Raw genomic sequence first — 115,207 nt, forward strand, 5'->3', positions numbered from 1 at the left:
CCCCCAGCTCCCCAGTGTTTTAGCCAGGGAGCGCAGCTGGCAGCACAACGGGCTGCGGGCAGCCTCTGGGGGGCTGGGACACATCCCTGGTCATGGGAGCCCCCCAGCATCAAAGGGGAAGGCAAACTGAGCTCTGTCCTGCCCCCAGCTGCCTCGCTCACCTCTACAGACCCCTCTGTGGGGCAGACAGGACCCAGCTGAACCTTGACAGCTGGCGTTCACTCTGAACCCTACTGATGGCAACATCCAGCGGTTGTGGCAGCTGCCTGACGGAGGCAGGTGAAGGGCTGGAGCTCCCTCCCAGCTGGCTCAGCCCTGGGAAGAACAGATCACAGAGCTGCCAGACCGGCCGTGGGGTGACTGTCTGCCCCCCAGCTGACCCTCAGTGCCCACCCCCCCCTTTCCTGGCAGCCCAAGGACGGGCAGAGGAGGTGCCTTGTGCCAGGAGCAGGCTCTGTGGTGCTCCCAAATGCCATCCCAAGCCAGCACAGAAACCCTTTTCATCCCCAGCCCCACTTTCCCCCCCCAAAATGAAGCTTCTTCCCCAGGACACCACACCCTGCGGTGCCACTGAGCCGCCCGCTGCTGCAGGTGGGTGTCAGTGCTGGGTCCCGGTGCCGGCACAGACACATGGCCCTTTCTTCGCCCCTCGGCCCCGTACGGCTCGCTCGGCGCTGGCAGACAGGTCTGCGACGCACAATGTGCCTCCTTGTTCGCCCCGACCCAGCGCCGGCTTGCGGGGAATGGCAGGGAATCGCCTCCGTTTCCTGCTGGAGTTTTATTACATTCACCGTATAAATAAACAAATCTGATCCAGAGGAGAAGGGGAGAACTACGGGGCAGCCTGGAGCCAAGCAGGACGTGTGGGGTGGGGATGAGCCCCACGGCACCAGGGCTGGGAGCACCCCGGGATGGGGCTGGGGGTCCCAGTGTGCCCATGGTGGCTGTGCCCCCGGGATGGCTGTGCCCCACAGGACGTCCATGCTCCCAGCTGCACGCTGAGTCCCTCACGCCTCTGCAAGGAGCAGCCGAAATCCCAGCAAACACAACCCAGGAGGGGGCTCTGCAGCCATGGACACAGGCACCGCGACCTGCACCCCTGGCCTCTCCTGCTCTGCAGCCTCTGAACGGTGTGAGCGGCCCGGCACAGCCGCACCGGGGGCTCTCCGGCTGGACCGCAGTGCGACGTGGCCAAAGCTGCCCCGGGGAGGCAGGAGCAGCCCCACAGCGCCCAGCTGTGCTGCCCCGGGAGCGGAGCCGGCTGAGGAGACTGGGACTGGGACTGGGACTGGGACTGGGACTGGGACTGGGACTGGGACCAGCTGGAGAGGGGTTTAATGTTCTACTGAATGGGGTGAGCTGCCTGTTTGGTTGCTCAGTCTGGAGCGAGTTGAGAGCTGGTGGGGGGCTGGAGCACAAGTGTGATGGAGCAGCTGAGGGACCTGGGGGGTTCAGCTGGAGAACAGGAGCTGAGGGGAGACCTTCTGATCTCTGAACTGCCTGAAAGGAGCTTGGAGCCAGGGGGGTCGGGCTCTGCTCCCCAGGAACAAGCGCCAGGAGCAGAGGAAACGGCCTCAAGTTGCGCCAGGGGAGGGTGAGGTTGGATGTGGGGAACAATTTCTTCCCCAAAGGGCTGTGGGGCACTGGAACAGGCTGCCCAGGGCAGTGCTGGAGTCACCATCCCTGGAGGGCTGGACAGACGGACATGAGGTTCTCAGGGACATGGGGCAGTGCCAGGGGTGGGTTATGGTTGGACTCAGTGATCTTGAGGGTCTTTTCCAATCAAAATGGTTCTGTGATTCTATGATTCACATCCAAACGGGTGTTTGCTGGTCAGTCACTCTGCTCCTGGTTGCTCTCACACCCCCATCACCTGCCTGGCACCCGCCCACAGCCCCACAGCCCCCAAACCCTCCACGGGGAAATCCAGACCTGATCCCAGGGGGACACCTGAGGCAGATGGGGTTCAGCACAGGGAATCCAAAACAGTGAAGAATTAAACTCAAGACGGCCCAAATGTGTCCTAGACAAGCGAGGTGACCTCCCCAGCATCCCCTGCAGCTCCGCTTGGACCAGCCAAGGGCCGTCCCGTCCCACGGCCCCTGGGCAGCCTGTTCCTCGGGGCAGCCCCGGGTGGGTGTCCCACTGGGAAGGACTTTGCTACGGGGGTGGCACCAGCACTTCTAGCTTAAAAACACCCTCATATGCAAAAATTTATGAAAATACTCAAGAACGTGACGTTTAACCAAAACCTCCTGCACCATGGTGGGTTAGCTGGCTGCCTCCTTTTCTTTTCCAAAAAATATTTTCATAAGATGGGGCAGAGCTGCTTCAGTTCCATCATCGTCATCACGGCATCGAGCGCTCAAGACGGCAACTTGGAATGGAAACCCTCAGGTATGTTAAACAAAAATACTATTTACCGTTCACTTACTAATCCTGCTCTCCTCTGGGGGAAAAAAACACAAAGCTCCCATATTTATTTAGCAGAACTCAGCACTTTTGGCTTTTGCCAATAGTACCTAAATATAGTTCGTGAGAAACAAATAATCTTTCAGGGATTTTTGCTCCCTTGTGTCTCCAGCCCTTTCTTTGAAGGTCAGGCGGCTGCAGGGGAGGCTCGTACCCCACTGGCAGCCCCTGCCATATGGACATGAGGCCTGCGCCAAGAAAAGGTGCTTTTTGGATGTGTCACCCACCCTGTGAGGTGGATCAGCCACCCCGCGTCCCACCCCGCAGTGACTCTGCTCTGCCCCGTCCCCAGAGCCAGCCGGGCCCTGTCCTGCCCCTGCGAACGGCACCAACCCCCGGGCACACACCAGGCCACGGGAGGAGATGGAGCAAGGGGAAGGGTTGTTGGCAAGGTCAACATCTGGAGATGACACCTGGGCCCAGGGCGGTGCTGGACCACGGGTCCCAGCCCCTGGGTGCTGGTGGAGCTCCCCAGGCGGCATGAAATGGTCACTTCTCAGGCTGGACATGAGGAAGGAATTGTTGCCCTGAGGGTGGTGAGAGCCTGGCCCAGGTTGGCCAGAGAGGTGGTGGCTGAACCATCCCTGGAGACATCCCAGGCCAGGCTGGACGGGGCTCTGAGCAACCTGAGCTGGTGAAGATGTCCCTGTCATGGCAGGGGTGGCACTGGGGAGCTGGGAAGGGCCCTTCAACACACACTGTTCTATGATGCAGCAAAGGCAGGAGAGCTGCTGCCCAGGGGGACCACAGCTCTGCAGGAGGGAAGAAATGGAGATGGCCCTGGGGACAGGAAAGGAGAGAAGATGACAGAATTAAAGGACTGAAGACGGGGCAATCCCTCCCACTGCTGAAAGACCTTGCCAAGAAGAGTTGATGGAGGCATTTGCAGAGGGTGACAACCGAGCTGAGCCTCTTCCCCTGACCTTCACCCTGCGTGTTGCTGTCTTCCACCTTGTCCTGGGGTACTGGGGAGTTATCTGGTTCCCCCTCTCCTCATCTAATCCTTTGTCCAATGGGGACATGAACCGAGGGCAGGGTGCTGGTGGTGGCCAGCAGGCTAATGATGTCCCCAGAGCCGATGATGGCAGGCAGAGCCAGCAGGTTCCATAGACACTCAATACTTCCAAAAACCATGACCGGAAAACAAAGGTGCCTGGCCCAAGCGACTGTCGCATACCCCGCAGTGCCGTTGGTGCCCGCAGGCCGTGCCGGCAGCGCCGGGGGCTGAGGATTTGGCCAGGACACAGCCAGCTCGCAGCTCCCAGCAGAGCTGGGTTCGCTGCAAACCCCCGGAGCAGCCGTGCCGCTCCCGAGCAGCGTTCGGGATGTCCGCACGGCAAGATGGGCGGCCTGGGCTGGCTAAAGGGCTGCTGCCCGGCTTCTCCCCGCTGAGATGCTTCTTCCCTCCCCAGGACCCTGCAGCTCCCTGAGCCCCCCCAGTGACAGACTGAGCCCAGCCCTGTGCCCCCTGGCCTGACAGGTCCCACAGGACCCCCCAAGCATCCCCGGCCCACGTGAGCCCCATGGGGCTGCCAGCCCATCCCGTGGGATTCGGGAAGGCAAGGCAGCAGCCTGCCCGTGGCAGGACCAAAACCCCGTTGTTGAGCCCTCCCGGGAGGGGACGTTCCCCAAAGCCACACGGGGGTTTGGCATGGAGCACGTCGGTCCCCCCACTGCCGTCCAGCGGGGCACAGGCTCCGTCAGGCCGGCGTGGAACGTCCCAAACACCCTGGCACAGCAAACCCTTCCCCGCCGGCCGCTGCTCCCCCCGCCCGCCCTCCCCTCCTGGCTGTTGCATTTTCCACCCTCACTGCAAACTCGCCAGCGCAGGAAAATTTGAGGCCATGGAAAACCGAGCTGCTCCCCAGCAGCTGTGCCACCTTCTTCCTCCTCAGACCTTTCATCTCACAGACCACAGGTCACCCCGCTCTGTCCCACCCCAGCCGTGCTGCCCGTCCCCCCTGTGCCACCGCTCACCGACCCCCGGCAGGACCCCGAGCCCCCGAGCTGCATGGAGCCAGATTTGGGGCTCACTGAGGCTTTCATGGAGCAGCCAGAGCTCTGATGGTGAGGGAGTACCATAGAATCACAGAATGTCCTGAGCTGGAGGGACCCACCAGGATCATGGAGTCCAACTGCTGTCCCTGCACAGGACACCCCACAGGTCACACCATATATCTGAGGACGTTGTCCAGTCTCTCCTTGAACACTGTCAGGTTGGGCTGTGACACCTCCCTGGGGAGCCTGTTCAGTGTCCAGCACCTCTGGGTGAAGAACCTTTTCCTCATGTCCAACTGACCCTCCCTGGCACATCTTCTGCCGTTCCCTGGGCTCTGCCATTGTAGGAGCACCCAGGCAGGACCGAAGTCTCGGTGCTGCTGGAGCCTCTGCAGTTTCCCGTCCACCCTCCCCGGGCTGCTCCGGGCCCGGCTCCTCTGCAGGTACATCAGCTCCACCCTGGTGACCCCCAGGGCTGGATTGTCCCCGCTAGCAGGCGGCATCCCCAGCACACACGAGCCAGGGAGGTGCCGGCATCTCACCCCACAGCCCTTCTGCGGAGCAGAGCTGGGAATCGCCCTTTCCCCAGCACACTGGGCAGCAGATCCAGCACTTCTCATTCCCTGGCCAGGGCAGGAGCCCTCCCTCAGCTTCCAGTCCCATTTTAGAGTCAATTCGGAGCCTCCGTTTACCCACATCCCTCTACAGCCTTCTCTACCACCTTCTCCAGAGCCCCTCCCAGTGTGCCCAGCACGGCTCCCATCTGACCGTCTGCAGAAGGATGTTCTTCCAGAGGGAGAGTCAGGGTGGGCATGAGGTGTGCGTGAAACAGGGGGTAAAACAGCTCTATTCTGATTTACCTTTTCCCAAGAGCTGGAAAACAAAAGCCCAGGAACATCAGAGCGCTCCCGCTTCCCTGACAGGGCCGGAGATGCCTTGGCAGCCCCTGCCCGCGGTAGAGAACAGGCGTTCAGGGGGCCGGCTGGGGGGCTGCCCCACAGACCATGGCACAGGTCGATAACCGGGGTATGGTATGAGCTCCCCGAAAGGGATGCTGCGCAACACGCTCTGTCCCACTGCTGTCCTCCCCAGCTGAGGGACTCGTCCTCAACATCTGGCTGACTCGAAGCAGCATCTGGTGTGGCACCTCTCCACATGGCAGAGCCGAAACGGGCACTCGGGAGGAGGAGGGTGCCGAGGGGCCGGCGCGGCATCAGCCGGGTGCAGTTGCAGCAGCGTTGCCGTGGCCTCTCTGGCTGGAGCAGGCCGTGAACGAGGGACCTGCTGGCATCCGCGGGGGGGACGGTCACCGCGCCAGAGAGGGACAAGTGGGGCCGGTTGAGGGCTGGGGATGCTCAGTCTTGCACAAGCCCAGCTCCCCGCCAAGAGCACCTTTAACTGAGAGCCGCATCACCCACAGGGAGGGCCCTTGGCCGCGGTCCCCTCTGCGGATGGGGACACTTGTGTCAGCCGTCAGGCAGCGCTCAGCCCCAGGAGCCACAGCAAACAGACATAGGTTCGCTGAAACAACTGCTAATTGTTCCTAATTAGGGCCAGGTCTTGAATGCTCATCAGCGCCCGGCACCAGCTCTAATGCCTTTCGCAGGAGCGGTGGCAGCGGAGCAGGGGACGGCGTCCCCCCCGCCGGCGCCCGCCCTGCCGAGGGGGTTCCTGTTCGTGCTGCTTTCAGGAAACAGCAGAACACGCTCCGGGCTCCTCCGGGCTTGCACGGCAGCTCCTGGAGGGATGGAGACGGGACTGAGGGATCCCAGCACCGCTTTCCTCACAAAACGGGGTCCTTGCCAGAAGGCCGGGCCTGGGACAAGCACTGGGACACGATGGCAGCAGAGACATCGACACTGCCGCTGCTTCTCCTTGGAGCAAATCCTTATTCTGAGCCCTCCAATACTTTAGGGTTCACCTTAAAGCATCAGTTCCAGTTCACTCATGACCATGGACCCTGCAGACAACGCCCAGGCCCTCGCTCAGCCGAGGACATTGTCACACTGTCACCTCCACGTGCGCAAAGGTTTGGGATGTGTGTCCCAGCCCCGCTGCGGGCACTGGAGGAGGCAGGACGGCGGGGACTCGGTGGCCAGACCCAGGTGCCACCTTGTCCCCCTGCCCCAGGGCTTTGAGGGGCTGGGGGAAAATGTCTGCCCAGGCTCCCCCCAGGAAAAGCCCCCAGAAGGATGGTGGCCAGGTCTGAAACAGTTGCCCCATGGCTGCTGGTGGCCACCACAGTCACTCTTCCCTCCCACCCCATCACCAAGTGCCAGCACAGGATCCCTTCTGCCCCCGCCCCACCAGTCTCCCTCGCTGTGACCCCCAAAGGCAGCAGCTCCGGCCAGGGGGCAGTGGGGAGGGCACAAGCTCAAGGGCAGCTCCAGCCTGACCAGCCACGGGATGTCCCGGCTGAGGACACCAGGGGCTGCACGGCCGCTCACTGCTGCCCCACGCCCTCACGTAACTCGGGAGCTGCAGCCACGCAAAACCACCTAAATGTGTCAAACTGCCAAAAAAAGAGCCCGCGGGGCTGTGGGTGCCCTTGGAGGAGCTCAGGCGAGCCGAAGCAGAGCCAATTCCAGGGTGGGTGCTCTGTGTGTGACACCAGCCCCAGGGTTCTTCCCAAAGCTGGAGACAAAACCTTCTGAATTTTGCAAAGCCGAGAAGCACAGCCAGGTGACAACATGAGGGCTCAGCTGCACCCGGTGGCCCCAACCCACCCGACAGAGAACAAGCTCCCAAACCCTCGCAGATGCTGGAAACGCCTTTGCCACCGAGCGCTGCACGCGCGGAGCAGCCGGCGCAGCGCCCGCGGGGTCCCTGTGCCGGACCCGACTCTGCCGGACGTGTTTGCACCAGGAACCCCAGCCCGGGGTGTCCCAGAGGAGCCCCCGCTCTGCTGGGGGGCGAGGGGGCCCCTTAGTGACCACACTGCGGGGGGGGGTGAGCGTACCCCAAATGGCACCCCGTGCGTCCCCCGCAGCCGGGGGCGCTGCCGCAGCCAGCGCCGGCACGCCGGGAAGAAAGGAATTTCTGTGTAAATCCCATTTACTGTCGGGTTTCTCACTTCCCCTCCGGCAGACAACCCCGGCGCTCAGCGCTGCGCTGCATGAAGGGGCTGTTTAATATATTTTTGGAAGAAGGGGAAGAAAAAAAAGAAACGCTCTCTGAAAAGAGCCTCTTTCAGCTAATAATGAAGTGAGTATTATATTAAGAGTGAAAACATATTCAGGGTAACTTACAGAGGGAGACAGAAAACCTTTTCATAACACCCTGGCCACAAACACAACTGCCAATTAAATTGGCTTCATTTGCTGGCCAGTGCCAACACAAACGAGGGGCCGGGGAGCGGAACACGCCGGAGCTGCGCGGCCGGTGCCCGGTTGGGCTTGGCCAGGGCTGGCAGCACCGAGAGGTTTCCACTCCGCTGACTTTCAGAGCCAGACGCTGAAATATAAAGGTGTGAGTCCCCTGTCCCCGTCCTGGGCTGTCCCAGCACAGGGTGTCTGGCGGAGGGGGCTCCAGCACCGCCAGGGTCCTTGGTCCATGCCCGCGGTGACCCGGGCTGCACCGGGCGCTGCCACCAGCAGCGGGGACAGGGCGGGTGGCTGTTCCTGGCCACAGCGGAGGGCGCTGGGCTGACATGAAGGTTTTGAGGGGCGGCAGCTGCATCCCCCATCCCAACACCCTGTGCCGGGGAGAGGAGACCTGTGAGCAGGGCTGAGCTCAGCCCAAAGCTGGAGCACTTCCCAGCAGCCCCGTCCCTGCTGACACGTTCCCCGGTGCCTGGGATGTCACTGCATGTGCAGGTCTGCTGTCCCACGCAGCCTGGTTCCCAGCCACCCCCTCAGCCCCGCCTCAGTCCACAAGCCTGAGCACCCCACATGGTGGGGGCGTCACCACCCGCCAACACGCTCCCAGGCTCTGCATCCACTGCCACCCGAGGGGACAGCGCTGAGCGGGTGGCGCTGCCCTCACCCACGGGTGACACACGGTGGGTGGTTCACACTGCACCGAGGGGACAGCGCTGAGCGGGTGGCGCTGTCCTCACCCACGGGTGACACACGGTGGGTGGTTCACACTGCACCGAGGGGACAGCGCTGAGCGGGTGGCGCTGTCCTCACCCACGGGTGACACACGGTGGGTGGTTCACACTGCACCGAGGGGACAGCGCTGAGCGGGTGGCGCTGTCCTCACCCACGGGTGACACACGGTGGGTGGTTCACGCTGCACCGAGGCTTCATCTTCGCATCACAGACCAAGGAGCTGAATCAATGGGCCAAGGGCTCCCGACATGGCAGGTCTGGGTTAAACACCCACGCTGGTGCAACAGCCTCTGCCATCAGATAATACTTCAGCTGAGTTTGCTCAGCAAAGCGCAGGAGCTGCAGGTCGACATGTGATAAAAACCAACGGGAAACACAAGAGCACTTGTGAGCTGGAACCAGCCTTTGGAGCAGTTTCTCCAGGGATTGTGCTGAGGATGTTTGTCAAACTATTAAATGGGCAGAGGGAAGAGTCATTTTGGCCAAAAATAAAAGTTCCAGTAGCAAACTTCTCAAAGGCCCAGGTTGCCTGATTAACAAGGAGAAAGTGCCACTCTATAGAGATTTTGTCTGTTTTGCTCAAGGACTTGTATTTCTGTTTTAATGCCAAGTCCAGATCCAAACACATCTTTGATTTCACCCAGAGGCTGCAAGTTTGTATTTCTTCCTTTAAAAAAAAAAAAAAAAGCATAAGTCATTTTTGGCTGTTATTTGGTAAAGAAAAGGTGGAAAAAAATACACTTCAGCAGCAAGCTCTAGTTAACCATGGGAAGTCTCTCATACAGCAGGAAAGTGGCCACCGACCTGGAGCCAGCGTCAAGGTCAGGCACGAGTCACAGGGCTGGCCGGTGGCAGCTCAGGGCCGGCAGTGGCCGTCCCCGCAGAGCTCGCTGCCCGCAGCTGATGCGCCAATCTGCAGAGGCTCCAGCAGCTCCTCGCCGTGCCCAGGGGCCAACCCACTCCGAAATATTTCTGCGTTTCAGGTTTAGCAGGCGCGGTGCCCTCCGCAGTGAGTTTCGCTCATGGAACATGGAGAGCTGCGGGTCCTGCCCGCGCAGGTCAGCGATGGGCCGGGATGCGCCAGGTTTCCATGTGCAGATCCAGCCGCCCGCGGCACCCAAGGGCTGGCAGAGGAACGGCAGCGCGGCCGCGGCAGAGCAGGAGCAGCTCTGTGGATGGCACGGCTGCCTCCTGCGGGAAAGCTCGGCCACCTTTATGTCATAAAATAGAATCTTAGAATAGTTTGGGTTGAAGGGCCCTTCCCAGCTCCCCCAGTGCCCCCCCTGCCATGACAGGGACATCTTCACCAGCTCCGGTTGCTCAGAGCCCCGTCCAGCCTGGCCTGGGATGTCTCCAGGGATGGTTCATCCACCACCTCTCTGGCCAACCTGGGCCAGGCTCTCACCACCCTCAGGGCAACAATTCCTTCCTTGTGTCCAGCCTGAATCTCCCTCCTTCAGTTTAAAACCATCACCCCTTTTGCTATCACAACAAGCCCTGCTCAAAAGTCTGTCCCCATCTTTCTTATGAGCCCCTTTTAAGTCCAGAAAGCCCACAATAAGGTCTCCCTGGAGCTTCTCTTTCTCTCTTCTCTTCAGACCTATCTTATCACAACAGCCAGGATGCACAAAGTTCTCTGCTCCTTGTAGGGAAGAAGCAACCGTGTCTCAAAGGAATTTAGCAAAATGATTTGCAGAGGAAAAGACCAATCTCCAGATTCAAAGCCCATCAGAAATGGTGCCCTCATGTGCTCACCTTTGGCCAAGCACGACGAGGGCAGCATTGCCATCTAGTGTCCAGCCAGGACAAAGGACTCGGTGGGACACTCACCCCTGTCACCAGCCAGCAGGGACCATGGGGGACAGTTTTAACACCCTCCTGGAAAACAGTAACGGTGAACAGCCGGGGAGGCCCTGGCCGCAGCGGCTGCGAAAGCCCCAGCAGCTGTTTGACCAGCAAGAGCCAAGGCTGACAGGTTTTAATCGAAGCCGGGGACTGGAGTTGCCTGCCCAGCTCAGTTAAAAGTCTCACCGGCCACCATCCACACAACACTTGCTGTTCAGGTGCGTACTACCCCCGCATGCTGTTCACCAGGACAAAGCACGGTGCACGACTAAAAGAATTAGTATCAAATAACTGTTCCTTTCTGATCAAGGAAGGCTCTTGGAGTCTTCTGGAAAGAAGCAGATCAGAGGAAAAAACCCAAAGCAACTCATGACTGGCTTGTTCTACAGGGACAGCTGACAAAACCCAGCCCTGCACTGACTCTGGGTGTCTCTTCCTCCCAGAGCCCCCGCCAGCCCCCCTGCAGCAGCACAGGACAGGATGAGCCCAGGAACGCTCGCACGGTGCTGCCAACCCAAAGCTTCCCCAACCGCCTTTTGTTTTCTCTCTCTCCTCTTCTTGACATCCCAGGGCGAGGGCATTTTATTTTGAACACCATCAGGACGTGGTGGGGAGGAATCCAAAAGCCATAAAGACACTGGCAGAACAGGAATGATTCAGACATTTCTCTCCTGGCACAGGATCGCACGGTGACCACAGGCAACAAGGCACCAAACCATGGTTAGAAGACATTATCCTTCCAAACTATCCAAACATGGGCAGGGTAAATACCATGAAGATATTTTATGTTAACAGGTTTCTCCTCCTTGCTGGTTCTGCATTTACCTGCCACCCTCACTAAGCAGGATTTGGTTTTGCTTTTATTAAATCCCAGCCACACCACAAAGGCCACGTTCAGAGAGATGTGGGGAGGACCCAGCGGGTTCTGCTCCAAAAGGAAAGAGACTTAATCAAAGGTAGAGGAGTTGGCAACATTTGTAAGAGATAAAGCTGCTGCTCTTAAGTAATTTGAAGTTTAGTATCAACATTCACATGAACATTCAGCCAAAACAAAGCGCGTAACAGGCTGCTGCCCAAGAAGGGAGCCAGGAACACAGCAACGGACCAGACCCTCTCTCCAAATTCCAGCTCCTTACACTGAAAGAAGAGACATTAATCACTCTTGCACAATAAACTGGCACAAGTCCTGCCAGCCTGAGTTCTCACTTTGGTTTATTTTCTCAGAACAAAAACAATATCAAACATAATCGTTTTAAAGAACAACCTGTATAAACAGCACAAAACTTCACAGCATCCTGCTGCCACTTGCAGGTTCCCTAAAGCAGCCCAGCGCCTGCGGGGTGTCCGGGAAGAGGAACGTGCGAGGGAGAAGAGACGGCACTGCCCCTTCTGCACACAGCACGGCTCGTTCTTCTGGAAACAGCCTCAGAATACAGCAAACCATACCAACCACGGGAAAAACAGGTTGTGTGTGAACGCAGAACCTCCAGGTCACGCTCCAAAACACGACGGTGCTCCCGGAGCACAGCTGCGATGCAGAGATCCCCGTGTGCCGGGTCTCCTCATCCGCCGGGAGGCCCTGGATAACAAAACACCGCAGTCAGTGTTCCTGCAGGGACCACCTGCACATTTTATTCCATTTTAGCATAAAAGGTCAGTTGTTACTGCAGCGCTCCTGAAAGAAACACCCAGAGTTTCTGTGGATTAGCACAAGTAGAATGGGTGCAGTGAAATCCCCACAAATTCCTTCAACTTCTTCACATCAGAACGTGAGGAAACTGAGTATTAAGTGACAAGAACTCCAGACTACCAAGTGCACCTCTGAGGAGCCCTGAGAGCACCCCGGGGCCACCTCCCCCTGCACAGCGTCACTGGGGAACCCGGAGCCCGACACTCACTCTTGGCCTTCAGGAGACAAGTCCTGTGTCTTCTAGAAGCTTCACCACACTCCTGGGATTTCTATTGCTTCTCACCATTTTTAGTTCCTCCCACCTTTCCCCCTCACCCGCAGTCCTTTCTGGTCATAGGGACACCCCACGGCGACACTGGCCATGGGTCACAAAATCCTCCCAGCACCTGGTTCTTGTTTGCTCCCCCATCCCCTTCGCTCCCACTCGCAGCCGGGTCCTCACCAGCCCTGAGGTCCTGGAACACACTGGGAAGGTGGGGGGGTCAGTGCCCAGTGAAGCCTCTTTCTCTTATCTGGAGCCCCGTCCCCGCAGCTCTTGAGGGTCACTCAAGGGATCCAGCATCTCAGCATGGGGTCAGTTGCCTCTAGATACAACCCAGACCTGTTTCTGAGCTGGGATTTTTCTTTTCCCCTCTGCATTTCAAAGGGGAACCTCTCGGGTCACTGATCAGGACTCGGGTCGCCTGCCTCACCTTCTACATGGCTACGGTTCCAGGTGTCCTCCTGCTGCTCCTCTCCCAGCCCTGCTCTGCCTCTGTGCCCATAGAACCTGCCCCCCAGCCCCACGACCCGCTCCAGTTGGCTTTCAAGTGCTGGTCAAACCCCGCAAGATCTGCGGCGCACACAATGGAACGTGGAGGTCCCTCTTGTCCCCAGAGCCATCAAGCACCCGTGATAAATGCCCACTGGACACACATCCACAGTGCTTTCTGATGTGCCCGTTATCCCAACTTTCTGCTGCTCACGATGCTGCTGCAACTGGCACCTCTGAGACGCGGCCACGAGGGGTATTTTCCCTGATTTGTTGGGTTCAGATGGTACCAAAACACTGTTGAGAAGTGAGAAATCAGCTGCCTCCTTTTGTCATCCACAGAACAACAGGAGGAATAAAATTATACAAAGAAACCCAGAAGAATCCTTGGAAATCTTTCCACAAGACAACCCATTATCTGCCTCCCACACAAGTCCTGAGAATCACAATTCAGAACAGACCCATCTTCCCTCAGCTTAAGAACAACAGGAGCCCAAATGGATCTCTGCTGCTCCTGCAGCAGCTGTAGCCACTGCAGCTCGCTCAGCAAATGTAAATCAAATTACCAGTAGCGAATGGGGAATCCTGCTCCTCAGAGGATATCGGCTTACAGGCTGCTAAGCAGGAGGGAAAAAAAAGCAGTAATTGTCAGGAAAACAGATGCTTTACAGACTAAAGGATGCAAAGATGAAGGATCACATGAGGCTCAAAATACACACCTCATTCATTAGATATCCTTGAAAGGCACCACAGGATAATTAGGGCTGTGAGAACACCAGGTCTCTAGTCCCAGCTCCCAGCACAGGGTGAGCTGTGAAGATCATTCATCTTCCTCCCGTGACCCGAAGAAGCCGGTTCCATTCAGTTGATACGCTCGGAGCCACACGGAACCCGTGACAAGTGCCTCCCTGCCAGAAAAGCCTGAATGGGGACAATGGGCCTCGCTCAAGGGCTGTCCCCAACTTAAAGTTTGGGCTAATAAAAGCACAAAATAGTCGAGCAGCTTAAAGCTTGCCAGAAACACCAGCAGAGCCCAGCACAAACTGGGATTCACAGTAACAAGTCAGCACAGTCACTGCCCTGGCTCACCCAGACAAAAGCCCACCTTACAGGCTCATTCCGGCCACCTTTTACTGCCAAACCTTCCAAAACTGGGGGCTCATGGGGTTCATTGTAACATGAGATATCCACACTCTGTGCTTTCTGGTATCTCCCCCAACCAGGAGGAGGAGAGGGAGCTTAGAAGTAGGAAAACTACTGGAGAACACTTCAGCTCATCTCTTCTCTTTGGAAATGAATGAGAGATAGAAACACTTCAATCATTTCTCCAGCTCACAGCGTAAAGTTCTAGCAACCAGGACAAGGAAAGAAAGGCTTCTGTGGTGGGAAAAATAAAAAAGAAAGTCATTATACTTGTGCTGCAGCTCCTGCACATTATCAGAGAAAAGCGTCTTTGCTCCTGTTAAAATGCAGCTGACTTTACTCTGCCACTTGTCAGTCTAATATCATCCTCGTGCAGCACTTTCTTTTATGTGTCCCTGATAGGCATACTTAAAAGATAATCCTTAAAAGATAATCACCTGATGTTTCCACTGGCTGTTAGTGGTGGTTTGGGGTGTCTATCTGGGTATAAAACCTACAGCTACTGAAACTTCTTGCGCACCATAAAAACAAAGGATCAAACTGCGAGTCTTCTGGTTTCACGGCTGCTATTTGAAGTAATAAAGTCTTTACACGGAGCTAATTAAAAAAAATATTCAAACTGAAACCCTAAAGCCATTTCAAGGAGTGTTTGATCAGTTCATCTCTTTCATTTCCACCTAATGGCTACACAATCAAAAGCGAAGCGGAGGGGAAGCCCACGGCCCTCCAGACGCAGAGCTGGATGATGTTCAAAGCGTTTCTGCTCCTGCAGGTAGAACGGCGCGCTCCAACCACGGCTCCGCTCCAATGTTTGCTTCCTTCCCTTAACAGCAGGTTGGCAGCGACTCAGCCACGCAAACCCGCCCGGCACACGCTCGCTTTGATGTTCCGACACAAGTCTGTTGGTACCAGCTATTTTAATTCGTGCTTCAGAAAGACAAGGCGGTCGAGCATCAATTTACAGTAAGCAACATGCCAGGTCACAGGTCGTTTATATTCACAGTCACCTTTACTCTGCATTAAAGCTATAATTAACAGTTAATGCTTAACTAAGGGTTTAAAATTTGTTAAAGCTGCTTTCTTGCAAAAAGAACTGCTCTTCCCCAGCTCCCCCGTCCCTGGCTCCATCTCGCAGGGCTGTGGGGAAGCATCACGCAGGCACCAAATGCCGCAGGGAAGATTTTCGCCAAAGCGGGAGGAAACTCGAAAGGAAGATGCGTGCACTGCAAACCCAGCTCTGCCCGCTCTGCTCGCACCTCACCCGCGCTCTGAGCAGCAGCGTGGCCCTGACATCACCCCGTGAGAGCCTGAGAGAAGCAACCAAGTCAGCAGCTTTGCAGAGAGGCCTGAAGGCCGGGCTGGTTCCTGCACCCAGGGAAACGCCTCTGGGAGACGTCCATGGAAACGCAGCCTCCACGTGTCTGTGTGGGAGACACCAGACTTGCTCTTCAGCACTTCTGTTCATGGGGCTTTCACTGTGGAAAGAAGGGAAGTTTTGAGTTGGTAGCCAGAAGGATCCAGCCCATCCTGTGTCACACGAGCACACTGGAAATGCAGATGTTAGGTGCAGACGTCTGGAGTGCGGATCAGCTCAAACCTTGAGTGGCAATTGCCCGAGAAATGCTCTTCACTCAAACCTCAACAAGCCCAAAAGGAACCACCACTCTGGAACAGCCTGGAGAAAAACCACAGCTACTGGGAGGGGAACCAGCTCCTCCTGAAACCACACAGACCCACCAGAGGTTCCTAACAGGCTCAGTGCTCCTGAGCAGCAAGAAGAAAACCCAGCGGCAGCCGGGGCAACATCAGCCCTGATGGCAAGATGTGCTGGGCAACCCGCCCGCTGCGAGGGGAAGGAACAGCTATTTGCACCGCCAGGCTGTCAGGGTTTTATCTGGACAATTACCAGAGGGAATACGCGGTGTCGCCAGCCTGGGGGCCCATCTCCGAGCGCAGATAATCACCGCATTAGGGTACCACTTATCTGCTCTCTGCAGAAGTGATTCTGCCATCAGCCACACCCTCGGTTCTCTCTCTAGCGTGTTGTTTGGGGATGTCCGGCTGTTAGAGCTTCAAGTGGATGCACTTTTATGGTCAAGACAACCGTGACACCATCTTCAGAGTGCGACAGCACCCAAACACGCAGAGACTCCCCACAGCCAACAGCTTGAACAGGCTCCAGCCGCACCATGCATCCAGGTTCACAGGAGAAGGTGCGAGGAGCAGATGCGCTGTTCCTCGTCTATATAACCAAGCTGTATGAACTTCCAGTGCCATCTCAAGATCTGCTCTTACAGGCTTTTTTCTCAGGACGTGTTGGGTTTTCTCTTGCAAGTCAATTTGTCACAATGCTCAGCTCCGCGAAGGATCCACAGCGAGTTTGAAGCGCTGTCTGTGCGCTCGACAGACAGCTCAGTGGCAGGAGGAATTCTCCAGAGATCTTTAACAAGTCTCGACTCAAAAGACCCTGAATACTGATGACATGCAGCACCATCCTGAACCTGAGGTGATGGAAGAGGGATCTGTCAGGTCTGCTCAGATCTGTGATAGGACAAGGATACCCAAAGCAAAAAGGAGAAACAGAACGCAGAGCTCTTTCCCAAGCATGTCTAAAAAAAAGAATTCCCTTAAAACAGCACCCAGACAGAGCGACAAAACAACTTGTTCAAAGAGCAAGAGGTCTCACAAGAGGGACAATTATGGGAAGGTGAAAGGAAGGATGAACTCTTCAACACGCACTTCTGACTCTGAAAGAACTTCAGCCAGCAAGTCTGGGCTGCAACTGATCCTCGCGGCAACTCCCGGCCCTTCAAGAGCTCAGATAACTCTCATGGCAATAATGCTCAGCATTCTGGCAAATCAACAGGTCCCCGATAAAGCAGGGTGGGCAGGGGGAGCGGCACATGAAGGTCATGCCCACCCTTACTGGAAATAACTCTGCGATTCTGCAAACCAGCTGACAGCAGTGCCAGGACAGCCCCTGCGTCTGGAGCACCACGCTCTTCCCAAAGCCCCGCTCCCCGAAGCCACCGCCGCCGTCCCCTGACCCTCAATGCTGCCAGCCACAAACACCATCTTTCGGCAAAGCGCTCTTGCCATGATGTCAAACACAGCAACGGGCACCGTGGTGCTGCCCAAGCAGCAACGCAGCCTCCGACCCCCGCCAGCCGCTCCATGTCACAGCCACCAACATGCCCAGTTAGAGCATTTTAAACATGGCACAGTGTGTCAGCGCTTCACCGCTCACCCCAGCCGGGCTCACCAGCCCCTGACCAGCGCCAGCACCCCTTGCAATCTGGAGAACATCTGCCCTGCAGCCCAGGGTACCAGGTCATTAACAGTTCGCAGTTTCATTTGAACAAAGCAGAGACTGTGGAATAAGTAAAAAAGCCCCAACAAAACAAACAAACAAAATCAAACCAAAACATGGAATGCCCGCCCGCCCCCCCCCAAAAAAAAAAAAAAAAAAAATCAGGTACCAGGGCACTGTTCAAACCACCATCATCCAAGGGTTTTTTTCTTCCAAACTGTGTGTTGAATCATAGAATCATTTTGATTGGAAAAGCCCCTCAAGATCATCGAGTCCAACCATAACCCACCCCTGGCACTGCCCCATGTCCTGAGAACCTCATGTCCGTCTGTCCAACCCTCCAGGGATGGTGACTCCAGCACTGCCCTGGGCAGCCTGTTCCAATGCCCCACAGCCCTTTGGGGAAGAAATTGTTCCCCACATCCAACCTCACCCTCCCCTGGCGCAACTTGAGGCCGTTTCCTCTGCTCCTGGCGCTTGTTCCTGGGGAGCAGAGCCCGACCCCCCTGGCTCCAAGCTCCTTTCAGGCAGTTCAGAGATCAGAAGGTCTCCGCTCAGCTCCTGTTCTCCAGCTGAACCCCCCAGCTCCCTCAGCCGCTCCCATCACACTTGTGCTCCAGCCCCTCACCAGCTCCATTCCCTTCTCTCAACTCGCTCCAGCACCTCAAGGCCTTTCTTGGTGTGAGGGGCCCAAAACTGCCCCCAGGATTCGAGGTTTGGCCTCCCCAGGTCCCAGCACAGGGACGGTCACTGTCCTGGGCCTGCTGGCCACACCAGTGCTGTACCAGCCAGGATGTTCGTGGCCTTTCTGGCCACCTGGGCACACACTGGCCCATGTTCAGCGGCTGTCACCAACACCCCCAGGTCCTTTTCCACCAGGCACATGAACACACCGCACTGCCCTCCGTTCCCTGTCCGCAGTTCCCTGCACACCATCGTTAGGTCAGATGTGTCCCCGTGGTGTAACCAACTGGGAGCCTGGTGTCCCGGGCACACGTGTCCCAGGCAGCCCTGGCCACGGACACCACAGCAGCTTCTCCTCTGCTGGCTGATGAAGAGACCAGAGCCCACTCGCCCTCCGGAGCCGTGTGACAGGTACCGGCACCGGCATGGGCTGCAGAGCTGCTCTGGAAACAGAAAGATGCTGGAAGAGGGGAGAGCTGGAGCAAAACCAAAACAAACCAAAAAAAGACAACTGAGCCACCTTATTAAAGCTTTTCTCCTTCCTGTGCTTAGCAAGGAGAATGCTTAATTAAGCCATCCTTCAAGCCCTCCCACTCGCTCCAGCGATGCTCCGCATAAAGCAGATACTTAACAATTTCCTGCACAGCACAGGACGTCTCGGTGGGACAATAATTTGCATACTCAAAAGGCAAAGTGAAATTGCCGGTTCTGTGTTGTTGAGCTTTTCGCGGTGGGGAGGGACAGCATCAGCAGGAGGCACATTTCAGATCTGCTCAGTAATAAGGGAGAGCAGGAGGGGAAGGAACAAGTTGCTGTTTACTCCAAGTCTGGAGACTTCCCAAGGCAGGAGCTCTGACTGCGTTACGTACATTCTGCTCCCTTTATTTGCAAGTCTCTTTCAGCTTATTAGGTCAGTTTAACTGGCAGCTGCTGCTGATTTTAAGCCCAATTATAGTCACTTCTACCTGGTGACACAGCCCCAGTTCTGCACCCAACTCTCAGCAATTAATGGCTTCAGAATTGCCAGACCCTGCTGTTTGTAGCCATCTCAGGCTTGACCTCAGAGTTTCTTGCTGTAATTTCAGCATTGTTTGTTTTCCCTGGAGCACTTCCCTGCATGCTCTCCACTACCGAGACTGCTTCTCCTGTGTACTGAGCTCATACCCAGCAGAGACAAGCTTTTGGCCCACCTGTAATTAAAAAAACAAAAACAAACAAACAAACAAAAAAAAACCAAACCAACAAAATACAACACACCAACAACTCAGAGACTCATCTGTCTGGAGTGAAATTATCACCAAAAACCCTTTACTAGAATCCAGACACTTCCAGGGAATTCTTCCCCACCCCTCAGGATCAAGTTCCCTTGATTGGGAAGGACCACAGCAACACAATGATGAGAAGTTCTGTCCCCACTTCCCCCGTCCATCCTGCAGGTCGGGGACACCCAGGGGGACTTTGATCTGCATGTGTCCCAGGTAACCCCGCTCGACATGTGCTGCACCACACAAGGTGTGCAGACACAGATGAATAATCCAAAGAGGGACAAGCCTGAGACCCAAACCACTGTGTTTGTTAAATCCCTTGTGCTGCAGCTCCTTGCAAAGTGTTTGTGCTTCTATTTCTCCGAGTATTTCTGAAATCCTCCAGGAAGCATCACAAGTGGCCCGGCATTTCACCAAAGAGAAGATCTGTTCTGACCTGAAACTCTTAAAAAAAGGAAGAAAGTGTGTTCTGAAAACGATCTTGTCTGTGGCAATTAGAGGAACTGGATTCTACAGCGAAAGGGACAGAGGAACACTGGGCAGAATGAAGATACCCAAGTGTGTCTGGGTTTGAGTGTCGTTACGCAAAACATACAACACAGCCCTGGATTATTTGGTACAGAGGAATGAAGCATTTGTCCCTGTAATGGAGTGACCTCTGCAGAACTCAGAGGGCCCAGCAAACCCCCCCGATGAGCTCTGATGGGCACAGCAGTGTGCTGGGGGAGAAAATGCCACAACTGCAGCTCCGAGGCTTTAACTGATAAACTGGGTAACGAGCCAGGTCCCAGCTCACCCAGCACCTGCAGCTGCTGCCAAGGGAGGTTCTCAACTGTTGTGATTCCACTGGATCCTGCAACATGAGCCACAGGTGCTGTTCACAGGCCATCGACCAGCCAAACGCCCAAACCTAAACTGAACTCACACAAAGCTGTCAGAAAACACCAAAGAATGTTCCACCTCAAGTCAGAGTAATGAGTGGTGCCTTCGATAGCAAGCAGGACCTCCAACTAGAGCCGCTTTGCTCCTCTACGAAGACATAATGAAGTTTTGAAGCAAGACGCAGCAGCAAACCCAGCGCCAGCTCGCACGAGGCCCTGCCCTGCGAGAGCCTCCGCCAAACAGAGGCCGTTCTTGCCCTGAATTAACAGGAGATTCTGTGTTGGTCTCAGTGAGTTACGTGTGTCTGGAAGACATAGGGTCTTTTTGTAAATATTGTAACTAAAATCGGCTTCAAAGAAGGTGAGAAATCAGGCTGACTGACAGCTGTCCGTCAGCTGTGCCAGGCAGGAGAGCTCCCAGAGGGCACTGCTACATTTGCATGGGAAGGAGCCCGAGGAGCAGCTCAGCCCCATCGTCACACTTGTCCCCAGCAGAGGTTTGTCTTTTTCCCTTCCCCTTCGCACTCCTCAGCCTCCACTAACATAAGTCACTGTTTTACTCACAACAACGGCTTTGTGCCATTACACCATCAGCATCTCTGCCAGCTGCTTTTTGGGAAAAAAGAGGCCACACAGCCTCACCAGTGGAGGACCCAGAACCACAGAATGTCCTGAGCTGGAAGGACCCACCAAGATCATGGAGTCCAGCTCCTGTCCCTGCACAGGGACAGGACAGGACAGTGACCCCACAGGTCACCCCGTGTGTCTGAGGACACTGTCCAGTCTCTTCTTGAACACTGTCAGGTTGGGGCTGTGACACCTCCCTGGTAGGACCTGGCTGGTGACCCAGCTCATCAGCACGTTCATTTGGAGTTCCCAACACAAAGCAGGACCAGCTGATGGACACGAGAAGCTGCCCCAGTCCGGCACTGCCGTGTACCACTGTCAGACACAAGATCAGGTCCTGCAGCTTCCAAACTGTGAGTCTCAAACTCAGCCAATGGAGAATCAGAGCCTCCTGACCAAGTCTGGGGCCACAGAATTCCTGCACAGGCTGATGAGAATGCACATCATGGAATCATTTCGGTTGGAAGAGACCCTCATGATCATTGAGTCCAACCATAACCCACCCCTGGCACTGCCCCATGTCCTGAGAACCTCATGTCCGTCTGTCCAACCCTCCAGGGATGGTGACTCCAGCACTGCCCTGGGCAGCCTGTTCCAATGCCCCACAGCCCTTTGGGGAAGAAATTGTTCCCCAGATCCAACCTCACCCTCCCCTGGCGCAACTTGAGGCCGTTTCCTCTGCTCCTGGCACTTGTTCCTGGGGAGCAGAGCCCGACCCCCTGGCTAAAACCTCATTTTAGTTTTAAATCTGCTTTCACAGGTACTTGCCTGGGGGTAGATACCCACTAAAATATGGGATCATTTGAACCAAAGCAGCAGAATCTGCACTCCGGGGCCGTTCAGCCCAGCTCAGAGCAGGGCACTGTGGTGCAGGCTCTGGCAGGGAGGCACGTCCAGCCAGAGGAGGGTTGTGCTACTTTAGGAAGCAGTCATTCGATCAAACCTGTTCCTCAAAACACCCCAATGGCCTCACAAGCACCGACAGAAGACCCAACCTTAAAACACCGACCTGCACCCGCGCTGCTGCTGCTGGCGAGGCCGTCACTGCTCTTCTGCGCACGAGGCGCTGCCTGTGTCGCCTGAGAGGGAACAGCAGCCAAGTGACAGCCCCGAGCTGCCGGTGCGTCCTGACAGACGGCTGCTGTCACTTTCCGCAGCTCCTTCCCCAGGGTTTACCCCGAGGCAAGAGACCAGCCAAGACTTCCACTCCCCCTCAACCCTCCCGAAGGTTTTGACAAAAAAAAAAAAAAAAAGCATGATCAAAGAGCCTTTGTGCATTTATAAACCCGTCAATTTTGCTAGAAGATTTAAGGCTTTAAAGAGTCCAAAACATCTATTTGAAAATTTTCTATACAAACAGGTTTTTTAATATTAAAAAAAAACCCCACAAATAAAATATTTAGGTTTTTCTGAAGTGAGGCATTCCAACAGCTCCAGACAGCAGCGCCAGAGGGGAAGAGGAAATCCAGTTCTTAAGTTTGACAGGAATCATTTTTTTGTTGTTTCTTTTAATTGCCAGAGAAACAAGACTCCACAGCTATTTCTCCCCCTGGCCCTGACAAGGAGTAGCTGGGATGAGCAGCGCAGGAAACAACAAACCCAAACTTATTCAAGTGGTACCAGTTTCAGTTCCTGTTCCACACCAGCGCCGATTCACCTGCCATCAATTTACCTCCTGTCCTACCCCACCCCCATTACCTGCTATTCTGCCTCGAAACCCCTCTCATGCAGCTGAGAAGCAGGTTCTCCACTTGAAAACACCATTTGACACAACAGAGGTTTGGAGAGACCTCGTTCTTTTTCACGACTCGATTACCTCTATTTCTGGTTAGCCAGAAGAAGACCTGAGGGAGGCAAACATTCGGCAGCACATTTCTTTCTCCTTTTCCATGTAGTCATTGTAGCAGCTGCAAAGCAGAGCACAGCAAAGTGTCAGGGGCTGGGGACTGTCCACCCAGCCAGTAGTGCCACAACCAGAAATGTGTATTATTTTTTCTAGATAGATACATCCACCTAACGTAAGCGTGTGCTCACAGCGAAGCGGCAGCTCCTCCATTCCTTCCTTCTGCCTTGTCAGAGCTGGAAATGTTGTGCCTTATCCCCAGACCTTGCGTCTCAGCTCCACTGGCGACTCTTAGCCAAGCGGAATATTTGACTTTCGGTAACCAGAAGCTTCCCACACCAGTGTTTTTTAAGCATGCGATGATGCAGATGAACATCTGCCCGTAGCCTGTGGCCTAGTTTGGTGTCTCCTGGTTTGTGCAGCTCCTTGTGTGAGTTCCGAGCAGGAGCCATTGGCCAAGCGCTCTCCCCAGGATATCCACCTTGGGCAGCGCACCTGGGTGGAGCACAGGGAGGGGACAAGTGTCCGGACTATGAGGGTGACAGGGCAGATGCTTCATCCTCCATCCTCACCTCCCTGCCAGCATCACATGAACAAGGCAAACGCTGCCCAGGCTGCTCCGGTTCAATCACAGCTTCCCCAGCACAGCGAACTCTGCACCCTGTGCTCCCACCAGCAACGAGCTCTCACCGGTGAGGAATCCCTGAGCCAGAGGTGACTCAGTTTCGGCACCGTCCCAGGGATCAGTGGCTGCCCACAGGGTCAGTCTTCCTGCATCTGCTACCAAATAAGGCCAAAAGCAAAGGATTTTGCTGCAACACATCAGAAGGAGCCCAAGTGAGGCACTGGCTGACGCTCTCTCAGGGCCCCAGCACCAGTGCTGCCTCCAGAACTTCCCAGCGCTTCGGCCAGTGCAACCCCAGCACAGCAAGTCTGTCCTGTGAAGTCTCAGACAGATGTTGCCACAACTGTCCTGCCCACCCAGGCCATGGATGGTACGCTCACGTGCCACCGCAGCAGGAAATCCAAGAGCCCCACACCGGTGGACACAGATTCGTACCAGATGTTGGAACAAGCCCGTTTGGTTCTGGATTTGATGCAACGCAAACCTTTGAATAAAAAATGCCAAATCCAGCAGCAGAATCTGCACCAACCAGACCAAAACAGCTGGGACCAGACAAGCATTCCACAAAATCTTCACCTCAGATTCTGCCTCTTTTTCCCCTGCAATGAAGCGAATTATGCCAAGAACCTGGTTCACTTGTGAAACAGATGCTTTTCCAAGTTTTGTTTCAGACAGCAAACCAATTGATTAACACACAACATTCCTTCCGACAGAGTACAAATGTACTCAGTGAGGAAGTGAAAAGCCTCTGAGAACACGATTTTGATTCATGTTCCATTTCTGAAGCATTTGCCAGATCATATTACGAGTTTTCTCAGGCAAAGCAGTTCGACACCATTAAAGGATCTAGACTGAGGCATGGCGTAATTAACAACACTCGATAACATTGTCTTCATCTATTTCATACTAATCCCTCTCCTTGTCTAGTGAAAGCAAAAAGGACACTAATTTTAACTGGCACGGAAGCAGAACTCCAAGACCACGGTGGTTTGATGCATACTCAGCTCATTGACACGCGTGTCAGCTGTACATGCAGCCAACACGCTGCCCACTGCTCCCCCAAAGTGACGCCAGTGCCGTCCTGCAGCACAGCCCCACAGCTATGAGCAAGGTTTCTGCTTCACCTGCCAGCATCTTCCAAACAAGTCTATGGAAACACATGAGGCTTCTAGAATCAGGACTTCTAGCACCTTTCACGAGTGACCCCGGCACCCCCCACACCTCCAGAGTTCATGAGCCAGATCAGCAGGAGGTTTCAAAAGATGGACCCAACATGTCACAATTACACAAACATTTACAAACCGCTTAATGAGTTACTAAGTTTTAGTAACCTTTTTATAAACACTATGTTCCCTTCACCTGCCGTACGGACTGCAAGAGCTTCATTCGTGGGCGGTTCGTGGTTCCAGAGATAAGTGATTTCAAATCAGGTCCAGCTTTTTGAAACGACTTGCACTCACTAACAGGCTGGTCGCTACAATCCCAGAGGCAGATCAGGGTGAACAGAAGGGGTTTATTTCCAATATCCAGATCAGCAGCTAATACTACTTTCAAGTTCTTTGTACTTCAGAAGTAATAGTTTGCAGACTTGGTGGTGTTAAAGACGTGGATATAGAGGACACGCCACGTCAGCCCTCTATCCAAATGCAGCCCGGTGAAGCACTCGGCCCACGAGAGCAGCTTTTCCAGCCACACCAGCTGCTCTGAGAAGTGATGTTACTGCTCCCTACAAACCCTTTTGCAAACACCCACCAGCGACGCACAGAAGAAGAGGGTTTGTATTCAGGGGCTGCTTGGTGAGGTCTGAAGCTGGGAACTGCGTCCCCTCCTGCACCCACGAACAGTGTAGAACAGCACATCCTTTAGGGAACCAGCTCGTGCTTCTGCCCGTTCCAAGGGGAGAGCAGAATGAGGGCAGAGACCAGCATTAGGCGTGTTTTGGTGGGGCTGGGGTACGACTAAAGCTGGCAGGACTGTATATCCTCAGCCTGCGGGCCAAGGGAACATTTGCTTTCAGGATTGCTCGCTTACTGCCCCTGAGACAGCAAGGAATTCACCAATATTAGTATCTACAGCACTATACACTAAAGCACTTGCAGTCCTGAAGAGCTGCTGTAATTAACCACCACATCTTAAAGGAAATGGAAATCATGCTGATTAACCCAGAACGTTACTGGCTTGAGCACCAGCCCCCTGCATTTCATTGGTTTTGAGGCATTTGAGCAGATCCTGTCTCCACCTGCTCACACGGAGCGTAACAGAGAAACTGCGGGTGCTCTCGCTTCTCACCCATCACCCATAACCACTGCATCTGCAGAACATTTGCATCAGCCGTCCCCACACTCAAACCTTCTGCATTTTCCTACGTTATTTACTGACCCAATAGTTCTGTGTTTTGTTTCTTTTTTACACATTTTTCAATACTTTTGAGTGGTTGTTTCCAGCCTAAGCACTCTCTCTTCCCCAGGGATGGAAAGGAGTTCTCTCACCTTTCCAACTTTTTCAGCTCATTGTTAATGTCGTGGTTAAACGGCTGTACACGTTGAGCTCTGGCCAGGAAATCCCGGGCTTTCTCGTATTCTGTCATGCAGAGACAAGCCTGCCAGGGATAGAAGACAGGTACGTCGCAAGATAAATACAGACTCCTCACCATTTTTAGGACTGAAATGTGTGCAAGCACAACCATTTGAGAGGCAGATCCAGGTAGCTCAGGAATCCCCCATAAAAAAATCTGTGTAACAGATTTACAGAGAGCCAGATTTTCCAAAAAGTCACATGTAGACAAATCACCTCGACTGCTGCAGCAGCTTAGGAGGCCTGACCCAGGATTTAGTGGCTCTCCTGGGTTCATTTGAGGCTCTCCACAGTCAGACCAGGGTAATTCCTTGATGTGGCTACCAGAGGAATTTAATTTTGCCCACCTGGCCACACCTGAACAGTGCTTTGGCATTCCTGTGGTCAATCTCCAAGGCCTTCTCCCCATATGCCAGAGCTCGCGCAGGACGTTCCAGTTTCAAATAAATAAGTGAGAGATTCAGCAGCACCAGCAACTTGGAGGCATCGATCTGACACCGCTCGGCCTCACTGCCTGGGCTGCGACCGAGGATGGACAACACCTGAGCAGAGATGGGAAAGAAAATGAGCGCACAACAACTTCTCCCCAGATCCAACCTCAGCCTCCCCTGGCGCAACTTGAGGCTGTTTCCTCTGCTCCTGGCGCTTGTTCCTGGGGAGCAGAGCCCGACCCCCCTGGCTCCAAGCTCCTTTCAGGCAGGTCAGAGATCAGAAGGTCTCCCCTCAGCTCCTGTTCTCCAGCTGAACCCCCCAGGTCCCTCAGCCGCTCCATCACACTTGTGCTCCAGCCCCTCACCAGCTCCGTTCCCTTCTCTCAACTCTCTCCAGCACCTCAAGGTCTCTCTTGGCCTGAGGGGCCCAAAACTGCCCCCAGGATTTGAGGTTCGGTCTCCCCAGTGCTGTGATGTTCTCTTCCCTCTCAGAAAAGGGTTCTGCCTATTTCTGCCAACCTTCCTCCTGCTCCCTTTACCACAGCTGCTCACACAAAAGCAGGTGCTTAAGATCTGTTCTTAAATATCAAACTATGCCTGGAAAATATAATGAAGTTACTTGATCTCAAAATTGTTATGGTGAGCTAGCACGTAATAATCACTGCTTTCACAGCTTTTCACAATGGAAACCACATTTTTTTCTGCTGTCGCACCCTTTTGTATCTGTCTTTGGCGTCCTCGAAGCATTGCTTATGGTAGAGGTAGTTGCCAAACTTTCTCTCTGTGTCTGCCACTTTCAACAGCTTTTGTAGTGGAAATGTATCCTGCTGCTCCTGTATAAAGAAATACATAAAGTTCAGCTCAAACAAAAGGAAACAAGCAGAGAGTTTGTAATAAGTAATGGTCAAAATTGTTATTGTTGAACAAATCGAGTGGAACTCAGTTATATTATGCATATTGTTGTAAGTAGTAACTGTGTTTGTACAAGTTTGATTATGTTTTGTAGGACCTTGTAGTGACAGTTAAACCAAGGCCTGAATGCCTGGATAAGGCAGCAAGGTCAAATAGGACAAGCACCCCCCCCAATGACTCAGCTTCTCAAAGCCAAAAACCAGCAGTGTCCGGTTTCTCAAAAGGCAACATTTTTCACAGCAAATTCTCCCACAGCAACACCGTCCACCAATCCGGAGAGCTGCTGGACACCCACGAACAGCATCAACCAATGCATGAACACGTGTAAAACTTATATAAGCACCCACGAAGAGTGGAGGGGGTGCCCGTTGGTGGAACCGAGTTCCCCCAGTCACCCAGCGCTATTTTGCCTAATTACCGCTTGCTTTAAATTCACTTGCTCAATAAAATTGATTGATTGGCTCAAAAACTTGTCTTCATTTATAACAGAGTTCAACAAGAGAGTCCTGGCCAGTCCCCTTCTATTCACAGAGCAGGAGCCGAGGCCCCAGCAGGGTCCAGCCAGGCCACCAACATGTGACACTTCCCTGAGCCAGGTTGCAAGATGCCACTGTCCTTGTGCGGGTAACTCCTGGTGAAGAGCACGACCAGCCCGGTCAGAGAACTCAAACTGACTCCAGGGCAGGAAAAAAGCAGACATTTGTTTTTAAATCCTGCCCAAGTCTCTCACCTGCTCAGCCCAGAGCAGCCAGTTACCTCCAGGGCTGTTGCTGGCACAAAAGGTGATGCTGACCGAAAGGCTCCACCGCTCTAACGGCTCAGCATCACCTGCGGGAGCTGCCCCGGGCAGCTCTGGGACCAGCCTGACACCCACAGAAGATGGGGACCCAGCAAAACAAATAAACCCCAGCGGGAATAAAAAAATTAAAAAAAAAAAAAAAAAAAAAAGACAGAAGGGATGGGTTTTCTGCTGGGTTCCCAAGTTTGAATCAGCTCCCAGAGAGCTCACTCAGCCAGAAAGGGCAGAGAACCGGCACAAGGGGGAGTGAGCACCTTGTAACAAGTGTGTTTGTTCGCAGGGGTCTGTGGGGAGGGAGGAGGGGGTGAGCAGGGCCTGCCCCAGCAGCAAGGCTGCCTGTGCCCCACAGCCGCGGCCCAAAGCCCTCTCCATGGAAAGGGAATTACCAGGAACCAGGGAGGAGGGCAAACAGCGAGGGAGCCCTTGGGAGAGCAGCCGAGAAGCAGAAACGGGGGGGGTGTGGGTGCGTGTGTGCACTTGAACACAGTGGACTGAACAGGGTTTTGTCCGGCCAGCTCATTCCCGCTCCTTCAGAGAAATTCCTTGAAGCTGGTGCCCTCTAGTGAAACCAAGAGGTTTCTTGAAAAGCCAAAAGTAACTGGAAGTTGTTCAACCAATTCCAGCACAGGGAGGGAACAAAGGGAGCAAACAAAGGCAGCACTCGCAGCTCCCCCTGCGCAGGGGACACACAGAGGGACGTTTGTGTCGGAGCGGAGCCAGCAGCCAGGCTCTGGGTAACTGCACCTGCAATTCAGCTGAACGCAGGTAACACACAAGCAACAGGAACTGGAAGGAAAGGCAAGAAAGGTTTAGCCTCCAGATTTAGGTCTCAAACCTTATTAAGGCAACTCACAGGAGTCAACTCAAAGAATGTGTCAGATTCAGCCGAGTCCAGGAAGTCCAGCAGCTCCACTTCAAAGACGACCGTGGCGTTCGGGGGGATGAGGGGGGGGCAGCCCTGCTGCCCGTAGGCATAACGCGGCGTGAAGACAAATCTCGCTGCCTCTCCCGTCTTCATCGTCAGCAGCCCAATCTCCAGCCCGGACAGTGTAATGTCTGTTGCAACAAGAAGCAGAAGGTTGTGAGAATCACAAATCTGGAAACCCCCTCACGCTCCAAACAACAATTTCTCCCAAAGCCTGGAAGGAAGAATCCTCAGGAGCTCATACTGCATTCTATCAAGGCAGCCTGCTGTGGAACCACAAGACAGTTTGGAGCCGGGGGCAAACAGCCGGTGCCGCGAGCAGCACGGGTGCTGCTGCTCCTGCCAATGCCAAGAGGGCAGAGGGCGACCGGTCCCGGACCAAACAGCACCAGTGGGCAGCAGGGCCCTTGAGGTCTCCATTAGCAAGCTTGAAAGGTTTCAAATAACATAAAGATACTAAACAGCATTTAAACTGACACAGCTTAATGGGCTGGCCTTCAGAACCCCAAGTCCCAGGACAAACTTTTCAGCTCAAACCCACCTTTTCCAAGTTTCATCAGCCGAGGACTCTTGCTGTGGCAGTTGGTGCAGAAGGGCTTGTCCCACCTTTCCAGGTACCCGGAGTACTTCACTGTGTGGCCCAAAGCAAGGAGTGGGGAGGAAAGCAAGGGTTTAATTTCATACCTAGTAACATTACCACTGGAAGCACATGGGGGACTGGTTTTATAGAATCAGAGAATCATTTTGGTTGGAAAAGACCTCCAAGATCATCGAGTCTGACTGTTAACACACCCCAGGCACCAAACCATGTCCCTGAGAACCTCATCTCCACCTGTCCAACCCTCCAGGGATGGTGACTCCAGCACTGCCCTGGGCAGCCTGTTCCAATGCCCCACAGCCCTTTGGGGAAGAAATTGTTCCCCACATCCAACCTCACCCTCCCCTGGGCAACTTGAGGCCGTTTCCTCTGCTCCTGGTGCTTGTTCCTGGGGAGCAGAGCCCGACCCCCCCTGGCTCCAAGCTCCTTTCAGGCAGGTCAGAGATCAGAAGGTCTCCCCTCAGCTCCTGTTCTCCAGCTGAACCCCCCAGGTCCCTCAGCCGCTCCATCACACTTGTGCTCCAGCCCCTCACCAGCTCCGTTCCGTTCTCTCAACTTGCTCCAGCATCTCAAGGTCTCTCTTGGCCTGAGGGGCCTAAAACTGCCCCCAGGATTCGAGGCACAGGCTCCTGCTTTTCTTCCTTCTGCTGCAGAACAGCAGCGGCAGCACAAACTACCTCATCTTTATACCAAAAACTTGTTCACATCCAAGTAACCAAGTGATGATGATTGTGCTTTAACACCAAATAAAACAGCTGCTTCAGTCCTGATCCCTTTGTAATCAAGAGATGAGCTTTTGTGTTGTTAAGAACAGGAATGTAGCTGTAGACATTAAAATGCCCCAGTTATTTGCAGAAATATGTAACAAAGCCTTTCCCAACCGAAGTTGGTGCCCTTGGAAGAAAAGCCAAGGGGGAAATGTCCCCCTCTGGGCTTGGCTATTCCCTGGGGAGCTGCATGGGTAACTCCAGCTCTCACTCAGTTCGCAACCCCACTGCGACGGGCTTCCCTTGACACGGCACCAGGCCCTTGCGCTTCAGGAACCCCTTTCAGCTTCAAACTTCTCCTCTGTGCTAGGAGCACAGGTGGGACCTGGAAATCTCCCTGTTCTCAAGGTCAGGATGCCCTTTTATTTAATCTGTCAGCCACAAGAACTTAAACAGAGTATCCCAGCTGCTAAAAGACTGATAAGGGGGACTAGTCTCAGAAAAACCTACTACTGGATAATAGAGGCACTTTTAAGTTCTTGTTCTGACTTCATACTGAAGTCCAATGCCTTCAGATTTGCTGCCCATGAGCACGTCAACATTAGAGGCTCAGGAATCCTTCAGAGCAGGTTCTGTCCCCTCCGTTTCCACAGTGCCCGTGCCAGGCCCAGCCACACAGACCAAAATGGGGAGCTGGCACCGAGACCTCAATGACACAGAGGAGCACGAGACCCCAACCGCAGCCTACGCTGCCAAGGATTGTAGGCTTTCTTAGTCCTGCTACCTACAGATCAAATGTAACAACTGCCATTGATAAAGCAGGTTGCTCAGGAGGCAGGTCCTGGCGGGGCCCACGGGCCTGTCCCCACCACACAGGGCAGAAGGTGCCTGTCCTGAGCTCCAGACCCCAGAGCTGAGCTCGGGGCACGATGCCGGGCTCGCTGGACCCCACCGGGCCTGGGGAGGTGGGAAAGCCAGGGCGGGACCAGCTGCTGCCCCACAGGAAGAGTGCAACCCCCAGGGCTGCCCTCCCAGCGGTACCTGACACGGAGGCGCCCGGGGGCACGGGCTGCCCGCGCCCGGGCCGCAGCTCCATCTTGCGCACCCCTCCATCGCCACTCAGGTCCTGCAAGCCCCGGGCCCGCACCAGCGAGGCCGGGGAGGACGCAGGCGGAGGGGACGCGGCCAGAGGGGACATAACCAGCCCCCGTCCCGCCAGCCCCCGTCCCGCCGGTCCCCATCGCCCCTCGGGCCCAGCCCAGGTGCTCCCGCCACCCGCCATCGCCTCAGCGCCCCGTCCCGTCCCGCCCCTCGCCCTCTTCACCAATCGCCGCCCGCCACACTCTGCGCCCTCAGCCAATCACGCTCCGAAGAGCGACCTCGTCCCTACACGCTGCCTCACAGCCACGCGCTGGCTCCTGTCGGGAGGGCACGCCTCCGCGCAGCAATTGGCCAATGGGTGATGGACACGTCACGGGACTCGCAGTGCACGCTGGGGGGTGTAGTCCGTGGCGCCGGGGCGGGCGCGGCGGGGTTGGCGCTGCGGCTGCTGCCGGTCCCGGGGAGAGCGGCCCCGCGGGCAGTGCTTCCCTCCGGCACACCCAGAGGGTCCACTAGGCGTGTCTGCTTCTAGGCCGGGGCCGCGTTCTCCCCCCCGGGCAGCAGCGGCCCCAGCGCCGAGCCCGCGGGCCGGGCCTGGGCTCGCTCCCCCGGCAGAGCCTGCGGCCCCGGGGCGGTGCGGCTGGGGACGGGGCCCTCGGAGGGTGGAGCGGGAACATCCCCGCAGCCATTCCCACCCGCAGGGAGTCGGTGCTGCAGCCTCGTGGGCCCAGAGACCCGACCCCTTGGGCTGATCCCTTGGGCTGATCCCTCGGCCTGTCCCTGTTCCCCCACCCGCAGCCCCCGGGGGTGCTCAAGGCCGGACCCTCCTGGCTGAGCAGCATCCACATCCCAGCTTTCCCGGGCGATGCTGAGAGGGAAGCCACGGGCTGGCTGCGAGTCAAAGAACTGGGAGCAACGGCGCGAGAAACCAACTGTTTGCACAGTCACACGAAACCGCGCGGCTGCCCCGGCCTGTGCTGCAGGGGCAGCGCTTGGAGTTTCCTTCCAAAAGAAAGAGTTTTTCTCCAAACAACAAGAAAACACTGTTTCAACCAAACAAGAGTTTTAGTTGATGAGAAAACGTGTTGGTGAGAACGTTTCCCCTGCCACAATGACTGACGCCCCGGGACGCAGGGAGGCTGGCTGCTCAGGGAGGCAAACCCGGCTCTTATCAGGCTCCTGCCCGCACAGTCATATGATGTGTGTGCCCGGACGTGGGCGGTGGGCGGTGGGCAGCGCTCCGGGGGTGTGTCACCGTCCTCAGAGCCAGAGAGGGGGACAAGCCGCTCCCTGGCCTCTCCCTGGTGAGCAGGGACATCCTGAGGCTGCAGGAGAGGAGCAGCTCAGCTCCCCATCCTGCCACGGGGACGCTGGTCCTGCCACCTGCCTTGTCCGCCCTCTGGCAGGGTGGAAATCTTCAGCTTGATCGGGAGAAGCGAAGTGACGTCCGTGGGGCTCGGTGCAGCAGGACGAGCAGAGCCCCGGCCCAGGCCAGGAGGAAGAGGCACAGGGTGCGTGAGTGGTGCGGCGAGCGGGGCGCTGTCATTCGGGTCTCTGGGAGGTGTCTCAGCGTGAGCAGAGGGAGCAGCTGAATCTGGTTCCCCCATACAGGGTCCTACAGTGTCTGGCTGCTCACCAGCTGACACTGGAACTTCCTTCCACTCACCGCTCCTATAGCAATGCACGGTGAAAGTCAAGCTCAGGTCACAATATCCCCTTTCCCCGAGGAAATTACCAAGTCTCTGACTTCAGGTTTATTTTCTTCAGCTTCAGGTCATGTTTGTGACTTGCCCAGGATCTTGGCAGTTTCATCCCACTGAGCTGGGAGCAGCCGGGGTGGCAAAGCTGCACAAACCTCATAATTCAATAACAGGTCAGCCACAGGTGGCCCCAGGGCCACAGGAGAGGCCGAGATGTGGGCTCGTGCCCCGTGGGGGTGCTGGCCCAGAGTGTGGAGCACTGTGGGGACCAGAGAGCGCAGTGTGTTCCGAGGGGCCGAGCTGCAGCCACAGCCCCGCACGCTGTGCCTCAGCTTCCCAGCCCCGGTGCCAGTCAAATCCAGCTTTGTGGGTGTTTGCTACATGGCGGTTATCCCTGTCTCCTAGATAAACGTGCATTTTATTATTTCCTTTTGCTTGGATGCACCACTTGAGCTAATGCCAATCTTTTGGAGGATGTCCACGGGCTGAGACAATGAGCTGAAAGAGATCTGTAGGAATTCATACAGACCAGGGTCAGTAATGGCATTTTTCAGCAGAAAATCCCTCTGGGCTCTGTCTCCAACCCTGACACGAGGTTGGCTGCACTCTGACACCCCTGCCAGGCAAAGGCAAACGGGAACAGCTTGGTGGTCAGTCCTGCTGCCCTGGGCAGATCCAGCAGGCATGGTCAGGAGCGGGCTCACGTCCTCAGTGCCCAAACCCATCACAGTTAAAACAAACATCTCAGACTTTGCCTGGAGCCTGAAGATGAGTTTGCGACTCTCTGCGCTGCTGCAGGGAGGGAGGGCGGTGGAGGCGTCTCTCTGTTTCACCTTTTCTCCATCTTTGCTCATCTCTGCTCCTCCTGCTCTTGGAGCAGGACTGAGCTCCCACCCGTGTTTCCCAGGCCAGGTGATGGCTCGGAGGATGAGCATCAACGAGCTGGAGGACCAGCTCCTCTGTCCCATCTGCCTGGAGGTCTTCAAGGAGCCCCTGATGCTGCAGTGTGGGCATTCGTACTGCAAGTCCTGCGTGGTGTCACTGTCCGGAGAGCTGGATGGGCGGTTCCTGTGCCCCGTGTGCCGCCAAACCGTGGACTGCAGCGCCTCGCCACCCAACGTCACGCTGGCCCGTGTCATCGAGGTGCTGCAGAGCCGGAGCGAGGCAGAGCCCACCCCAGAGTCCTGCCCCACGCACCACAACCCCCTCAGCCTCTTCTGCGAGGCTGACCAAGAGGTGATCTGTGGGCTCTGCGGCACCATCGGCAACCACCGCCAGCACAAGATCACCCCCATCTCCACCACGTACTGCCGCATGAAGGTTGGTGGGCAGAGCTGGCCGGGATCCTGGGGTGGGGGTCAGTGCTCACTGGTCAAATGTCCCCTCTCCTTCAGGACACAGGCTGGAAATGATGCCAGCGTGGGGAGCACGGCATAGCCAGATGTGGGGCAGGGTCCTTGGGCTGGGGGACAAAGCATGGTCCCACAGCACAGCCAGATGTGGGGCAGGGTCCCTGGGCTGCAGGACAGCTGTTTCAGGCTGAGCGTGTCACCGGCCGAGAGGGCTCAGGGTCTGGGTGGCTGCAGTGTGGCAGGGAGGGTCCGGGAGTGTCGGCGGGGCCTTTCAAGACCATTTCCAAACACCATCAAAAGGAGTCTGGAGATAAGGGCTGAGGCAGGTGCCACAGGAGAGCAGGGAAACAAGAGCCCCAGCCAGGCAGAGTAAACAGCCGGCGTCCCCTGCCCAGCATCACATGAAAGCCCCAGGAATGGAAACGTGCAGGGTCACCCGTCCCCTCTGCTCCTGGCACTGGGGAGATCAGAGCAGGAGGCAGCAGCGACACTCCTGCCCAGCCGGGGTCCGGGCCCCGGCGCTGGGACGGTGCTGCCGGCCGGGTGCTGTTTGCAGCTGCTGCCACCCGCTCACCTGGTGCGGAGCTGCCACAGGCTGGGAGATACGGAGGGCTGGGAATGGGAGCAGAGACATGTTGCTCCTGGCAGGAGTATTGGTCAGCAGCGGCGATCGCTCTCCTGCCTCTGGCAACCCCAAATCCTCTGGATCAGGAGAGCGAAGATCAGCAAGGCCACAGAGCTCAGAGAACGTGGCTTCTGAGGGCCGTGTGCTCCTTGGGGGACAATGAGCATGGCCTGCTGTCACGGATGCGGCCATAGGTCCCTCAAGAGATGCTGTGTTTTCAGGAGGAGCTGTCTGTGCTGCTGACCGATGTCCAGCAGTACAAGAGGAACCTGGATGAACACTTCAGCAAGCTCATCAACAACAAAAGCCGCATCGCAGTGAGTGCCACGTGCCATGGGAGCCTGTGTCCCCATGTCCTTTGTGTCCCACACAGCCCCTGGAGTAACAGCAGCTCCTGGCTCTCCCCGGCTCGCCTCCTGTACCCCTTCCCTTCTGTGTGGTAGCAAACAGGGTTTATCTTCCACCCCGGTCCCTGAGGTTTGTGTTCTCCACCAAACTCAGTGATTAAACACAGATCTGTTTTGGGGAGGGGTGACGTAGCCCTCTGAGGCGGCACAACCCTGTTTTCAGAAGGGGTGATCTCACCCTTGTCAAGCGTCCTGGCGGGAGCAGCAGTTGGAGCTGTTTTGACCGAATGTCCTTGGAGGTGGGGAGAGAACAGGTGGGAAGGACCCTGATCTGAACAGCTTCCCAGGCAGAGCAACGCTGGTGCTTCACATCGAGTTCACACCTGGTTTAGCTGTGTGTCCATTTCCCATGGAGCAGTTGTCTCCAAGGGACCTCCTGAAATCCCTTCTGCGGCCAAAGCTTCCCTGTGGGGCTCTTCAGGAGGGGTCAGCCCAAATGAACAGCTCTGCTGGGAGGACAGCCTGAGAGAGTTGGGGTGTTCAGCTGGAGAAGAGAAGCTCTGGGGAGACTTTATTGTGACCTTCCTGTACTTTAAAGGGGCCGATAAGAGAGACAGGGACAGACTTTTGAGCAGGGCCTGTTGTGATAGGACAAGGGGTGATGGTTTTAAACTAGAAGAGGGGAGATTCAGTCTGGACATAAAGAACAAATTGTTGCCCTGAGGGTGGTGAGAGCCTGGCCCAGGTTGGCCAGAGAGGTGGTGGCTGAACCATCCCTGGAGACATCCCAGACCAGGCTGGACGGGGCTCTGAGCAACCTGAGCTGGTGAAGATGTCCCTGCTCATGGCAGGGGGGGCACTGGGGGAGCTGGGAAGAGCCCTTCCAACCCAAACCTTTCTGTGATTATATGAAAGTGGAGCTGAGCTTTCTCCCCCTTAGCCCAGGACACGGGTTGTTCCCTGGGAGCAGAGGGACCCAAGAGCTCTTTTAAGGCTCTGCTGAAGCTGGTTGGGACATCAGGGAATGAAAACCTGGGGGAAGAGAGGTGAAAGGTGAGGTGTCTCTGTGGTGAGCTGCTGAGGACAGCGGGATGAAACAACACCCAGTGTAGAGCTGTGCTTCATTTGGAAAACAAGTGGAGGGCAGCTTGGTGGGACACGTTGACATTGCTGGTGGCATCTCTGAAGCTAAACAGTGGGTGAAGGGATGGAAGGGGCAGCCTGCACAGCCACTCACTGTCTCCTGCAGAACGAGGCAGATGTCTTCAAGTGGGTGATCCGGAAGGAGTTCCAGGAGCTGCACAGGTACATCGATGAGGAGAAGGCCACCTTCCTGGGGAGTGTTGAGGGGAAGGCGGCCCAGCTCATCACCTCCATTGAGAGCCAGGTCAAGCAGACATCCGACGCGCTGCAGCGGCTGAAGGAGATGCAGAGCAGTCTGGAGGCGCTCGGCAACGAAAGCCAGCTGGATTTCATCCGGGTGAGTGCACTTGCTGGTGAAGGCAGTGAGGGTGAACCAGACTCTCCAGCCTCGAGGCCTCCCCTGGGCAGTGGTGCCCTCACCCAGCACAGCTGGGACACCCCCAGCACTGAGAGCTGAGCATCCTCTGCCCAGCCAGGCCGAGGGGAGAACCCTGTCCTCCAGGAGGGCGATGCCCTCAGCTCTGCCCCAGCCTCCTCAGCCCCGGGCACAGATGTGTGGACCTGTGACCACACAGAGGAGCTGCTGTTCCATGAATCTCCAACCACCAACTCTCTCTTTTCTTGTGTTTTCCAGAAATACGGCTCCTCCCAGTTCAGGTGAGTGGTGGGACCCAGCAGCAAACAACATGGATGGGGACAGCGAGAGAGCCCCGGCCAGTGGCACCTCAGCACTGCTGGGGCAGCCTCGTGTGGACAGAACCCCAGGCTGGTTGGGTTGCAGGAGCTCTGCAGATCCCCAGCCCAGCCCTGCTCACGCAGGGTCACAGAGCAGATCACACAGGTGGGTCCAGGCGGTTTGAATGTCTCACAGAAGGAGACTCCACACCCGCTCTGGGCAGCCTGGGCCAGGCTCTGGCACCTCCCAGCAAACAAGTTTCTGCTCATGTTCACATGGAGCCTCCTGTGTTTCAGTCTGTGCCCGTTGCCCCTCACCCTGGCGTTGGGCACCACTGAACAGAGTCTGGTCCATCCTCTGACACCCACCCTGAGCTATTGATCCCATTGATCAGATCCCTCTCAGCTTCTCTTCTCCAGCTCAACAGCCCCAGCTCTCTCAGTGTTTCCTCATCACAAAGATGCTTCAGACCTCTTAGCATCTCTGTGTCCCTTTACTGGACTCTCCAGTAATTCCTTGTCCTTCCTAAAGGACACTTCAAACACTGCTGTACTGGTGGGCAGCCACTGCCACGCACCAGCCCCAGCAGAGGGCAAGAGCAGCTGGCGAGACAGCAGTGGCTCCATCACACACGGCAGCCAGGTGAGAAGAGGTCACATACTGTCCCCTTCACCTGTGTCACGGCTGCCTGTGTCTTTCCAGGTCAGAGCTCCCCAGCCTGCACCCAGGCGATGGCATCTTTAACCCCGTGTCCTTCAAGCCGTGCTTCCACCAAGATGACATCAAGATGACGGTGTGGAAGCGCCTGCACCGCCGCGTCCTGCCAGGTACCGACCTGCCCCCCCAGCAGTGTGCCAGTGCATGGGACATGCTGCCCAGCCAGTGCTGTGCTGCCCCAGCCTCCCTCCTGCTCTCTGGTCGTGTCCCCCCCTCCAGGAGAGCTTCTGGAGCGCTGGCCGGCCCAGTGTCTTGTGCTGGTGCTGTTATAACCCTTCCAGCTTCTTGAAGTTCTCCAGCTGTGCCAGCCAGGGGGGTCACCCAGAGCCAGACCCCATCCTGCTGCTGTGCCTGGAGCCACATGCTTTCCTTCCAGCTCCAGAGATGCTGAAGCTGGACCCGGTGACGGCGCATCCCCTCCTGGAGCTCTTCAAGGGGGACACGGTGGTGCAGTGTGGGCTCTACCAGCGCCGGGACAGCAACCCCATGCGTTTCAACTCCAGCAACTGCATCCTGACCTGCAAGGGCTTCTCCTGCGGGCAGCATTACTGGGAGGTGATCGTGGGCACCAGGAACCACTGGCGCGTGGGCATCATCAAAGGCACGGTCAGCCGCAAAGGGAAGCTCAGCAAATCTCCCGAGAATGGCGTCTGGCTCATTGGCCTGAAGGAAGGGAAGGTCTATGAGGCTTTCAGCACCCCCCGGGCTGTCCTGCCGCTGACCACCCGGCCCCAGCGCATCGGCATCTACCTGCACTATGAGAAGGGTGAGCTGACCTTCTACAACGCCGACAGCCCCGACGAGCTCAGCCCCATCTACACCTTCCAGGCGGAGTTCCAGGGTCAGCTCTACCCCATCGTGGACCTGTGCTGGCCGGAGCGAGGGCCTTACTCGCCCCCCATTATCCTGCCTGCACCCCCCACCAGCCGGCACTCCCGGCTGCTGCAGGACCATCCCGTCCCAGGGGAGCCCCAGAAGCCGTAGCCCGGCAGTGGGACGAGGCTGTGGCTGCATCCCAAGGGCCCCCAGCAGGGACAGTCACGGGAGCTGTGCTGCCACGGTGTAAAGCTTCAGCAGCACAGGAGGGTCCTTCCCCTCTCCTCTAAGAGCACAGAATGTCAGCCTTGACCTGCAAATCCCTGTCCCCAGTGTGGTGGGCTCACCCAAAAACCTCCAAAAGATCTCCCTACGGAAAGGAGCGTCTGCTGGAAACGTGGGAGCTGTGAGCGTCCGAGGGTCTTTGTTCACATCTGTCTTCTGAACAAATAAAGTTTGTGTGGGGTGAGCTGGTTCCTGACTAATACTGGTACTGTGTCTGAGAAACCCCTGCACGCTGCACAGCTCCTGCCGCCGGGCGGGCCTGGTCACAGAACCCCAGAGTGTCAGGGGTTAGAGGGACCTGGAAAGCTCATCCAGTGCAATCCCCCCATGGAGCAGGAACACCCAGATGAGGTTACACAGGAAGGTGTCCAGGCGGGTTGCAATGTCTGCACAGAAGGAGACTCCACAACCCCCTGGGCAGCCTGGGCCAGGCTCTGCCACCCTCACTGGGAACAAGTTTCTTCTCAAATTTAAGTGGAACCTCCTGTGCTCCAGTTTGCACCCATTGCCCCTTGTCCTGTCACTGGTTGTCACCAGAAGAGCCTGGCTCCATCCTCCTGACACTCCCCCCTCCATATTGCCCCCATGAACGGGTCACCCCCCCGTCTCCTCCCCCGCTCCGCCCGCTCCGCCGCGCGGCCGATGCTGAGGCGGCCCCGCCCCGGCCTCTGTCGCCCCCTGGCGGCCCCGGGGCCGGCGCGGCGCACGCGGCCATGGCGCTGTACAGCGCGGCCGCCGCCGTCCTGCAGGAGCTGGAGCGCGGCCATGGCGGCGTCAAGAGCCTGGTGTACAACAGCGGCTTCCCGGTGAGGGCCGGGGCCGGGGGCCGAGGCGGGGAGGCCTGTGCGGGTCAGGCCCGAGGCGGGGTGGGCACAAGGGGAGATGCCGGGGGCTGGCGCGGACTCAGGCCCTGTCCCGTCCCGTCCCGCCCGCAGCACGTCCGGCAGCTCTACGCCCTGGTGTCCGAGACCCTGCGCTACTCCCCGGTGCTGGACAAGCTGCTGGCCGGCGCCGCGCTGCTGCAGGCCGAGAAGAAGCTGCCCCCGCAGCTGGCGAAGGTAACGAGGCCGGGGCAGCCCGGGTGGCCGGTCGGGGCGGGCCGGGTGGCGGGGCCGGGGCGGCCCGGGTGGCGGGTCGGGGCGGGCCGGGTGGCGGGGCCGGGTGGCGCGGCCGGGTGGCGGGGCCGGGTGGCGGGTCGGGGCGGGCCGGGTGGGGGGCCGGGGCGGCCCGGGTGGCGGGTCGGGGCGGCCCGGGTGGCGGGTCGGGGCGGGCCGGTCTCCCCGCCGCGCTCACCGCCGTCCCGCAGGTGCTGGTGTACGACCTGCTGTTCGGGAAGGGGCTCAAGTGCGGGGGCCGCTGGAAGGCGCTGGCGCGGCGGCACCGGGCGCGGCTGCAGGCCGAGCTGGCCCGGCTCAAGGTGCAGCACCGGGTGAGCCGCAACGAGGACCTGCTGGCCCCGGCAGCCAGTCCCGCGGGTGAGTGAGTCCCGAGCGCCGTCCCTGCAGCGCTGCCGGCCGTGCCTGACCCCGCTGTGTCTGCCCCAGCCGCCCAGGTACCGCGCTACGTCCGAGTCAACACCCTGAAGACTTGTGTGGACGATGTGGTTGACTTCTTCAAGCGCCAGGGCTACTCCTACCTGGGCAAGGCAGCCAGGTGAGCGTTTCTTCCTTCCATCTCACCATATCTGGGACATCTGCACGGGCTTGGGACGAGCTCCTGGGGGTTGAAGGGTTGTTGGTGCTCAGAGTGTCCGGGTTGGGGTTTCCATCACTCCCTGCTCTTTCTGCCTCTCCTGGGGCTGAAGTGAAGATGTGGGCTGAAGGGCGTTCTCAGCCTGGGCTCTGGTCTGGGGCACGGGGGAGCAGGACTGTGTGTTCATCCCCTCTGTGCCTTGCGGGCAGTGTGGAGGAACTGAGCGCTCTCTCCGGGAAGAAATTCTTGTTGGATCTTCATCTCCCGGAGCTGCTGGTTTTCCCTCCGCAGACAGACTTCCACGACAACGTGCTCTACACTTCAGGACACATAATTCTGCAGGACAAGGTGGGGAGCGGGGGACTGCAGGGTGACGGGATGGATGGTCCCCTTCTTTCTGCATGCCAAGGGCTGGGCTGGGGCCGGCTCTGCTGCAGCACTTGGGGTCTGGCTGGGAGCTGTGGCTGCAGCTCTGAGTCCCCTGGGCTTTGCTCCCGTAGCCTGGAGGTGTGGGATGAGGGGCTGTGAGGGGCTGTAAAACCTCCGTTGGAGCTGGGAAGCAGGAGCCGGGAGGAACTCAGTGCTGTGGGCTGGGCAGAGTATTCCAGCAGTGGATGGTGGGGATTTGCTGGCTCAACATGAGCCAGCGTGTGCCCAGGTGGCCAAGGAGGCCACCAGCATCCTGGCTGGTACAGCACTGGTGTGGCCAGCAGGCCCAGGGCAGTGACCGTCCCTGTGCTGGGACCTGGGGAGGACAAACCTCGAATCCTGGGGGCAGTTTTGGGCCCCTCATGCCAAGAAAGCCATTGAGAAAGACCTTGAGGGTCTTTTCCAACCAAAATGATCCTGCATTCTATGACTTGTCCCTGTGTTGCTGGGCCCCCCCAGTGTCAGCTGTACCCCGAGGGTTTCAGGGTGTTTGCCCCCCTCACGGGTGTCGTTCTCTCCCAGGCCAGCTGCCTCCCCGCCTTCCTCCTCAGCCCTGCTCCCGGCTCCCACGTCATCGACGCCTGCGCAGCCCCGGGGAACAAGACCAGTCACCTGGCTGCCATCCTGCAAAACAAGGGGTGAGCAGCTCTGTGTGCTGGGGGAGGGAAGGACTGGGGCCCCCCCGATTGAGCACAAGTTGCAGGTGGCAGGAGGAGCTGCAGCCTCTCACCCTGCCCTGCTCAGGCTGGGCACGCTGGTGGCTCTGATGACACTGGCCACTGGAAGGGTCCGAGGGGACGTGAAGTCTCGCAGGGGTCACTTCCCAGCCCCTGACCCTGCTCGCTGCCCAACATCAGCTCCTGAGCACACGGGCGGTATTCAGGGCAGCTTCCCCAGCCGGGAGGTTCCTGGGGCCTGGGGGGGGGATGTTCACGCCTCTCTTGGGCTCTGTCTCCAGCCAGATCTTCGCCTTTGACGTGGACACCAAGCGCCTGGCCACCATGAACACCATGCTGATGCGGGCGGGGGTCACGGCCTTCCAGCTGGCCCAGCAGGACTTCCTGACCGTGGATCCCACAGACCCCAAATACCGCAAGGTGACCCACATCCTCCTTGACCCGTCCTGCAGCGGCTCAGGTAACATGGGGCGCTCCGGCCACCCCCACTGGAGCCGGGCTCTGGGTGTGGGGACCTTGGGTAACAGTTGCTGTCCCCGCAGTGATGGTGACCCGGCTCTGTCCCCGCAGGGATGGTGACCTGGCTGCTGTCCCCCCGGGGATGGTGACCCGGCTCTGTCCCCGCAGGGATGGTGACCCGGCTCTGTCCCCCCGGGGATGGTGACCCGGCTCTGTCCCTGCAGGGATGGTGACGCGGCTGCCGCAGGAGGAGGCTGCCCCGAGCGCCGAGCGGCTGCGGGCGCTGGCCGGGTTCCAGCGCAAGGCCCTGAGCCATGCCCTGAGCTTCCCGGCGCTCCAGCGCCTGGTCTACTCCACCTGTTCTCTGCACCGGGAGGAGAACGAGGCCGTGGTGGAGGCCGTGCTGCGGGATCACGGCTCGGCCTTCAGGTGCACCGGCCTCAGGGGTGTGGGGAGGGGGGGATGTGTTGCGGGGCTCGGTCCTGACCCTGGTCCCACGCCGCAGGCTGGTGAACACCTTCCCGTCCTGGCCCTGCCGCGGCCTCGCCGCCTTCCCCGGGGCTGAGAGCTGCCTCCGCGCCTCACCCACCGCCACGCTGACCCAGGGCTTCTTCGTGGCTGTCCTGGAGCGGCACAGAGACGGGGACGCTGCCCCCAGGTGAGAGGGGGGTCTGGGCGGGGGGGTCTGGCTGTACCCAGCGCAGGAGGAGCTGCAGGAGCTGCAGTGCTGGGGCTGCGGGGCCTGGGGGCGCAGCTCAGGACGTGGCTCTTGTCCTCAGCTCGGGGCCGGCAGCAGACGAGAACCCGCGGCCTGTGGATGGAGCGGAGCCAGGAGCAGCTCCCAAGAAGAGGAAGAGGAAAAAGCAGAAGGTGAAGGAGTGAAATCCCATTTCCAGGCTGAGCTCCTCCAGCACCATGTGAGCGGCAGGAGGTCCCAACACGAGGAAAGCTTCGCACCAGCCACAGCCACGGGAATTCTGTAACGTCCTGCGCCCCAGGGACCCAGTGCCAACCCCTGGGGCCACCCAGGTGTGGGGGGGAACCTGCTTCCCCAGCGCCGGCCCCCGCAGCAGCAGCTTTGTCCCCACAGCCAGACCTGGCCTGGGGCACCCGCGACCAGCACCCGGGTTCAGCACAACTTGCATCTCTGCACCCGGCAGAGCTCCAGCTGGACTAGAGGCCTTGTTTTACAATGTTCCCCCCCAAATCCTTACTCCAGCCTCATGTGGGATTTCAGAAAAGCCTTCGAGTGTAGGGACGGAACAGATTAAAGTCTCTCTCTCCTCCACTGTGTTTTCCAGCATGTTTGTGCAGTCTTGCCCTAAAATTGCCACTGGTCAGAGCGAAGGCAAAAAGAGTGACAAAAAATCATAATAAATAACAATTCCATCCCTGCACCTGCCTTTGACCAGGGGGAGTGAGGATATCGAGCTGGAGGGTGATGGAAGCGGTTCCAGTGCTGCCCCAGTAACGCAGGCCAGGAATCAACCACAGGCAAGGCAGACGTGAACACAGTCGTTTTATTTTAAACCAGGGACATAAGAAGCAAGAAAAAAAAAATGCACATTCACACTGAAATCCTCATCAGCCACACCAGGAATGATCCAAGTCTTCAGTTTGAGTTAAACCCCCCCGGCAGCCCCAGCACAAGGGTCTCTCCCAGCAGGGTCTGTGTGGTGGGGAGGGGGACGCAGCAGGGCTGGCATCTGGCACCAAAATGGGGCAGCGCCACCAGGCTCTGCTCCCCATGGCATCCCCACCTTGTCCCCACCTCCCCCGGTCTCACTGGGGCCAAACCGGGGCTCCTGCCCGGTGTCCCTGTCGCCCCCGGGCACGGACAGCGGGGGCTCCGGGCACAGGGAGGAACTGCCCGGCTCAGCCCTTGCGGCACCAACCCAGGGACGTGGCGGGTGGCTCTGCCCGCCGCCCCCCGTTCCTGCCCGCCGGGGAAGCTGAAAACCCTGCAAGAACAGGCAGCAGGTCCTGCCCGCACCCCCTGCCCGCGGGGCTGCGCCCCCGTGCCCGCTCACCCGCCCTCCTGCCCGCGGGGAGAGACGCCTTGTTCTGGGAGCCACCAAAAGCACTTGTCACCATAACACCTGCGAGCTCCTGCTCCTCACCCTTAGAGAATTAAAAAAAGAAAAGAAACAAAAAGAGGTTTAGTCACATCCACATACATCACAGTTTAAAAGTGGGGGGATGGAGCCGGGAGGAGGGCGCGGCGGGGCCCGCGGGACGGAGCTGCCTTTCCCCGCACAGCTGGTCCCGCGGGCAGCGCCGGGACACGCGGCTCCTCACCGGCCGCGGCGGCCACAGCTCAACTACCAACACACTGCGGGGTCGCGCAACCTCACTGAACCAAGCTTGAAGGAATTCAAAGGCAATTTAGCTTAAATATAAAAATAAATTTTTATTTTGTTAAAAAACGTTTAAATATTTGTTTGTGATTTTTTTTTTCTTTTTTTCTGTTTTTTTTTTTTTTTTAATTTAGACTTCAGCAGACACACACACTCACACAGCTGGAGAGTAAAAACCCGGCAGCAAAGCCCTCCTGGCAGCGCTGGGTGACCCCCCAGCTCCAGCAGCGCCCGGGTCCCGCTCCCTGGCTGGGACAGGGGAGGCAGCACCGCAGCTCCGGGAAGCTGGTAAAACCCAAAAAGATGAGCTAAAAATGAGAACCAATTTGGGTTTGGGGAGCAGGGGGAGGAACCCGTTTGCTTCAGAGCCCCCGAGGTGGGGAGGGGGCACCAGGAGAGGAGAAGCGGGGGGGCTGCCAAGGCTGAGCCCCAGATCTGGGGGTCCAGGCACTATCCCCCGCAGCTGCCGGCCCTTCAGTCACGACCGGGAAGGGACGACTCCCCCGCGCGAGCAGCCACGCAGTGATGCTACTGTCAACACCCAATTAGCCGGGGCGCGTCGCCACAAAGGGACGGGCGCCCCCACAAAAAAATGAAACTCCAAACAGCAAATCCGGCATAACCAACATGCCGCCACGCACACGGGTCAGTTCTTCCTCCAAACTCGATTCAATGAGTGCATTCGAACGGGAGCACGGATAAAGCGGAACAGAGGGGGCCGGACACGAGCGGGACGGGGGGAGCCCCATGGCTGGACGGGAGCAGCGAGGGCCGGGGGATGCTCAGCAACCCCCAGCCCCACCAGGCTGCGGCGCGTCCTCGGCTGGAGCCTGGTGGGGGGTTAAGTCCTGGCGAGGGGATCGTCACCCCCGGCCCCGCGACGCCACAGCCCCGTCAGACTGGCAGTGCCGGCCCCGCTCGTGTTCCGCAGGGACAGCAGCCAAGCGGAGCCCTCCTGAGGAGCGCGTTCACCAGGCCACGGGATCCAACAGCGGGGAAAGGTTTCAGGGCCTGGTAAAGACGGGATCCCTCGGCAGCCGGGAACGGCGGCGGCAGGAGCGCAGCCCAGCTCGGTGCACAAACACGCGGCTCTGCCGGCTGTCGGGGGCAGGGAGGAGGGCATGGGGACAGCTAGAAGAAGCAAATGGGGAAAAAATGTACACGTTATGAAACATGGCAAAATAAAGAGAGGAAGGAAACGCTGCGGATATGTACAGAGGTTCATCCAGCCTCGGCTGGGGAACTGTTCAAGTAAGAAGAGTTTGGTTCATCCTGTCCCACCTCAGTCGCTGCCACCCAGCACGTGGGGACCGCGCAGATCGGAGCCCCTGGCGTGTGCGGGGGCTCCTGGGGCCCGGCAGTGCCGGGGTCACTTTTTGCGGGTGTGTTGTCTCCGCGCCTGCAGCCGCTGCCGAGCGCCCGTCTTGGAGCCTGCCCCGATGGAGAAGGCGGGGGTGGACGAACCTGGAAGCAGAAAGGTGGCTCAGGTCTCTGCAGCCTCGCTCAGAGCTGGCACGGGGGGGGCGGCGTCACCCCCGTCCCAGGGAGAATGGGAGGTTTTGTGCCCCTGGAGCAGGTGCCCCTGTGCTGGCTGCGGCGCTGCAGCAGGGCTGGGCACAGCCCTGCCTGTCCGCCATCCCCCCAGCAAGGGGAAAAGGGCCGAAGCGCTGACCCCTTCCTTACCGAAGGAAGCGCCGACTCCCCCGAAGGCCGAGGCCGGGGTGCTGGGTGTCCCGAAGGAAATGCCGCTGCCGCCGCTGCCCACCGCCCCCGGCACGGGCGCGCTCTGCCCAAAGGTGGGCGCGGGGGCTCCTGGAAAGCAACACGGCACCGTGAGCTGGGGTCAGCCAGGGGGACGAGCCGGCACAGAACAACCTCCCTGCGGGGGCTGAAGCACCACAGTCCCCTGGACCAGCCTCCTCATCCGAGAAGCCCTTTTAATGTGAGAAGTTGCGCCCTCATTGTAATCCCCGGGCTCTCCTGCCAGCATGGCAGCGCGGGAGGATTTACAGCCAGGGAGGAACAAAGGCCTCGGGCTTTCCAGATCAAATAGTTTCTCAGAATGAGAGTTTCAGCTCTGTGGGAGGTGAGACAGCTCAGCGAGGGAGCAAAGTGGCAGAGAAAGCCTCAGACAGCAAGTGGGAAGCAATTGCAGCGCCTGGCTGGCAGCGTTTCCACTCGCAGAGACACTCCAGGTCGCTTTTAAGCACCAGCAAGACCTCGACTTCTGCTGCGCACACAGTTGGGCTGAGCACCCGCGTGGGGCCAGGGAGCTGGTGTAATTGGGGTGGGGGGACTAAAGGACCCTCTCACACCAAGAAAGGCCTTGAGGTGCTGGAGCGAGTTGAGAGAAGGGAACGGAGCTGGTGAGGGGCTGGAGCACAAGTGTGATGGGAGCGGCTGAGGGAGCTGGGGGGTTCAGCTGGAGAACAGGAGCTGAGGGGAGACCTTCTGATCTCTGAACTGCCTGAAAGGAGCTTGGAGCCAGGGGGGGTCGGGCTCTGCTCCCCAGGAACAAGCGCCAGGAGCAGAGGAAACGGCCTCAAGTTGCGCCAGGGGAGGGTGAGGTTGGATCTGGGAACAATTTCTTCCCCAAAGGGCTGTGGGGCATTGGAACAGGCTGCCCAGGGCAGTGCTGGAGTCACCATCCCTGGAGGGCTGGACAGACGGACATGAGGTTGTCAGGACATGGGGCAGTGCCAGGGGTGGGGGATGGTTGGACTTGATGATCTTGAGCTTTTCCAACCAAAATGATTCTATATTATGTATTCCTCTCCACCACCGAGGGCTGGGGATCTGGACAGTGAGTGCTGGAAGCACCTTCCCTTTGTACAACAAGGCTCCCAGCACGAGAACCAGCCCCTCCAGCGCTGCTGAGCCTGGGGAGCTCAGCAAGGTCCGGCAGGAAAACCTCTGCCTAAATCCAGCCCCGCCCTTCACCCCCAAAAGTCCCACATGCCCCGGCTCACCTCCGAACATAGGCTTGTTGTCGGGCGTGCTGGGCACGGTGAAGGCGAAGGGCGTGCTCTGATTCTGCGCCAGTGAAGAGCCGAATGGTGTCGTTGCCGGGGCCGCCCCGCTCTGCCCGGCCCCGAAGCTGAACCCCACGGCCGGGGAGCCGCTGCTCAGGGCGGGGGTGCCGATCCCAAAAGTGCTGCCGGAGGGGCCCGTCTGGGCAGCTGCCCCGAAGGTGAAAGGAGAAGGGGTGGTGCCGAAAACGGTGGTGCCAGTGCTGCTGCTGCTGGTGGTTTGGGTGGTGGAACCGAAGCTGGTGGTGGTGGAGGTGGCTGTCCCGAAGGAGAAGACCGACGTGGTGGTGCCGAACGCTGCCTGGGTGCTGGGGGTGCCGAAGGAGCCCTGGGCGCTGGTTGTGCCGAAGGTTGGCTGAGCACCGCTGCCAAACGCCGGTTGAGCCGCCGGCTGGGCTGTGGGGGCCCCAAAACTGAAGGGAGGGCCGAAGCTGACAGGGCCGGCAGCGGGTTTGCTGGCGGGCGGCTGGCTCTCGGCAGCCCCGGCGCTGAACGCCGGCTGACTCGCTGCGCTGGGGTACGGCGGTGGCGGCTTCGCGCCGGTGCTGAAGGAGCTGCCAAAAGCTGAAAGGGTAGAGCCAAACGTCAACGTGGCTTGACCCGTGGTGGCTGGGGTGGAAGAGGTCAGCGTGGTGCTCGGAAATAGGCTGAAGCCCACGGTGGTGGTAGGAGCTGCTGAGTTTGAAGGTCCTTGGCCAAAGGCAGGGCCTCCTGGGCCACTGGTGGTGGCAGTGACTGTGGCCGAAGGTGGCTTTCCAAACTGGAACACGGGCCCCGGGGTGGGAAAGGTGGTTTCTGTGCTGGGAGCCGAGCTGGCCGCGCTGCCGAACAGGAAAGGCTGTGACGTGGCAGTGGATGTGGCAGCGGTGATGGCCGGGCTGGCAACCGGGCCGGTGGAGGCGGGTGGGTTGAGTCCAAAGCTGAAGACAGGTTTAATGGTGGCATCTGTGGAGGAACTCTGCGTGGTGGCAGTTGTAGCTGCGGTGGTGAAGATGACGTTAGGGAGACCTGTGAATCCTGCCAGGGTGGCCGTGGAGGCGGCTGGCAGCTCTGCGGCCGAGGCCGGCTGCGGCGGGGGCTTGAAGGCGAAAGGAGAGGCCTTGGCTGGAGATGAAGCTGCGGTGGTGACGCTGCCGAAGATGGGCTTGAACATGGTGGTGGTGGAGGATGTCGAGGAGGGCCCTGAGCTTGCAGACATGGTGACAGCGGGCGAGACGACAGCCGTGCAGGCTGCTGCACTCTCGCTTTTCGGCAAAGCGCCAAAGATGGGTTTGAAGACGGGGGCCGTGGTGGGCGCAGCAGTGGTAGTGGTGGGCGCAGCAGCAGTCGCGGTCGTTGCCGCCTGGCTGGCAGGAGGGGTGTTCGCGATCCCAAAGAGGATGCTCGGCTTGGGGAAGGTGGGAGGTTTGCTGGGGGTTGGGCCCAGCTCCGGGAAGGCAGGAGGTGCCAGGCTGCTGGGGGTCTGCACCCCCAGGGCAGGGGGGGCAGCAGGGGCAGCCTGGCTCAGCACGGGCACAGGTTTGGTGTCGGCAGAGGTGGCAGGTGGAGCGCTCGACTCCAGTGACACAGCAGGAACCGGGGGCTGTGCGGCCAACGAAGGCGGCTGAGGGGCTACCACAGCTCCAGCAGATTCTGCGAAGGGGGAGAGTGCTTATTTAGGGACACGGTCACCCACAGCACCCACCCCGCTGCCGCAGAGCTCCCGGAGCAGCACCCACCCATACCAGCCAGACCCAGCCCTGCAACTCCCAACAGGCCAATGGGCTCAGTGTCCACAAACTTGTTCCCCCAGGCCCTGCCAGCAGAGCACTGGAACAGGGAGTTTAGCCACCTGCCTCCCACAGAGGCAGCGCAGAGCTCCTGCTGCACCTGCCCTGCTCACCACCCTCCTCCTCCTCCTCCCCCTCACCTGCCGGCGTGGGGGCGGCTGAGCTGCTCTGCATCTTCTTCAAGCTGTCCAGCAGCGAGGGGGTGCCAGCCGGGGCAGGAGCCGTCGAGGCCGGTGCAGGTCCTGGGGCGGTCACAGGGAACACCAGCAGCCTGGACGCGGGTGGAGTCTCTGCAGTGGTGCTGGGGGCCACATCTGCTGGGAACAAGCAAGAAATCAGGATGCAGGACTCGCTGTAGGGAACCAGCCCTTAGCGGAGCTTCCCCAGCTCGTAGGAAAAGACACAAACATCCCACAGCTCCGGCCCCACGGAACCTCAGCCACAGAATCACAGAACAGTTTGGGTTGAAAGGACCTTCCAAGCTCCCCCAGTGCCCCCCCTGCCATGAGCATGGACATCTTCACCAGCTCAGGTTGCTCAGAGCCCCGTCCAGCCTGGCCTGGGATGTCTCCAGGGATGGTTCAGCCACCACCTCTCTGGCCAACCTGGGCCAGGCTCTCACCGCCCTCAGGGCAACAATTCCTTCCTCATGTTCAGCCTGAGTCTCCCTCCTTTAGTTTAAAACCATCACTTGTCCTATCACAACAGGCCCTGCTAAAAAGGGCCATCTTTCTTATGGGCCCCTTTTAAGTAGGGAAAGGCCACAACAAGGTCTCCCCAAAGCTTCTCTTCTCCAGCCTGAACACCCAGCTCTCTCGGGCTGTCCTCCCAGCAGAGCTGTTCCACTCCTCAGGCACAAGCTCCCCTGAGCCCAAAGGCACCGAGACCATCCCCAAACCCAGGGCGCACGCAGGACCGGCCCAGGAGCTCCCCAAGCCTGTGCTACAGACACTCCCTTCCCCGTCAGCCCCAGCCCAGCGTTTCACCCCCTCCGCGTTCCCAGTCTGCCCTTACCAGCCTTATCCTCCAAGACTTTGTTGAACCACTGCAACGCTGCCTTCTTCTCCGCGTCCAGGTCCTCCGAGGTGATGGTGTAGCCCAGCTGCGGCGGTGGGGGCTGCCAAGAGAGAGCAGCAGCTTAGCTCCTTCTCAGGGAAGCCGGCAGAGCCTCTCTGAACGTGACTTGAAGACTGGCCGTCGCGAGCCCTGTGTCAAGCAGGTGGTTCTGCCGCAGCACGCGACTGCGGAGCTCTGATTCCCCGTTCCTCTGGCCCCCGGCTTGGCGCTGAGGGCACGGCAAGGCCTTTCCCCAGGCCATTACCTGGTCCGGCAGCAGGCAGCACAATCACGCACAGCCCACCAGACACTGGGGCTGGGGATAGCGTCACGTCCCACTCGGCCAAGGACGGGGCCTCCTTCCTGAGGGCAGGCAGGTCAGTCTCCCCCCAGCCCTGCAGAAATTGCAGTGAGCACATTCTATCGCCAGAGGAGGGACAACGGGGCTGCGAGACAGCGACGTACCAGCGCCAGCTGGTCCCCCCGGCGAGACGACAGCAACTGGATCTTGCGCTTGCGCTTCCCGCTGCTCCCCGATGGCGGACTCAGGGAATTCTGCTTCTTCCACACTGGCGTCTCCACCGCTACAGAGGGAGACAAGTCAGGAGCCACTCCGGGCACAGGGAGAGGCGTTTTCCTTGTGCCCATGGGCTTGTCCCTCCCGACTCCTCTCCAGGTGACCCAGCTCGCAGGGCAGAGCCAGGGACACGGCTTTAGGCCGAGGATGAGGCTGCAATGCCTTGGAAGCGCAACTGGCCCAGCACATCCTGGGGGGCTGTTCCGGGAGCCTGCTGGAGCTCCACATGGCAGCGGCCCCTTCCCACCCCCATGGACAGTCCTTGCACAGCCCACTCGAACCACAAACCAAACCGCGTGGGCCACATCCAGGGCAGCGCCACAGGACCCTGGCTGCGATGGGCACAAAGCCTTTCCTCTCCCTTTCAGCTGAGGAAGCGCTGGGATAAGCTCAGCCTGGGATTTGCTCAGGGTGCGACCTGTACCAGGGCAGATCTTGCCCCAGGGCTGACGCCTAGACCTGTGCTGGTCTGAGTGCTGGTGCTCCCCCTTGCAGGCCAGGTCCCACATCTGCCAGCACCCAGACACACCGTGCTCAGCACCCAGAAATCCCTTCAGAGCCATTGCAGGGGGCAGCAGAAGTATCACTGCCTCAGGGTCAGCATGTCCCTAGTTTCCCGGTGACATCTCAAGCCCATCCCACCTGCAGACCTCAGCCACCTCCTGTCCCGCTCCTCACTCGCACTGCTGGCTCGCCCGAGCCCGGCACGGAGCCGGGGCCACCTCTGCTCACCTTTCTCTGGCTGCAGTTCCTTGTCCAATTTCACCGGCGTGGAGGTGTTGGAGTGATGTAACTCCTCTTCCCTGCACAAGCGGGAGAGTGACAGTTAGGGACAACCCCAGGCTTGGCCTTGTCCCCAGGGAGCAGGACAAGGCCAAACATGCTATGGATCCCAGGCGTGTTCCTTTGCTTCCACCAAACAACAAATGTCAGGAAAAGGCTCCAGTGAGCTGCTCCCCTCCCCAGCACATTCTCCTGTGCACCCTCCACAGGGGCCCCCGACAGGAGCCCCCACCCCTCGCAGGTCCCTGGCTCGGACCCTCCCTGTCACCAGAGTGGGTGGTTGTGGCAGTTTTAGTTCTGACATCAGCTCAGGTCCTACTCTGAGCTGGGAGAGAGGAGAACAAGGGCCAGCACCACTAAAACACGACCTTACTGGAGCTCCTGAGAATTGATTTTGGGGACATGGCAAAAATCAGGGCCTGTCTTTCCCAAGGTTTTGGTCACTCGAGCAACCCAGGCCAGACCGATGGCACAAGGTAATGTCACTCTGCAGAAATCTGAGCTCTTCAGTCTCTAGCCCAGTGTGGCAGCGCGGCAGGGATGGCACAGCTGCTGGGGCCACAGTGCAACAGGGACAGGAATCAACACAAGCACAGGCGGGATTTCCACGCTGGTGGGTGACAACTCAGAAAGGAGCCTTGACTGTCCCAGCTCCAGTGGGGAGCGGGACTTGGGCACTGGGACAAGCTGAGAAATCGGCTCCGTTCCTCCCGGCTGGCACCGCGCCAGCGGCTGTTACCTGGCTTTCTTGAGAGGCCACTCGGGTGTCTGGGGGCGGGAGGATGCTGGGCTGGACAGGGGGGACACGCTCATACCCCTTCTTTTCCGCAGCTGGAAGGCAGAGAGAGACCAGCAGTAACTCTGGCAGGGAGCACAGTCTGCCCTCCTCCCGCGGGTTAAACACCATTTCCCAGGGCGGTGGCTCAGGAGCCTGGAGCCACCACTTCAATCCCCTCCATGTTCAGCAGAGTGTGAGTTCTGCCCACCCCAAACTGAATCCGCTCTGGAAGCAAGTGACCTTCAGGCTCACTACAGGATGAGGAGGCTGTTGGTCAGACACCGGCTCCTGCCTTCGCACGGCACAGAGAGTCTGCCCGGCTGCCTCGATGCCCTCGCACATGCGGGGCTGCTCTGGCAGGAGCTCAGAGCAGATGGATCCCACCTCAGGGATTTTAGACTCACCCCAGCCAGAGGAAACCTTTCCCTATCAACACATCCTGGAGCAAACCTTTCCCCATACAGCCCACAGAGCCCCGGTTACATCCACCGTCCAAGACATGCGGAGCGTTTTATTACAGCTCAGCAACTGCTGAGGGGACCTGGCTCCAAGTGGGGACACACGGCTCCCACACTTGCTGACTTCAGCTGAAAAGGTGGCAGTGCAGCAAAATGTCTTTTCTTGTTTCCTTTCACCTGGATCTACTCTCCAAGCAGAACAGCCAAGGCTGAGTGTGGGGGGAAATAACCTCCTTCTTGCTCTGACGTAAAACAAGCACCGCAGCAGCATGGTGTAGCCTGGGGACTCCCCGGGCAGCGTGCACCGAAGGACAAGTGACAGCACTGCCAGCTGCTGCCCACAAGAGGACAAAAACGCCCCTTCCGCCAGGGTGCTAGTGACACCGCGCTCTTCGTATGAGCCCAGCGATGCTGAGGAGCGTCAATCCACCCTGTGCTGCCTTCACCGGGGCACCTCTTACCTGCACGAGGCCGCGGCTGGAGCTGTAGGAGCTGGCGATGGCGTTGCGGATGGAGCTGGGGATCCCGCCAGCGTACGTGTTGTTGAGGGAGCTCACGGAAGAGGTGCGGGACCTCTTGCTGGAGCCGTCATCGGGGCAGTGCGAGACGAGGCCCCTCTTCAGAGAGCCAGGCCTGGAGGGGGTGAGGGAAGATGTCAGGATCTCCCCAAAGCTCTGCCCACAGTTCCTTTCAACGTGGGGCAGAGGGAGGAAAGCAACCCCGCTCTCCACCACGGCGCGGGGCTCAGAAATACGCAGCAGCACAGCCCGTATGGCCACCAGCCTGTGCGCAGGGTGACAGCCCGGAGGCACAGCCACAGCTGCTCTTTTTTCCCCCCAAAGCGGAGCTCCACAAGCACCTTTTCCAGTGCCTAGCAGCTCCTGGACCACCCCCCCAGCTCCTGGCAGTTACATTTGGTTTGACAGGCACTTACTTGGGGATGAGCGAGGCGGGGGCACCGTTGGACACCAGCGGCTCGAATGCCGAGTGCCCGCTGCCACTGCTGTCGTGGCGCCTGCGGAGAGAGCACAGAAGCCTGGGGTGGGGGCAGCAGAGACGGGGGCTGCCCCCCACCCAGGGAGAGGACCCTTCCCCATGGGCTCAGCATCGGGAAAGCGCAAACCTTGTCTTTTTCCTGCCACCCAATACCCGGGAGAGTTCTTCCCCATCCGCATCCTGCTGTGGATTTTCAATCCACCTGGTCCCGTCCTCAGGGACTCTCACCCCACGCTGCTCCTCCCAAGCACCAGCAGCTCCGTCAGCTGCGGCTGGGCTGCGTAGTTTTGTTTTAAAAAAAACCTTTTTGTCCAAATCCATTATTCTAAGCCAAAATATATAGATATTAGATTGGATCTGGGGAACAATTTCTTCCCCAAAGGGCTGTGGGCCATGGAACAGGCTGCGCAGGGCCGTGCTGGAGTCACCATCCCTGGAGGGTTGGACAGACGGAGATGAAGTTCTCAGTACATGGGGCAGTGTCAGGGGTGGGGTAACGGTTGGACTGGATGATCTTGAGGGTCTTTTCCAACCAAAATGATTTCATGGGTTTATGATTTCAGAGTCACTCAGCAGCTTATTTCTGGAACAGACCTGAGCTCTGCAACTCCTGTCTCCGACCTCTTCCTACCCAGTGCCCTGAGCTGTTTGAGTCAGAAAGAGAATCCCCCTTCCCACAATGATCCGGGGAAGATGTGAAGTCTGAAAGTCACAGCAACCTCTGCTGTGAGGCAGAGCGGGACGATCAGCCCTGTCACTCAGCCCAAGCGCGTTGCCCGAGCACACCGAGCCCATCGCGCAGGCGATGCTGCGCTCTCCAGCTGACGCAGGCTCCTTTCCACCCTCAAAGGTCACAGGATTTTCTGTCTACAAGCATTCTTCACACTTCCCAGACAGTAATGCCTTTAAAACTGCCTTTTATGGCAGAGCTGCATCACAGCATGGTAAAAAAATAGAACAAATAAACTTTAAAAAAGCCAGTCCTGTCTGTGCACCCATCCTGTCACTGTCCTGCTCGGCTCTTGTGGGGTTCAGGTTCACCAAGCCAAAAGGGAAATCCCATGATAATGGCGAGGACAGCACAGCTCCCTGCGATCAGCGCTCATCCCGCTGCGCCCTGGGCCAGCTCCGCAGCAGCCCCTGCGCAGGACGAGGTGCCGGGCGCCGCACAAGCCGCTCTCCGCAGTGACTCGGGTCCCCTGCTCGAGCCCAGGCAGCCCCAATGCAGGAGGGGCATGAGGAGAATGGTCTCCACATACACAAGGATGAAAAAGAGGAGAGAGAAGAACGGTGATGCCACACCACGCCCGGGCAGTTAGAAGGGCTTCGGCAAACCCTGGCACCCAGGATTTATGTGCTGTTCTTCCTAGAGTGCTGGCTCAGACACCACACCTTGTTTCTTGGAGCTGGAAATCGCTGACCTTGACTAACGAAAGCAGAAGAGTCTCTCGGTTTACCCGCGTGCTTTTACGTCCTCCTGCCAGCTACACTGCACAAAGGAAGCATGCAGATCCTTTACAGGGTGATGCTCCCACCTGCAGCTCTAAGACTCAAGGAACCCGCCTCTCCTGGAGGCCTGGGGCTCACTGAAGGACAATGAGCCTGATACCATCATTTCACACCACGTTGTCGCAGTTTGCACACCCCTGCGATGACAGAGGCCGCTTCTCTGCCAGGGAGCCCTGACAGGCTCCCCCATCCCCTCCCAACCCCAGCAATGCTGGAGACCACACGTGACCCACAAGCCTGCTCAGACAACAGCATAAACCACCTCTCTTTGATCTCAAGGACAAGTAGAACTCTCAGAGGACTTTCCGACACAGCCCAGGGGGCCGGGTGATGGGGCTGTGCTTCCTCTCCGCGGTTCAATTCCCACAACACTTTTTGAAGCCACACTCCTGGTCACACCAGGCCTGGCACACTCCGGGACATGTCCCTTTTGTCACCACTGAAGCACCAGCCCCATTTACGACCTTCCCAACACATGGGTGGTGACCTGGACCGCTGGTTTATTACCTTCTCTTGCTCTCCTGATTGTTCCCAAAAGCCTGCTCCTCCTCCTCCTCCTCCTGCTCCACAGCCCTTTTCCTGCTCTCTTTGATGGCATTCAGCACAGTCTCCTTTGCACATGGGTCTGGGCTGCTGTTGGCCGGGAAGGCCACGGGTGAGATCAACTGCTCCAGGCTGCGAGGTGAAGCAGAACAAGGCATTAGGCACGTTGGGGTCCCCAGAGTGAGACCCCCCAGATCCAGGGCTGCTCCCATGGAAGCAGAGAGAGGGCTCCAGGGGGTTTGGATCACGCAATCCTCTCTGCAACGCAGCAACACCCAGGATGGGAATGGAGTGGCCACGCCGGGATGGGGAGAGAGCGGTCACCACGGGGATGGAGCACTCACTGCGGGGACAGTGATGGAGCCACCACCACTGGAACAGGGACAGAGTGCCCACTGCCCAGGACAGGGATGGAGTGGTCACCACCGCGATGGGGACGGAGCAGTGACTGCCCGGGGTGGAGCAGTCAGTGCCTGGGACGGCGATGGAGCCGTCGCCATCGGGACAGGGACGCAGTGGTCACCAGCAGGATGGGATGGAGTGGTGGCCCCAGGCCGGCATCAGCCCACCCCGGGCAGCACGGCGGCCGAGGGCCGGGTGACCCACTTCCCCCGGTCCCGGGGCAGCTCCCCGGTCGGTCCGTACTCACGCGGGGGAGCGGGCCATGCCGGCGGCCGGCCGGGCGATCCTCACGGTGACGGGGCTGCGGAGCGGGGCGGCCCGGCGGGCCCAGGGCGCGCCCCGGGGCGAGGAGCCCTCCCAGCGGGCGGCGGGCGGACACACGGACACGGCGCTCCGGGCCTGCGGCAGCGGGTACCGGCGGCGCGGGGCCTGCGGCGGGGCCCTGCGGGACACACGGGTCAGCGCCGCCGGGCCGCGGGGCTCCCGCCGCTCCTCCCTCCCGCCCCTCCGCTTACCCGAGGCCGAAGCGGCGCGGCGGGGCCCTCCCGGGCCGGGCCGAGGCGGCGGCCGGGCCTCCGTTAGCGGCGGCTTTGGCGGGCGGGCGCGGCGCGGGCGGGCCGGGCCGCATCGCGCACCAGGCCCCCGCCGCGCCCAGCGCCGCCGCCCCCAGCAGCGCGCCCCGCAGCAGCAGCAGCGAGGCCAGGGCCAGCGCCACGGCCAGGGACAGGGACAGGGCCAGCGCCGCGCCCCGCCGCCCCCCGCGCCCCGCGCCCGGCCCGGCCCCCGCCATCGCCCGACCGCGCCGCGCGAGCCGGGCCCGGCATGCACTGCGGGCGGGCGGGGCGGCCCGGCCCTTCCCTTCCCTTCCCTCCCGCCGCTGCGGGGCCCGGCCCCGCCCTGACCCCGGCGTGGCCCCCGGCCCGGTCAGCGTCCCCGTCTCCAGCGCGTCGCTGTCCCCACGCGGACTCTCGGGTGTCCCCACCCCGGCCGCTGTGTCCCGCTGTCCCCAGCCCCCTTGCCCCCGACCACCGTGTCTCCCCCCAGATCCCCGTTCCCCCATCCCCACTCCAAACCCAGTGTCCCCGTTGCCGTCCCGATCCCCACACCCCGCTCTCCCCATGTCCCCACCCTGTCCCCTACAGCCCCCGCACCGTTCCAGCCTGTGTCCCCCCGTCCCAGTCCCTATTGTCCCCTGCGTGTCCCCACACGCACCAGTGCTGACCCAACCGTGACCACGTGTGGCCCGGGCAGGGCTGGGGCGGGCAGGGGGCACCCCGGGAGTGTGACATCCTGCCGTGTCACAGCCTCACATCCCCCCAGTCAGGGCTCCCCGGGGCCACCCAGCAGCAGCACCCCGTGCCATGGCCCTGCCCGGATGGGGACAGCAGGGTGCTCTGCATGTCCCCGCTGTGGTGTCACCCTCCCAGGAAAGGACCCTGCCCGGATGGGGACAGCAGGGTGCTCTGCATGTCCCCGCTGTGGTGTCACCCTCCCAGGAAAGGACCCTGCCCGGATGGGGACAGCAGGGTGCTCTGCATGTCCCCGCTGTGGTGTCACCCTCCCAGGAAAGGACCCTGCCCGGATGGGGACAGCAGGGTGCTCTGCATGTCCCCGCTGTGGTGTCACCCTCCCAGGAAGGGACCGGGGCAGTGCGGAGGCCAAACGCCCCCTGCCCCTCAGGCTGCGCAGGGCCCAGGCTCTGGTCCCCTCCCAGGGAAGGGCAGAGGTGATGTGCAGGGTGGCCCTGGGGACAGAGCCGGGAGGGGACATCATGGCCGGGACACCATCCAGGTCACCTCCACAACACCTCCCCAGGTGATTTTTTTGGGGAGGGGCCAAGCACAGCCACCAGGGCGCAGCCAGGGGACCCCCACGGTGACACCACCCAGCTGCCAACCCCCCCGGAACCCACAGGGCTGGGCTGAAGGCTTTATTGAAAAATCCGAAACACATGACTTAGTAATTATTATTATACAATGACAAAAAAGAAATCAACCCAACCTGCAGTGGAGGGGCACCCCCGCTGTCCCTGTCACCAGCCGCCAGCACCAGGGACCGTGCAGGGGGACGGTGACACCCCCGCCAGCACCCGGGAGAGACAGAAAAAGGAGGGGAACTGGTTTCGGCTGAGAGCGGTGTGACTGTCCCCAAGCCCCTGCCCTGGCCCCTCACCGCCCCCAGCCCTGACCCGCCTGGAGGCCTGAGGTAGTTGGGAGCACCCCGTGCAGGCAAGACCCCCCAAAAAAGAGCAAGGGGGAGTACTGGGGCTCCCTGTGTCCCGCAGCACCAAGATGGTTGGTATTGCATCCGGGGGAGCCGGCACAGGCTGGGTACGGCTGCAGGGGGTGGGAGGCAGCGAGAGCCCCGGGCGGGGAGCCCCAAGACCCCCCGTCAGGCTGGGGCACTGAGCTGGGCGCGTTGGCAGGCGGGGGACATGGGGACAGCGGGCCCCTGCATGGTGGACGGTTGTGCTCTCCTGCACGGCGCGGGTGGCAGCCCTGAGGCCATGGTGATGGCCGGGCAGGGGACACAGCCAGGTCCCAGCGCTCCAGTGCCAGCTGAGGGCTGACAGACACCACTGGGAGAGCAGGCAGTGACAGCCCAGCCACAGTGGGTGATGCCACCACTCCCTAAAGGTAGAAAGGCCAAATCCTGCAACCTCAGCACCCTGAGGGGGCTGCTCGGGCTGGCTCACACCAAGAGGCAGCAGCTGCCTGCAGGCAGGGTGCAGGCAGGGTGCAGGCAGGGTGCAGGCAGGCATGCTGCCAGGCCAGAAAGGCCACCCTGACCCTGCAAGGGTGGCTGTGAGCCAGCAAGCCCATGGGGACAGGCGTGGGGGACGGGGACATCGCTGCACCATGTGATGCCACCGTCCCCACCACAGGAAGCCAAGCCAGGGGCCCGGAGCTGGCAGTGCCCCCCACGCTCTAAGCCCCCCACTCCAAGGCACAAAGGCTCCTCAGCTGGCACCCCCACCCCCACTGGCAGCGGTGCCCTGGGTACCAAAGAGGACATGGAGGTGGCACCACCCCAGAGTGAGTGAGCATGGGGAGCTGCTTGCTCCGGCTTCGGGGTGCTGTGGTTTTGGGGCACCCCAGCTGCCCCCCAAACCCTCTGTGCTGCTGCCCCAGAGCCACCCCATGTCCCCAGGAGCTGGTGGCTTGTGTGGTGGCACCACCGCTGCCCAAACCCGTGCCCAGCACCTTGCAGAGGGTTTATTGCTGGCGTGAACACAGTGATCTGTTGGGGCAGGGCAGCCCAGCTCCAGGGGTTGGGGGGGACAGTTTGGGGACCTGGGATGGGGAGGCAGGAGCTCAGGGCAGCACCCTCCTGCTGCCTGCCCCGCTCCCCACTCACCGCCGGCACCCGGTCCCACGGGAACATTCCCCCCACCCTGCAGCAGCCAAAGGCACTCGGTGCCCCCGCCAGAGCGGGGAGCACACTTAGCACCAAGCCCAGCAGCACCCCAAAAGCTGTCCCCTGACCCGGTGACACCCCCGGGGCCCTTGGTACCCCAACAGGCTCCTTTGCATGGGGGGACATTCGCACCGAGCCAGGGAGTGGGTTAAGGCTGGAGAAGCAGCGAGAGGCGAAAGAAACCCGCCTGTTCTCGCTCTGCCAGAGCTGGCTCCAAGAGTTCCAAAGATCTGTGCAAAAACAAAACTAAAGGGTTAAAGACCCCCTGGAGACCCCCCCAAGCCCCAAGCAGCTCTAATAAATACACGTGCGGTTTGCGGCTGGGCTGGCGAGCCCTCGCTCCCGGCGGCTCTCGGTGCTGCGGTGCTGGAGGCAGCTCTTGGCAGGGGGGACGTGGGGGACCTGTGGTTTGGGGTGGCTTTTGCACCGTTTTTTTGGTGGATCTTCCCCAAAACACTGCACCAAGCTGACGTCCAGCCCACCGGGGGGGGTCTCCTCTGCGGGCTGCTCCCACTGCGGGTGTTAATCTGCAACAGGAGAGGGGAGGGTCAAGGGGTGCGGAGCAACACGGTGCCCCCCGGCATCCCCTCACCCCATTCCTCTGGGACCCTGGGGCTCCGCAGGGCGGCAGAGCCCAGCAGCGCCCAAGCACCCCGCACAGGGGCCATGGGGGTCCCACAGGTCGGGGTTCCCATGGCTTTGCCCTCATGTGCTGACTACCCCCCAGCTCCACTTGTGCCAGGAAGAGGGAGACCCCTGCCCGCTGGCTGCCAGGGCTGTGGGCAGCGCTGCCGCTCCTGCCGGCTCCTTCCCCATGACAGGACTGGGATCCACTCACCATCCTCCTCCCAGCCCTCCGCCACTCCCGCCAGCTCGTAGTGCTTCTTGCGCAGCTCCCCCAGCTTCTGCCGCTCCTTCTGCAGCTGGTTCTCCAGCTCCAGCACCCGCACCTGAAGGAATGCATAGAATGACAGAACCATTTTGGTTGGAAAAGCCCCTCAAGATCATTGAGTCCAACCATAACCCACCCCTGGCACTGCCCCATGTCCTGAGAACCTCATGTCCGTCTGTCCAACCCTCTGGGGATGGTGACTCCAGCACTGCCCTGGGCAGCCTGTTCCAATGCCCCACAGCCCTTTGGGGAAGAAATTGTTCCCACATCCAACCTCACCCTCCCCTGGCGCAACTTGAGGCCGTTTCCTCTGCTCCTGGCGCTTGTTCCTGGGGAGCAGAGCCCGACCCCCCTGGCTCCAAGCTCCTTTCAGGCAGTTCAGAGATCAGAAGGTCTCCCCTCAGCTCCTGTTCTCCAGCTGAACCCCCCAGGTCCCTCAGCCGCTCCCATCACACTTGTGCTCCAGCCCCTCACCAGCTCCGTTCCCTTCTCTCCACTCGCTCCAGCACCTCAAGGCCTTTGTTGGCGTGAGGGGCCTGAAACTGCCCCCAGGATTTGAGGTTTGGTCTCCCCAGATCCCCGCACAGGGACGGTCACTGCCCTGGGCCTGCTGGCCACACCAGTGCTGTACCAGCCAGGATGCTGTGATGCTGTTGTATGTCATGTTGTATGTCATGGCACCCTGTGCCTGGCACAGCACGGAGCCGTGCAGGACCGGGCACCTCCTTTCACATACATTATCTCCACAATATCAAGCCCAAAGACCACTGAGGTGCATTCCATGAGTGCTGTGACGGCAAACGGCCCTGGGGAAGGGACCAAGCTCAGGTGGGCGCTGCCTTCACAGGCAGGTAAAGGCAGAGCAACCCGTGTGGGCACTGCCGGAAGGATAATTCCCCAGGGACAGCCTGTGGGCACGCAGGAGCGGGGGACACCCCGGGCTGTTGTGTTGTGATGGTGACAGCACTGGGGGAGGCTTGAGGATCAACCGTATGTGGCTCCTGGGCAAACCCATCTGCTGCCTTCACACCTTGGGCTTTCCTCACACTGCTGGGGCCAGGCAGGGTCCCCCCAGCCTCTCGTTAGCCCTAACGAGGCACCAGCGAGCGCATTTCTCAGAACATGGGGGAACATCCTACCTGTGAGTCCATCTCCTGACGCTTGATCTGGGTGAGTGTCATGCTGGAGAAGTCCATGCTGTCTGTAGAGAAAGACACCCCCAGCTCCGCTCAGACCGCCGGCAGCTCCTGCCGCCACGCGAGGTGCAGGCAGTGGGGCAGCCACGGGCAGGGACCCCGCGGCATGGCTGGGCAGAGATAGGGAGCACCAAGAGCGGAGGTTTTGGGGCAGTTCTGTGCTCTCGCAGCCCTGCGCTCACCTTTCTCCTCCACCTGTGACTTCCCCGCCTTGGTGGAGGCCACCACAGCGGCCGTGGCCTGGGTGACGCCCCGGGAGGCCTGCTGGAGCTTGCACAGGTTGCTGCTGTCCTTGTCCGCCTTCACCTGCCGGACAGTGATGGGAGGGCACTTAGACCCCCGCCGGGCGAGCAGGAGACCCCCCCGTGGTTTGGGGCAGCTCAGCGTGTCCCGGAGCACGGCTGGGGAGCAGCCTCGGCGCTGCCTGCGGGACGGAGCAGCTCCCAGGGCCGGGTGCGGGCAGCAGCAGCGGAGCACCCGTGTTGCTAATTGGGCCAAAGACCTGACTGTGACGCCTGCCAGGAAGTTAATATTAGACTAATAATAGATGAGATGTCTGGCAGTAATTCACTTTCAGTTGTAGAACAAAAGCTACCCTGGAACTGAGAAGTCAACCACGGACAGTTGATTACCTAGGGACTATTGCCAAATTTTGTGGACGTGCTTCACTGAAAGTAAACTTTGCTGATTGTAATACCATTTTAATACAAAACCACATCTACCCACCCCCAGGAGACATCTACTACTACATGCTTAGTAAGATAGCGTTATATACCTTGCATGCAAATACTGTAACCCATCAGCCCTCCAGGGCTGCCCTGAGGGCGCGTTATATACTGACAGTGCTTTGTATAAATGATTGAGACCTTGCACTGCTGGTATGCTAGTGTTGTCAATTACCACTTAAAAGAATGAATCCTGTCTGCAATTGCTAACCCAAAGATATGTAAATCCTTTCAGTTTTAGGTCCATCTAATGAAGATAAGAGTGACTTGCAAAACACCTAATCATGAACCACAAAGAACACTGTCCTTGCAGTGCAGACTGCCTGGAACCTCACAATTAGTTCAGTCTTGCTTTAACACATATCCTGAGACTGTTAGATAAAGCGTCCTTTAGCTGAATGCTGCTCATTACACGCCAAAATGAATATGTAACCAATATGCAAATGTGTAAGCAACTGGCTCTTCAGGGTGTGAATGTAGCGATAAGATTTTGTATATAATGGCTGTTACTTTCCTTGCTGGTATGCTGGCTTTATTCCAGCCTCCAGCCTTGAGCAACTCTGTAATAAACAACAACTCTATGAGCTACGATTTGGCTTTTTTTGCACACCAGGTGATAGAACCCTGTTCTGGGGACAACACTAATTCCATCTAGCATCCAGACTTGTACAGTTCTGTAATAAGATCAGTATCTCATCTCTGTGTGCAGAATTTGGCTCATTTGCAAGCGCACAGGGTACAGAACCCTGTTGTGGGACAACACGCGGAGCTGCAGGCAGCGCGGGAGCCTCCTGGGCAGCGGCTCCTACCTTGGAGGCTGCGACCAGCTGGGCGGTGCTGGCCGCGATCTCCCGGGAACAGACCATCAGCTCCTCGAACGTCCCCTTGCCTTGCACCACCAGGTCGGCAGCATCGCTGTGGGAGGGAGAGAGAGGGGCTGGAGCATCCTCCCACCACCCCGTCCCCTCCCCACAGGGACAGCAGGACCCTGACATCCTTCCCCGCCCTCTGGTGACGGTGGCACTTACACCAAGACGGTGGCACCCCAGCCCACGGCCTTGGAGGCGGAGATGAGACCCTCGGTCCAGCGGGAATTCTTGGCGTAAAACTCCTTGGGGGATGCCGCACCCTGCCATCGGGAAAGGCACGGTCACACACTGGGGACAGCGGGGTGGCAGGGCTTGGGACCCCCAAACTCCTGAGTAAGTCAGGATTTCATTTAGGATGCGCATGGGAGCTGGGGGGACACCGAACCTGGGAGGTCACAGGCTCCCCTACAGGGGAAGGGACATCAGGGACCTCGGTGAGACCCTGGGGACCGGAGCCAGGGTGACACCCTGGGGCTGGGGCAGGAGCTCCTGGCATCCAGTGCTGATGCCCCAGCGAGCAGCACGTCCCCAGCGAGCACATGGCGACCCCCAGCTGGCCAAGCACCTGCTGCCCACGCCCTGCCCGCAGCCCTCTCCTCGCTCACCCGTCCGCTCTCCACGATCTCTCTCTGGAGGTCCTTGGAGGCCAGGACCAGGACATGGATGGCCTGCATGAGGCCCGTGCAGGAGCCCAGGATCCTGCGAGACAAACCCCACTGAGCCTCACTTGTGGGGCAGGAGCGCCCAGCACTGTGGGGCAGTTGCTCTGCCCGTGGCACTGGGCCTTTTCCTGCCAGCCTAGCGCCCTCCAGCACCACTGCTCACCTCTCATTCACTTCCAGTTTGACCCCAGTGTCACCAGCCCGTGCCTTGCTCAGCATCTCCTGGTAGAGGGGGGGAGGCTGTGCTGAGCCCCACGCACAGCCCCAGCTCCGTGCCGGTGGTCCCGGCAGGCACAGCACCCACGGGTGCCCTGCGGCACATGGCGCCCCTCACCTCAATGCGGGCGGCTGCCGTTTCGATGGCTGCCGCTGTTGCCGCCATCTCCTTGTCCACCAGATCGCCCAGCTCCTCCTGCTTGATGTCCAGCCCTTTGGGGCGCAGCTCCTGGGGACGTGACAAAAGGGACGGTCCAGGGGTGGCACAGTCTCTCTGGCCCTGTCCCACCAAACCCACCGGCGCACCCACCTCCCCGATGGTGCTGATCCGGCCCAGGCAGGTTGTCACCGGGCTGCAGTCGGCACCTTCCACTGTCCCTGGGTCTTGCAGGGCGCTGAGGTAGCTGACGGCCTCGCTGCCGCACTGCCGGCACAGCTCCAGCAGCCCTGCGCGGGCAGCGACAGGCCGAGGGTCCTGCACGTCTGGACCAGCCGCCCGGCCCCTGCCCGCCCCAGCCCCTGCCCGCTCCAGAATCCTGCCCGCCCTGCTCCCTGCCCACCCCAGCATCCTTCCTGTGCCAGCCCCGGCCCAACCCAGCCCCTGCCCGCCCCAGCCCCTGCCTGTGCCGACCCCTGCCCGCCCACGGGCGGCACTCACGGTCGGCGGGCTCCATGGGGGCCAGGTGGGAGGTGGCGCTGCCCTGCAGGAGGGTCTCGCTGACCAGGTGGGCGAAGAGGCCCAGGCAGGGCAGGAGGGAGCCCACGGCTGTGGCAGGATGGGGGACAGAGGGCTCAGTCGCAGCGGGCAGTGCCCACCCTGCCCACAAGCACCAGGGCTGCCCCTCCCCAGCCCAGCCCTGGGTGCTGGTCCCACCTGTGCGGTCGGAAAGGAATTTGCCGTGTGCGTCCTGCAGCCGCTCTGCACACTCGGAGGCTGCCAGCGTCCTGGACAGCAGGCAATCTGCAGGCAGAGAGCAGGCAGGGCTGGAACATGGCGCGTTCCTGTGCGCAGCACAGCCGCTCTCCACGAGGGACAGCAAGGAGCGGCCTTTGTGCAGCGCTGGGTTTGGTGAGCACCGGGGAACTCACCCGCTGAGCCGGTACAGCCAATGTGAGCGGGATCCTCCATACGAGCCAGGGCATCCTGCACCATCCGCTCGGCCTCCCGCGCTGTGCCCTGCACCAGGGTGAACCGCTCCTCGGCCACGCGCTGCTGCAGCGCCTGCTCCCTGCTCTCCTGCCGCGCCAGTGCGGGTGTCACAGCCCCCACAGGGAACCCCCGCACCCCCCTGCTGCCGCCAGCCCCCAGAAGCCCCTGCAGCTCGACAGGGCAGGGGACACCAGGGTGCCCGTGGTGCCCCCCAGGGTACCTTGTCTCTCAGCTGGGTCTGCAGCGTCTCTAGCTCCGTCCTGTTGCTCTCCTGCTGGTGGCTCAGCGTGTCCCGCAGCTGCTGCAGCTCGGCGCGCAGGGCGGCCATCTCCTCCCCATGCCACTCTGCTGCCCGGCTCAGGCTGTCCCGCTCCTGCTCCAGGCTGGCGAGTTGGGTGCTCTGCTCTGCTCCCGCCTGGGCAGGCACAAAACAGCGCTCAGGGCTGTGCCGAGGGTGAACACTTTGTTTTTGGGACCTGCTCACAGTCCAGACTTGTGCCACGCTGACTGTCCCTGCTCAGTGCGTCGCAGCCTCTGCGGGTCACAGCCCTGCAGCACCCCCGCAGCACTGACCGCATTGCCTGGGACTGGCAGAAGCTCCCTGGGGAGCCCTTTTGCTTTTATCAGGGAAAATTCACTTTTATTATCACTGTTGTTACCCTGATACAGCAGCAGATGAAGGGTGCTGGCTTCTGGCCCTGGAGCCAGCTCTGCCCCAGCATGCTGCAGGGCCTGCCCGTCTTCCCAGAACCCCAGGCTGGCTGGGTTGCAGGAGCTCTGTAGATCCCCAGCCCAGCCCTGCTCACGCAGGGTCACAGAGCAGATCACACAGGTGGGTCCAGGCGGTTTGAATGTCTCAGAGAAGGAGACTCCACACCCGCTCTGGGCAGCCTGGGCCAGGCTCTGGCACCTCCCAGCAAACAACTTTCTGCTCATGTTCACATGGAGCCTCCTGTGTTTCAGTCTGTGCCCGCTGCCCCTCACCCTGGCGTTGGGCACCATGAACAGAGTCTGGTCCATCCTCTGACACCCACCCTGAGCTATTGATCCCATTGATCAGATCCCTCTCAGCTTCTCTTCTCCAGCTCAACAGCCCCAGCTCTCTCAGTGTCTCCTCATCACAAAGATGCTCCAGACCCCTCAGCATCTCTGTAGCTCTTTGGGACAGGCAGCTCCATTTTCCTGCCAGCTTCCGCCCTCCACAACGAGTCTGGAAGCCCCTGCCATCCTCCACAGCTTCACAGGCATGAAATACCCTCTGTCACAGCAGCAAGTCCATGCAAAGGCGATGCCACCACACGCTCCCTGCCTGGGTTTCACAGCAGGGAGAGCTGTCCTGCCTGACCCTGCCCTTGCAGAGACTTTGTTCAACAATCACTGGTGCTGGAGCTGTTGCTCTGCATGCTTGTGCACCCCAGAGTGCTAACCCCCATGGTACAATAGCTAAACCCACCCAGATGTGGGGAGGAAGAAGCCAGGGAACTGGTTAGCAGGCTGGGATGGGTAGCAGCTCACCCAAGTGCAGCGACAGCAGGCAGACCCCCCTTCACCCAGGGTGCCTGTCCTGGGGTGCAGGAGCCACCCATGGGGTCTCACCTTGGTGCTGGACTCCAGGGTGGCCTGGAGGACCTGCAGCTCCTGCCTGCTGGCTGCCAGCTCCCGCTTCAGCGTGTCCAGCACCTCCGCCTGCTCCTGAGACTGCGGGCAAGCAGAGAGACTGCTGGTGCTGGTGCCCCATGGGGGAACCCTCCTCTGCACCCCGGCGTGTCCCCACTCACCTTCCTCTGCGCCTGCTCGCTCACCCGCTGGAAGGAGTCCTCCAGCTCCTTCTTCTCTCGCTCCACATCCCCCTGGGCCTGCCTGGCCACTGTCACCTGCTTGGTCACCTCTGCATTCTGGGGACAGCGGAGAGGGAGCTCAAGATGCTCAGTGTTTGGGGGCATGGCCAGGAAAAGGGGGCACCGGGTGGGGTTTGGGGAGCCCACCTTGCGCAGCAGATCAGCGTGGTTCTGCACCAGCTCGCTGTACTTCTCCTTCAGCTTGCTGTACCGCTGCTCGTTGGCTTGTGCCCGCCCTGCCACGGACACCACGGTGAGCACCCGGACCCCCACCCCGAGGCTCACCCCACCCCACGCTGGGCACCAGCTCCCCCCCTCACTCACTTTCAATCTCCGTCAGGCTCCTCTGTGCTTTCTCAGTGTCTTCACGCTGCTTCTTCAGCTCCTCCAGCTCCGTGCGCAGGAACTCGCTCTCGTCCTGCGCCTGCTGCTTCAGGTGCCGCTGCTCGGCCAGCTCGGCCTCCAGCTCGCTGGCCCGGCCACGCAGCTGCACCGCACCCCGTGCGCTCTGCAGGATGGCAGGACATGGAGTCACAGTCAGTGCGGCTGGAAGACACCCTCGAGATCATCGAGTCCAACTGTTAACCCATCACTACCCCATGTCCTGAGAACCTCATGTCTGTCTGTCCAACCCTCCAGGGATGGTGACTCCAGCACTGCCCTGGGCAGCCTGTTCCAATGCCCCACAGCCCTTTGGGGAAGAAATTGTTCCCACATCCAACCTCAACCTCCCCTGGTGCAACTTGAGGCCGTTTCCTCTGCTCCTGGCGCTTGTTCCTGGGGAGCAGAGCCCGACCCCCCTGGCTCCAAGCTCCTTTCAGGCAGTTCAGAGATCAGAAGGTCTCCCCTCAGCTCCTGTTCTCCAGCTGAACCCCCCAGGTCCCTCAGCCGCTCCCATCACACTTGTGCTCCAGCCCCTCACCAGCTCCGTTCCCTTCTCTCAACTCAAGGTTTTTCTTGTTGTGAGGTCAGCAGCTCCTGGTGCTGTTTGGTGGCTGCCAGCGGCATCCAAAGCCCCCGCAGTACCATCCGGGGGCCACCCGGGGGGCAGCAGCATCCCGCAGAGCCCCGATTGCAGCAGGGTGATGCTGGGCAGCCAGGGTGAACCTGATCCCCCCAGCACACTTGGGGACCCCCAGTATGGACAGGGATGGCTGCTAGGGATGCAGAAGCCATCAGGGATAGGACAGACAGGTTGGTCACAGCTTCACAGCTTTGGGACCAAGATAGTTGGTTAGCATTTAGGAACTGCTTCTACCGGGCACAAGATCAGAGCATCTCGACACGTAGGAAGTCAAGGAAGGGAGCCAGGAGACCTGCGTGGTTACACAGGGAACTGCTGGGTGTGCTCAAGTGGAAGAGGAGAGTTTATAGATCATGGAAGGAGGGGCTGGCCACTTGGGGAGAATATAAGGCTGTTGTCAGAGGGTGTAGGGAGGCAACTAGGAAACCTAAGGCCCCCTTAGAATTAAACCTGGCGAGAGTGGTCAAGGACAACGGAAAGAGCTTCTTCAAATACATGGCAGACAAAACTAACAGCAGAGGCAATGTAGGCCCACCGATGAACGAGGTGGGTGCCCTGGTGACAGGAGATACAGAGAAGGCAGAGTTACTGAATGCTTCTTTGTCTCTGTCTGCTCTGCCGGAGGCTGTCCTGAGGATCCCTGTACCGCTGAGGCCCCAGAGGAAGGCCGGACAATGGAGGAGTTTGCTTTAGTCGATGAGGACTGGGTTAGGGAGCAGTTAGGCAATGTGGACATCCATAAATCCATGGGTCCGGATGGGATGCACCCGCGGGTGCGGAGGGAGCTGGCTGAGGTCATTGCTGGACCGCTCTCCATCATCTTTGCCAAGTCTTGGGAAATGGGAGAGGTGCCTGAGGACTGGAGGAGAGCAAATGTCACTCCAGTCTTCAAAAAGGGCAAGAAGGAGGACCCGGGTAATTATAGACCGGTCAGCCTCACCTCCATCCCTGGGAAACTGATGGAACGACTTCTCCTTGGTGCCATCTCAAGGCATATCAGGGATAGAGGGTCATTAGGGGCAGTCAGCATGGCTTCACCAAGGGGAAGTCGTGCTTGCCCAACCTCATTGACTTTTATGAGGACATCACAAGATGGATGGATGACGGCAGAGTGGTGGATGTGGTCTACCCTGACTTGAGTAAGGCATTTGACACAGTCTCCCACAGCATCCTCACAGCTGAACTGAGGGAGTGTGGTGTGGACGATCGGGTAGTGAGGTGACTGCGAACTGGCTGAAGAGAAGAAGCCAGAGAGTTGTGGTCAATGGGGCAGAGTCCAGTTGAGGCCTGTATCTAGTGCAGTGCCTCAGGGGTCAGTACTGGGGCCTGTATTATTCAATATATTCATCAGTTATTTGGACGAGGGAACAGAGTGACTGTCAGCAAGTTTGCTGATGACACCAAGCTGGGAGGAGTGGTGACACTGGAAGCTGTGCTGCCATCAGAGACCTGGACAGGCTGGAGAGCTGGGTGGGGAAACATTTAATGAAATATAACAAGGGCAAGTGTAGAGTCTTGAATCTGGGCAGGAACAACCCCAGGTTCCAGTGTAAGTTGGGGAATGACCTATTAGAGAGCAGCGTAGGGGAAAGGGACCTGGGGGTCCTGGGGACAGCAGGGTGACCATGAGCCAGCACTGGGCCCTTGTGGCCAGGAAGCCAATGGTACCTGGGGTGGGTTAGAAGGGGGTGGTCAGTAGGTCAGAGAGGTTCTCCTGCCCCTCTGCTCTGCCCTGGGGAGACCACACCTGGAATCTTGTGTCCAGTTGTGGCCCCTCAGTTCCAGCAGGACAGGGAACTGCTGCAGAGAGTCCAGCGCAGCCACCAAGATGCTGAAGGGAGTGGAGCATCTCCCGTGTGAGGAAAGGCTGAGGGAGCTGGGGCTCTGGAGCTGGACAAGAGGAGACTGAGGGGGGACTCATTCATGGGGATCAAGATGGAAAGGGGGAGTGTCAGGAGGATGGAGCCAGGCTCTTCTTGGTGACAACCAGTGACAAGACAAGGGGCAATGGGTGCAAACTGGAACACAGGAGGTTCCACTTAAATATGAGTAGAAAATTCTTCCTGGTGAGGGTGGCAGAGCCTGGCCCAGGCTGCCCAGGGAGGTTGTGGAGTCTCCTTCTGTGCAGACATTCCAACCCGCCTGGACACCTTCCTGTGTAACCTCAGCTGGGTGTTCCTGCTCCATGGGGGGATTGCACTGGATGAGCTTTCCAGGGCCCTTCAACCCCTGACATTCTGGGATTCTGTGATTCATGCATGGAGGGGCACAGCCAGTGCCACATGCTGCCCCATTCCCAGCAGGAGCTGCCGGGTCTCATCCTGTTCCTGAACTGCAACATGGGCACCCACCACATGACACCGCGGGATGATTGTCACCCACCTCGGCCTTGAAGTTCTCCAGCTCCTCCTTCAGGGCTGCGATCTCCCCGTAAAGCTGCTCGATTAACCGGTCCCTGGGAAGGAGAGACACCAGCTATATCTCCAGTGCAACCAGCTGTGTCGGTGACACGGGGACGTGTCCTGGGAGGGGAGATGTCCCCTGTGCCACCATGGCTGCTGTGCTGGGACTGCTCACTTGTCATCCTTATTCATCCCATTCTGGCTGTTGAAGTTGAAGGGGTCGCTGCTGAAAGAGCTGCCAAAGATGTCGTCAAACTTATTGTCAAAGAGGCTCTGTGGGGAGAGCATAGGGACCTGGCGTGAAGCCACCACCACATGGGAGCCCTCAGCCCCTCATGTCCCCGGTGGCACCGCCGAGCCAGGGGCTGGATCCCCCCTGTTGCTCCCAGGGTGCTGAACATGTTGAACACATGGGACACAGAGCATCTCTGATCCATTCCCACTGAACTCCCGGGGATGAGAGCCCCAAGGCCATGTCACCATGTGTTCCCTTCCCTCCGGCAGCGCTCAGTGCTCTGGACAACCCTTGGTGGGGAGGGATGTGAAGGCCCTACACAGGCACCCAGGGCTGAGGGGCGATGTTGGGAAGCCACACATCTCCAGTGCTCAGCACTGGAGGGCACCAAACCACTAACAGAAGCACCATGAGGTGAATTCAGCCTGGCTCAGAGCTGGCAGCACCCAGCACCCTCCCTGTGATGCTCCCCAGCACCCAAGACCATTCCCACCATTCCAGCTTCCACCACAGCACGGTTTTGGAGAAGTAACCCCAGAGTTGGAGCTGAAGGGCACCCATTGTCCTCTCTGCAGCCCGAGGGACATGGGCAGCGCTGTGGCAGCTCACCTGGGAGCCTGTGTCCATCTCCACCAGGTCTGTGATGGGCTCGCTGTCGGGTGAGGACGCCTCGGCGGGGATGACCACCACGGGGCTGATGTGCTCCGACAGCGCCGAGGCACGCAGGAAATTGGGAGGGTTCTGGGGAGCAGCAGGGGAACAGGGTTGGGTGGGGAGCACCAGCACCAACGTGGGGCTTCCCAGAACCCCAGGCTGGTTGGGTTGCAGGAGCTCTGCAGATCCCCAGCCCAGCCCTGCTCACGCAGGGTCACAGAGCAGATCACACAGGTGGGTCCAGGCGGTTTGAATGTCTCACAGAAGGAGACTCCACACCCGCTCTGGGCAGCCTGGGCCAGGCTCTGGCACCTCCCAGCAAACAAGTTTCTGCTCATGTTCACATGGAGCCTCCTGTGTTTCAGTCTGTGCCCGTTGCCCCTCACCCTGGCGTTGGGCACCACTGAACAGAGTCTGGTCCATCCTCTGACACCCACCCTGAGCTATTGATCCCATTGATCAGATCCCTCTCAGCTTCTCTTCTCCAGCTCAACAGCCCCAGCTCTCTCAGTGTCTCCTCATCACAAAGATGCTCCAGACCCCTCAGCATCTCTGTGTCCCTCCGCTGGACTCTCTCCAGTAATTCCTTGTCCTTCTTGAACTGGGGAGCCCAGAACTGGACCCAGTCCTCTAGATACGTTGATGGTCCAAATCCTGCCCTGGCGCTGATCTGGCTGCCCAGACACAAGGGGATGGAGTCAGGACCCACAGGGACAGATCCCGGCAAGGGCTGCGGGTCGGTGCAAGGGGATCCCAACCCCTGGCAGCTCCATCCAGCCGGATCCTACCCAGGGAGGGACACAGGGATGAGCCTCAGACCCCATGACCCCACACTGTCACCAGCCCCAGGAAGCTGGGCAAGGAGACCCTTTTTGGTCACTCTCCCAGTGCCTGTTGCTACTCCTGGCCATGGGGACAGCAAGCAGGGTTTGGGGACCACAGGGTCTCACCTCCGGCAGCTGCGGGATCTGGATCAGCCTCTTGAAGTACTGGAGGTTGCTGGAGCGGTAGAAGAGGTCCTTCAGCCTGCAAGGGGCAGAGAATGCTCAGCGACGGCTCTTGCCCAACCCTGACACCCCACCCCAAATGTGGGTGGCTCCAACCCCTCACCTGGCTCCAGGAGGGTGACACTGGGCCACCATGCTGCCACCAAACCCATGGTGGGTCCTTGGAAGACCCCATCGCCAACCCACCCCTGGCAAAAATGGACTGTTGAGGTTTTCTCCTATAAATCCAGGACCCGAGGAGCAGAGAGAAGGACCTGACACTTGAGCAACCTGGTCTGGTGGGAGATGTCCCTGCCCATGGCAAAGGTGTTGGACTGGATGACCTTTAAAGGTCCCTTCCAACCACCCTGTGAGTCCATGAAGCCATGAACAAGAGCAGAACAGCCACACTGGGTGGGACTGAGGCACAGCCACCTCCCCATGCTGTCCTCACCGAGGGACAGATGAGAAATGTCCCCATCACTCCCACCATGGCCCCGGCCATCAGCAGGTTGGGGGTCTCCTGCCTGGAGACCATGTCTGCACCATCACCAGGAGCAGCTCCCCAGAAGCAGGGCTGCCTCTCACCGCAGCCCCAGTTTTGGGGGGTAACGGCAGGGCCTGGTCCCCTCCCGGCCACCCCGGTGTCTCATCGGTATCTCAGTGCTGTCAGTACCCGCCCTAAGGTCCCTGCCCGGGGGTCGGAGCCAGCGCACAGCCCTGCTCTCTGTGGGGATTGCAGCCTGTGACCTTGAACCGAGGGGTCCATCACATCCTCCCTCGGCACCATCACATCCTCCCACTGCTCTCGGCGGCCAGTTTTTGTTTTGACTGCCCTAAATAATCACGTAGCAGAGGGCAAGGCACCTCACTGCTGGCTCTTTATCAATCTCATTTAAAATATGGTGAGAGGACCAGTTCCAGCAGCATCTCCGGAGGGCACCTGAGACACCCCTGGTACAAAACACAACCACTTGTCTCCTTTGTGCAGTTCCTAACGCAGGGGAGACCTGACCTCACATCTCACAGAGTGGGATGCATCCAGCCCAAGCCCTGCCACGGGCAGGCACATCTACCACCAGAGCAGGCTGCTCAGAGCCCCGTCCAGCCTGACCCTGAACACTCCAGGGATGGGGCACCCACAGCTGCTCTGGGCAGCCTGTGCCACTGTCTCACCACCCTCATTGTGCAGCATTTCTTCCCCGTGTCCAACTTAACTTATCCTTGTTAAGTTTAAAACTCTTGTCCCCTGTCCTGTCACTGCAGGCCCTGGTCAAAACTCTCTCCATCTTTCCTACAGCCCCCTTTCAGTACTGAGGGTCCAGCACGAGGTCTCCCTGGAGCCTTCTCCAGGCTGCCCAGCCCAGCTCTCTCAGCCTCTCTCCAGGGCAGAGCTGTTCCAGCCCTTGGACCGTTTCAGCGGCTCCTCTGGCCCCGCTCTGCCAGGTCCGTGTCTGTCTGTGCTGGGGACCCAGAGCTGGACTCGGTGCTCTGGGGGGTCCCAGGAGAGCAGAGAGACGGGGAGCAGCCCCTCCCTCCACCTGCTGCCCACGCTGCTGCTGATGCAGCCCAGGAGACACTTGGCTCTCTGGGCTGCAAGCACACACTGTCGGTTCATGTCTCATCTGTCATCTACCAGCCCTTCTCCACAGAGCTTCTCTCCATCCATCCATCCATCCATCCATCCATCCATCCATCCATCCATCCTCCCTCAGTCTGTGCTGGTACTGGGGTTGCCCTGACCCAGGTGCAGGACCTTGCACTTGGCCTGGTTGAACTTCATGAGGTTCACATGGACCCCCCCAGCCTGTTCAGGTCCCCCTGGATGTCACCCCTCGTCCCCAGTGTATCGACTGCGCCACTCACCTCAGTGTCACTTGCACTTCTCAGGGCACTTCCATTTTTCCCCAGAACTTTTGGAAATAAATACATTCGCTCCCACTGCACATCCCCCAGCAGCACTGCTGGCACCCCGCTTTCTGCAAGACTCCCCAGGGACCCCCCCAGTTCTGCAGCACCCAAAGCTTCCATCCTTTGGCCAGCCCTTTTCACAAGCCCCTTCGGGTTTGTGCAACTGGCATTTTGTTTGAAATTCAACAGAATTGGAGGTAAAATCTCTTTTCCCCGTCCCATGCTCCCAGCACTACGACCGTGAGTCCTCCCCAGAGCTTGTGCAGACCCCCCGAGCCAGGAGCATCTCAAACCACTTCCACATGCTGCTTGTGTTCTACCAACACATCCCTCTCCCAATAGACCCACTGCAAGCAGAAAAAGCTGCTAAGGGTGCTGAGCACCCTGCCCACCCAGCACCCAGCCCAGGGCACCCCTGGGGTGTCCCCCCAGCCAGCCCCCCGCGCTTGGCTTCCCAGCCTGTGCCCAGACAGCACACCTACAAATTGCAGTTAAAACTGCAATTAAAGGGTTTGATGGTTTTAAATCATCAGACATGCTGTCAGTGGCTGAACGGCCTCGTTAGAATTAATAATGCTGTTATCTGGTAATTCAATATCTGTGGATGAGCCGAGTGGAGCAGCCGTCCTGGAGGGAGCTCCGGGAAAGCCGAGAGATTGAAGTGGGTTGGATTTCAGAGCAAGATCCTCCGTCGCTGGGCAGCTGAGCCCCGGCACAGGGCTCTGGTGTCCCACAGGGCTCCGGCGTCCCCCTGTGCTCCCTCCACACGGGCAGCACCCCCGGGCATTGCGGGTGGCAGGGGGAGCCATCACCCCAGGCTGGGCACTTACTTTCTGAACTGCTCCAGGAAGCGATCCCGGTGGCCCTGCAGCGTGTCCGCCGGCAGACCTGGAAGAAGAAGCAAGTGGAAATGTCACCGGGCATCTCCATGGTGGAGAGACCTCCATGGATGAGGGGACAACCCCCCAGCAGAGCCACCTGGTGACGGGTCTTTCCCAGAGACGATCACCCTCCTTGTGGGGTCTGAGCGCTCTGGGCTCGGTGTCCCGCTGCAGGATGGGATCGTGCCCCCCCAGACACCCCCAGGGCAGGGGACAGCAGTGAGCTGGCGGTCAGGCAGCTGCCACCATGATTCGAGGTCCTGAGAGATGCGGGTTTTGCAGGTTTTTTGCCTGCCCAAAGCCAGGGGTGTCCCGGTGGGCACCATCCCCGTGGCTGAGGGGTGTTCACAGGGCAGGCTCCGGGGACAGCTTGGTCCCCAGCGCTTGCACCTCCTTGGCCCTCCCGGTGATGCCCCACACCCCCTCAGAAAGGCTGGGAAGGAGATGGGGATGGATGTGAACAGCCCAGCCTGAGCGAGGCGGTGACTCTGGTGTCCCACTCCATGTTCCCTCGAGGTGGTGGCGCTGGGGACACTCACAGGAGTGCAGCTTGAAGAGCAGCTTGACAGTGTAGTCATAGAGGTGGCTGCAGTCCAGGATCACCTGGATGAGCGGGGCCAGGCGGCACTGCCCCGCGGCTGTCACCGACACCGAGCGCGACATGTCCAGGGAGCTGAACACTGCGGGGACAGAGAAGGGGATCAGGCTCCGGCAGCACCGGCGGGTGCCACACCATGATGGCTGCGCCCACAAACATCACCCAGAGCAAGAGACCTGCACCCCTGACACCCGCTGGCGCTGGAGGACCCGGCCTGCTGTCCCTCAGGTGTTTGCAGGCTCGGTGCGAGGGCAAATTCCCACCCGAGACCCCCGCGCTGCCCGGGGACACCTCAGCCGGTGTCTGAGCCTGTCCTGAGCCCCAGGAGGGTACCCGGGCAGGGCTCTGGTCCCCCCCGGACACACAGCCCCGGCGCCCTGCCCATCCCCCAGGCATTCGGGGAGATGCCCCCAAACCAGCCGGGAGCAGCCGGCAGCACATCGTGTCCACAGCACCAGGGCAGCAGTGGAGTCACCATCCCTGGAGGGGTTGAACGGACAGAGATGAGGTTCTTGGGGACACAGGGCAGTGCCAGGGGTGAGGAACAGTTGGACTCAATGATCTTATAGGTCTTTCCCAACCAAAATGATTCTGTGATTCTGTAATTCTATCCTCTGCCATTGTCATGCCAAATTGCATCTTCTGCTGGGGTTGCAGGATGTGCCCCATGGCACCAAAGTCCTTCTGCCAGGGCTGGGGCCAGCCTGGGGCACGGGGCGATGTCCAGTGTCCAGCTTCATCATCCAGACTTGTGGGTCCCCCAGGAGCTGCCCCCCTGCAGAGCTGCCGGCAGGGCGGGCAGGGAGCCGCAGCTTCATCTCCATCCAGCAACGCGCCCCCGACGGGCAGAGCAGCCAGAGCTCCTGGGAGCACTCTGGGGACGAGGCTGCGCCACAGGGATGAGCCCCACAGCACCGTCACCATCCCAGCATATGGCCATGAGATGAGGGTTCCCTCAATACAGCCCCATGCCGCCAGCACCCACAGCCTGCTGCACACAGCTGATGGAAGCTTGCCCCAAATTGCTCTAATTTACTTCAAAGCTGATCCTGCTCGAGCGGGCAGAGGTCCGTGACAGTCCTGAGGGCTGGGACTGAACTGTTTCACCCCTCAGCTGCTCCTGCAGGAGGAAGGCAGGTGCCCCCATGCCTCCCGCAGAGCCAGCTCTGCCGCCAACACCCACGGCAGCTCATGTTCACCGCTAATAAAAACCAAAGCCTGTCACAAGCCCACGAGTAAGAACAGAAGAAATTCAGCCAAGTGAGTCTGCTGGAGCGGGAGAGCCCAAAGTCTGGGTGGTGGAATCACAGAACAGTTTGGGTTGGAAGGCAACTTCAGAGCTCCCCCAGTTCCCCCCTGCCATGACAGGGACATCTTCACCAGCCCAGGTTGCTCAGAGCCCCGTCCAGCCTGGCCTGGGATGTCTCCAGGGATGGTTCAGCCACCACCTCTCTGGCCAACCTGGGCCAGGCTCTCACCACCCTCAGGGGCAACAATTCCTTCCTCATGTCCAGCCTGAATCTCCCTCCTTTAGTTTAAAACCATTGCCCCTTGTCCTATCACAACAGGTCCTGCTAAAAGCCTGTCCCCATCTTTCTTATGAGCCCCTTTTAAGTCCAGAAAGGCCACAACAAGGTCTCCCCGGAGCTTCTCTTCTCCAGCTGAACACCCCAGCTCTCTCAGCCTGTCCTCCCAGCAGAGCTGGTCCAGCCTCGGGTCATTCCTGTGGCTCCTCCGGCTCCTCCAAGCGATGGCCGTGGTGGGGAGCAGGCTGGGGAATGGGCCCAGCGCCACGCACGCAGGGACCTCAGCTAATAATAATTTTGGGGAAGTACCCAGAAAAGAAACAAGCTGCGATGTGCACAGCTCAGCCCCCACAGACCCCCACCCAAGGCAGCGCAGGGACTCACCCGTCTGGAAGAGGTTCAGCTCACACTCCAGGTAGTCAAACATCTCCACTGTCAGCTGAAAACTACGAGAAAGGGATGAGGATGGTTGGGAAGTGTCCCTGCAGCCACCCATGGGCCTCACCGTGTGCCAGGTGCCACCCCAGAGGGACGAGCGGCTGCTCCGGTGTGGATGCACCAGCCTTCCCGGGTGCTCTGCCCACCCCCAGCACCACGGCAGGGTGGGGTGAAGCCGCAAGGTCCCGTCCCCAGCTCGGTGGTCCTGCAGGGGAGCGTGGGCAGCACCGTCCCACCCCTCTCTCGCTTTCTGCCCCTGCCCGGTGCTCACAAATTATTGACGTCGTTCTCTCCTGCCTCGTCCAGCTGCCGGTCGGACATCTGGAGATTGCCAGGGAAGCGGGGGTTCTGGGGGGAAACAGGAGTTGGAAAAGGGTCAAAGAGGACTTGGGGAACGGTTAAACAGGAGACAGAAAGGTTTTTGATCTCCACAGCTCTGGCAGCACCAGGGTGGCTGATCTGGCCAGTGGCTGTGGTGCAAGAGACTGGGACAGCTCTTCAGATACAGTGAGGGAGTGATGCCAGGGAGAGGGGGCTGACACCAGATCTGCTGAGCCCCGGTGACCGCAGCAACCCCAATCCATGGCACCTGTATCCTCCCCAGCAAGACAAGTCCGTTCTCCCTGCGCTCCTGGATATGGGGCCACCAGCGTCGCAAGAGCTGGAGGGGAAAGAGCCGATATCTGCTCTGGGGAGCAAAGCCTCTTAGAATCACAGAACAGTTTGGGTTGAAGGGACCTTAAACCCCCCCAGTGCCCCCCCTGCCATGAGCAGGGACATCTTCACCAGCTCAGGTTGCTCAGAGCCCCGTCCAGCCTGGCCTGAGATGTCTCCAGGGATGGTTCAGCCACCACCTCTCTGGGTACCTGGGCCAGGCTCTCACTACACTAATACTCTTCATGCTGCCCAGGTGTTTTGGGGAAGGTCCCATCACAGCTCCAAACCAAATCCAGGTGACAGGTACAGCCTGGCTTCATAAAATAACCTCCTTCCAGCAGAGCTGGGAAAGAAAGGCAATGCCACGGGTACCAAACTGCAGCTGGTCACTGTGAGGATGATGGCGCTCGAGGCCACACGGGGATGCGCTTGTGTGCCAGCCCACCATGACCCTCCACTGGCTCTGGGCAGCGTTCTGTTACTTTAACACCACAAGCATATTATCTTTTATTCTGTAAGAAAGCATCTGCCTAAATAATAATTTCTATTGATCTGAGTGTGGCTTCCCGAGGCACAACAGGACACGCTGCATCCCTGACAACAAACCGCTCCCCACGGCCCCAGCAGCCGGCACGGCACACGTGGAGCTGACCCGGAGCCCCCGCAGCCTCTCCAGGCCAGGACCTGCCCGGCAGTGCTGCTCCACAGCCTGGAAACAGCTCCTGACCAAGGCGAAAACCCACCTGGGGTGGCTCCCTGGGATGCTCCCATGCACAGGAGCACCCATGGCCCTGAGCTCAAAGGGGAGAGAGAATAAATGGATTTTGGTGACAGGCAGTGATTATTTTGAGCTGGGGAAGCACTGGGTGGGACAGGATGGGACATCATGCTGACTCCGGCCAGGACCACAGCATCCCCTGTGTGGAGGTGTTTCACCAACCAAGGCAGAAGCGCTGGGAGCAGCGAGGCTGCTGGAGACCGAGAGGTTTGTTCTGTGCCACCTCGTCCCCATATCCTGATCTTCCTGGTGAATCTAAGGTGAATTTCTGGTCTGTGATGAACTGGATGCTCACAAAGAAACCTTAAACTCCTGACTCTGCTGAAGTTCTGTTGAGAATAACTAAACTGTACATGCTCAGCAGCGCTCAGATTAAGTCAATCTTTATTTCCCCATCGATCCTGAATTCCCAGGCTGACTTGTTGCTCCCACTCCATTTTTCCTGCCCATATGAAAACCTTATTTTAGAAAGTGCTAGAGTGCCTTACATCCGAACTTCAGTCCCCAGCAAAGGGAGGTTTCTATACTCATGTATTTAATTTCTCCTTTGCTCTGCTCATTGCACCAACAGGGACACCCCCAGCCCAAACCCCGGCATCCCCTTCCTGCATCCATGGTGACGTAGAGAAGCCAGCCTCCAATGCAGGGTTTTCTGGAGGATTTACACCTCAATCCCCCCAAACTGGGGGTTTGTTACTGTTTCTTGTAGCTGCCCCCCACTCCCAGCCCAGCCCTGATTCCCCACAAAACCGTCCATCCCCGAGGTGTTGGTCCTTGGGTCACTTTATATCCAGGCTGAGGATGGGCCCTGGCAGCCCGGGACATGTTCCAGGATTGGGCACGACAGAGGAGAGGACCCTCGGGGGTGACAGCCCCTGTCCTGCCACCTTTGTCACCCCAGCGCCCCATCACCCACCCCTTGCTGTGACCGTGGGGAGGGTCCGATGCTCACCTTGGTGTGAAACTCCATCTTGGTTCTCAGCAGTTTGAGGTAGATGCTGCAGAGCTGCCCGTAGCCCTCGCTCAGGTGGCCCTGGGGACACCAAAAAGCTGGTGAGACCCGGGGCAGGTTGTGACAAAGGCTTCTCCCCTTGCAGCACAAGCGATTCCCTCCTCATCTCCCCACAAACCAGCCAAAACGCTCCTCGCTGACACAGAGGCTGCGGACTGGCTTGCAGTGAATGTGCCAGAAGGATCTGGTTAAGACCTTTTCAACACCTTCTCTGCAGATTTCAATGCTGCATTTGGCCCTCAGAGCTGAGTTTAATCATTTTGGTTGGAAAAGCCCCTCAAGATCATTGAGTCCAACCATAACCCACCCCTGGCACTGCCCCATGTCCTGAGAACCTCATGTCCGTCTGTCCAGACATCCAGAGATGGTGACTCCAGCACTGCCCTGGGCAGCCTGTTCCAATGCCCCACAGCCCTTTGGGGAAGAAATTGTTCCCCAGATCCAACCTCAGCCTCCCCTGGCGCAACTTGAGGCCGTTTCCTCTGCTCCTGGCGCTTGTTCCTGGGGAGCAGAGCCCGACCCCCCTGGCTCCAAGCTCCTTTCAGGCAGTTCAGAGATCAGAAGGTCTCCCCTCAGCTCCTGTTCTCCAGCTGAACCCCCCAGCTCCCTCAGCCGCTCCCATCACACTTGTGCTCCAGCCCCGCACCAGCTCCGTTGCCTTCTCTGCACTCTCTCTAGTGCCTCAATGTCCTTCTTACGATGAGGGGCCTAAAACTCATGGTATTCAAGGTACAGCCTCACCAGTGCCCAGTACAGTAGCACAATCACTTCTCTAGTCCTGCTGGCCACACTATTCCTGGTACCAGCCAGGATCCTTTTTGGCCACCTGGGCACATGCTGGCTCATATTCAGCCACTGTCACCAACACCCCCAGATCCCTCTCTGCCAGGCACTTTCCAGACGCTCTCTCCTGAGCCTGCAGCGTTCATGGGGTTGTTGTGACCCAAGCACAGGACCCGGCACTTGGCCTTGTTGACCCTCAGACAATTGGCCTGAGCCCACTGATCCAGCTGCTCCAGACCCCTCTGTGTGGCCTTCCCACCCTCCAGCAGATCAACACTCACACCCAATCTGGTGTCATCTGCAAACACACTGAGGGTGCACTCAATCCCCTCATCCAGATAACTGATGAAGAGATTAAACAGAACTGGCACCAATACTGAGCCCTGGGGACACCACTCGTGACCGGCCACCAACTGGATTTGGCTCCGTTCACCGCAACTCTTTGGGCCCAGCCATCCAGCCAGTTCTTTACCCACCACAGATACACCATCCAGACCACGAGCTGCAGCTTCTCCAGGAGATGCTGTGGGATACGGTGTCACAGGCTTCACTGAAGTCTAAGTAAACACCATCTACAGCCTTTCCCTTATCTACTAGTTGTGTCAACTTTGCAGAGAAGGAGATCAGATACAGGACTTGCCTTTCATAAACCCAGGTTTTGCGATAAAATAGGAAGACATCATTTGATTTTGGTGGGATATTGAACACAAGCAGCAGTCCCAGCCCGGGGAGGTCACAGCAGCCACAGCTGAGCATCTGCTCAGCCCTCAGAACCCGGATCCTCCCGGGTGAGACCATGTCCAAACCAACACCAGGGCCTGGCCGGGCACCGGGTGCTGCTGAGGGACCCCCAGGGTGTCCCTCATCCACTCCCAGTGTCCCTCGGCCACTTACCCACATCCTGCTCATGTCGCTCAGCTCATTCTTGTATCTCACGGAGTCTTTCAGCACCTGGAGGGAGGAGGATGAGGATAAGCAGGCAGTGGACAGCACACCAGGGCAAGGTGTTGCCATATGCAGAACCGTCAATCGGGATAAGGAATGGGAGATCTGGGTGCTTTCCCAGCCCCGCAGCCCACTGCTGGTGGCATCACCCCAGCCCCAGGGTGCCTCAGTTTCCCCATCCGCAAACGGGACAGGAGGATCCCGGCTGGCAGCTCCTGCACCGACACCAACGCCCTGTGCCAGGGAGTTTCCTCTGGCACCGGGGGCTGTAGTGTGGGGGTGTGTGTAGAAGTGGGGGGATCCTCATGCAGACCCCCCAAGAGGGAACCGACCCACCAGCACCTCCCACCACCCCACGCACTGCGGGGACAGGATTTGGCCCCACTCACGTTGGAGTGGCCATCCCGGAGGAGTTTGTGGAAGACGTGGCAGAACTTCCAGCAGAGCACAGCGTTGCCCGACAGCGGCAGCCGGTTCACCACCGACCAGAAGGTCTGTGCCCCCTTCTCGTGGTGCGTGCCCAGGATGCACGGTGCGGGCCGGTCAAGGAAATGCTCCTCACCCCTTCGGCGGTGATGGAGATTGGCCCCCGAACCCGGCTGGTACCCACAGAGGGGAGCTGGGCCACCGCAGGGAGCTGATGAGCTGCCAAGCCCGGGCACACGCTGTCCCAGGGGTGGCACATGCCGTCCCCTCTCCTCCAGCCCCACTCCATCGCTTGGGAACACCGTGGTGGGCTCAGGGCTGGGGCTGTGTCTCCACCAAGCCCCCCTGGCTGTGATACTGGGGGTCTGCTCCTCACGGCAGCATGCTCACGAGCACCTTTGGGGATCAGGCACCCTCATCCCAGGACAGACAACCTGCTGCGGGCGTCTGTCCCTTGCAGGGGATGGCAGCGCCGGGAGCACAAGGCTGGGCAGCCACCCACAAGCAAAGGTGCAGCAGGAGGAGCCGGGACCCCGCGCTGTGCCGGAAAACCCCAACCATCACTGAGGGCCCCCAGGGTCCCATCCAGCCCCCTCCAGCACTGGCCCGGCTGTGCCAGCACCTCTCCCCACGCATCTCCTCGCCGCTGCCCCTTTTCCAGCCCCGCTCCCACGCTCGCTTGTCCCGCGGCCAACTTTGGGAAGGATATTTCTGGCATGTTTCTCCTTGACAGCCACTTCCTGCGCATTAATGGCCTTATTGATGCTGACGGTCTGCAAGAGAGAAGTGCGGGGGGGTGAGATGGGACGGGCTCCGGCTCCCCCTCAGTCCCCCCTCGTCCCCAGGGACCCCCCGGCTCTGCCGGCACCTGTCGCTGGCTGGGTCCCATTCAGGTCCCCAGTCCCTGCCTGTGCCAGCTGGATGCCACCCGGTGCCGGATGCCTTTCTGGGATGGGGTTGGCATCCGCGTCATTCAGCTGCTGCCAGGATTCATTTACTCAACATAATAACGATGCAATTAAAGCAGGGACCACAAAGGACCCTCTCCTGCCCTCAGTTCACGGGGAACATTTGGTGGCTCTGCTCTTGGGGGTGCTGAGCGCAGAGGGTGTTTTGGGGGGCACAGGACGGTGAGGCCGAGTGGAGCAGGACCAGGGCTGCCCGCGCTGTGTGGTGGCAAAGGACACAACCTGGCTTCATCAGCACCGAAGTGGAGCAGCAGCTCTGTGATTGCTGCTGTTCTGCCCCAGCGCCCCGGCCGGACACGGCCCCGCTGTGGGACCAGAGGGGCAGGACACGGACCCACTGTCGTGGTGCACAGAGCTGCCCCGGCTGCACCCACTGCCACCGCCGCACCCACCACAACCGGCACATCTCGGCTCGGCCACATCCAGCCACGGCACAGCCGGTCCCGTCGCCCTGAGCTCCCTGGCCCCGCTGGAAGCCACGCAAGCCTCCCGCGGGCAGGCAGGGCCGCAGGCAGCGTCCCCTGCCCGCCGGCTGCCCAGACTCACAGCGCCGGTGTCGGGGACCCCGGGAAGCCCCGCTGGGCAGAGTCGCAGCTCCATGGAGCCTCTGGAGGGGCAGCGGCAGCTGCTGGAAGCGTTGGCTGGGCAGGGTTTTTAACCCTAGCCCGTTCCTGCCCCGCGGGGAGCGGTGCCTGCAGCGGGGGACACCACGGCTGATTCTGCTTGGCTGCAGCTCAGGGGAAGTGCAGCGATGCTGGCCCAGTGTCACCCCAACCTCCTGCGTCCCTTGTGGTGATGCTGAGCGCTTGCCCAGCACCTGCTCCACGAGGATCCCACTGCCGAGGGAAGAAACTGTCTGGCTCAGCGTGGCCAGAAGCAGCTAATAACTGATATAAACCAATTAAAGCAGTGGGATTAATCCAGGCACCTTCCTACTGCAATCCTTCTTGCACCCCCATGTGCTGCCCTTTCCCAAGGCGGCTCCATCACGACAGACCCCAATGACTCTGTGCTGAGCAGGGCAGGGGGGACTCGCTCGTCCTGGCGCTTGTTCCTGGGGAGCAGAGCCCGACCCCCCTGGCTCCAAGCTCCTTTCAGGCAGTTCAGAGATCAGAAGATCTCCCCTCAGCTCCTGTTCTCCAGGTTGAACCCCACACGTCCCACCTTGAAATGAGGGTCCTGGACCACACGGGAAAAGCCAAGCGCAAAGCCAGAGCTGGCGCGTGGGAGCTCGTGGCCAGCGGCAGGATGGGGACACTGTGGGACGTGTCCCTTGTCCTTGACAGACCAGGCGGGGTGGTCTCCAGCGGGAAGCAGCGCCAGGGAAAGCTGGAAATGGAGCTCCCAGTTTAACCGCTGCTTCCTGATGGCTGTTCCTGGCAAAGCAAGGACACGTTTTTCCAAGTGAAGCGTCTCCCTGTGACCCCCCCAGAGTGGGGAAACACGGGGCGGGTGACGGGGTCTGGCAGCCCTGGCTCTGCCTCCAGGACCCTCCATCCCGCCGGCCCCGCTCTGTTTGAAGCAGACGTGATGTCCGTGTGGATGAGGGATGTTTGTCTGAGGAGCGCAGGGCAGCAGTGAGGGACCAAGGCTGCAGGTGTCACCTCCAAGGGACCAGCAGGGTCAGGGAGGGTGACAGCGGCCAAGTTTTGGCTGCAAGAATGAGCCAAGGAGGAGGGAAACAAGGGAAATTTGGGGCTGCCTTGAAAGAAAGCTCAGACCTCTGTGCCATGGAGATGCTTTTCACCCCAACCCAGCGGGTGCTGCTCCAAGTGCTGCCTGGCACCCATAGCTGAAAGTATTTTAATTTTCGTTTAATTACGAGCTTCTACACTGCAAGGGCCGTTTCCCACTCGCCAGCCCACGCGTGTCCTCAGCAGCGCCGCTGGCCCAGCTCTGGCTTCTGGCTGATGAGGGGATGTCAGCCCCCAGTCCCCGACCCCACCGGGTGCCACCCCCATGCCGGGAGCTGGGCAGGGGACCTCGGGGGCGGAGGGGGCAGCCGGGTCCTTCGTCCAGCCCCACACCCCACACGCCGCTGCCGGGAAAGGAAACCCGGGCGCTTCCTCTTGTGCAACGCCAGAGGCAGCGGGGCCGGAGGGAAGAGGCCAGCGGGGCCCCGTTTGCACAACCGGGGCTGCAAGGGGGTGACACTGCCACACTGTGCCCCCCCAGGCAGAGTCATGGGGCTGCGGTGTGGGGCAGAGCCCAGTGGAGCAGCACCCGTGGCAGGGCTGGGCAGGCAGCACCCTGAGCACGGCACAAACCATAACACTGCAAGTGCTGGTGACCATGGCACAAACCATAACACTGCAAGTGCTGGTGACCATGGCACAAACCATAACGCTGCAAGTGCTGGTGACCACAGCACAAACCATAACACTGCAAGTGCTGGTGACCACGGCACAAACCATAACGCTGCAAGCGCTGGTGACCACTGCACAAACCAGTAATGCTGCATACACTGGTGACCACTGCACAAACCATAACACTGCAAGCACTGGTGACCACTGCAGAAACCAGTAGCGCTGCAAGCACTGGTGACCACTGCACAAACCATAACACTGCAAGCACTGGTGACCACTGCAGAAACCAGTAACACTGCAAGTGCTGGTGACCACGGCACAAACCAGTAACGCTGCAAGCACTGGTGACCACTGCACAAACCATAACACTGCAAGTGCTGGTGACCACTGCACAAACCAGTAACGCTGCAAGCACTGGTGACCACTGCACAAACCATAACACTGCAAGTGCTGGTGACCACGGCACAAACCATAACACTGCAAGCACTGGTGACCACTGCACAAACCATAACACTGCAAGTGCTGGTGACCACGGCACAAACCATAACACTGCAAGCACTGGTGACCACTGCACAAACCAGTAATGCTGCATACACTGGTGACCACGGCACAAACCAGTAACGCTGCATACACTGGTGACCATTACACACGGGTAACATTTCAAGCACCTGCGGAGCGGGTGAGGAATCCCCACTGCCACAGTTGGGGAAAGGCTCAGGTCACTTAGGAGAGGAGCACACAGACTACACAGGGACAATCCAACCTCATATCTGTCCCACAGCACCGGGACCTGTTGAGCGGCTTCTCCTCCCTGTGGGGGTCCCCAGGAACCCCTGCAAGGTGTTTTCCTCTGCCCTGACCCACCACTGCAGCCCTGTCCTGGGGGAATTTCGCACTGTTCCCACAGGTTTCTGGCAATCCCGCTGGTAAGGAGAGCTGGACCACGACCCACAGGACCCCACGACTCCTGACCTCACAGGGAGATGCTACACCAGGGTGACCCCCAGACCGTGGGTCATGTCAAATAAACACATGCCTCTGGGTGCACAACTGTGGGTTCAACAGCGACAGAGGGGCCCAAAACTGGACAGGCGGACCTGGGACAGAGCGACAGAGGCTTTTTGAGCACCGAGAAACACTTCCCTCTTCCACAGGCACATTGCACACCCTCACCCCTGGACAGATCTCCCCAAATCCCGCTCTCAGCCTCCTCGGAATCGCAAATCCCCCGTTCAGGGAAGAGCCGAGCTCAGCTCAGGAGCTGCACGGCACCTTCCCGCTCCTTTCATTTCCAAAAGGAAATGAGTGTTGATTAAAGAATCCAGAGCTATTGCAAATTATTTGGAGAAACTGAGTAAGTCGCAGTGCAAATCCTCTTAGTAATGCTCCCTCATTTCTCCTTAATTCCTTTCTATAAATGGAGAGCTGGGACGGAGCATACCTCCGGAAAACCGCGCAAGACACGGGGGCTCCGGGGGAAGCGAGCGAGGAGGGAGACCTGACTACAGCAAGCCTGGAAAAAAATCCATGAGCTTAATTAAAATGCAAATCCCAGCCTAGCAAAGCTTCACTCTGGCCCCGGAGCTGTGCAGGACACGGCGGTGCAGGCGAGCTTTTCGGAAGGCACGTCTCTCTTTAAATATCGCTCACTGACAGCAGCTAAAAGCAAATCACAGCCAAAGCTGCCTGGATAACACTGGGGGTGCTTAATGCCCGTCCAGGGTTGGGCGAGAGCCCCTGGGGAGAGCTGGGGGGCTGGGGTCCCCCCTCCACCGTGTGCCCAGCGCCTTCGGCAGCACCGGGAACCAGCACCGGGATCCAGCACGGCTTCGTGCCGCGGCGGGGACGGGACGGCAGACGGACAGCGCGGTGAGCCCCACGCACCATGGATGGGAGGCCACGTATAGGGTCAGGATGCTCAGCACAAATGAGGTAACTTGTAGTCTTCCCGCTCAGTACTAAATGCTGCTTTTGAATGGGGAGTGAGAGGAGACATTAAAAACACCATCCTGTCATCTAATCCGGGCTATTTGGCTGCATCCGCTGCTGGAATCCATGAGTTTGGAAAGACAGTGTTGCTGTCATGGCTGGGTACACACTGGAGCCGCTCTGGGGATGAAGGACCTTGAGGGGGGCTGTGGGAGCATCTCCCCAAAGGTACTGCTGCTCTTCCCGGCTCCTGCTCCCACCAGATGAGAAATAATCCCCCAAACGCACAAATCTCAGATTTCCCCTCCCATCTTGCCCCACAGCCTGTCCTGCTGCCTGTCCTGTGACACATGGGACACCCAAAACAGTCACTGGGAAGATGGCCATGAGCTCTGCAAGCATCCGATGGCATCACCATGAAGCTCCTCTTGGCAGAGACCTGCCCTGGCACCGCCGCCTCCGGCTCTGCTCTGCCGAGGCTGGGAGGACGATGACTTCAGATCCATGTCGCGCTTGGTCTGTGCCACATCAGCCCCCTCCGGCACACGGCGAATCCCGCTGAGAGCGATGGAGAAGCTGTTCCAGCACACATGGGGCTTCCAGGGGAGAAACCAGGAGGTGTCAGGGGCCAGGAAGGGGTGATGTGATGTCCAGAGGTCTCCACCCCACCAGGAGACACCAAGAGGGTGGCAGCTGCCATCCAGCTCCCACCGAGGCCTTTGCCTCGTCAGCTCTATCAGCATTATCATGGTAGAAAATTACAGTAACTTGAAGGGTACACATTTTGAGTGTGTCTGAACAGACCACCCCAGCAGCCCCCGGCTCCTCCAAGGGCAGCAAGGTGGCATCAAAGCAGAGGTCGGGATCCATAGGGTGACGTGCCCAGGAGCTGCCTGTGCGAGGACTGAACCCACCGCTGTTCCAGCCTTTCCAGAGCCCCCAGCGAAGATCATGAGCTCAGCACCATCACGAGAGGGGGGGCAGGATGGGACAGCGTGATCCAACCGCTTCTGCACCCTCGAGGCAAGCAAAGGGAAAGAAGAAGACAACCACCCAACCGACTTGTGTTGGGTCCCAGGGACTCCAGTGAGACACCTGATGCCAGGAGTGGGGAGCCGGGCTGGTCGCCAGTGGCTGGAAGGATTTGGTTCCACCAGTCCCGGAGACGAGAGCTTGTTATGCAGAACACATCACTGCTCACCATCGGGGACCAGCACCCAAACAGGTGGGCCAGCGGATTTCTCCAGCGCCATAAACCATTTGTGCAGATTAATTACTTGGACGTGGGTTTTTTTAAATCCAGTTTTAGGAATACGGACTTATCCAATACACAGATAAACCTTTGGAAAAAAAGGAGACAGCAAGGAAACTGATTTTGGGGAGAACACCTGGCAAAAAGCGAAGCTCCAGAAGAAACCAGAGCTCACCAATGACCATCGGGGAAGCTGACACCAGAAAACTTGGATCTGTTTGAAGCCTCTGGCTGAATTAACAGTCAAAAGAGAAGCCAGAGACACTGCAGAAGAGCTTGGGGGTGCTTTGGTCAGAGAGCTTGGGGGTGCTCTGGTCACCTCCAGCATGAGTCCCGGCTCCCATTGCCAGGTGCTTCCAACCCACCGCAACCAGAGCCCAGGACGAGGGGCCGGATCCGAGACAGGGCAGAAACCCAGGAGGCTCCCCAGGACCCCCACAGTCCTCCACAGCTGCTCCCCACGAAAACACTCCTTACCCTTCTCATTTAATCAGTGATATGGGCACAACATCACTTGTGCTCCACGTTCCCAGCCAGCTCAGCCATGGCCGGAGTGTTTCCCGTGAGCTGCCGCTTCAGCCAGACTTTCAGTTTTAAGCAGGGATTTTAAGCGAAGATAATCTCTTCCAGCAGCGGTGATTTCTATCTAGGGATGGAGGAGGGCTGTGTTTTCCAGGCTCGGTGGTTCAGCAAGGGGTTTCACCAACTTCAAATATCCCTGATATCCTCCGGATCATCCCAACCAGAGTCTTCTGCTTCCCAGCAAATTCAAATCTTTTGGCATTTTTTGGAATGGGAGGAAATAACGGAGTGAGGATGAAGGATGCAGGGAGCAGACAGGCAGGAGCTCATCTCCAGATGTGCACTTCAGCCATCAGGTGCCATCCCGGGTCCCACCTTGCTTGGGAGCCTTTACCCCGGCTGGGAACACCCGGGTGCGTACCGCCCTTCCGAGGTGCTGCCGAATCCAGCGGAGCCGGGATGGCCCCGGGATGCGGAGCCCGGCAGTGCCGGCGCAGTGCTGCTGGAAATCCTGCCGTGCAACAGCTCCCACTGAGCAGCACCACCCGCGGCAGGACGGGGTGTCCCCCACCCGTTATCGGAGCAGGATGGGGTGTCCTCCACCTGTTACCCCTCCCAGTGTTCGGATCCTGACATGGAGCCGAGAGCAGCCAGGACCATACGGGCTCCACGCTGCACCCGAGGGACCTTCCCCACCCGTAACCCGGCTCTGCTGGAGCACCGTGTAAAGCAAAATCCCTCTTCCCAGGTGAGCAGCGCAGGGGATGAACACACCTCCCTGCAGGAATGGACCCTAAAAACCCACTTTCCACCTCAAACCTGTTTCCAGCCCCTATGCCCGGGGCTGCTCCAAGGGGCCGAAGGGGCTGTGACAGCAGCATCACACGTGGGGACATGGGGACGTGGGGACACGGGTGCTCGTGGCAGCACCTGAACCCCGTCGACTCAAAGACTGGGGGAAAGCGAGTTAAAAGGGGTGGGTGGGAGCAAATCCCGACCCAGGCTGCAGCATCACGGGGGAGACCGGGTTTAACGGCGAGGATGAGCCGTAGGGAGGGGGCGCATGGCCCCCGCTGCCACCCCAAACCCACCCCGGGGTTCCTCCTGATTTTCCACCGGGACACACCGACACCCGGGGGTTTGCGAACACCCCCAACCTCCCTGGGAAGGAGTTTCGCTGAGCGCAAACCCTGGTTGCAGGGACACCCCGGGGTGCCGCGCTGCTGGGGGGTTCCCGGGGGGAATCCCCGGTAGGGGGGTGCGGGGATCCCCGGGGCCGCGCACTTACCACCTTGCCCAGCTCCATGGCGGGGTGCGGGGCGGGGCGGGCTCGGTGCGGGCTCAGCGCGGCGCGGCGGCGCCCATGGCGGCGGCCCCGCGGGCGGCGGCGCTGGAAGGTTCTGCCGGGCGGCGGCGGCGCCGGAGCCGATGGGGGGGGGGAGGTGCGCGCACCCGCGCACGGGCGCGCTCCCGCGAGGGGCGGCACAGCCGGGGTGGGGGGGAGGCGCGCGCCGCCGGAATAACAAAGGAGCCCCGCGGGTGCGCGCGTGAGGGTGGGCGCGCCCCCGCAGAACCGGCCGCTCAGCGCCGCGGGTCGGGCAGAGCGGAGCCGGAGGGGATGGCGGGGGCACGGCGGGACCGAACCCTCTGCGCCCCGTCACAGCCCTGCCCGACCCCCCGCACACCCCCTGCTGACCCCCTGCCCGAGCCCCGACCCCCCCTGCCCCATTGCACACCCCTGCTGACCTCCTGCCCCACTGCCTGACCTCCTGCCCCATCCCCTGTGCCACCTGCAGCCTTCTGCTCCATCCCTTGCCCCTTTGCCCCACTCCTGCCCCCTGCCCCATCCCTTGCCCCACTCCTGCCCCCTGCCCCATCCCTTGCCCCATCTCCTGCCCCCTGCCCCATCTCTGCCTGGCGAGAAGCTGCACCTGTAGGTTTGGCCGCTGACCTGCGCAGGGTTTCCCTCGCGCAGGAGCCCACTCGGCTGTAGCAATCTCGGTTCCAACAACAAAAGAAATTAAACGGGTGTGGTAAATGGGTCCCCTGACCTCAGTCCCCCATCTGCGGACACACAGGGGTTGTCACCCCACTGCGGGACAGGCAAACACCCAGGCAGGACTATCCTGTTTTTTCCAGTGCTCAAGAAGAACTTTTAAAATCTTCTGATGAAAGAAACTCAGACAATTCTTCTACTGTTCTACAAATCCCCTCAAAGCAACCCAAAAGCAGGGAGGAGGAAAAGCTTTGCAGCTGCCCCTCGGCCGGAGCTTCACAGCCCTAAGAAAAAACTGCTCCTGCGGTGCTGGCCCTGGCCGAACACACTAATCCCCGGGATTACTAAGTCTAGTCACGGCTCAGCCACTTACTCCAGGATGGTGACTTGGCCACTTTTAATAAGATAATAAGATCCCACATCCCTGCGGGGACCTGTGAGGATGGAGCGCTGACATCCCTGCGCCCTGTCAGCACCCAGCGCTGCACCCACCACTGATCCCAGCCTGGGGGCAGCTTTTGGGGTCAAGCCCCACATTGTGTTTTCCTTGGGTGGCTGCTAAAGCCTCTGCTGAGAATCCTGGGACAGATGGATGGACGGACGCACCGCTCAGGAGCACTGCAGGGACACAGCTCGTCCATTTGTGTGCTGGACCAAATGTGTTTTGCTGGACCAGATGGTTCCAAGCAGCAGCCAAATTCCTCCGGGAGCAGAGTCTGGTCCCTGCCCTGAGACTGGGGTGAGCACGAGGCAGCGCGTGGGGTGTGGGTACCTGCCCCAATTGTGGGCACCTGTCCCCATCACAGATAGAATCACAGAATCATTTTGGTTGGAAAAGACCCTCACAATCGTCAAGTCCAACCATAACCCACCCCAGCACTGCCCCATGTCCTGAGAACCTCATGTCCGTCTGTCCAACCCCCCAGGGATGGTGACTCCAGCACTGCCCTGGGCAGCCTGTTCCAATGCCCCACAGCCCTTTGGGGAAGAAATTGTTCCCCACATCCAACCTCACCCTCCCCTGGCGCAACTTGAGGCCGTTTCCTCTCATCCTGTCACATACTACTCGGGAGAAGCACGACAGGGCTCGACAGCCCTGATCACAACAGGCAGGAATGGGCTCTGCCGCACTGGCACAGCACCAACCCCGGCATCCCTGGGACAGGGTGCCCTGGACCCAAAAGCAGAGGGGACAAACCCAGAATCGAGCACTGTGGCCAGGAAGGGACAACGGGGTTTGTGCCCTCGCCATGGTGAAGCCCCCGGTAAGCGATTCCCAACCATGAGCCCGGGGCGGAAAGTGGGAGTTTGGGTCCTGCTGTGCCACCCAGCCACCAGCATGGCCGTGCCCTGGCTTAATGGGATTCTGGAATTAATTAATTCAGCCTTAGCTGGGTTTAGAGCTGCTCTGAACCTGATGCCACAACCGCTGCTGCCTTGCTGTCCCGGGATGTCCCGTGGATGTGATCCACGCCTCCCAGCGCAGCATCTCTGGGGGCCACAGCCCTGCAATTAGCTCTTGGCCACCAGGTTTTAATGCCTCATTTGCACAAAGAGACCTTAAGGCAGGTTTGCAAAGAGCACACCCGGCCAGGCACAGCCCAAAACAAAGAGCATCCTCTGGAGCAAAACCCAATCCCTCCCCTGCACACGAATAGGATGAATGTGACTTTTCCTATGATGCCACCTGCATGGATCCATTCTTTAGCCATATTTACTGGTGACACCCTGTAATGCCATCGAATGCTGTGTGCAGCCAGGCCAAGCTGCCCCCCACACGCTCCACCTCCCGCCCGCGGGCTTTCTGCTCCCAGCATCCCTCCTTAATCCCACCAATTAAGTCCGCTCGCCATCATTAACCTTATATTTCAACATCAAGCTTTCTTGCAAGCTCAGCCCTGAATCAAACACCTCAGCTGGTGCTAAAGCTGGTTTAGACAGAAGATAACCACTGGCGTTACCGATGATGTCCTGTGGATGAGGCCGAGCCGGGACAGGCTCATGGCACAGCCACCACCACCGCGTGGCTCCTCGTGGCTGAGCTGCTCTGACCAGCCAAACCTGAATTTTGGAGGCCACTAGGAAGCACTTGGGGAACAGGCAGAGGGCTCCAAGTCCACCCGGTTTCACAGCAAGGGGGGCGTTCAGATCGAGGGCAAAAATAAGAGCCAAGATAGCTCTAGAAAAAGACTAGTTTAAAGGCAATTTTGGAAGGGTTCCCAGGGCACAGGGAAACCCACGTTCCTCAGGGACAGGCAAAGCTGCGATCGCCAAGCTGAAAGCACCAAGTGGGGACGGCAGCGTGTGTGACCACACGGGGGCTCAGGAGGGACCGGTGCAACTCTGGGGACACATCCCAGCGCTGCGGGGTGCATTGGTGTGGAAGAAATTTCCTTGCTTTACCAGCCCATGCGAGTTCCCCGCTGTGGTTCACCGCATGGCCGTGGAAAAACGCTGGTGCTGGCACACGAGAGCTGCTCCTGCCCCGCGTGGTGGTCCCGGGTTATTCCCAGGGGCTCCCATAAAGATGCTGAGGCTCTTTGCAGCTGCAGGAGCATCAGCTCTGCTTACAGCATGACTTCCTTCAACTGCTATATATACAAATATATAGACATGTAATATTTAACATGCTCACACAACTCCGCCAAAGCCTGTGCGATAAGTGAACTTGCTCTAACCTGTGTGCTGCTGCGGCAGGAGTGGGGGATACAGAGCATCCCAGCCAGGTGTGCAAAACCACACGCTGCAGTCCTGGCTCCTGCCTCCCGTCCCAGCGACTCGGGACGAGCCTGCAAGGACCAGCCCTGGAAAGCCTCTCCAGCCCTGGAAAACCTCTCCAGAGGGAATGCAGATGGAGGGAACTCCCTCATGAATGAAGGTGGGGGGGATGCTGGGGGTGGCGGAAGGAGCTGCTGAAAACCCCAGGGCATCACAGGTGCTGCCTCCGCCAGCCCCTCTGCTCGGGGCTGGGAAGGGACAGTTCCCAGCAGGGAACAGGGATGGCACAGCCATGGAGAACCGGGGGAGAGCCCACCTCTCACCTCACTCTGTCCCCCAAGTGCCCTCATCATCCTCCCGCTGTGCGGCGAGGCGCAGAGCCCCCTCCTCACCCCCAGCTGTTCTAATCTCCTCCAGGGCTTCGCTCCGAGACCCTTGACACGGCCTGGGACACCCTCCATCCTCCTGCAGCTCCGATATTCTCCTGCGAGCTGCCGGGACGGTACGTGTGGTCTGGACCGCGACGGATGAAGAAGCAGGAGAGACGTTCAGCATCTCCCCTGAGCCCACCAGAGGCTCCGCGAGCAGCTTTTAAACTCTGTTTTGGCAGCTGACTCTTGCTAAAATGAAGGGAATTAGGGCTAAAACATCTTGGCAAATGTAGCCTTTTGTCATTACAGCCAGCTTGATGAGGTTTGTTCAGTAATGACCTAGAAGGCATTTTCTTTTATTGGTTTTACATTCCCTACTTCTATTCGAGCAAATCTCCGCCTGAGCTGCCGCTCGGGGCGGGATGGAGCCTGGACCGCTCTGCTCCGTGCAGCATTCACGTCTCTCTCAAAAGCCTCCTGCCTCTTTTTCCCCCACCTACTGTTCATTTTACCAGGTCTAAAAATACTGCGAAACCTTTTAAACCCTCTTCCCCTGCAGCCGCCTCCCTCCTTGATGACTAATAATATCTGGTGCTCCCTCTTGATCTTTATTTCCCAAGTTCTCCCCGAGGGAAGGAACCAAACAGGAGCTGCGCTCTCAAACCACCCCTTGGATTCAGTCTCTTAAATTCATTTTCCTCGTGGAATGACATTTTTTTTTTCCAGCTGCTCCAGTGTAGGAGCAGTTTAAATCCACCTCCCCAGAGCAACTCTCTTAGCTCACGATAAACTAGTCCTGCCCCAAGGCTTAACCATTCAAGGTGCTGCTGGAGCATCTTTCCAGTCTGGGACCTCCAGGATCCCGGGGTTTTCAGAGCTCTGGGTATAAAACAGAATAGCGGATTCACTGGGGGAACCACTGAGCACTTTGAAAACTATTTCTTTTCTGTTTTGCAGGTTTCAGTGCTTTTCAGCATCTCTTTGGATCTGGAGCGGCAGCCACTCCCACGGGGGATGCACCATTTGGGGACCTGTTTAGGCTGGGTTTAGTTTCTGGGCCATGGAGCTGGGTGAGCACCACGGGCTGCACGAGGAGTTTTGCTTTCTAGGAGAAGGGAGCAAACACTGGGCACCAGGGTGTATTTGTCACAGTGTGAGTTAGAGGAAACCCCCACCTTTATGGCAATGGATTTGGATTGTTACTGAGCTGGGAGGTTTGAGCATCGTAACACAGAACAGCTTTCCCGACTGATCCCCCACGCTGCTCCGAGTCCTTCCGAAACATCGGGACCTGCCCTGGGCACCCTGGGCAGCAGCACCTTCCCCATGGGTTACGGGGACACGGGGACGGAGCAGCCGCAGGGGCCGGAGCTGAACGTGTGACGAGTTTCTCTGGACTCGGGCACCACAGCTCAGCCTGATCCCACACAGCCACAACTTTCAGAGGAGACCCAGCAATGAACAGCCTTCAGAAGAACCTTACAGCAACAGCAACGATGCAAAACAATATCCCCCACATCACCACAGTCTTGGTGAACCAGCTGCTTTTCAATACCAAACCTGCACTCGCACGCAAGGCAGATTTGAAGGGTGTTTGGGTGCTCTGATAGTTCTGGAAATCCCCCCAGCCGACTAATACTCAAATACCTTTGCAAATCTTGATTTAGGGAAAAATATCCGCTCTGGAGCGGTGCTTAAAAAGCTCAAGGCCATTTTCAAATCCTTGTAATGCCGCACTTCCCTGGGCATGTGAAAGCGAGAGGAAAAAGCAGATCAGACGCGGGCACGGGGCCAGGGCTGGCGGCCGCGCCGAGGGCTTGTGCCGGCACGGAGCGGGCAGGAGCGGGCAGTGCAGGCAGCGCAGGCAGCACAAGCAGCACAGGCAGCGCAGGCAGTGCAGGCAGTGCAGGCAGCACAGGCAGTGCAGGCAGCACAGGCAGTACATGCAGCGCAGGCAGTGCAGGCAGCACAGGCAGTGCAGGCAGCACAGGCAGTACATGCAGCGCAGGCAGTGCAGGCAGCACAAGCAGCACAGGCAGTGCAGGTAGTGCAAGCAGTGCAAGCAGCACAGGCAGCACAAGCGGCGCAGGCAGCGCAGGCAGTGCAGGCAGCACAGGCAGCGCAGGCAGCACAGGCAGCACAGGCAGTGCAGCCAACACAAGCGGCACAGCCAGCGCAGGCAGCACAAGCGGCACAGGCAGCGCAGGCAGCACAAGCGGCACAAGCGGCACAGGCAGTGCAGGCAGAGCAGGCAGCACAGGCAGCACAAGCGGCACAAGTGGCACAGGCAGCACAGGCAGCACAAGTGGCATAGGCAGCACAGGCAGCACAAGCAGCACAGGCAGCGCAGGCAACACAAGCGGCACAGGCAGCACAGGAAGTGCAGGCAACACAAGCGGCACAGGCAGCACAGGAAGTGCAGGCAGCACAGGCAGCGCAGGCAGCACAAGGCAGCACAGGCAGCACAGGCAGCACGAGCAGCTGCCGGCCATGGGGGTTATTTCAGTGGACACCGACCCCCCAGCTCCACCCAGCGGGTGCTGCTCCGGGCACAGGGGACACGAAGGGCCCTGGGGTGCTGGACCCCCCTGGCCCCGTGGGATGATGGGCGAAGCCGGTGCCGCTGCCAGCCCTGGGCTCCATTATCCCTGCTGCCTTTACAGGAAGGAGCTTTGTTGTGTTGTCAATATACAGATTTTCTTTCTAAAAAATAAATAAATAAAGCCAGGGTTTGTGCTGCCATTATCGATTGTTTGTTATTTTTAGCTCCGCGTTCAATCTATAGCCGTTGGTGTTACAGCAACTGCCCGAGCCTCGTGTAACGTCGCCTGGATGGAGCCGGCCCAAGGTTAGGCGGAGCTCAGCGAGCAGCTCTGCAAAGCCAACAGGATTAAAAATGCAAGAGGGAAAATGAGAGGCAGGATGAGCCGCAGCCTCCCCGCTCACTGCTTCACCCTCTGCCCCGGCAGAGCAACCGTTTTAATTATCTGCTTTCGCTTGTCCCCTGAACTGAGACCACAGATCTGGTGGCAAAGCCACCTGTGTGATGCTTCAGCTCAACATCCGGCCAAGGCTTTCACACACAGCACCCAGGACCTTCCCACACCTTCTCTTGAGCTTTATTTCCCCAAAGGATGGAGGAGAAAGGGCTTGAGTGGCTGCTTCCGGTGGTTTGCAATGAACACCACACCTCAGCACCCAAACACTAACAGCTCCGGCACATCCGCACCACGAACAAGGAACAAACTCGTCTGAAATGAAACCACCTGATGCAAGAGGTTGGGAAACGTCACAGCAAATGTTTTCCCTGCGGCTGGACCCAATCCTACAGGGCCAGACTCTGCCAGACCCCACCAGACCCTGCCAGACCCCACCAGATCCCCGACAGACCCCACCAGATCCCACCAGATCCCTGCCAAACCACACCAGACCCCACCAGATCCTGCCAGACCCCGCAAAGCAGCGCTGGCAGGACGCAGAGAGCTGCAGACACCAAGCCTGCCTCGAGCTAACGGGCAGCGGCAAAAGTATTTATAGGAAATAGGCAACATATTTAGAGCCCCGGGAAAGCTTCCAGCCCCGACTATGTTCATATTTAAGCGCCGTGCAGGGAGAGGTCGGGGCGACGCAGGCAAGGCCGGCGCACAGCAATGCCATCTCCTCCGAGGTTTCTCAGCTTTCTTTGGTTTTGCAAACCGCTCTCCCACCCCCCAGCACCTCCGTCCACCTCCCCATCCCCTGCAGAGCTGCTTCCCCCCAGTGCCGCAGGTTCCAGAGCCGGGGTCTGCAGCCCGAGCTCTTGACAAGGGGCAGCAGGTTCGTCTCCCTCCCACCAGACCTGCGGGATCGAGGTGCACATTGCAATCCAGGGAGAAAACAGTGGAGCAAACGAACTGGTGGCTAAATGACAGATAAAAATGACACTTTTAATTCATCATCCCCTTACATGCAGTGGGTGACCAGTGCCAGGGTGATCCCTCAGGCTGAACCTGCTCCCCTCTCCCCGAGCAAGGAAATAACTCACTCCTGGAGTCCAGATCTCTGCCACTGGGAAGGTTTGACCTTTATAATTAATAAATACTGGTTTAATAAATACATAAGACCTAACCCTAAAGGTGACAGAGGGCTGTGGCCAATGGAGCAGGATGGAGCTCTGTGTGCACCCCCTGGGATTTGCCAGGAGATCAGAATCATAGAATCACAGAATGGTTTGGGTTGAAGGGCCCTTCCCAGCTCCCCCAGTGCCCCCCCTGCCATGACAGGGACATCTTCACCAGCTCAGGGTGCTCAGAGCCCCGTCCAGCCTGGCCTGGGATGTCTCCAGGGATGGTTCAGCCACCACCTCTCTGGCCAACCTGGGCCAGGCTCTCACCACCCTCAGGGCAACAATTTCTTCCTCATGTCCAGCCTGAATCTCCCTCATTTAGTTTAAACCATCACCCCTTGTCCTATAGCAACAGGCCCTGCTCAAAAGTCTGTCCCCATGTTTCTTATGAGCACCTTTTAAGTCCAGAAAGGCCACAATAAGGTCTCCCCGGAGCTTCTCTTCTCCAGAATGAGCATCAAGCCTCGTTAAGACACAATCGTGGTCCCCAATCCCCAGTCCCCAGCAGCCATCCCTGTGTCCAGGCCACCCCACACTGTTCGTGCTGCTGTCACCGCGCTCAGCGCCCGGCGATGAGGTGTCTGTTCCCCGTGCGGAGGAGCAGGACGGGCCAGAGGAACCAGGATGTTCTCTGCTGGACATCTCACTGCAAATTAAACCCATCCTGCTCTGGTACGTGAGTGCAAGATTGCTTTGTTCTCTTTCAAAGGCACCAGTGGGTCACACACTCTCCGGTGCCCGTGGTGCTCCCCGCTGCAGGTGATGTGCCATGACCGCCCAGCTGTGCACATCTGGCGTGCCGCCCGCCGCTGGGTGTGGGACACGGCTCGGGAACACGCGGAGCGGGGCTGGGATCTCCGCTGGGACACAGGGTGGAGCCGGAGCTGGAAAAATACCCCAGCGTATAAAGGAAACTGTGTTTCATGTGTTATTGCTGCCTGCCTGACGCTCACCAACAGGGAATAGCAGGCAATGACTCTGTGCAAAAGGCTGCGAAATCCCTTCCTGAGATGCAAATATTAGTTTTTACTCATTTTCCTCGTTTGAAAACAAACAGCGCTGGCCGGAGCGCGAGCCAGCACGCCCTTCGGTTTACCCAGCCCGAGAAGAAAGGGTTGCACTGTCCGGCTCCTGCAAGCGCCCGCACCGCGGCTGGAGAGGAACCGAGGGCGTAAAACCAGGTCTGGGTGTGGAAAACATGCGCGTTCCTGTTGGACAGGGAAACGGGACGGGAGGCACTCGGACTGTCCCATGCCCAGCATCGGTGTCACGTCGGCATGTCCTGGCCACCACAGCCCTCCTGCCCCACTGGGGCTCACAGGGGCCGGCAGGGGCAGCAGGACCCGAAACGGCTCCTGGGGGATAAAAACTCTAGGAGGGGGAGACTGAACCTGTGGCATGTCCAAAACATTAACGGGGAAGTCTAGAGGTGATATAGTTAATTATGCCCGGGGCTGCCTGGGGGAGCCTGTGCGAGACCCGCACCCTGCCCGGCTCTGCACGGCGGCCAAAATCCCAGTGAATTGTAAGGAGTGAAAACCTCCGGCTTTGTTAAGCTGTGCTCTTCTTTTGCTCCCGTTTATTGGCGGCCCTGCAGCAGATGAAGCTTCGCTTCCCTCCCAGTGGGCAGAAATCGCTGAACATTTTGTCTGAGCTCTTTGCTCACCACGCAGCAGCTTCAGCAAATACCTGATCACTAATCCACCCCCCCGATGTTATTAATTTCTGCAGCTTTGGCGAACACGGCCAGCATTGGGAGCTCTTCTGCCAAACCAGCTGCACCAAGGGGTGAAATGTGGGGGTTACGGAAAATACAGGCACGGGTGAGAGGGCCCATCCCTGGGACAGACACCTGGGGCTCAGCAGCCAGTGTGAGGGCACTGGGAATGAGGAGAAGGAGAACAGGACCCAATCTGAATGGAAAAAATGCAGGACGCGGTTCCCAGCCTGGCGCTTGCGGCGGTGGGACTCTTCAAACTTGGACATCTCAGCTACAAAAATAATAAAACTGGAATGCATAAGCAGGGAGCAGCCCTATTTCTAGCTGCAGCTCCTCCCCGTGTGCTCGGCCTCCCCGACGACGCCGAAGCTCAAGGCGCTTCTGCCCGAGCTATAAACAGAGCTGGAGCGGGACTGCAACAGCGGGCAGACAAACAAGAGGGGAGCGTCGTGGCCAAGAGCATCGCACCAGGAGATGAGTGAAGCCATGAGATGGTCTCACTCAACCCACGTCCTCAGCTGGCGTTGCCCTTTGAGGTGCCCATGAAACTGTGGGGCATGGCAGAAGCTCCAGGCTGGATCCCACCCACCGAAATGCTGGTTGTGCCGTGGCCCGAGTCACCCCGGTGTCGCTCATCCCTCCTGAGCGAGGGGAAGGCCCAGTTCACCCCGTGCTGCGTGCCACCTCCCATTCATCACAAGTTGGGGTCCCCGCAGGGATGAGATGCTCTGTGCTTGGAGGGGGCACAGGGACACCCACGGACACCTGTGGTGGGTGCCACGGGGAGCAGGGCTGGGCACAAAGCCTCTCCCGGGACCACCGGCAGGAATGAGCTGCACCAAAGCAAAACTCCTTGCTGAAGGGGCTAAAAACCTCGCCTGAGACCTGCTCCACGTGTCCCAGCAGGACAGTATGGACCGTGCAAGTTCCAGACAATAGAACGAGACCATAAAATTCAGCTAACTTAGAAATACCTACTTTGCCCTCTCCATGCAAGTATTTACCTCCACAGGAGCAGTCAAACCTTGTTGACTCTGTCGGAACATTTCATTCCCATGCGTGAAGTGCACAAATCCTTTCTGGCTGGGAAAACCTGGGATCTCTGCCAGGCCATGGACTGGGAATGGCTCCACCAGAAGAGATGGCTCCTTCCGCATTGAGTAAGTCAATGAAGTCACTGAAGAAATCACTTCTGGTGGAGCCATTCCTAGCCTGTGTGGACTTCTTCAACGCATAAGTCAAAGTCTTCTGCTGCCTCCACTTCAGCATCGCCTTAAGACCTTGGAAAAGTCCTTGAGGTGCTGGAGCGAGTTGAGAGAAGGGAACGGAGCTGGTGCGGGGCTGGAGCACAAGTGTGATGGGAGCGGCTGAGGGACCTGGGGGGTTCAGCTGGAGAACAGGAGCTGAGGGGAGACCTTCTGATCTCTGAACTGCCTGAAAGGAGCTTGGAGCCAGGGGGGTCGGGCTCTGCTCCCCAGGAACAAGCGCCAGGAGCAGAGGAAACGGCCTCAAGTTGCACCAGGGGAGGGTGAGGTTGGATGTGGGGAACAATTTCTTCCCCAAAGGGCTGTGGGGCATTGGAACAGGCTGCCCAGGGCAGTGCTGAAGTCGCCATCCCTGGAGGGCTGGACAGACGGACATGAGGTTCTCAGGACATGGGGCAGTGCCAGGGGTGGGGGATGGTTCGACTTGATGTTCTTGAGGGTCTTTTCCAACCAAAATGATTCTATGAACATATGAAATCTCCAAACACCACTACCTGGTGGTGTGAGACTTGCGCTGTGAGCAGTTCTGAGGGCACGCCAGCAAGGACAAGGGCCAGCACCCGTGGGACCTGCTGCCAAGCCCATGGAGATGCAGAAGGGGTGATCGGTGTCTGGTTCAGTGAACTGCAGCGATTGCACTTAGTCCACAAGTGGACGAACTGCGACCATCACCAGCAGCAGGCTGGGGACCTGAGGGCCACATCTCGCTTGTGCAGGAGATGCAAATTGCTCTTTGTCACCCCACCCAGAGCCCTCCCGCACCCAGCTCCTGCAGGAATGCTGTCGCTGGGAGCTGCATCTCCGGACGCATCACTAGGGCGGTGAAGGGCTGTTGCTGAATCTCCGCACTCGTGCCATCACCCTCTCTGGGCTCTCAGAAGGAGCAGGGACAATTCCTGGGTGTCCCTGATGTTCTGGCACAAGCACCTTGCAAGACCATTTGCGTTTACAAAACCCCGCATTCTTGTTCACTTCCATGTGAACACAATGACTGGAAAACACTATTTTCCAGCCGGCATCTGCTAATTAAAATAAAATGCGATGCCATGCACTCTAAAGAGAGTGCTGAGCTGCTCGCACGGAATAAAAGAGACAAATGGTAACAATAAATAGCAGCTCTCCAGCCCAGCCCTGGCGAGAGAAGCCTGTTCTCCAAAAGGGTCCCTTTGTTTGCTGCAACTTGCCTCTTTTTGACGTGGTAAATATTTAATGTGCCCTCTCCAGGTGCCAGCCGAGGGGCTGCGCCGTCCCACGCGGGAATCGGTTACTTGGTAAAGCCATGAATGTGGTGGAAAGACGAGTGGTGGGTGCTGGACCATGGGAGAACCCCCAGGGCACAGAAATCCAGACGCCAACGGGCTTTGCTGCAGCATTGGGGGCAGCGGGACCAAAATCCCAGCTGGGAAGGGCACAGGCTGATGCTGTGAAATTGGGATTTACTGTAATCACATCAAGCTGGCTACCAGTCAGACTGGGGAAAAATAGCGTGTAAAATCATGAAAGTCCTGCAGCAAAGTAACCACAGCTTCAGCAATTCGATGTGAGTTTGCTCAACAGTGAAGAAACAGAGAGTCTTCTCTACCTCAAGACTCAGAGGGCGGCAGATTTGGGCAAGTCAAGTTCAACCTCACAACACAACCTGAGTTTCATGACCAAGCCATAAAGAAAGCCTGGCGGCATCACTGTGAGCGGGATAAAGCCAAGTGAGCTGCGGAGCTCCCTGATTTCTCAGTAACGCAGCTTTTGCAGCCACCGCGCTGATGGTTTCTGTGTTGCTGAGAACAGAAAAAGCAACGGTGTCCGCTTGTCCCAGCACCAACCTGGCATGGTGGGCTCAAGGCTGGGCAAGAAGGGATCAGCAAGCGTGCACCCAGGCACGGGCTGCGATGGACAAGGCCGCCGCACAGCCCGCGGCGGAACAGGGACCACCCGGACCACCTCTGTGCGGGGCTGAAGATGTGGCTGGAAGCTGTGGCCAGGCTGAGCCCGTCCCCATGGGACATCACCAACCGTGACCATGACCGACCTACACTCGGCGCTCTCCATTGGCGTGAGGCTTATCGAGCGGCAGAAACACCCAGGCAAAAGAAGGGACTGAAATTCTGTGGTTACAAAAGGAAGCTCTGTGTGCTAAGACACAGTTTTAAATTGAACAAGGATGGGGTTAAGTTGGACACGGGGAAGAAATGCTGCACGGTGAGGGTGGTGAGACAGTGGCACAGGCTGCCCAGAGCAGCTGTGGGTGCCCCATCCCTGGAGTGTTCAGGGTCAGGCTGGACGGGGCTCTGAGCAACCTGCTCTGGTGGGAGATGTGCCTGCCCGTGGCAGGGCTTGGGCTGGATCATCTGTGAACGTCCCTCCCAACCCAAATCATCCAGCGAATCCACGATAAAATATTAAATGTCTGCATATGCCTTGGAGCAAGTAACTTTGCCTTTTGCCTGTAGACCAGGGATCATTTACCCTCCACCGCGATTAGCCCGGAACAGCACACAATGTATAATTAGTGCGGCCGTGGGCTGGGACTCGCACAGCCGGGCTAAACCACGGGCTGCGCTGCTGGTTCCTGCTGTCGCCCCGGGAACAGTCTGTCCCCAGGAAGCGTTCACATTTGGTGACTGTGCAAAAGAAATCAGCCGAGCTGGTGGCAGAGACCAGGGCCAGGATCCAGCCCTTCCTCCAGCGTCTGCGCCACCCCCAGCTGCTGGCCCCGTGCCCCCACCGTCCCAGCGCGGGTCACCCTCGGGGGCAGTGGAGAGGGGCTGAATCCCTTTAGGCCAGAGGGGTTTTAAGTTGATTCTCCACATGCTGTGCCAGGATCCAGCCCAGGGAGGCCGAGCCTGCAAAGCCTCCTCTCCTGCCTGCATTGCTGGCTGTGTGCTGATTATGTTTTTTACAAACATAATTGTCAATATTCTTAATTAAAAAATACATTTTTAATAAAAAATTAATTTTGTTAAAGTTAAGGTGTGAGGTTTGCATACGAACAAGCCTGCAAAGATGTGGCAACCTCTGGCTCCAGCCACTGCTCCTGTTCTTGCTCGCTTTGAGTTACAAATATATCCAGTTTTCTGGCTCAGAAATACACGTGTCTGAGGACCTGGTGTCTGCCGAGCTCAGGGTCTGCACAAAGGCTGGGCGGACGTTTCAGCCCACCAGCCACAGCACCAAAGGAGTTCCACAGGCGGAGACGGGCGATGGGACAAGCAGGGACGGTGCTGGGGGAGGCGACGCTCAGCCTGGCCCCAGTCGCACCCGCGGGACGAGGCGCTGGGAGCTGCCACGGGCACCTTCTCCCCATCCTCAGCTTCTCGGATCTTCAAAATAATTGTCCTTCCTGCAGCTTCAGCCCCTTCGCTTTGGTCTGTCCAGAGGTTTTTCCCTGGAAGAGCAATGCTGGGACGAGCCACCCCCTCCCTGCGACAAGCACCGTGTCCCCTGCCCTTCCCCAGCACCTTCCCCGGGCTCGGGGGCCGCTGTCGGTGCTGGCAGAGGGGCCATGCTCGGTCCTGAGTCCTCCAACAGGAGTTTGGTACAAATAATCCCCCTGGCTGGCTGCTTTCCCACAGGTTTGCAGGAGGTGGGAGTTACGCAGGCTGGAGTTCGGGGGGCAGAGCCCCCGTGCTCACCGGTGGAGCAGCCTCGGCGGGGAACGCTCTCCCAACCGCAGAGCCACGGAATTACAACCCCCTGCTCACGCTGTTCGTGCTGATCTGTATTTTAAAGATCAGATTTTACAGAGCCTCTTGAAGCCATCAGGGCGGCACGTGCTGAGTGAAGGGCAAAGGGGTTTGGGGGCAGCAACGACCCCCAGCCCTTGGTATCCCCACCAGCCCCTTGGCACTTGTTCCAAAAGCATCGCGTCCCTGTGCGGAGCAGCCCCTGGACTCGCTGGCAGGTGTCCCCCACTTTCAGTACCAAACATTTCTCCTCCTGAGGCTCGGCTGCTTCTGGAGTCCATCACCACATTAAAACACTCAAGTTATTTCTGCATGTATTTAAAAAAAAACCCCAAACCAAACCCTTCCATCCCAGATTGCACTAAAAAGCAAAGCAGCCCCTAATCTGGTAAAAGACAAACTATTTTCTTTCCCTGGGGATGGAAATAAGTTCCTAAGAGGGACTTGCTGAAAAGAGATGAGATGACTCATTTCTTCGCTGCTGAAGCTGTATTCAATCCCAAACACCTCTAATTCCGATTAAAAGACAGGAGCCCGAAAGCACAGGGGTTCGCCCAGCACAAAGCACGGGAGCTCATTTTCCCGCAGATGAAACAGCCGTGAATTAATCCCCTGTATCACCTACTCCCCCAGGACGGGCTCAGCTGCCTTCAGCCCTCGCTCCCCGCAGCCCGGAGCTATTTTTTCCTGTTCTTCCTAGTGTCAATATGTTTCTTTAAATATCTTTTCAGAGAGGCTATATATATAGCCCCACTCTGGTGCTTTGAAAGGAGCCTCATTTCCTGTGTAAGAACTGGAGTTCTTGGCAAAGCTGCTGGCGCTGCAGCACCCAAACCACAAAAATGGTGTGTTCTTGCAGGAGTAAAATGGTATTTCCTCCGCGACTGCGAGTCGTACCAAACCGGGTCTGGTCTGAAACCAACAGGGCCGCTGTGGATGGGAGATATGGTGCCATATTCTCAATTGTTAAATGATGGGGGAGAGGGATTAAGTGCATTAGCGGTGGCGGTCGGGCTGCAACAGTGGCCAAAGGTGGCACAGCCCGTGGCGGTGACCAGGATGTGCACGGAGCTGCTCTCAACCTGCATCTGGCTGTGAAAAATTTGGGTTCCCACATCAAAAGAATTTAGAAATCAACACTGGGGGAGGAATTAAAAACAAAAAGCCCATTTCATTCGACAGCCCTCTGTGGCTGGTACATTTTCTCCCTCTCCCACACGAGCTCTGCGCGCCTGGTTTTCGAGCAGGGTCCTCCAGCAGCAGAGCAGGGAAGAACTGGTGAGAGAAGGTGGTGGCCATGGGCGGCCCAAGCGGTCCAGATTTCCCTCTGCTATTGGTGACTTTCTCAAGGAAAAAAAAAGCACTCAGGTGCAAGTTTTTTAGTTTTCTGGAGGAATTTTAAAGAAGCGTCTTCTCCCAACACCCATCACTATGAGGACCTGGGATTAATCCCCGGTGGGCCAGGCCACAGAGACCCCGATGGGTGGGTGACCTCGGTGCACAAAGCCCCAGAAGCACCAGCTCTGGGGACAAGCACAAAACCTCTGTCCCCATTTGCAGCCCCAGGCACCGTCTCCACCTGCGCTGCATGGACGTCCCCAGCACCGGGACCCAGCACCATCTCCGGGCTGGGCAGCCCATGACCACACCGAAGCACGGCCGGGGTGTCACAGCAACGCTTGGGACAGGGGAATACGGGAGAGTTGTGTTGTCATCTTTGCAGCCCAGAACATAACACGCAATCACAACATAGTGCTGTCCTCCTGCTCAAAAACCACAGGGGCAGGAACAAGGACTGGAGCTCAGTGAACGCCCCACTGGGACTCCAGTGGCACTTCTTGATACAGTGCCCGGCTGGTACAGCACTGGTGTGGCCAGCAGGCCCAGGGCAGTGACCGTCCCTGTGCTGGGACCTGGGGAGGCCAAACCGCGAATCCTGGGGGCAATTTTGGGCCCGTCACACCAGGAAAGCCCTTGAGGTGCTGGAGCGAGTGGAGAGAAGGGAACGGAGCTGGTGAGGGGCTGGAGCACAAGTGTGATGGAGCGGCTGAGGGACCTGGGGGGTTCAGCTGGAGAACAGGAGCTGAGGGGAGACCTTCTGATCTCTGAACTGCCTGAAAGGAGCTTGGAGCCAGGGGGGTCGGGCTCTGCTCCCCAGGAACAAGCGCCAGGAGCAGAGGAAACGGCCTCAAGTTGCGCCAGGGGAGGGTGAGGTTGGATCTGGGAACAATTTCTTCCCCAAAGGGCTGTGGGGCATTGGAACAGGCTGCCCAGGGCAGTGCTGGAGTCACCATCCCTGGAGGGTTGGACAGACAGACATGAGGTTCTCAGGACATGGGGCAGGGACAGGGGTGGGTTATGGTTGGACTCCATGATCTTGAGGGTCTTTTCTAACCGAAATGATTCTACGATTCCCTGTCTTCACTTTCTGAGCACACGTGTCCATCTCCAGTGTTCCGTTTCCCAAAAGAGGGAAGGGGCCAGTGCAGGAGCAGCTGAGCAGAATCCCGCTGGGTCAGCAGTGAGATTGTCCCCCACCTGCAGCGTCCCGGCCCCAGCTCTGCTCGGGGATCCACCCCTGTGAGCCTGCGGTTCTGCCAGCACCGGGCAGCACCCGGCCTGGCCGGCCACGTCCCTGCTGGGAACGAAGGGAAATTCCCCCGGCAGCCCGAAACATGAGCGATGGAGCAGCACGGCCCAGCATTTCACCCTGGTGTGCATCCCCCATGCCCTCAGAAGTCCTGCATCCTTCTGACTCCGTTTTCACCCTCAAGATCTCAGCTCACCCAAGCTCTGAACATCTGGTCTTCACCAAACCAGCCAAGTGAGCCAGCGCAGAATGAGATTTGCTCCTCGGCACCACCACGGTGCAGCGATGCCACTGAGACCACTGCGGTGAGAAGGGGAGGAGACCAGGGAGGGAGGATCTCGGAGCAATGAGGAGACCTCACACGTTCCCCGCAGAGCTGCCACGCCGGGACACGCTCCTCATACAACCAGGAGAACTTGCAGGGGCTGCAAACGCCAGGCGCAGATACCATGTGAAGTATAAACATTTCTCTCAGCATATGGCAGAATTTTCACTTTTGGTGGTTTTTCTCCTGCCTTAGTGAGCTTTGCTCTTTTCAAAGGTTTATCCTACCGCGGCTGAGGCAACAAGCAGCGGTGAATCACAGCAAGCGAAACACCAGCAAAAGGGTGACAGTTGTTGCAGCACCCGTCCCTGCATGGCAGCGATGCAGCCCCACGGCCGCGCATCTGCAGGGCTGCCGAACGGCGGGATTTGGTGTCCTTATTGCTCAGCTTCCCATGAAACTATCAGCGTTGACAGCAAAAGAGGAGCCCTTGGGCGTGTGTCCAAACCAGACGCCCGATCTCTGTGGTTCTTGCTGAGAAGATCTCGCCCCGCAGGCAGCAAGACCACATGGAGCGGCACAAGGGCAGGGACATCGCGTTTCAGTGCGTCCTCGGGTTTCTCACATTTGCATCACCAGGAAAACTGAGACACTTGACCAACCGTGGGAGAAGAAAAGAGGCCACCAGGAAATTTATTCCTGTTTGTTCCCAAGCCAACAGACAGATGTTGTCAGGGCAGAGCTGTTGTGCAACCTGAGGACCACCACAAAAGCATCCCACCACCAGAGCTTCCCACCACCAGAATGTCCCACCACTGTTAGAGCATCTCCAACCACCAGCATGTCCCACCACCACAAGAGCATCCAACCACCAGACTGTCCCACCACCACAAGAGCATCCAACCACCAGCATGTCCCACCATCACAAGAGCTTCCCACCACCAGACCTTCCCACCACGGGGATGTCCCACCACCACCAGAGCTTCGTAGCGCGCTCTCATTTTTCCAAGCTGAGTCTCAGACCATGGAAATCAGGTGGTGCCAAACCCAAGCGGGTGTTACCTGGGCTCACCAAGCACCCATTTTCACACATTCTTGGCTCTTTGAGCCCAGAACAGTCTTCCTGGTAACTGTGCTGCTGTCATGAGACAGGCAGGTCTGGGGGGGAGAGGGAATGAGCCTGTGCATGCAGAAACAAAAGTAAAATCTTCATTTTAAAGGCCATTTAACAGATTAAACTTTTCTTAAGAAAAGTCACTTTCAAAAAAAAAATAAAAGAAACCCCAAAACCCACGAAGTTTCTATAAAAAAACCTCAGAAAGCAGAAGTTCGACAAAACCCGCGGATGACCAATGTGTGGAAGATCTGAGGGTGCCCGGCAAGTTCCCTAAACTGGAGAGAAAGAAAGAATTATGAAGAAAAAAAAGTAAGACGGGAAATTGCACAGAACTGAACACACAGAAGCACGAAAATCCAGGCAGAGGCTGAGCTCTGTAAAACACACGCGGTGTCATTTGTCTGCACATCGGACACGCAGGTGGAATCCAGCGGGACAGCTGCGGCGCGGGGGCCGCGGTGCCGGTGCCGCGGGTGCTGCTGCCCCGGCCCAGCCCGGTGCCCCCAACGGGTCTGCCCGTCCCGGGGAGCAGCGGCTCTGGGGAGCACGTGGGAGCTCTGGGGATCCCGCGGGGTCGTTTGCTGACCCACGGGATCAGGCAGGCGATCGCACACACCGACTAGTCCCAGTTCCAGCTCCAGTGCTATAAATAATTGATTTTTGAGGTAACTCGAGCAAGGAAGGTAAGATGACTCCCTGTGCATCATCTCATATCCAACCTTAATTTCTGATGTTTGTCTTTGTGCAAAAAAACTCCTCAGAGGTGATCCTTGGTCGTTACTTTAACTATCGAGCCATGACTCACATGCTGTGGTCTCACCCAGGTCCTGCTTCCCCCCTTCCCAGAGCAGCCGGTCCTGCTGCCCCTCTCCTGCCTCAGTTTCCCTTCCTCTCCCCCTGCACTCAGGACAGCACCGCTCCACCTTCCCCTGGACACAGAGCAGGGACCAGCTGTCCCCAACGCCTCCCTCGTCCCTCTTCATCATCGCCACGGTTTGTCCAGGCATTTCCAAGCTGCTCCCAAACACACCCTTGCCCCAAATAGCCAGCTTTTTGCCCCAAAGCACCCCTGCTGCCCCCCCTGTCACCTTCCCTTCTGTGCAGGACATCGAGCTGTCACTTAAAACATGGGTGAAGGGCAAAAAGGCCCCGTCCAGACACTCTGGGGGCTGACAAGGAGCGAACTATGGCCGCTCTTCAACACATTGGTGCCTCTTCCCCTGGTGCCCATGTCAGTGTCCCTGTCCCAGCCCTGCCCATGCCAGTGTCCCCAAGCAGCACAGGACGTCTCTGGGGGTGACTGACCCCGTCACAGAGCTGCACACTGTCCCTCCAGCCAACAGGGACAGAGGCTCTCGTGTCCTGCGGGCGGCTCTGAGGGTGCAGGATGGAGCCCAGCGTGGGGAGGGCACCAGCCTGGGCACCATGCGTGGCTCCAGCTGGGCTTGGTGGCCAAACCCCGCCTGGGCAACTCAAGCCAGCTGGGTTTGCCCCTCACCCCGCAGGCAAGGCCAGGGGGGAGTCCAAGGCCCCCACCCGCTGGGCTGCTCCCTCACAGCCCCACAGGGAAGCTGCAGCCACAGCCCAGGGGGATTCTGACCCGTGTCCCCCCCCACCCCATGGCGACCGGCTGCCCCCATGGGCGGGGCTGGGCTGGCTCCGCCCACCCAGGAAAGCCCCGCCCACTCTAGCCATCTCCACCTACATCGGCCATCCCCACCCACTGGCGTCAACCCAGCGCACCTGGCCCGGCCACGCCCACTCGGGTTAGCCCCGCCTCCCGCTCCACCCAGTCATCCCAACGCCGACATACCTGCCAACTCGAGCCAGCCCCGCCCATCCGGGGCGCCCCGCCCCCCGCGGCTCACCTGGCCTGGCCACGCCCACTCGACTAAGCCACGCCCATCTGAAAACAGCCCCGCCCACACAATCCAGCCCTGCCCGGTTTAAAGCAACTCCCGTTACCTGATTGGCTCCACCCCGATAAGCCACGCCCCCCGGTTGGCCCCGCCCCCCTCGGGCGGCACCCCCTCACCTGTCAGCGTCGCCCGCCGGCCCGGCCCCGCCCCGCGGCCCCGCCCCGTACCTGGGCACGCTCGAAGCTCTCCCGCTCCGCCTCCAGGCCGCCGCCGCCCGCCCGCCGGCTCAGCACCTTGGGCAGCGGGTTGGACACCTGCTTCATGGAGCTGCTCACGCGGTCCATGGCCCCGCGGTGCCCGCCGCTGCTCCGGCCCCGCCGCACCCTCACCACCACTCCGCTCGGCGCCGCCGCTGGCCGGATCCCGCGCCATTGGCCCGCCCACCTGCCACTCAATCGTGGGCACGCCCCACCGGCACCGCCTCCAGCGGGGCGGCTCCGCCCGCCGTCCCGCCCGTGTATTCTGATTGGCCGCTCTCACTGCCACTCGAGAGGAGCCTCCCGGGAGGGCTGGCTCCGAGCAGACCCAGGCGGGCAGCTCACGTGACCACCGCCAAGCTCACTGGTCCGACCGGAGGCCGCTCACCGCCAGCTCCCGCCTCCCCGCCAGAGCCCCGCCCCCTGTCCCGCCTTCAGGGACCGCCCTCTTAGCACCGCCCACTTCAGCCCCGTGGTCACGCCTCCCTGCCATGGCCCTGTGATGATTGGCTCCCGCGCTTGCCGCTCACACCCCATTACCCGTACCCGCGCCTCGCCCGTGCCCGAGGTGGCGCCCCCTGGCGGGGCCGGGCGGGGCTGCTGAGGAGCGGGCCGGGGGCTCGGGCCGGGTTGCGAGGCCGCTCGGGCCCTGGGCGGGAAGGGCTGTGCGGGGCCGGCCTAGCCCCGCCCCGGGGCTCGGGGAACCTGCGCCGAAGGGCTCTGAGCTGCGGCTGGAGCCAGCCGGCCGGGCAGGCCCGGGGGGTCCCACAGGCCCCACAGTCCCGGGTGTGCGGCCTGCGTGGCTCCGGTTGTGCCGAGGCCCGGCCCGGCCCGGCCCCAGCGCGGCCTGCGGGGCTGCTCCAGCCCGCGGCCCGGCCCGCACACACACACAGGCCGCGGGGGAGCAGCGGACACGTGCGGCTCTGCCAGCCCGGGGGGTTCCGGTGGCCCTCGGGGTCTGCCCCGCACCGCCCGGTCCCCTCCGGCCCGCAGTGCTGGCTGTCCCCCGGGTCGCACCGGGCGGCGCTTGTCCGGCTTTGCTCAGCTACGGGATGGACTTGGGGCTTCGTGGTCCTGCCCGGGGCGGGGGGGCCAGTGCGGGGGGGCTGTTGGGCCTTTCGTGTCCGCCGGGGGCTGGGGGCTCTGGGGGTGTGCGGGCACAGCCGGCAGAGCAGGGCTGGGAGGTGGGTCAGTTAAATGGCAGGGGGGCCAAGAATGGTTACAGATGTCTGAAAAACAAGGGAAGAGAAGTGAGAGGAGGTTTTTCGCTTCCCTAACCAGGTGGCAGGCTGGTGGCTGAGGTGCTTTTGTATAACCTGATCCAGGCTCGTGTCTCCGGTCCCTCCGCTCATCGGGGGCTGTGCTGGGCCTGCTCTTCGCCCTCTCCCAGCCCGGTGAGCTGCTGGGCTGGGATCAGAGCAGGGGTCCCATCCCACTCGCGAGGTGAATTTCCCACTGGGGCCTTTGCCAGAACTTGAACATTTCTGCAAAATATGGACAAATCAGTATTTTTGCAAAGAGCCTGAGGACTCTCTGGGCTTGCTCCCCAGTTAATCCCCAGGGATCCCAAAGGGGGTTGTGCCAGCGGGTTCCTGGATCCTTAAAAGCAGATCAAACAAAATCGGTGTCTTTGCTTTAGGTGGGGAGCAGCTCTGCAAACCATCCCGTCTGCTGCTGCCAGGGGCGATGGGGCAATCTGGGAACAACTCTTTAGGATGTGGGTTGTCAGGAGCTCTTGTGCAAGCAATTATCCCTGTGTAACTCACTTTTGTGGCTGATTTTTCAGCTGAAACAATTGCCACACAAGCACCTTCCTGGAGCTGCCCGGTCAGATGTTTGCATGCTAGACCTTACCCGTCTCTGTGCCTTGGAGATCAGACTCACAGCTGCTGGGAAAGGGCCCACACTGTGCAGCGGGGCCATCTCCTCCCACCCCAGCTCCCTGTCTGCCTTCTCTCTAATGTACTTTCTGGAAACCTGCCTCCTTCCTTGGGGCTGGTCCCAGAGGAGGTTTAATGGGTTTAATTCAGCCACTGTTACAGCAAGGTGATTAATAATTGAAGAAATGAAATCATTGCCGAATAGAGACAAGCAAAGAACAAAGGAGGGCATTTCACAAAGGGCAGGAAGGTCCTGTGTCTGGGGGCCTGGACCTCAGCCCCCCAGAGGGCCCGCAAGGCTTGTGTGACCTGCTCCTCGTGCTGAAGAGCAGAGTCACATCCTCCTCTGCCATGGCCAGGGCTGAGCGTGCACTGTGGGACCTGGGGTGGCCGACCGGGGACTCCTGCCTGGGCAGGAGTGGAGGAAGGTGGGTGAATACGGGCCAGAACGGGCTGTTTCTGCCGCCTGCTACTGGATTCTCCGAGACAGGGGCTGTGACAGGATGGAGCTGGGATCCAGGCCATCCAGTTGCTCCCCTGGATTGCGCCTGGGGGTCTGGTCGGCTCCTCTGCAGGGTTTTGAGGGGCTCCCTCCTGGTGGGACCATGTGCTTCGTTTCTAGGCTGCTCTGCAGGGGTTTGGGCGCTGCTCCCTGGCAGGAGAGGCTGCCTTGCTTTGGAGCAGGTTGAGGGATGCTCCGCAAGAGGCACGGGGCTGCTGCTGTGTGAGGTTTGTTCCTGTGCCTCGAGTTCCATGGGGAGGTGCTGGAGAAGGGCTGGTGTGCGGGGAAGGTGGGTTGGGCACCGCTCTCACCACGGCTGGGGTTTGTCTGCTTGGTTGCTCTGTGCTCCTCTCACTCTTGTCCAAAGGGCTGGACTGCAGCCTGGAGGCAAAGGGCGAAGGGGGAGCCTGTGCTGGGGTTGTCTGGCCTGTGCGGGGACAGAAACTCACTTCCCCAGTGCCACCCAGTCCAGTGCAGCCACTTTCACATTGCTTGGACAGGAGGCCTTGGGCTGTGGAGCATGGTCACCTTTGCTTTTAGTAGCTACCTGGGTTGTCTGCACCTGCGTCTTGTCTGCAGGATGGAGATCATGGGTCTGGTGTCTGCTGGGACATGCAGAGGATGCTGTGTCCCTTCTCTTCTTCCCTTCGGGCAGCATGTGGCACCCGTCAGGTGCTGGCTCAGCCTGGGCAGGGGGACCAGCATGGCTCCTTCCCCCGTTCCAGGGCTCCGCAGGGCACCTTCCCCAGTGCTCACCCCAAACACCCCCGCAGGGGCTGCTCCCTCTCCACCAGGATGTTGCTTTGCAGCTTGGTCTCAACCCAAAGGACCTGCAAGTGAAGAGGGAGAAGTGGCAGGAGGGGGGTCGGGAGGGGCTGCAGGGGCTGTGTGCCCTGACCGGGGCTGGGGATGCTCTTTTCCCAGAGCTGGAGGCTCCTGTTCCCCCCGCCCAGCCAGAGCTGGGACAGCCCCAGGGTGCTGCCGCAGCTCCCTCACCCTGCGGGCTGGCCTGGGCTCAGGGACAGCACAGATCACAGATCCCCTTGTTCCTGCAGGAACACAGAGGCTCAGAGCGCGGCACAGTCCTTCCTCTGTTACCCAGCCGGCTGCACCAGTGCCGGTGGGCGCAGGGGTCTGGGCAAACATCCTGCTGGCATTTCCCTGCCGGAGGTGACCCCCTGAAGTTGCCCCTTCAGACACCCCAGGGCACAGTCTCCTGAGCCCCCCAGCAGATGAGGTGACCCTGGAAGGCACATCACCTGGAAAGGTGTGCAGG

The 115,207-nt window shown here is 59.0% G+C and overlaps 5 protein-coding genes and 1 long non-coding RNA gene across 10 annotated transcripts; 2 read left to right on the top strand and 4 right to left on the bottom strand.

Moving 5' to 3' along the window:
• Nucleotides 1-11,523: 11,523 nt before the first annotated feature.
• Nucleotides 11,524-31,404, bottom strand: FKBP6 (FKBP prolyl isomerase family member 6 (inactive)). Its single transcript, XM_082068194.1, has 8 exons — nucleotides 31,174-31,404; nucleotides 29,369-29,458; nucleotides 28,756-28,958; nucleotides 26,905-27,024; nucleotides 26,108-26,302; nucleotides 25,676-25,785; nucleotides 22,535-22,625; nucleotides 11,524-11,946 (listed from the first exon to the last, which is right to left on the bottom strand). The coding sequence occupies exons 1-7, from the start codon at nucleotides 31,328-31,330 to the stop codon at nucleotides 22,547-22,549; spliced, it is 954 nt and encodes a 317-aa protein (XP_081924320.1). The 5' UTR covers nucleotides 31,331-31,404; the 3' UTR covers nucleotides 11,524-11,946; nucleotides 22,535-22,546.
• LOC309447744 lies at nucleotides 18,128-18,529 on the bottom strand. Its single transcript, XR_014185666.1, has 3 exons — nucleotides 18,466-18,529; nucleotides 18,281-18,388; nucleotides 18,128-18,239 (listed from the first exon to the last, which is right to left on the bottom strand). It is a non-coding gene; the product is annotated as an uncharacterized lncRNA (long non-coding RNA).
• Nucleotides 31,405-32,566: 1,162 nt separating the features above from the next.
• On the top strand, nucleotides 32,567-38,777 carry TRIM50 (tripartite motif containing 50; the record flags this gene model as incomplete). Its single annotated transcript, XM_082068776.1, has 7 exons — nucleotides 32,567-32,744; nucleotides 33,841-34,253; nucleotides 35,132-35,227; nucleotides 36,507-36,737; nucleotides 37,035-37,057; nucleotides 37,779-37,903; nucleotides 38,170-38,777. Exons 2-7 carry the CDS (start codon nucleotides 33,849-33,851, stop codon nucleotides 38,775-38,777), a joined length of 1,488 nt encoding a protein of 495 aa, XP_081924902.1. The 5' UTR covers nucleotides 32,567-32,744; nucleotides 33,841-33,848.
• A 795-nt stretch (nucleotides 38,778-39,572) lies between these two features.
• Nucleotides 39,573-43,439, top strand: NSUN5 (NOP2/Sun RNA methyltransferase 5). The gene is made up of 10 exons (XM_082068330.1): nucleotides 39,573-39,700; nucleotides 39,830-39,952; nucleotides 40,201-40,369; nucleotides 40,439-40,547; nucleotides 40,796-40,934; nucleotides 41,538-41,653; nucleotides 41,974-42,152; nucleotides 42,376-42,580; nucleotides 42,657-42,809; nucleotides 42,931-43,439. The coding sequence occupies exons 1-10, from the start codon at nucleotides 39,608-39,610 to the stop codon at nucleotides 43,031-43,033; spliced, it is 1,389 nt and encodes a 462-aa protein (XP_081924456.1). The 5' UTR covers nucleotides 39,573-39,607; the 3' UTR covers nucleotides 43,034-43,439.
• A 214-nt stretch (nucleotides 43,440-43,653) lies between these two features.
• Nucleotides 43,654-57,198, bottom strand: POM121 (POM121 transmembrane nucleoporin; the record flags this gene model as incomplete). Of its 2 annotated transcripts, none has more annotated exons than XM_082068317.1 (13): nucleotides 43,654-45,972; nucleotides 46,192-46,320; nucleotides 47,478-49,169; nucleotides 49,447-49,620; nucleotides 50,321-50,423; nucleotides 50,828-50,946; nucleotides 51,672-51,742; nucleotides 52,462-52,553; nucleotides 53,420-53,591; nucleotides 53,893-53,973; nucleotides 55,971-56,138; nucleotides 56,656-56,850; nucleotides 56,924-57,198. In XM_082068317.1, 13 exons carry the CDS (start codon nucleotides 57,196-57,198, stop codon nucleotides 45,878-45,880), a joined length of 3,366 nt encoding a protein of 1,121 aa, XP_081924443.1. In that variant the 3' UTR covers nucleotides 43,654-45,877. The 2 variants fall into 2 exon arrangements, with proteins under 2 accessions (XP_081924443.1, XP_081924442.1); XM_082068316.1 differs by having other exon boundaries at nucleotides 49,447-49,623.
• Nucleotides 57,199-60,167: 2,969 nt separating this feature from the next.
• Nucleotides 60,168-111,700, bottom strand: HIP1 (huntingtin interacting protein 1). Of its 4 annotated transcripts, none has more exons than XM_082068318.1 (31): nucleotides 111,520-111,700; nucleotides 83,339-83,402; nucleotides 82,593-82,735; nucleotides 82,153-82,209; nucleotides 80,416-80,496; nucleotides 78,300-78,376; nucleotides 77,975-78,036; nucleotides 76,006-76,146; nucleotides 75,416-75,473; nucleotides 72,639-72,714; nucleotides 71,644-71,775; nucleotides 70,975-71,072; nucleotides 70,780-70,852; nucleotides 67,698-67,881; nucleotides 67,521-67,609; nucleotides 67,314-67,430; nucleotides 67,132-67,233; nucleotides 65,756-65,950; nucleotides 65,475-65,622; nucleotides 65,260-65,346; nucleotides 65,044-65,151; nucleotides 64,696-64,832; nucleotides 64,504-64,614; nucleotides 64,333-64,391; nucleotides 64,113-64,206; nucleotides 63,667-63,767; nucleotides 63,448-63,553; nucleotides 62,096-62,219; nucleotides 61,857-61,918; nucleotides 60,664-60,775; nucleotides 60,168-60,352 (listed from the first exon to the last, which is right to left on the bottom strand). In XM_082068318.1, exons 1-31 carry the CDS (start codon nucleotides 111,634-111,636, stop codon nucleotides 60,348-60,350), a joined length of 3,120 nt encoding a protein of 1,039 aa, XP_081924444.1. In that variant the 5' UTR covers nucleotides 111,637-111,700; the 3' UTR covers nucleotides 60,168-60,347. The 4 variants fall into 4 exon arrangements, with proteins under 4 accessions (XP_081924444.1, XP_081924445.1, XP_081924446.1 ...); XM_082068319.1 differs by lacking the exon at nucleotides 111,520-111,700 and adding an exon at nucleotides 90,895-91,030; XM_082068320.1 differs by lacking the exon at nucleotides 111,520-111,700 and adding an exon at nucleotides 90,898-90,992.
• Between the last annotated feature and the right edge of the window lie 3,507 nt (nucleotides 111,701-115,207).

Source organism: Streptopelia decaocto (genome assembly GCF_964273445.1).
Source record: "Streptopelia decaocto genome assembly, chromosome: 18".
NCBI classification, from domain to species: Eukaryota; Metazoa; Chordata; class Aves; order Columbiformes; family Columbidae; genus Streptopelia; species Streptopelia decaocto.

What these genes read in the sequence shown, in the direction of transcription:
- FKBP6 (XM_082068194.1), bottom strand. Translation starts at nt 31,330, where the DNA reads ATGTCCCCTCTGGCCGCGTCCCCTCCGCCTGCGTCCTCCCCGGCCTCG. An exon ending in GCTGATGAAACTTGGAAAAG is followed by an intron (nt 28,959 to 29,368) that starts GTGGGTTTGAGC and finishes TTGTTGCAACAG; the next exon opens with ACATTACACTGTCCGGGCTG. An exon ending in CACTGTTCAGGTGTGGCCAG is followed by an intron (nt 25,786 to 26,107) that starts GTGGGCAAAATT and finishes TATCCCTGGCAG; the next exon opens with GCTTGTCTCTGCATGACAGA.
- NSUN5 (XM_082068330.1), top strand. Translation starts at nt 39,608, where the DNA reads ATGGCGCTGTACAGCGCGGCCGCCGCCGTCCTGCAGGAGCTGGAGCGC. An exon ending in TGCCCCCGCAGCTGGCGAAG is followed by an intron (nt 39,953 to 40,200) that starts GTAACGAGGCCG and finishes GCCGTCCCGCAG; the next exon opens with GTGCTGGTGTACGACCTGCT. An exon ending in GACGGGGACGCTGCCCCCAG is followed by an intron (nt 42,810 to 42,930) that starts GTGAGAGGGGGG and finishes TCTTGTCCTCAG; the next exon opens with CTCGGGGCCGGCAGCAGACG.
- HIP1 (XM_082068318.1), bottom strand. Translation starts at nt 111,636, where the DNA reads ATGGACCGCGTGAGCAGCTCCATGAAGCAGGTGTCCAACCCGCTGCCC. An exon ending in CAAGGAGAAACATGCCAGAA is followed by an intron (nt 82,736 to 83,338) that starts ATATCCTTCCCA and finishes ACCGGCCCGCAC; the next exon opens with CGTGCATCCTGGGCACGCAC. An exon ending in GTCAGGAGATGGACTCACAG is followed by an intron (nt 60,776 to 61,856) that starts GTAGGATGTTCC and finishes GCATTCCTTCAG; the next exon opens with GTGCGGGTGCTGGAGCTGGA.